The sequence below is a fragment of the Sander lucioperca genome, chromosome 1, assembly GCF_008315115.2.
Source record: "Sander lucioperca isolate FBNREF2018 chromosome 1, SLUC_FBN_1.2, whole genome shotgun sequence".
NCBI classification, from domain to species: Eukaryota; Metazoa; Chordata; class Actinopteri; order Perciformes; family Percidae; genus Sander; species Sander lucioperca.
In genome coordinates this window covers 49636980-49781158 of record NC_050173.1, presented here as the reverse complement: position 1 = coordinate 49781158, position 144179 = coordinate 49636980, and the positions used below count along the sequence as shown (strand labels likewise).

Here is a 144179-nt window from a genome sequence, read left to right as displayed (position 1 = left end):
CTCAGGTTGTCATTAAAAGCAGTAGAGGTAGTGGTGTGTTACATTAGCACCGGAACAGTTGTAGGTCTTGCTCAACAGCCCTTCTCCTCATTAAAAGTTAGTTAATTGTCGGTGAATTGGAGTAATGAGCTCGGATGGAAGGTCAGGTTCAGCAAATGAGCACTGATCTCACTTGTGCTAATTCATATTGAGGAAAACCTGGAAAATTCCAGTCAATTTGTATAAGGAAGCGGAAAAAAAACTGACAATGATAATGTGTCTATCTACGGGGAATACTCTGAAGATGTGATACTGCATCCTGTGAGCACAAAATGTCCCCTTTTTCAGACTGATCTCATGAATGTATGTATGACACACCAATTGGCATGCCATTATTGGCGTGTTATCAAGCCCCATACTCGCTTTTCAGCGTGTTTATCAACGCTTTTTGGCCTCCATTGACTTACATTACCTTGCGATCACATGTGAATTGACGCCGTAGCAAGTAGTATGAAAGGGCGAAAATCCGCGCAGGGAGGTTGGTCAGGGGGGTGGACGGGTCAAACACAGGACTTTCACCCAGGAGAGCGGGGATCATGTCCCACGTGTGACGTTTCCTTTCCATGTTTGTTGTTTTCCATGTTTTCCTGTTTTCCCAACTGTAGCCTCGCAATAACACGTAGCCTCGCGATAACACGCCACGTGGCTTTAGAAAGTGGCGTGTATGTTTACTCTGTGACGTTGCAGACTGCCGTCCGCTGTATACAGTGTTGATATGCACGTGGACAGCTCGAAATGCGTACAGATATCATGCCACTTGGCTTTAGGAAAGTGGCGTGTATGTTTACATGATGTCATGTTGCCTTTTTAGCCTAAAACATGTTGAGTTAAGCGTATCAGTACCAATTTTATCTCCTGCTCCATCCTCTCATCCTCTGTCCATGTGACTGGTCATGTGCATATATGTGACTGCCTGTCCCGCCACCCTGCGGTGAACGCATTAGCCCGTTTACGTAACACTTTATCATCCTCTCCACTGCCAGCACCCGCTCTTCTTCCACCTTCGTTTTCTCCGATTCTCTGCTCCGCCGTTTTCAATCTTTCATCTTCTTTTTTACATGCTGGCCAGTGTCCACGCTTCTGTTCTGCATTCCCCCACTCTCTACTATCGCTGCTTTATCTCCTCCATCTCTCCAGCTGTCCCTGTCGTTCCCCTCTCCCTGCCCTCCCATCTGCTGATCCTGCCCCGATAACTCTGCAGAAGGAGGCTCTTCCCTCCTCACACTGTCCTCTCCTGATGTCCCCCCACTCTGTTCCCTATCTATCAGACTTTCTCCGGACGCCATCGCTCCATCTCGCTATCTCCCACTACCTCCCTTACCCTACTTCCTTTCCTTCAAACTCACTCCATCCTTCTTTCATCCATTCCCTGTTGGTGGAGGGAGGCTCCATCTATTCACAAAACTATCCATTAATTATTCATTCATCCATCCACCCATCCATTCATCCAGCCAACTACTCTTCCCCTGTTCCTCCCAGCCAGTCCAAACCCTACAGCAGTGGGATCAAAATGTGGAGGAGATAGAGCATGAGCCAAGATAAGCTCTCCCCCGCAGGTCACTGTCTATGTACCAGCTGATAGGAATCAATCTGCACCACAGGATACTGCTCCTTTTGTTGTGTTTTTCCTCTCTGTTACATGCCCAGTTGTTTTATTTTCCCTTTTACTTTAATCCTCGCCATTTGTTCTGAAGCATTGCCAAAAATCATTACAGTGCAATACCTTGATCCTTTTTTAACTCCTCAGTGTCATTACAGCATTTACATTTTGATATTCTTTTCTCTTCGGTGAATACCAATAGGTGCTCTGGAAACAGATGCTCACCCTGTGCCCGATCTGTTACTCATATTTCACATATAGTTATATAAATAGATAAAAACAGCTTGAAAACCAGAATAGAGACCTGGTGTCTTGATGCCATCTCCATAGCTGCTGTTTTATTAGCTTCTGTAACTTAATGCAATCTCACATAAAGTATTCCTACGTCTGCCTTTCTGGAGTACATCATGTTCCTGTGGTTTATGATCCATATCCTAAGATAAATGACTATCTATTGTTCTAGATATTAAGTAGAGTAGCTATTGTCATATTTGGAGACTTGCCGTCCACCATTGAATCAATAAAATCAACCCTGAAGTGCCTACGTCAAGAGAAGAGAGGCCACATTAGGTATAAGATGAGAGGTAAAGGGGAAGCCATGTCCTGCACAATTACTTATAGAAAATTAACAAACTCCCATTAGGTTTTACCAGCGTGGCTGCACACACATACTGTAATACATCATTGTAAGTGTTTTTGTCCCTCATGGCATCACACACATTGTCTTAAATTACTATAACATTTAAAAAAAATAATAATTGTGAACTGTACTTGAAAATGCTTGGAAAGGGGTTTCGTGATATACAGAAATATTATTCCAAGTTGGATTAATATTTCATGTCTGATCTGATATAATAATAAAATAAATATTTTTCATTTCCAAAGAACTGCTGGACATCAGATGTCTCCTTTACTCAAAACAAAAGTCCACTCTCAGTGTATGTGCACTGGTGGCAAGGTTCAGCATCACACTTGTGTAAATTGGACCGGGATTGGCTTCGAAACTTGTGATGTCACGTGCTCATACAGTACATACGCATTTTAACCTGAGCATGTAGAGAAACGTTCCCCCTTCGGCAGATGTGAAAGCAGTCTTCTAGTGTCAAACTCTGCACATCTTACATCATTCTGCCCAGTGAAATACAAACAATAAAGTGACAATAGGCAAAACCAATTTTTGAGTGAAGGGGGAATATAAAGTCATGGCAGCCATTAAACCAAAACAGTGAGCTCTTTCACATTACACATGGTCATGTGATTTAATGTTGATATAAAAAAATAATGATAAGTGCAATTTAAATGTGATTTTTCTAACTCTAATCTCTGCATCTGCACCCCTGGCCTCAGTCTGTTAATCTGGTGATGTTTAACTAGCAACAGTATTGGGCCTGTAGGAAATAGTGATCATTAAAAAATACATTAAATAGACTATATTACATTGTTTTATTTTTATCAATGGAGGGAACTTGCAGTACGATGTCACCTGGACTCCTGCATCTTCATCTGCATCAAAGAATGCAATGGAAAGAATAAGTCTTGGGCATTTAGTAGCTGTTTGTGCTTTAATGCCCACATTCTCTAGCCTGACAAGCCAGACCCACATCCAGATGTTGGGTCTGGGAACTCACCATTGACAGGGCTCAATCCGAGGGGCGGGAAAAACGGTTGTCTTTCAAATTCCCTCTGCACGCAATAGGACAGCGCTACAACCAACCAGAACAACGCTAGTTGATAGATTCAACTTTTGCAGTATCCAGTCGGCAAAACTCCGAACACATCTTCCTTTTTTAAGAATGACTTCAGTGTCGTTCTTTGTTCTTTTCTCAAAGAAAAGCTTAACTCCAAGTCTTCCAGAAGACCGCTGTTCCCAGCAGCAGCAGCCATAAGCCCGCTCACCAACTCCATACACGATGTGATTGGTCTGACCAGAGTTTGGTTTTTCCAGCTCGCAAGCCAACGGAGAGTTGCTAGACGACCCTGGCTGCAAATTACATTTGCTGCCGCTAGGGTGCGTCTAGATTTCTAGGCTACACTTTCTCATAAAGTCAACTAAACTAAAACCTTACAACTTACTGGTGACTGACATTAGGTCGTAGGACTTTTTTTTGGGGGGGTATTTTATTTAGACATTTATTTCTGACAGGACAGCTTTAGACATGAAAGGGGAGAGAGAGAGAGAGAGAGAGAGAGAGGGGGGAATGACATGCAGCAAAGGGCCGCAGGTCGGAACCGAACCCACGGCGTCAAGGCCTCTGTATATGGGTGTGCGCTCTACCACGTGAGCTACCCAGGTGCCCAGGACCTATTCTTTAGTGATTTGCAATTGTCAGTGTGATTTTAAATTAGGTTGTCTTACTTCTGTAACAGAATCAGGAAGTTCTGCTGCAGTTGACCAACTGATCTGTTAACACTTAACAATGATTTTGTGCTATGTATATTGATGCTTTTTGAGAGGCCCAGTTAGCAGACGATCCCCTCCACCTGAGAAAGGTCACGGTAGAGGTGGATGGGAGTGGACCACACACGCCTCCTGCCACAGAGAGATTTATCAAGCCAGCTTTGCTCCCCGAAACACATGGTTAATTTAGCAGCCATTACAGGTGACATCTTGATGAATAGAGAGGGCTGTTCACGCATACAGAGGCAATAGGCATAACACACACAAACACACACACACACACGCACACACACACACACACACACACACACACACACACACACACACACACAGGGACATGCTCATAGAAAGAATAATGGTCATTTTACTGCAGTCTGCAGGAGGACAGGAGATAAAAGTTAGTGTTGGGAGAATGATGTGTCAGGATGGTTTCATTAGCTCAGAGATAGAAGACTCCTGTCTGTGCCATCAGCGATCATTCTAGGGGAAAGAAATTATTCTTCACTGCCAGGGAGACGGACATGTGCACTAACATAGTGACAAACTATCATGTTACTTACTGTTAGTCCTCGCCCCAGAGTAATCTTGGCTCTGTAAAAAAAAGGGCTCCTGCTGCAGGATTTTAGACATTTGAATTGCTAAACGTTGAACTGCACCTGTGTGTTCATCCCCAGAGAAAATAGCAAAGCCATAGGGAGACAACAAGCCATTGCTTCTCAATTTATCACCAATTTATCATCATTCTCATCCCTTTGAAACTGATATGTATTGATTCGGTGGAGCTGCCCTTCACTGCTTTGAGTAGGAGGTTCCACACACACCACAAATATTTGATCACTGTCAAACATGTGTTGGCTGGGTCCGTGACAAACATACACTAAGCCGCTCTACAAAGAGCTGTCTATTCAAACCAACAGATGATATAGAGTTGTTCTGCCCACACATGCAGGAAGCAGTGTGCCTACGGTTGAACGGCAGCCCAGAACCAGGACGGATAGAGAATGTCCTTTATGAGGCAGCGAGTCTGCTCATGCTTCTATCTCTGCGGCAGCTTGGCAGGGTGCAGACAGACAATAGAGAAGTCTCTATGGAGATCAGCCTTCACTGCTACACAGCTTCTACTTTTTATTCTCTTTTTCTCCAGTCCCCATGCCTGCAGGGACACTGTAACCCTTTAATATACATTTTGAAAACATGGACAAATTAATTTTGCTGCGTTTTGTTGAATATCAAAGTGCTCTCAAGGACTCGCCACAGATGCAGTGAAAATAATACAGTGTAAATGAAATGAGACTCAAGAATACCAAGCATAACTCCCAATAAAGAAATACCAGAAAGGCAATACTTAGTATGTCTGTATCATCACAGTAACAATCAGATCAGATGCAAACTTTTGCCACTCTGGGTATTTTTCTTATTCGGGCGTCACTGGAGTGGAGCGCTGTCATTTCCTTCGGCACTCATCAAGATGCATTCTGAAGGTCAGGCCTGAAAAATTGGAAAGACAGCTCTGTTATAGAGAGCGGCCATGATACTGAAAGAGATTATTCACTCACCTGAGAAAGATGAGGAGAGGAAGGAGAGGAAACATTGAAAAGGGAGGAAATAAAGTGAGAGTTGTAGTCAAAGATTAAAGGAAGAGAAATAAAAATAGAAAGGGGAGGGGGATGAAATATAAAGCCACATCCAGCGGGCTTAGAGAACACCTCAGTGAAGACTCACTGTGAAATGTTGATAGCTGATCGGTGACAAAACTCCCATACCCACTTAAAGCTGACACCTCGGTGCAACTGTTTCTCTCCACAGCAGGCAGTCAGTTTACCTGAAGCTAGAATACTCCCAGCCCAGTTAGAGCTGACACCAGGAAACAGTCTCCCTCCTCCGCTCCCCTCTGTCTCAGTTCAACATTTATTCTCGACGGAGATGTCCTCTGACAGAATTCTGTGCTGAAACCACTCCACAAGCCTGTTAGCCGCACATATCCCCTCAGGCTGGAATTTAAGGAGAGAAACACCTGCTGGTTTGAGTGAATTAAAATGAAGTTGATCCGTAACCTTATCAGCCAGCAATTTGCCAATAATCTTAAAACATGAGAACATCCTATTCTACCCTGACATCTCGTATGTTATATTTGAAACTGGGGTAAAAAGTGCTGAGGTGAGCCAGCCAGCCTATGGGATATCCCATCTTAATAGGGGTCTTCTTGAACCCTAAGCCCATCTTCAAGTCTGTCTCTGCTTCTCTCTGCAGGCTGTGGTGATGAAGTGTTCTGCGCCTGCAGTAGTCCAGCGGTGTGCCATGCATGATAAAGAGCAAGAGATTGCGGGGGAAGCCAGGGGAAGGCTGTGCAACCCAGCTGCTGGTACAAAGCTGCAGGCCACAAGCCATGCTGTAGGCCGGGGGGGGGGGAATAAATGATTTGAATGGCAGTAAAACTCTGATGCAAATAGGCTTGACGTGCTACATAAACATACATTTGCATGCATGAAATGACACGCATAAACAAAGGTGAGTGTCTGGATTTATCTGCGGATACAAAAGTAATGCTAATGCATGCATGCACACCCAAATACACACACACACACACACAAACACCCATATAACTATGTATACAAACGTATAAATATACATCCAGGCCTATACTCACCCTCATGATCGTGATCATCTACTGTACAAGAGATGAATACTGAAAAACAGCCTGTTTTTCTTCTTCTATGACACATCACGTACATTCACACCTTCACCTCTAATGTACTACATTCATATCCAAGAGCAAGAGCAATTCTGGAAAGGTACAGTGAAGAAGAGGGAGGTTGTAACTCATATGAGTGGAGATGTTCAAATTATTGACTGATTTCGTATTAACTTGGTTTAGTTTTGTTCTGATCTATTTAGAATGTAATTGTGCTAGATACATATACTGGATGGACAGAAGCTTAAGGATGGTACATAAATAAATGATTTAATTAAGGAAATGATGAGATAGTAACTTGATGTAAAGGTATGGACATTTCAAAAAGGGTTGGACCCAAAAAGCATTTTGCTTCCTCCTACTCTCTTTCGGACAAGATTATTTATTTACAAGTATTTATTTGTTCAGCTTATTCTTGCTTTTTCTTTTTTCATAGTGAAACTTTTGTGTCTTGTATTTTATGTTTTTTGTTTATTTTTTTGTATGTTGTTTTAAATAAATTATTCATTCGTTCATTCACATCCAAGGCATGTCGGTGAAAAGATATAGAAAGATGTAGAAAAGATGAGTTTTGAAATTAAAATGTGCACAAACAGAAGAAAATAAAATACATGTATAAGTAGATTATATACTCCACAGGGTTCACTCAATGTGTGTGTGTGTGTGTGTGTGTGTGTGTGTGTGTGTGTGTGTGTGTGTGTGTGTGTGTGTGTGTGTGTGTGTGTGTGTGTGTGTGTGTGTGTGTTAGGGCTGGGATGGTTACCGCATTACCGCAATACCACGGACGCCTACTGCGGGTCTGAGCTCGTCACTGTCATCACCGCAAAAAAACACTGGCCTGCACGTGTGCACGTTATGTCTAACGACATGGATTCATTGATTCTAATGACATGGATTCATTGATTCTAATGACATGGATTCATTGATTCTAATGACATGGATTCATTGTGTCTAATGACATTGATTGTGTCTGATGACATTGTGTGTTACATGGATTCAAGGTTTTCTAAACAAAACTTATCAAAAGATGGAGCAAATCCGACCTTTCGCGAGTTGGGGAGCGCAATGTTCCATGACACATAATAACATTCCATTCGTGTTGACTATTAGGCCTACGTATATGCGAGAGTATAGCCTACCTGTGTAATGTCTTGTATCGGAGAAATGTCTGCCTTTCCTACCGTGTATTACGCTAGGAAAGGCAAAGACATTTCTCCATTCTCAGCTGAGGTAGACACATTAACGTTACAGCTGCAGTGTTTACCATTGCACATTAGCCTAGCAGCTAACGGAGTTAACTTTGGTTTATAGCTTTATCCCGATAAAACAGCACGTTGAATTTCAGTCTGCATGTACGCTTCGTAGCCTAAAACAGAGCGGCTTATATTGGTAGAGAGAGCAACAAGTTAGCGGACTGCCGAGTCGCCCTCTCTGCTCTCTGTCTGCTCAGCTGCTAGACGGGCTGCACTCAGGCTACAACATGTTGCAAGGTTTAAGCCCATGTTTTTCGGGGGTAACAGCATTCACTTTACCGGCAGTATTGACAACAGATAAAGCCACTGTGTCTTGAGAAGCTCTAGCTTGTTGTTTTCTTGTTCACTTTTAACTCACTTTACATCAACTTTGCTATCTCTTTTTCCTCTCTCTTTTCCTCACAGCGGCACTCATACGCTACTCTCCGTTACTCGCTCTAATTTACGCTACTCTCGTAAGGGGGTTGCGGTATACCGCAGGAATTTCTTGCTTTTCAACCACGGTAAGAAAAAATCCATACCATCCCAGCCCAGCCCTAGTGTGTGTGTGTGTGTGTGTGTGTGTGTGTGTGTGTGTGTGTGTGTGTCTGTGTGTTTGTGTGTAATGTGTCTACTTCAGTCTGAAAGCTCAGAGGATTAAATTAGAGGAGGAGAGGGTCCTCTGTTGTGAACAGGGGAAGTGTGGACCTCTCCATGGGTCACACCTCCAGACTCCATAAGCACTCCGGGCCTCATTCGGGGGGGGGGAGATCTCAGGGGTTCGGGTTGGACAGGATGACCTGTGCTTGGCCTGGGAAGGCAAGGCTGAGACGGCCAGACATCACTGTGCAGGTCAACTGCACTTCTCAAGGGTGTAATTAAAAAGTTAGAGGTGTGATTTCTGCTGTGGCTGCAAAACATAGTACAGTATGTTGCCTGAGGTGAAAAGCTTCTCAGTTTCTCTCAGTTGAACATTTGTTTGTTGGCCATTTGAATGATTAAATGAATTAATTATTAAATTCCAAATGGTATCTTCATTTTATTCTTTATCTGAAGTTGAGTTGACTTTGTTTGCCTGCTTAAAAATTCTGATAGATCACACAGACTATATATTTAAATCTTTTCACATGGTTCATCCCCAGGACTATACAATCAGTTTAAGGCAGTGATACACAAACTCTATGGCATGTAAAATGAAGCAGTGTCTTCCTGTGAGCAACCGTCACCATTTGTATATGTCTATGGATTATGACCAGGTTGACCAAAGAATTCTCTTTTATTTTTGAATCATGTTTGAGGCCTGAGGAGGGAGAATTATCCAGTATCTATGAAAAAAAAAAACATTAAAGCACTGTCTGGAAAAAATAAACCACCCCTCAGGTTTATTCTGTGTGAGGTCCCAAATCCCAGGCTCGGAAGCATTGGTTTAATTACACCAGTCTCGCTTTGCCAGACCTTCCTCCACAGCGCTGCGAAGGAGGGTCTGGCGAGTCCACACAGCACTTTGGGCTGGCCCGTGCGTTCTTACCGTATTGTTCCATGCAGGCTATACAGTATAAACATGGACAACCCCATGAAAAATATTACTTCATTAGCAAGGTTGGAATTGAAATTACAATATAGGCTACCAGTCACAAAAGTGAAACAAAATGGTTGTCACACTGAGAATGGTCGCTCACCCTCCTGTCCGCTCTAATTTATCGACATAAATCCCAATCAGTATGATTGTATGCAAATAATTGTTACAAATGTGGTGTGTGGTGTGTCTTTTGCTTGTATTTCAATCCCTGCAAGGTTAGGCCATGGCTCTTCCCACTTCAGTTGCATACTACCTGGGCTGGGCCCCAGGTTATGAAGAAGTAGTTAGGCCATGGCCTTTACTCGGTCAGGATCAGTGTAGCTGGGTCGGTGTTATGTCGTGACAGGGCGTTCATTCACACTGTACCCATAGAGTCTAGTAGAGGGTGGAGCCTGTGTAAGTGAATGATATTGTAACCCCAGTTCTATAAGTACAGCTGGAGCACTCTACCTAAGGGCCCTGTCCCTCCTATGCCGCTCCTTGTAGAAGGTGTAGGACAGCAGACAGCGGTGCACCTATAGAACCTAACACTTGGATCTGCTCTTAAAGTGGACCCTGCTGACTCAGATATGATGATGTTGACAGCGGTGGCAGGATCACCTTGTGGTTTAGGAGCTCCTTCACTACCTTTGGAGCACAAGGTCAATTTAAAGTGTGGCTCTAGTATTTAAATATCCTAAACTACTGCAGAGATTCTGCATTAGCTGGCTGACCCTTTGCCCCAGCCAGAGGGAGGCCTGGCCTTTCCAAACCAAAAAAACGATATTGTTTTTTATTTAAAAGCACTTTAATCCTTTGCTGCATGCCATCCCTCCCTGCAAAACTTCCAATGTGTTGATCATGTTTTTACAGGGAGAATCACAGTAATTGAGAGCAAACAAGATCTCATATAGCATTTATTTTGTTATCATAATATTTAGGCAGATTAAATCCTGAAGAGAACATCTGGTATAGTAGAGAAGAGCCTTCGGCAGCTGTTGATAAACTACGAGCTGCCAGTCATGTATTATATGCTCATTTCCCAAAGGGACAGAGAGAGGGAGAGAGAGGGAGAGAGTTAATCAAAGGAGTAGTCTTGCAATTAAGTGACAGTGAAAGTTACAGGATTGTATCTTAAATCCATTCGGCTTACTTCATGCCTGAGATGAGGGCTCTGAATCGACTCTGGTGATTCTCAGGTCCAATGAATAAGCTGGTCATAGCATATGAGAGTACAATAGAGCAGTGTTTTTACACTGCATTTTCGTGTTCATGTGAGTCTGTACGCCGTCCAGGGGAAAGTGCTGAGCAGTACAGTCACTGTTTTGTTTTGAAAAGGCATAATCTGTCATGGTTATTGAGATTAAATTCAAATGTTTTGTGATTTTCATCAGCTTCCGCTTTGAATAATTCCGAGAAGCTTCTATCCTGCAAAGGCAAAATCCTTCTGATGGGACTGAAGGTTATGGCCTCAGTGTATGATTACATGTTTAGCCCCAATATTGATGTAATCCTCAAACGGTATTACCCTGTGGCAGCCTCCCTGTGGATGTGCAACATGGGGCTTTAAATATTCACCCAATCTCCCAGTATCTTGCCCCTGTTGCTTTCTCCATCAAACGCCGGCGATGCGGCCCACTTCTCCTGATGGGGTGCTCCTCTATTCTCCAGGTGCAGTTGGACAGCTGAGCCTCTAGCCAAGGTGCCTCTTCTTGAGTGTTTTATTCATGGCACAACACAGTAAACTGCTCGACCACAACCAAAAACAAAACGGCTCAGTCACCTCAGGAGAACCACTTTCCCTGTTGAAATAAGACACCTCACATCTGTGTTGTGGTGGTGCTGTGATCCTCATACCATGCAACAACCATGCTGTGACAACTGAATCCATTTCACTGGATGGGCATACATCAAATATTCTATTCAATTTTTTTTTTTTTCTCTCGAATTGACTGAGAATTTTTTTTTTCTTGAATGTTGTCAAGGGTGGATTATTTACATCTTTCCAAAATAACACAGATATGACATTTAAAGATATATGTTTATTCGCTTTTTTGCTCATATCTCTATATGCTCTATATACGTACAGTATATACTGTACGTATATATATATATATATATATATATATAGTATTGTATTGTTCTAACCATAGCACTAAAGAAACACAATTTAATTCCTGTGTATAGTGACTATTGTATATGGAGAGAATGACAATAATGTCACATAAAGTCACATGCACAAACGTAATTAGCGTGTTCAATACATGTTTTGTATATATTTTACTCTGTATAATTGAACAAAGTATTATCTTCGCTTTTGTACGAAGCACATGTGTTACATTAACTTGTATGAAATGTGCTATAGAAATAAAGTTTGATTGATTGATTAATATTGATATCACTCAAACCTGTAAATACAAGGCTTCATCCAGCAGCTGGTTTGTTTAAAGTGCTCATATTATGCTCATTTTCAGGTTCATAATTGTATTTAGAGGTTGTATCAGAATAGGTTTACATGGTTTAATTTTCAAAAAACACAGTATTTTTGTTGTACTGCACATTGCTGCAGCTCCTCTTTTCACCCTGTGTGTTGAGCTCTCTGTTTTAGCTACAGAGTGAGACCTCTCACTGCTGTTCCATCTTTGTTGGGAGTCGCACATGCTCAGTAAGTACAGCTAGCTAGTCAGTTGCAGAGCATGAGGTCGTGCCCAGAGCCATAGAGAGAGAAGAGTTGCGACACTCCTTGATCTCGCTAGCGGGGTGGTCACGTGGTTCATGTAAGACTGTATAGTTCCAAACAGACGCATGTCCATGTTCTTCTATGGGACTGACAGCAGCGATTGCGATATTGAATGGTAAATATAAATGAAAATACATACCCAAGTACTTGTTTGATTGTTATTGCATTATTGCATATTTGTAAATGTAAGTTTTACATTTGGAGTGGTAGGGTCACAACTGAAAGCCAGAGTTTTACAACAACATTCACTATAAAAAAAACTATAAAGGACAATTAAAAATGAGAACCCACTACAGATAATATATTTATATTACAGCTATTTAATTGTCCTTTATTAAATATATGTAGTATAATACTGGTCTGTAATACAAAAAAAAATTTCGGCATAATCTGTCATTAATGTAATCAATAATCACCCAACAGTTTAAAACACAAGAATAAAAACCTTTTACTTCCAGTGATTGTCAGGTCTTTTTATATCCAGATGTACACTAGAACAGATAGCTACAGTCAAACCAGGGCTTTATCTTCACATGTGATCAAATACAAAAACACAAGCTGCTTATTTTCCATCTTAAGTCAAACTATAAATATTATATACAGTTATATTATTATTACACTACAATATTAAAAGTAGCCTAATTATTGTTTATCAATCAAAGTGTCACAGAACATTCATTTGCTACTCTGCTTTCTCAATCGCAAAGTAGCAACAGTCCATTCAGCATTTAGTGTCCAGCCCACTTCTTCTGATGAGGCAGGAGTTGACCACACAACCATGATCATTTTAAGACTAAGCCATACACAAAGTATCAAATATATTAAAGAATAAGAACTCATTACGCTTGGATGAATGAATGAAATAGTATTTTTTTTATTAAACAATGAGTGAGACAACAACAACACGTGTGTGTGTGTGTGTGTGTGTGTGTGTGTGTGTGTGTGTGTGTGTGTGTGTGTGTGTGTGTGTGTGTGTATCTAACTGGAAAAACAAGAGCAAAGTGGAGGACTAGGGATGAATATTGTGTGTGTGTGTATATATATATATATATATATATATATATATATATATCCATATATGCTTATATAAGTGTTAAGAAGAGAGGAATACGGTGGGGAAAGGAGACAAAAAAGAATGAATTTGGCACTAAGAAAGGGGAACAATTTAGTTAACTAGAAGTTCACACAAATGTTTAACACATTAGTGTTTAAATTAAATTGGGGAAGACATTAGTCACACTACTGTTTGTGTAATAAACATTTCAAAGCTCATTTTGGCTTATGATACTTTTTGTGTGGAATAATTTGTATTCATACATGTAATCCAACAGCCCTTTCAAGATCACTTTGAACTAAAAATGACTCCTGTATTGCTCTTCATTTTCCCGGAGGCCTGCAGTACACCGTGGGACCCCGGTCTATCCCACCAGAGCTGTCCCCCATTAGGTGCACAGCAGTCGGATAACGTCTTAGCCTGCTCCGCTCTGTGCAGCCCCGAATCCCCCGATGATTGTGCTGTACACATACAAATAAAGATAAGTATATGCATCATAAAGGGCCTCTGATATAATATAGAGAGTTGACAATTCAAAAGAGGTAGCTATTTAATCAATTTACGCCTGGAGATACCTTCACAGCTGGCGAAGTCGAGCTAACAAACTAGCAGGCAATCTGTCGTCTACCAAGCTAAAAATATATATAATTACGCCGTGCACATACAAATAAAGATCAGTATATGCATCATAAAGGGCCTCTGATAAAATATAGACACTTGACAATTCAAAAGAGGTAGCTATTTAATCAACTTACTTATTCGATGGCCAGCAATGGAAATTAATGGTGTCCAACGCTGTAGAATGGATGTTTGGAACTATGCGAGAGTGCATACCCCGGAAGTAGGCGGCAAAAAGCGTACAATGGAGTCCAATGGGAGTGTCGCCATTCTGTCTTTCTCTATCACTCTGGTCGTGCCATGCTAGCAGCTAAGCGAGCATTATAACAACCAAAGTGATGCACCTTTGTCTCTGAAGTAAAGGCTGGACTACAATAGAGCTGTTTGGAGCAGTTTGTGAAAGAAAAGGGGAAAAGCCAAAAAGCATAATATGAGCACTTTAAGACTGGAAACAGTTTCTGTTCTGGGACTAGAATAGAACATCAAAACCTTCTGTTTTAGTCTTTGGTTTTTAGTATGGACTTCCTGCTGCTGAATATACAATAGCCTTTTATTTCCCCGACATACAGTAGTGCAGCTGTAGTTGTTGTAAAGGAGAGAGCATGTCTCTTTCACTTCCCCAACCCTGATCTTTTAAGGCAATCAGTGGATGTGAGCCAGCAGCCGTTTTTATCACAAAATGTCTTCTCCCTCATGAAAAATGCACAAATATTCCTCATGATCAATAACACCCAAACCACTGTATCCCAGTTGATCAAACAGAGTGCATAATACACTTTGTGTGTGACAGCCGCATATTGTAGAATGATTGAAATTGATAAAATGTCAATGTTCAGTAATCACATAGCTCTCTGTCTCTTCTCCTTGATCATTCAGAGTGAATCAGAGTCAGTCTTTGATCAGTCTCTGGCGCTGTACCCAGGGACCGACAAAAAGACATAGGCAGTACAGAGGAGAGGACGGACAGCCATGTATTTACCCCTGCATTTCAATTTCACTAATGATTATTCTCGTCCAGTCACTGTATAACAGCTTGGAGGAAGCCCAGTGCTGAGCCTTTATTATAGAAGATCTGAGTGAACATTATTGCTTTTGCTGCATGAAACAAACGCTTCAAGCAATTATAATGATGATCACTATCTGCTGAGAGACACGTTCAACGCAAATTGGCTCTGTGTCAGTAATTAAGAGATGCACCCCTTTTTTGGAGGTGATGTGAGTGAAGTTTTCATGGCGCTTTTAAAATAAAAAGCCTGAGTAACGCTGTTCAGAATTTTAATATCCAACCTATGGGGCTTAATTTGACCCCTTTTCTCAAAAGGTGCTACTTTCGATGTTATCAACTTTCATAATGGCTAATTACATGTAAGATAAAGCAATGGGGACATTTTGCAGCCTAGTTTGAATCTCTATATTCTAAAAGGCAGAGCAACACAAGCAATGCACGTCAACGTCAGGTCTGAGTTGTGTAATTGTACTTAATGTTGTTGTTTTTCTAATCTCCTAATTCTTTCACTGGAAATGGCCCAATATTGTGTGTGGCAGTGCGTAACTGTCTAATTTCCTCTCTACGTTGAGCCAAGAGAAAGTAGCTGCATTAACACAATGTATCTAGACCATCTCCATAGCAGCAGCCTTCCAGTTACAGTAGCACCACCAGTCAGCCCAGGTGTGAGTTTATGTATACATTAAATTGCACATTAATTTAGTTTTTTTATCACCTTCCACTGCTCTCACTGGGATGACGCTGTGACAGAATGAGGTTAGACACAGCATGACCAAAAGGCTGGCTACAGTAAAAAGCAATGATAGGAGAGCAAACACCAGATGCTGTCATCGAAGAGTATTATTTGTTTACATCTGACATCCTCTCCTCTCACAAAAACAATCTTTCCCAACTTTCCTTCACTTCACACGTACTTTTGAGAGGATTGTTTCAGAGCATTTTTGAGTGTTGGCAGGAAAATATGTGGACCCACTGCAATTTGATTACCAGGTCAAAACTAGTGTTGAGGATACCTTTCTTTTCATGCTTCAAAAGTGTACGAGTGCTTAGAAAATGCAGATAGCTCTGTCAGGGTGTTTGTTTTGATTTTTCTAGTGCTTTTAACACAATCCAGCACAGACTTCTCTGCTTCAAACTCAAAGACATGCTGTTTCCATCTCCCATAATGAATTAGTTTTATGACTATCTATCAGCTAAACCAATATGGTATATGTGCAATTCCTGTACACATTCTCCCCAAGATGATGTACTCTCCCTGTTTCTATTAACCTTTTGCACTGCTGACTCCCCATGCAACCAACCTGCTTATCACAAAGAATTATCTATCTATCTATCTATCTATCTATCTATCTATCTATCTACCAGAGTCAAAGCTGACGACATTTGTTCTCAAGGGTCATAAAGAATATTTAACACTGGAACTGGAAGACATTTTAAATATCCACAATATGTCTTTGATCTCCTTTAGTATGTCATCTTTCACGCTGTTGTACAGTTGTGGAGTTGCCGTTTGTTTGACACTTATGTTCTCCCAGGTAATTCTTACTGGCCGAGTGTTTGTGTGATAGACTACAGACTCTGTACTACATTTAACAATTATTTATTAAACACTAAATATTAAATTTAAATAATATATAATTCATAAATTATATCTACCTATATCTATGTCGCTATCTGCCACATGGCGAGTAAATGTTTGTACCAAAATAGTTCTGTTTTTCAGTCTTCATTTTGGTGAAGGTACAGCTACTTACTTCTGCTCCTCTGCTGTCTGCAGGTCTGAGCTTCGTGGGGGACGGGCCGACACACACACACACACACACACACACACACACACACACACACACACACACACAGGCGCAACTTTGACACACTTTCTGCACTCCGTGTCAGCGGACAGCTGTAGGCTTGTACCGGTTAATGTTCTGTGCATTGTCGGACACATGCAGTCACTTTCCTGAAACCGCTTGCGAGACTGACAAGTCCCCAGCGGCGTGTATGTCCGAGCCTGTCTCCACCCCTCCACCTGCACGTTGTCAAATGTGTGCTTTGGAATGAAAGGGAGAAAACAAGATGCCGAGTAACACGGTGGATATTTTTTTGACAGCGCCTTAACTGCAAAGTGCTGCGGGAAACCCCGCTCCAACTCTCAACTAGGGTTTTCTCTTCTCTGTCTCTCTCTCTCTCTCCGCCAGGAGTCCCGCCTCCCAACACAAAGACCATGCGACTGACAAGAGGGTTCACTCCTCGTTACGCTAAGGAACTGAGAGTGGTCATCCAGTCTCTTTGGTAGAGAGAGAGAGAGAGAGAGAGAGAGAGAGAGAGAGAGAGACAAGGAAAACAAACAAGCATGCAAATGGAAATTATCACGGTCGGAAAAATTATCAAGCTCATTTTTTTTTATCGTGCGATTAATTGATTTACTGACTATCGCGACAGGCCTAGATAAGCCCCAGTCATGAGCAAACGTGGGTTTCTGCGTCATTGTTATCAACATTCTCTGTTCTGCCTGTCCAGACTAAAACTCAACCCCAGAGTTATTTCCAACTAAAATGGGGTCAGCAGCGTTTTCAAATGTCTCCATTTTAGGAGTTCTAAAATTCTAGAGTAGTGTGGATGCTGGGTGTAAGGTTAGCAAAACAAAAACGTAATACATGTAGTGTGGATGTTGTTGTGATGTATTGCAAGCAGCTCATAACGACCCATGTTTATGTTTGCTATTAAGTGGCGTTTATTGCATACGAGGAAATTAGGTGACATATTCTAAGAGCTCCAAAGAGGAAGGTTGGGGTGGTGGTGTAGTTGGGTCAAACACAGGACCTTCACTCAGGAGACCAGGGTTCGTGTCCTGTGTGAAACCAAAAGTCAACGGTCACTTTTTGAAATCAACCAACTTTTACAGATCTTAGTCCGTGACGCAGTGACATCCGTGGCGCAGTTAGGTCCATTTTAGTAGTTTTACGTGACTTATTTTAGCCAATAACTATAGTATTTGTAATATATATAGTATTTGGTAGTATTTATAATGTTTTTGTTGCCTAAACTTAACCACTTCCATTTTACACTTGCGGTCATGTGTTGCAGTCACATGTTTAAAACCAGTAAATAAAACAGTCATATAGGCCTGTCGTTTAGGGAGTCATTGGCCATCGACTTATTCTGTCGTTAGGTATGAGGATGTTTTGGATGTAGCCTATGTACCTTTCTAACAGTGAAGCTGCGAGGTTCACACCCCCAACACCCGAAACCAGGTCAATAGACCTACCAGTGACTAACATTAGCAAGCCAGCTAAGAAGACACAACATATAAATCTATCTCACCATATCTATCTATGTTTTTTTTTATATCTTACATAATAATCGTTGGAGAATAAAGCTCTTCTAATTATTCAAACTAAGTGGAGGTCACAAGTGGAAGTGGGCGGAAGGGCTCTCATGTGATCCTCCGCCTGCAGGTGAGTATTCTTCACGCGTTTAGAGGGGAAATAGGACAGTGCAAAAGGGCAAGGATAGAATTCTAAAGCAAACATCTCAAAATGGAGAGAGAGAGAGAGAGAGAGAGAGAGAGAGAGAGAGAGAGAGGGTAGAGAAGGTGAAAAGAGAGAAAGAGAAGATCGTAAGATTGATGTGCGGTTGGAGGAGAGGAAAGACAGAGCAGAGGAGTGGGTGGGTTGGTGGGGCTCTTACTTGGTTGCATGTGGCTGGGGAGGGAGAGAAAGTGTGAATCCATGGGATGTTAGATGCTCTGACCTGGCCAGTGGAGGGCGTGAGGATGGATTGGCCTCTACGGACCAACTGAGAAAGCAAGAACAAGAGAGGGGGAGAGATGGGGTGATGAAGGTGTGGAGAAAAAGAAGGGAGTAAAGAGAATATCAATGGGCAGACAGAGACACATATGGATTTCTCTTCCGTCTCTTCAGAGCCTAACTTTACAGCGGTGCAGGAGTGGATCGAATTGGGAGGAAGAGAAAAAGTGCCTGCTGATCCTCCCCAGAGAAATCAACACTTATGCATGAAAAGCATCTTTGACTGTTAACTTTGTTTCCCTGCTCATTGTTCAATAGGATGCACTTGCTTTTCCATGTCCTTCTGTTTACAAGACGGCACAATGAAGGTGACATAAGGTGGCGATGGAAAATAATGAGTACAACGTAAATGATAAAGAGCAAGTGCATGCCTCAGAGTGAACTAATAATAAGAAAGGAAATGTATGAATAAGTGCGGTTGTTACAAAGTGCTGCCTTGTGAATATTTGCATAATTCCAATTATTGCACAATGACACAGTTCCTTCCTGATGTGATTTGTGCTGACTGTTAATACCATCAGCATAAACAAAGGAATCTCACATTGATTCTCAAGCTGATTCTGTCAATGTATGCATCAACATCCACATTATTTAAAAAAGCTAGTGTGTGGAAAGACAGTCGGAGGTTTTGCTTTTCATGAATTATAGAATAGAAAAGAACTCACCTTATTGTTCATGTAGTTGCTGTTATGGATCAAGTCATGATTATGATCATGATGACGACCATGTAATGGTTAAATTGTTTTTTGGCTGCTGTTTCAGTCAGGACTGGACCTAGAACGTTGTATTTTAAGCCAACATGGACTAGAAGTCCTTGAAGTGCTCAGAAAAAAACAGAAAAATATAATAATAACATGTACAATTCCTTTACAAATGGACAAACCCTATTTGTTGATGATGAAGGGTATGTGCGATTGAAAGCTCCAGAATAGCTACTAAATTGACCTTGTATTGTTTGTGAGCTGCTGTTTCTAAGGCCAACAATGAAGCTTGTAACTTAGAATAGTCTAGTTTAATGGCTAAGTTAGTTCAGTTTTTTTATTGATTAAGGGCGAGTTTGCCAAAATCATATATGTTCTCAATTCGCATTTGGATAGTTTTGGTTTTATGTGCCGAGATTTCAAGATATCCACAACTAAATTGCCTGCTGCTGCTCCAGCAGGAGCTCAAAGCATTGAGAAAATTACATTTGAAAAGTTGACCTGCAACATGTCTTTCTGGTTGGATAATGGATGTGAGAAAAATAATTCTCAAGGGGAGATGATCTCAAAACCTCTGAAATAAAATATGTAAATCACTAGGGGAATAGGGCAGAATAGAATAGAGTGATGGCCTTTGATCCCCTACAGGGTGATCGCCTGCAAAGAAGATAATGAGTAAATCAATAAGGCTGGTTGTAAAACTCAAGTTCAGTCATGCCTGCTCAGCTGGGGGTAAGCTGTGTCTTACCGTCAGCCCCTCCAGCGTCAGCTGAAACCTAACTGCAGTGTGTTACATGTGCTTGTGTCAGTGTGAGTTTCTCAGGGTGTGTCACTGAGTGCATCCAAATACGTGTTTATTTCCAGCAGGGGATATGGAAGGCACTGAGATGAGAGGAACGGGTATGTGCGAATGCTTCACCTGCCACATCCCTGCTTAAATCCATGCCATCCTCTGTGACAGGGACAGAGGTAGAGAGGAGGGTTCAAATGCAGCATCAGTGCTGTACTGTGGTAGTCGTGCATGCATAAAGGCAGCTATTCTTTCCACTGTGGATCTGGAGTGTAAAAACAATGTTGAACTGTGATTCCAGCTTTAAAATATATAATTCAACATTTTGGAAAATACACTTTTTCAATACCTCTTTCTTTATATCTTTATGGTAAATATGAAGCCACAGCCACCAGCCCGCTCGCTTAGCTTAGCATAAATACTGGAAAACAGGTAACAGAGTCTGTCTAACCAAATGAGATATATAACTTATTTATATACTTAATTAGAGAGCTTTGAATGTGCGGTTGGGTGTATTTTGTTGTTTTTGGATAGAGCCGGGTTAGCTGTTTCCCCTGTTTCCAGTCTTTATGCTAAGCTAAGCTAGCCAGCTGCTGAATGCAGTTTTATATTTATCAAACAGATATAGTATAAAAGTGGTATCCATCTTCTCGACTCACTTTTAGCAAGAAAGCAAATTAGCACATTTCCCAAAATGTCAAACTGTTTCTTTAAATATATTTTGGAAATGCATGATTTGTTTTGTATTTGATGGTGCTGGAGAAAACTAAAATCATGTTTATTTTGATCAGAACTACTTTCTTAAACCTTTGTTTGTGTGTAATCGATCAGCAGCCTGGGTTACACCACTTGTAAAACCCTGTACAACAATCCAGCAACACATTTTATCTGTGTGCAGTAACATGCGTCATTGAGCTTAAAGCGCACCTAAGCAGCATACCCCGAGCTGCAAATCGAACACAATCATTTGCTCAGACTCTTAACAGCAAGAGGTCAGTGAGGGACCGTGTATAGTGCAAACATGCTGTTCGACTCTTGTTATATCAAGAAACTAATCCATTCATTTTAGCAGTTGGATATTGGACATTTTACCAAAAAAAAGAATCAGGAATTTGACATAATTAGTCATGTTCCCTCCATGTTCCCTCCCTCCACCCGTCCAAAGCAATGATATACTGTGAGCTCTTAATTGCCAGAAAACAAGAACAACAAGCAGATAAAAATGCATGGCACAGAAATAATTCAGGTGTTTAAGCGACTGCATACTGTATGTTGCTACAAAGAGACTGTATAAATTGTTAAAACTAAAGACAAAAGCATAACAATACTGCCTAACCCTTATCAGCTGAGGGAGTAAAGTTGTAGCTATGAATAATTGCTTGTGCATTTATTATTGTTTGCTGTTTGATCATTACGTCTGTTTGATATTTCATTCAAATGAAATGTAGTTTAGTGAAATGCTGTTCGAATTCTCTTTTTTTCACATAAAGAATATTTTGTTTTTGATTCAGGTTATGGGTGCACTATTTTGTACTTTGGTTTACATTTGGAGCGTTTTATGTCTGGTATCAAAATATGTCCTGACATCCACTACTCATTCCCATCCCTGCTCATAACCAACCCATAAAAAATGCATCCCAAATCATGATTTCTACTTTTGACCCATTTCGCATCAGGCTAGAAACGTGCGCGGACTGCACAAGCTACATGGTTGCCATATGTTATTCCTGTTATCTGTTCACATCAAAGCAGTGTCCAGTAAGAATACTTTAAAGATGTTAATATTTCAGTGTCTCATGCTCCTGTAATGGCCATTGTGCTAGAAGAGAGGAGAGGACAAGAAAGGAGAGCAGACCTTAGGTTGGTTATATATTCAGGACAAAGCGTCACTCTAATCCACATACACTCCAGCTCTGTCCCCCATGTGTGCCCTGCCCTTAAGAAGACAAACAATGGATATCCTTCACTCTCCTCCAGATCACCTCTTTCAACACATTATCCTTCATCTATTGGCCATACTCCCTCTCTTTCTTCATCCCTCTTCCATCTCACATACACATTTCTCTGCTCTATATTTTCATGTAGAGCAGAGAGACCCATCGATTGAAAAAAGAAGTTATTTTGCACAGATGCCTATGTGAAAAAGATTTTATGCAACAACAAAAAGAGAGAGAAAACTGGATCACTCTCTGTTTGTGTAAGAGGGATTTTTAGTTAAGCCCAATTTAACAGGCAGTGAGTTTAAGCAAAGGTGCTCCACACTTTCTATTCTGCAGCATAAACACTCAATATATGCTAAGCCTCATTCTCTTGGTGTGCATAATGCTGCCTGGATCTCACCAAGCTCCCGCGGACCCGCACACATGGCCCCATCCTCCTTACTCCTTCTGCCAATACCTGCCAAGAAAAATCAATATGTCAATACCCATCGCAAATGTTGGGTCTTGACTTTGCAAGGTAATGTCTGCTTGTCTCTGCAATTTTGCTCTGTGCGCAAAGAAAAAACAACAACCAAACTGTTCCTTCTCTCTCCCACGGATATTGGCTGATGAAAATCATACACATCACAGGTATTCATTGTTGTTTTTTCTGGCCTCGAACATGACAGGGACATTTTCGAAACTCTCTCTGTTTATCCTTCAAATACTCATCTGCACAAAAGTATTTTCTTTGCTGTTTTTAAAGTCTTACACCCACGGAGCTTGTGATCGGGACTTGAGGAAAGCACAAGTAGTATCTATCCATCTATGCGTTTGCAGATTTCTCACTCTTTCACAGGAAAAAGAGGACTCGAGCGGACTTTAAATGGGAACCACAACCCTGAAACCATTGTGTTGTATCCAGGTTTCATCCCAAGGCCCAACAGTATTTAAGCATGGTGCTGAGAGGAGTGGGAGGGAAACGGCGAGGAGGAGAAGCGGGGCTCAACGCTAAGAGCCCAGAGACCCCTGTCTCTCCGAGAGATCCGTTCTACTCTGAAAACTCTATCTACCCTTAATCCTGTCTCATGGGGGTACACACACCCACACACGCACATACAAATATATAAGCACGCAAACGCACGTTCGGCTGAATTATGCATTCACACACAATGAGTGCATATTGCACATAATCACAGCAGCTGCATAGCTATACTCTGTGGTAGGACTTGCACTGATGACTTTAGAAGACTAGCTAAATGAGAAATAATAATATTTTTTCACACTTTTCTTATTATGCACTAGTTCCAACACCCATATCACAGCTGAGTTGGCTAAGGGGCTGATCGCTTGCCAAAAAGCACATGTTGAAAGGAGTATTTTGCAAAACATGAACCCTCTCCCAGAAGAGTTCTTGCGCTGTACAAAGTGTGTGACAGATGAGTACTGCTGGAACATTCTGAAACATCTTCCCTACCTTTATAACTGAATATGCATGAGATTTCAAATTAGCAAATATTTTTTTATTTTTTGCTTTTCAAAAGCATGCATGCTGCTTCTTCAGTTGTCACATACTGTGCTCGTATCTGACAATAAACAGCTCACAAAAACTTTCAAGATATCATTTTCTATCATCAAGCAGAAGGAGCCATGGCTAGATTGATCTTGTTTTTTTTAGAGAAGTTTCATAAATAAGGGCACAAGGGAGAGACCAAACAACCCTGTCAGACACCAGCAGTGTCTGAAACCCATCAAGGTTGCTTTCTCTCCAGGGATTGTTACTCACAGCCACTTTCACTGTCTTGTTCTGTTTTGATCCAGCCTTAGCCCTCAACAGATTTTTGGATGAGCAGTGATTTTGCTGCAAAAGGTGACTCATGAATAATAATATTTTCAAGTGAGGTAAATTAATTCTTTGGCATCATGTCAATACCTACACTTGAAATAAACACAGCATTGACATGTCTCCAATTTTAGGTGAAATTACCATAAAGGAAACTGCTGTTGCCATAGGCGTAATTTACAGCACTGGCCAGTGCAGACCCCCCCTCAAAAAAAAATAAAAAATAAAAACTATTATAATTTCCTTTACATAGATAAATATATTTGCACCATAAATTGATGCAGAAAAGGCCCAATTTAGTGCAGAAAAATTCACCACAATGCAGAAAATGAAGTGTTTTATATGCTTTAACTGATATGTGCCGGGTCCAGGCTGCACGCCTAGTGGCACTCATGACTCTTTCCAGGACAAGCCCAGGCCCTGTGTGTTAAATTATTCTTCAATTTATGTTGTGATAGGTAATAGAAAAATAATGGTGAATCAGCTAAGTAAGAAGAAGCACTTAACTGCAAACTTAGCAAATTTAGCATCCATTCCTCGCCAGCCACAGCCTGTCCCAAATAATGAGGCAGAAATTATTTTAATACGCTAACACTGGCCTTAGTAAACGTTAGGTCTTTGGCGGGAAAATCATTTTTAATCAATGATTTTATTATTAAGCACAATATCGATTTAATGTTTTTAACTGAAACCTGGTTAGACCATAATAACAGTGCTGCTGTTCTCATCGAGATCATTCCTCCTAACTTCAGTTTTATGAGTGAGAATAGAGCGAATAAGAAAGGAGGTGGAGTCGCCATTTTGTTTAATGACTCATTCCAATGTACGCAAATATCTTACGGAAATTTTGCTTCTTTTGAATATGTGGCTCTTCAGCTAAGGTCCTCCCCTCGAGCTATATTTCGTATTATCTACAGGCCACCTAAATACTGTGCAACCTTCTTCAATGACTTTACTGAACTGCTGTCTATAATCTGTATTAACTTTGACTGTGTAGTTATTGCTGTTGATTTTAACATTCATGTTGACAACCCCCAGGATAGAGGGACCAAAGAACTGTGTTGTATTTTTGAGAACTATGGACTGACTCAGCATGTGACGGAGCCCACACACAACAAGGGGCACACTCTGGACTTGATTATCTCGAAGGGTCTGAACATTTCCAAGGTTGTGGTGACTGATGCTGCTCTCTCTGATCATTCCTGTGTTTTCGGCACTATCTCTGTGCACAAAAGTGTCCAAACAAAGGTAATCAAAAAACGGTATATCACTGACAACACCAGTGAAACATTCATTCAGCTTTTCTCCTCCACACCCACCCTCTCAGGGGTCTCAGTCACTGAGCTTGTAGACAATTTCAATTGTAAAATTACAAATGTTATTGATGCCATAGCTCCCGCTAAGGTCAAAGCTGTCTCTGGTAAGAAAAGATCTCCATGGAGAAATGTTATAGAGGTGAGAACAGAAAAAAGAGAGTGTCGAAAAGCTGAATGCAGGTGGCGAAAAACTAATCTCCAGGCCCATTATAACACCTATAAATAGAGACTTTGCATTTTTAATTTGGAACTAAGGAATGCAAGGCAGTCCTTCTTCTCGGACATTAACGCCAAAAACAAAAATAATTCACGTGCTTTGTTTGCTACTGTCGATAGGTTAACAAACCCTCCAGTACCAGGAGCATCTGAACTTTTATCTACCAAGACCTGCAATGAATTTGCCATCTTCTTCAAAGACAAAGTTCAGAAAATTAGACAAACAGTCAGTGCTTCCATATCAAGTACAGGGTATGTGTTGTCACAGTGTTCACGCAAAACAAATTCCAATATGACACAATTTCATACGATCAACCGTAAAAACCTGGAGAACATTATACAACATCTGAAAACCTCCTTCTGCTGCCTTGATATTATACCAATATTTTTCAAAAATGTTTCAAATTGTTTGGTTTCTGATCTTCTGCAGTCTCTTCTCTCAGGTATCTTCCCACAGGCCCTGAAAACTGCAGTCATCAAGCCACTCTTAAAAAAGAACAATCTAGACACGTCACTAATGAGCAACTATTGGCCGATATCAAACCTTCCATTGTTAAGTAAAATCATTGAAAAAGCAGTTTTTCAACAACTCAACCTTTTCTTGTCACTAAACAACAGTTTTGATGCCTTCCAGTCGTGTTTTCGACCACACCACAGCACTGAGACAGCTCTTGCTAAATTTTTTAACAACATCCACTTAAACACAGATAGTGGCAAAATTTCAGTCTTAGTATTACTTGATCTCAGTGCTGCATTTGATACGGTCGACCATGACATATTACTAGACCGATTGGAAAACTGGGTTGGCATTTCTGGCTCAGTACTAAACTGGTTTGAATCCTACCAGGATTATAGGACTATAGTCCAATACAACAACTGACTAAGTGCATTGAACAAATTAACGACTGGATGTGCCAGAACTTTCTTAAATTAAATGAAGAAAAAACTGAGGTGGTTGTTTTTGGAGCAAAAGAGGAACGATTAAAAGTCAGCACTCAGCTTCAAACGATAATGTTAACAACAGACAAAGCCAGAAATCTTGGTGTAGTCATGGACTCAGACATGAATTTCAACAGCCACATTAAGACAATTACAAAGTCAGCCTATTACCACCTTAAAAATATATCAAGGGTTAAAGGACTTATGTCTCAGCAGGACTTGGAAAAACTTGTCCATGCTTTTATCTTCAGTAGACTAGACTACTGAACGGAGTCTTTACAGGTCTCCCTAAAAAAATCAATCAGACAGCTGCAGCTGATTCAGAACGCTGCTGCTCGAGTCCTCACTAAGACCAAGAAAGTGGATCACATCACTCCAGTACTGAAGTCTCTACACTGGCTTCCTGTGCCTCAAAGAATTGATATCAAAATACTTTTGCTGGTTTATAAATCACTAAACGGGTTAGGGCCGAAATACATTTCTGATCTGCTAGTACAGTATGAACCACTCAGACCTCTCAGGTGGTCTGGGACAGGTCTGCTTGTTGTCCCCAGAGTCAGAACTAAACAGGGGGAAGCAGCATTCCGTTTTTATGCTCTACATATCTGGAACAAACTCCCACAAAACTGCAGGTCTGCCCCAACTCTCACTTCTTTTAAATCAAGGCTGAAGACCTTTCTTTTTGATGTTGCCTTTCTTTAAATAATTGTTCATTTCTTATACTGAAGTTGCATTGTTGAAACTGTGTGACAATCTATATAAGCATATAAAGAGAGTAAGACCGGTGGGACCGGCCCGTTCTGGGAACGGCAAGGATTGCGGGTGGATTACGTGTACAGAGCAATGGCTTATACATTGTCCTATACTAGCAGCCTAAAATCTCGTATTTTATCTGCTTTTACATTTTTTTATTGTTTTAAACTGCTCTTTAATGTTTAATTTCTTATACTGCACTGTAACTTCTATTCTCATATTTGATCTGTTTTTAATTTTTTTATCGTTTTTAACTGCTCTTTATGTAAAGCACTTTGAATTGCCCTGTTGCTGAAATGTGCTATACAAATAAAGCTGCCTTGCCTTGCCTTGCCTTACTCAAAAGTGGAGATCCAAACCCCCCAATGTTGAACCCAAAGTTATGCCCTTGGCTGTTGCTGTTAAAAGTGATTGCTGTAGCTACTCCTACTGACACGGGCACAGAAATATAATTTATATAAAATAAATAAAATGAATCATCCTGTACAGCTGCTGTGTTTTTTTGTTATGTTTTTTGGCATGTTAGCAAGTAACAAGTGCCTACCTACACATTCAGCAGACATTGCAGCCATGTCTCTCACCATGTGACAACTGTAAATCTCACATTCACCCTCTTTTAGCTCTAGATGGTCTCCACCAACTTTTAAGAATACTATCTGGGTCTTTAGCTAACTAGGTGTTTAACGTTTTTGTACCAGCTAGTGGCTAAATGTCTCTGTCTGTGAAGGTAGTGTACAGGAGTTTTATCAGAGCTCGTTTGATGCAAATTGCTGTCTGCTGCTGGAAATGAGGTCTGCAAGCTTTGTATTAGGGATGTTCTGCTTTTTTTCTTAAAAGCTTTAACTGTGATTGTTTCTTAATTAGTCATGAATATTCAATGTTATTGGTAAAAAAAATGTTTTCAGGGGTTTAAATGTATAATATCATCGCCGTCGGGCAGAAACCCTGTATCTCCATATTTTGTTTTTGTGATTTTAATTTATTTTCATAAATCAATGCTATTGGTCACCCTTTAGGTCTGTCTGCGGGTTTTACAAATATCAGTGACGAGGCAGTTTCATGTGACTTTGATCAGGATAATAGCTTAAGCATACTATGTAACTTTTCCCTCTTCGGTCCCCCTATAGGATGTCTCATTGGAACTACAGCTCGCGTGGCTGTAGTTCCAATGAGACAACTTGTAGGGAGACCGAAGAGGGAAAAGTTACATAGTATGCCTTTAATATAATGTTTTCTAATTTGCCTTTTTTCATTCCCCTGAAAGAAACAGTTTTGGACATAGAAGGTTTTCACCCAACATTGACGATATGCAGTAATTTGCTGAAAAACAATATATTGACTAATACAAAAAAAATCTCTCGCAATCATCACCTACGACCCACTAAAAGTCTGTGTGTGTATCTGCAGAGACCCTGCCTTCTGCCTGAATTTTCTCTATTCTTCTTATATTTCTATGTGCGGGACGTTTATTGGCGTCAGCAAAGAGCCCTTGGGCCCCACATGGTGTGTAACCCCCAGCCAATAACAGCATGCAGGTTGTGCAGCCCGTTCTCATTCACAGGTACCCTCACTTTGTCACACCCCTCAGTCTGACCCTGACCTAGACCTGATTTTTGCATACCTTTTTATTTTTTTATTCAGAGCACTATTGTTTACATACATGACATGAGCAATATTTTAGAAATAACACAATATAATATTAACTCATAATCCTATAGATCAGGTTTCCCTAAAAACAAAAAAGATATGCAGCATGTCCAGATATATATCATGTTAACATAAAACTGTATGAACTGGTAAAGGACTGTGAAAACAAAGCGTTTAAATCTCCCCTCGGCTGTAAATGGCCTCAGCTGTTAAAGTCTGTGTTGCTTACAATAAATAGTTTCAGTAGGTTCCATCCTGATAACACATACCCGATGTTCAGGAATGCTCTGTGTGTTCAACATTTATTGACATAACACCCATAATAATGATAATAAGAGGACATATTTCTCTGTTAAGGCATTGATTTGTAAATGTCAAAATGCCTTGCATTCTTGGTAATGCAGCTATAGCCACACAGGTGCTAGGCAACATCCAAAGATGGAAAAGAGATTTATTCTGGTATTGCAGGGTATCTTATACTGTATATAGCCTCATCTCATATCCAGGCATGCCCAAGAAGATATGTTCCTAGGCAGGACTTTTTTTCTTGTAAATTTCAAGTTTATCTAAATCATATTAATAATTCACATTATACAGAAATGCCTTTGCAACTGTAACTTTGTGATACACAGCCCAGTAGACTAGAAGTCCTGCTCCAACTCTATTAGGCTCTCCCAGTGTAAAAATAATATTCTACAACTTCCTCCAGGCTCATATTTCAAAAAAGTAATTTGACACTATTTAATCAGAGATGTGTAAAATTGGTATTTTCACCACTGGATTCACTCATTGCTCTCAGGTTAGGACAAACTAATTAATCTATAATCCGTGACAGGCTGTAATTTATTGAGATGATGTCACACAACTATTCCCTTCCTCTCTGTCAATATCCACCATCCAGAGTAAAGTGTCAACTACAGAAAAGCACGGAAATGGGTACAGAAAGAAGAGACAGAAACAATATACTGTTGGTGTCCTTTGCTTTCTATCCATTTCATTTAGTAAATCCTTGGTAATAGGGATGTAACGGTATGAAAATGTAACCTCACGGTTATAGTGACCAAAATTATCACGGTTTTCGGTATTATCGTGGTATTTTTAAAAGTGTGTTCAATATGTTCAGAAAGCACTGACAGGCCTACACAGGCTGAAATAGTTTCAAAAAGTGTAACTGTGTTTATTATATTACAAAAATATAGGCAATAGGCTTGTAAAAACTATAAAAACTTGAACCAGAGAGATTTATTTACAACTCCAACATGAAGTTAACTATGACATTGTATTTGATGTTACATGTGAAGTTAGATGTGGTTCTGAAATATAAGCAAATAATAATGCACATTAATAAGCATCTGACTTACTATAAACATTCTTTACCAAAACTAAATGTTTTAGCCACCAGCATATAACAAGAAACAATACTAAGAATTACATTTATGTCTCTGTAATAATTATCATAAATGTAACACATTGCTCAGTAACACAAACTGAGAATAAGCCACATCTATTACAGCACACATATCCATAACGGAGCAAACAGTGTAATACACCTTTAATAGCTAAGCATGTGGCTCCACAGGCTAGTCTGTTTACTGGTGATTGCATGTTGCTTGCAAATAGACCTAACACAACCTGAATATCAACACGTGGCTGCACAAGTAATATTAAATAATCTGCACATCTATCAGCTATGCAATAAGAAACACAACAACAGCAATATTATCAAGGCAACAATATCTCTCTCTCACTCCAAATAAATGTCATGTCGTAACACGGGCTAAACTTATCCACATCGTAGCAGAATACTTATTGAAATATGAATAAACGTAGCTTTAGGGCCCTATCTTGCACCCAGCGCAAATTACTTTGTACACCAACGCATGTATCATTCCTATTTTACACCCGACGCACAGCGGACTTTTCCCTCCACAGACTCACGTCGGTAAATTAGGGAATGAATTTGCGCTCCCGGGGGCGGTTCAGTAAAAAGAGGAGGCGTGTTCTGGCGCAAACGTTCCCTAGTACTATTTTGCAGTTTCAGAAAACGATTCCGCCACAGACCAGGAAAAACCTGGTCTAAAGTCAGTGGCGCGTTATTCAGATGCTATTTTAAGGGCGCATGCTTGTGGTTGGGAAAAATACAAGGAAAAATATGACCTTGTTTACACAACATTTCCATGAATCATGGATGTGTTGATGACATAAATGAGGAAATATTAGGACTTAAGGAGATGTGATGTTGAACTGCATGCGCCGATGCCACTTAACCCAAATGCCCCAGCAGCAGCAGCACGGGAGAGGAGAGACAGAAGAGCTGCATCATCTATAGTGAGTTCATCTCGGTCTAATGTTAGACAACATTGCAAAAATATCACAATGCATTCATAACCTCGTGATTCAGTGAGAGTGAGCCCAAAACATCAGAAAGTATGTTTTTGTGACATTTCTTTATTTACATTTTGTCAAAAAGAAAAATCAATAGCAAACTTCGGTCTCCTCGGCTGTGAACCTCTCCTGGCGTGTGCCCATGGATGTATTAAGAGCGTGCGCCTAGCAAATCCACCATTATAATAGCAATCCGCCATGGAACAAGCGCGCCTGATTTTAAAGGGAATGTGAGAGAACGCTCTGATTGGTTTATTGCATGTTACGCCCAAACCACACCTATGAGTAATGTAGCTACTTCAGACCAACCCATTTCAGGGCCCTGACACACCAACCCAATTATCAGCCGTTGGACAGTCTGGCGAGGTCAGTGACTCGAGTCTGTTCGGTGTGTTCCGTGCCGTCGAGCTGTCGGCCTTCATTTTGGCCGACCTGAAATGTTCAGTCGGGGACAGGGCAGTCGGGACTCACCCGGAAATGGCGAGCGGATGAGCCGCTCAAAATCTGACAAAAATCTTTTAAACTGACCTTTGTTGATCTGAAATGAAGACAGATTCAACAACTGCACGGCCTATTTCTCGCTTAAAATGTTTTCAGAAACACGTTCCGGTGAACTATTTTAGTCCAATATGAGATTGTATTCTGAACAAGCCGCCATGACAGTCTGGCTGTGAATTTCCGGAGAAAAAAGAACCACGTGACACGTTCGTCCAATCAGCTGCCGGTTTTCATTTTCTGGGAAACAATACAGAGAAGCGCCGCCTGCTGCTATGGAGTCATATTACGTTTCGCGCACGCGCAGAGCGTACATTCAAGTCGGCGCCGCCTCAGTGTGTTTTGGGGCATTTTTTTGAACCTCGGGGTCCCAACTGATCAGTCCGACTGGCTTTTCTGCCGACGGTCGGCCGTCTGGTTGGTGTGTAAGCAGCTTTAGATTTGCGTCGGGCGCAAGAGTCATTTATCCCGCCGGTATAATAGCAACAGCGCCCGAGATCCGCCCACAAAGCTACTTGTGTTTGGCGTTTGATACTTGCGTTTCAGATCGTTAAAATAGGGCCCTGAATGTTTACACAGATAACGAGGCAGTAAAACTAATGACAGTTTAACAAGCTACAGAATAGTTCTAACTTACGTTCTGGGCTACACACTTCACTTCAACAAGTCTGAAAACGGGAAAGGAATGATAAAGAAAAAAGTCCGTTTAGCTGTTCGGTCCCCTTTTCCTGTCTGAGTGCGAGTGGCAGGAGATCAAAGCGATGACTCTCGTCACTGATTGGTCAATCATCTCAGGAGAGCGAGAGCAAGTGTTACTATGGCCTTTTTTACAAAGCTGATAAATGTCCTGAGCGCTGTCATCTCCTCCTCACGCCATGATTCCAACTTCAAGAAACTCACTGTAGGCTACGCAGTACGCCCGCACGGCAACTTCAGGAGACTCGGATGAAGCTGGGAACACACGGTTTCCACATCGTGGTAATCCACCGTGATAATAATGATATTTTAAATGAAAACGGTAATTATCATCAACATTTTTACCGTGGTTTACCGTTACACCGGTAATCGTTACATCCCTATTTGGTAATTAATCATATTTGGAATTATAACTTACCTGTTCTGATGTTACCCTGCTTTTCATTAGTGGCTTGATGGTTATCAATGTTTCCCTCACAGCCAAACACCCTGGTTATTGTACATCCAACTAAAATGAAAGGTATCTCTGTCTGTACGTATGTCTGTCCTTCGATGTTCTGAGGACCCAAGGAAATACAGTGTCAAGTGCGAGCTCTTAATATCTACGTTGCATATTTATTAGCGTTATGTACACACTGTGAAGTGTATTAAGAGAGGGCCCTTATTAACCTTTACACGCTTTTGTTCCTGGAAATAGCCTGGTCCAAAATAGCTAGCATTGCTAGGTGACGCAACTACATGTTTGTCATGGAAGATTTTTTACCCAAGGAAGCACAGTGTCGAGTGTGAAATATCTCAACAACTATTGGATGGACTTGCATTACATTTTATACAGCTATCCATGGTGCCCAGAGAATTAATTCTACAGATGTTGATGATCCTCTGACTTTTCTCTAGTGCCACCATAAGTTTGGGGTTCAGAATGAAGTATCTCAACAACTTGCTACAGATATTCAAATTAGTGAAGGTTAGCATGCTATCCCGCTGATGGTAGACAGAGATTTGTTGCTTTTATCTGTTTCATATCATGATAAATTAAACAACTTTGGGGTTTAGACTGTTGGTTGGACAAAACAAGGCATTTGAAGATGTCACTGTGGGCTGTGGGATGTCACTGTGGCTCTACGGAAACCTTTAATGAACATTTTTCTCAATTTCGTTATATTTACGGCTAAAGAATTAACCAGTTAATTGAAAAATATTGATTAATTGATAATGGAAATAGTTGTTAGTTGCAGCCCCTGTTTAATATTAAATGAAATACAGACAAGTAAACAAATCAAACAAATGGTACTTTTTAACTGGTAAATGATCTAGATCATGATCAACTATCAAAATAAGAGACTCATTTTCTGTTAATCAATTTATCAACTAATTAATTGACTAACTGTTTCAGCAGTGAACTGAGTTATTGAGCCAATGACACCTAATCACTTACTAATGCATGATTGTTCTGCTAAAGCTAGATACTTGGTTCTTATCCAATTAGTATATTTGAATCCAAACCAGGAAAATGTGGTGATTTATGTGATGTTTGGGGACTCATACAAAAACAATGAACTGAAGACATTACGACAGCAACAATAAACAGTGCAGATGGGAAATACATTAGATTGTGCTCATGTATATCCAATGGAAACATAAAAAAGGAAGAACTGAGTGCCCTTCATAGCAATAGACAGTTAACAATGGCCCTGGGGGAAGATGACACACCAGGGGAGAGAAGACACAAGTGTTTTGATTAGTAATACTAATTATCTTCAGACCGTTAGCAAAGAAGAGAGAGCATTAAGTTAAATGGCCTGATCCAAATTCTCTTTCTTTCAGCAACATAAATAGCTAGACGACGAATCAGATCTTCATCTCTTTCTTATTCTCTCTCTCCCTCTCTTGACTCCTCCCTTATTTCTCTCTCTTTAAGGAGAGCAAAATGAGTCGTTGAGTTGTTCATTACATTGAAATCAGACAACATTAAATTGTGCTCCTATAAAATCTGCCCTTTGTCGGACTAGACATCTTCAATACACAGCAACAATAAGACAACTCAGTTCACAAACCCAGGTCTCTGCAGACCACTGAATGGATTTCAGCTGTCACACTTAGATGATAATTATAGTATATATTGTCACAGTGGATGCATCCTGACAAAACACAAACACGCCATATGCAGATTGGCCGGTTTAACAGGCTGAGAGTAAATCAACATTTAGTGTGCACCGACGCTGGGGAAATATTTATCCTGGAGGAGAGACGATGTGTGTGACAAAGCAGCCATATTGGGAGAAGTAAATAATGCAGATTAACCGTTCTGGTGTTCGGGTGATGTTGTGTTCCCAGATACTGTTCCAGTAGGACAGATGGAGGCAGTGAGACATGCAACCCTCATTGTTATTATCACAGACTGGGCAAAGCCGCATTAGAATTAATCAAATGAAAATAAACTCAGCGTGAGGAACGCTTGATTACTTAAGGACCTAAAATGAGAATTAACAGGGCCTCAGCTTGAGGCTGGACCGTAGTGGGCCATCAGCTCCTTTCAACTTGTGCTCTTTGAAATCACCAGCTAAGAAACGTTTCATCTGGTTGGATTTTTTTCTTTTTTGTCATATCAGTCTACAAATGCCTTCGCCTTCTAGTCTCAGCATTATGACTGTTTTTAAACCCTCTGCTACTGTTCGCTTTAACTCCCCAATCATACTCTGTCAACAAAATGCTGCGCTTCTTTTTTTTCCTGCCAGACAGCCTGATATTGATGTCAATCAGTTGGTAAGGTCCAGCCAGCCGAATGAAAGGTCAAAAAACAGACTCTATATTCCCTTTCTGTAGCAACCAGAGTCACCCACATGTAATACTGTGCGCTGCATTATCAATCCTGATGAAAAGACACGAGGCAATCTTTCATCTAACCTAACTGAGAAATGTCATCTCTTTCACTAAGACCTGGTCTGTGTTCGAATCCGTTTGTGTTTGCCGTCTCTTGGAAATGATGCACTGGTTGTCCCCTTTAAAGCAACATGTTCCTCGAGGTATAAAAATGGAAAGAGTTGACAATAATCCACTGTTATTTACTTTTTAAGCACTCACAGTACGTGACTGATTGGCTCGGATTGATTAGCTTTTTAGGTTGTGAGCAAGCGTGATAAAAACATCACGCTGTTGAGTGAATATCAAATATTTCCCATAAGAAATCATGTGCACGCAATCTTTCAAGCTCTACCAGCATTTAGCTCCTGACAAAGATCAGACTGAGACAGTAAGACACAGATCAGTGGGGGAGACTCTGGGGGAAACTCAGTCTTCAGCTCACTCTCAATAACACTACTAATACATGCATGCTTATAGACTTCAACATGCAGAGAAACAACACCATAGTTTTTCTTTCTTTCTTCCTTCATTTGTGCATATATATACAGTATATATATATATATATTTATTTATTTATGGGCATGGTTTTTGTATAAATTGTTGATACGTGTTTCTTTGCTTATTTACACTGCATAATCAATGTGAAAAGCACACTGCAATTACAACCATTATTTCCATAAAAACAATCTTTGTGTACATAGACACACCAGAAGGACGAATCTAATTGAATCTATTTCCTTTGCCGATGATGGACTCACCTTCTGTCATGGTGGATGTTGTCTGATTTCCATGCTCTGGAAATAATTTTAGTTTTTATGGCTTATCTCCACTGCCTCTACCTCATCTGCTCATGGTTCCCTCAGCATTACTCTCTCTGTCTCTCTCTGTGTGTGTGTCTCTCTCTCTCTCTCTCTCTCTCTCTCTCTCTCTCTCTCTCTCTCTTTCCGACTATCTCACTAACATTACCACCATCAGCAGAGAAATGATGGTAATTGGCCATTTGGGGCTTGGACAGCTGCTAACATGAAAGCAAAAGTGGCTTCAGCTTGGAGTGCTGGGCTCTAACCTCTTCAACAGTTTCCCCACTAATAACCAGAATACCTCTTTTCCCTCACATACTCTGTACTCTCAGTAAGCATGCATGAATAAATGAATGTGCACCCAGGTAAATTGGATAAACACGTGTGGGACACACAAATACACATTGATTCCCCCTCGTCTTGACTGAATGGGAGTGAGAGCTGAGACAGACGTATGTCTCCCATACACAGATTAAAAAAGCTTCTTATCTTGCCTCTAATGCCTTTAAGCAAGGGTGATGTGCTTCACTGAGCAATAAATGAGAAAGTTCCACTTGACTTGTAGCTTTTAATTTAAACCAAGCCATTACCTAACTTGTATCAATTAAGCACAGTCAGATTATATGGAATTGGCCAGCAAAAAAAAAAAGCATGCACTTTTCTTTTTCTTTTTTTCCTTTTTTTTTGACTGAGCCTCTTTGCAAATGTGTAAAGCAAATGAAATCATCTCGCAGTGTTACAGTGGAAAATCATGAAATTGAATAGAGTGATTCCCCTATTCTGCAGAACATCCCGAGGCTTGGTACCTTGTAACAGAGATCCAATCGATGCCTGTAGCTTTAATCACATCTAACTTTAATGCTAGCCACATCTCTGAGGTCTAATTCTTTACTTTCACACACCAAATTACTTTTTAGCTCGAGGCACATTTTCTCAAAAAGTGTATCTGCGGTCACAGCTTCAGCACTATGACCATGACCCATTGATTGACACACGGCTAAAGGCTGAATTCCAATGGAGAGAACTCCTGGAAACACATAATGGCTGTCTGTTACTAAGGAGCTACTGTACATGTAACTACACCTTCATTACAGAGAGAAGAGCCTACATCCTTAGGGTACCGCTGTCATTAATTCCCCCTAAATTCAGGTGCAGACCAGTGCAGAGCCCAATCTCGGCTCTTTATCAGGTTTGGTAGCAGTTTCTTATTGAACCTATCTAACAGCAACCAATAATTCAATGAGAGAGTGAACTACACCCCGGAACTCTGGTACTTAATTAAAATCCTCATAGCAAAATTTGGTCAATTTCATTTCATCATTTTAGATCAACTCCTCTGGTTTCACTCTATCAGTTAGATTCCCCTGAAACCTGGATTTGCCTGTGTGGTATTACTCCTGAAATAGACAATATTCTCAAATGAACGCTATATCTGATTTTTAATAATAAAGGATTGTCTTGTAATCCACAATTTTACTGGAAAGATGTATGTCATATCCTCTGAAAGAGCCAGAGTGCCATCGTGTGGCAGGAGACCTTAACTGCAGATAGGTGCAGAGGAAGTTTCATACCCAACTTTTAAGTATTAACATGTGGAGTGACAGCATGTTTCTGCGAGTGTCAGTTCTTCTCTGCAGAAATGTATGTATTTTGTATTACAAGACATCAAATTTGACATGTGGAAAGAATTACCATTCATACCCTATTGGTAAATAAATTTAGAGAACAGTTTCGGTTGGTTCCTCTAGATGTCTCTCTTCACTCGGGTGTATCTCTGCTTTTGGATATTTAGCAAGTCTAACAACCTCTGCATGCAGTTACATCACACTAACAGAGAGGATCTTAGTGTGGACATGTGGCGGACGGTTGTTAGGATGGCGGGGAGGGGTGCACATTTAGAAGAGCATAAGTAACAGGCATACTCCAACACATACAACAACAGTTTGTTTTTATTCTGTCATAAAACAACCCATACATATAACACACTTGTCCAGATATTTATGTAAGAAAGAAAGAAAGAAAGAAAGACAAACTAAAACAAAAGGCACCATTTTAATCAAAAATGGGAATGCAGAAACATGAAATACAAAAGTATGCAATACAAAACTAACTATAAATAGCATATAACTAACTAGATGTTGCATAAAACTGAAGTATGGCGCAGGATAAAAACACCAAAAGGTAAAATAACTTATTTAGTGGTCCATGATAACAACCAAGACTGCTATGCCTCTGCTACATTACAGATCTGACACATTAAACATGCAGATTAGATTTAAGTAGATATTACTTATTATACAAATAGAATTTCAAAAAAAAGTCTTTAAACACATGACCTGCTGCAAAATGCTCTACCTTGTTAGCAATGTTTGACCATTGAGAGAAAGATTCAAATAAAAATACCATGGTAATAGAAATTACATGCTTAGTCAATTCTTGATTGTATCATAGTCATAAATCACATTTTCTTTCAACTAACATTAAAAAAAGAATGTTCATATTGCATCATTTTAGACATGCATTAGACTGTTTCAACCAGAGTGTATTTTAACCATGGGTTACAAGATAAATAACTACAGAGGATGTTTTCAAGAAAGGCTATTTCTAATCTTGGGATTATGAGTGAAGGAATAATTTGATAATGCTACTAGCACAATGTAAACTTACAAAATGTCAGGTTCACTCCCTCTTTTGCTCCCTCTCTCGGTGATAAGACAGGATGTGCAGGAAAGGAATGGGAAGTTCTCTCCGCCTCTAACTAGGACACGGTAAAGGAGCTGCAGCGAGCACAGAGAGATAGAGAGGGATGGAGGGGAGGGATTTTATCCGGTTATAATTGATAGGCCTAATAATGTGCCTATTGCCCCATCACCATTAAAAACTGCGCTGCCCAAACCACTTTTTTCACAACCTAACCAGCGCAAAGGACACTGACCAGAGACAAGGATGTGGTCAGAAGTCAACATTCTTCAAGGAGATTAAAAAAGGACAACTCTAAAAGAACTTTCTTACTGACAAATCAGTGAGAGGAATGCCAGTTTACTATCAGTCAACCTACTAATTGTGTAGTCTTAGATCTCACACACGCATTGTGTTGAGAAGACACAATGTTTCATCTCCTTTTGTTCTTCTCAGTTAAATATCCCTCCTCTGCTCACTGCGATCCCTTCCTTTATCACCACCATCCCCTGGGCTTTTCCCAATCAGAAAACTTTGCTCTCCGAAGAAGTGGCAGGCCCCAGATGAGCGGAAATGGTGTTTCGTATGCCGGGCTGCTTTTCTCTCACTGCCGCTGACCCAAAAACACAGCCAAGTCCAGCTCAGCCCAAAGCCTGTGGGCATCTGCAAGATACAGAGCCAGATCAACAATCACCCAGATACAGAACTGGGATAAACCTCTGCCTGATCACACTGTTGACTTTTGACAGCAGCATTTTCACAAAGGAAAGCTAAAAAAACTGCTTTACTAAAATTCCACATAACAATAGGTTTGACCAAAAGAAAATAGTAGGCCTGTTACAAAAATGGACCGATAAACGCTCAGAGTTTCGGCAAAACAAGAGCATTTATTTGTTATAAAGATGTTCCTTCCAGAGTGTTGATTCTTATTTGAATTCCTAAAAAATCTGCGGTTTCCTCCCTTGCTCTAAAACAGGAAGTAGAACTGTGGTTGTCTTCCGCTCGTCTTGTTTAATGGATCCCGCCTTCCTGTTTTCAGATTCATCCTGATAATGGCTGAAAGTCCCCAGCTGAACGCTCCACACACACACACACACACACACAACACAAACTCTGTCCTGTCCCTCTCATTCTTTCTCTCTTTCTATGTCCCTCTCAGATGGCTGCTAGATAAGTCGTATAGTGAGACTGAGTGAGACCTTCCCATCAAAAACAACAGTCAGACCTTTACACATGTTAACATTCCAGCGGCCCATGTGTGTGCCATGTGAGCTAGTACGTATGTGTGTGCGAGTCCAAAGTGATTGATTATCCCAAACTGATTGCAGTAAAGATCAAAGTATCTGTGCAGGTCACAGATACTTTGATCTTCTAGGATGGACTCAGATGTGTGTGTTTGTGTGTGTGTGTGTGTGTATGTGTGTGTGTGTGTGTGTGTGTGTGTGTGTGTGTGTGTGTGTGTGTGTGTGTGTGTGTGTGTGTGTGAGTGAGTGAGTGAGTGTGTGTGGTGGTGCCATGTGCAGCCAGGCCAGAGAAGTATGCAGGTCAGAGCAGAGGGAATGTCAGGAATGTCAGTGTAATTCAAACTCTCTTCTACCACTGGAGGCAACTATACCTGGGCCCATTTTTATACCAAAAGTGGGCCAAAATGTTAATGTGTGTGTGTGTGTGTGTGTGTGTGTGTGTGTGTGTGTGTGTGCGTGCGTGCGTGCGTGCGTGCGTGTGTGAACATACCAAAGACTAAAGAGCCACAGTAGGGCTGCAACTAACGATTATTTTCTTTGTCGATTAATCTGTTGAGTATTTTCTTGATTAAGTCGATTAATCATTTAGTTCTATAAAATGTCAGAAAATTGTGAAAAATGTTGATCCGTGTTTTCCAACACGTGTTCTCAAATGTCTTGTTTTGTCCACAACTTAAAGATATTCAGTTTACTGGCATAGAGGAGAGAAGAAATTAGAAAACATTCACAATTACGAAGCTTGAATCAGAGAATTGTTACTTTTTTTCATAAAAAAATGACTCAAACCGATTAATAGATTATCATAATAGTTGCCAATTAATTTAATAGTTAGATAACTAATCCATTAATCGATTTGCAGCTCTAAGCCATAGTATATACATGCTCACAGCATCATCAGCATCTCCCCTAAATTTAGCAATCTCCCCATCTAAGGACGTTCAATAACATTACACAAATACGCAGTGTTTGAGCTTCAATGTCCCCAAACACCTGCACTGTCTGACCTTCCAGCTGTTCTCACACGAGTTACACCTCCCGAATCCAGTTCCCAGGCTTTAGTAAGCCTTTCATTTGATATCACAACATATCTGCCCCCCCTCCTCCCTGTCTGGCCGGCTTTTTCACGGCAGCCTGTTTTCACTCAGCTGCTTTGACAAAGACTGGCGAAATAATTACAGCTGGGCCTAACTCAGCAAGTGTTTGTCTCCAGTAATCTCCACCAAACCCAGCAGTGGGGACCATGTCATAGGAAGAGGAGGAAGAGGTCGATTGTTCTGAAAATGAGAAGCCAATGACATCATTTCAAAGAGTGTTAAACACTCACGGTAAATAGGCGACAAAGTAAACTCGCTGTAATGTACGCAGCTCGCCAAACGTCAACAAAATATATCATTTCAGACAAGGGCCCAGCTGGTAGTGAGACTACGAATCTCTAATCTGTCTCCCTCCATTCATCACTCTCTTTTTCTCTTTTTCTCTCATGCTTTCTGTCATTCATACAAAATGCTGTTTGGATAAATTTATTTTCTAAAGATAAGAGTTAGTTTCATGTCTGTATAAGCCAGATCTGAGCTGAAACATTCGGCCTGTTTGAGCCAGGATGTCTTTTGTGACAGGAGGGGACAACAGGAAGACGGCTTGGGGTTGTGAGGAAGTGAGTGAGTAAGGGGAGGGAGGGAAGACGTGAGGGAATGGAAGTAAAGGAGAGTAACAAACAATAAGTCAACGCAAAACTATGAGGAAATATGGCAGTACAGAGGAGAAACGGCAAAACACAAAACTCAGAAATAGACAAATATAGGTTACTGTATTTATAGAAATAAAAAAAGAGCCTATTAAGTGTATGAATCCATGTGCTAAAGATGCTACATCAGAGGAGAGGTCATTTGAAGATGAGGTTGCTGTAATTCACTGTGACAGTTGCAGATGAGTTATAGGGGAAGTGTAGCATGTAAATCACTATGTTGCTTCTGCTACTACGACTACTACTACACCCTCAAGTGCTCAAACCGCTCCACGGAGAGGAGAGCGGCTCCTCGGGCAAGCAAGGGAAGCATAGAGATATTTACATACAGTCAGACAGACTTCCTGGCATTGTCAGCCTGAGAGCGTTGATGTCAGGTCCACTCCTTCCTGTGCAGAAGGGAGAACGCCATGCGATGACAATGGGCCCAAAACAGGACAAAGAGGAAATGTTTAAATTTAGGCCCCTTCTTCCACCATCTCCTCTTTCATGACTATGGAGCTCTGGAGCTGTTTAGTTTTTGTGAATTCCTTCAGTCTCCCCCCCTGAGCTCCCTCTCCCCATTGTGCCATTTCAATAGAAGGATTTTCACATTCAACGCAAATCCCAAAGGAGGATCAGCTAGTAAGACCAGAGTTCAATCAATTATTTGTTTTCACTGATGTTCCTTTAAAAATATATAAGTGCTCCCTTATTAATCCAGCAAACAGACAGAAAAAAAATGTATAGGCTATACATTATAGCATTTTTTTCATAATGGCTATGGAAAAAAGTTTAGAATTTGAATGACTTAAGGGATAACAATAAAATTATTAAAAGCACGGTAAACATCCCAATAAAATAGCCTATAGGCTATACATTATAGATTTTTTTCATAATGGCTATGGAAAATAGTTTAGGATTTGAATGACTTAAGGGATAACAATACAATTATTAAAAGCACGGTAAACATCCCAATAAAATAGCCTATAATGTATTATAGTTAATATATAATCACATTTATCTCTAAATGTGCTATATATTACAACAGACACACTTAAATTAACATAATTACAATGTGTTTCTGACTGAGTGTGTAGATGTGTGTGTGTGTGTGTGTGTGTGTGTGTGTGAGTGTGAAAAGGGTGTGTTGGTGTATGTGTTGCTCTGTCTGCGTGAGAGCTTTATCACAAATCAGAGTGTCGGCGTCTGCAGGAGCTTACAGGGCAAGAGTTCACCGGTCTGTCGCTAACTCGGGGAGTTTCTCTCAGTTTGGTGATAGCTGACGAAGTTTAGAAGCAAAAAAACAAACACATGCGAGATCTACGAAGGAGTCGCTGTCCGCAAAATAACTTCATGGATATAAGTTTAGCCCGTGAAATAGCCTACACCGGATACATTCAGCCCGGGGTGAAAGACGGTGGTTTTATTGGCTTTACGGACAGCAACGACGATGCCCATTTAAAACGGGGGAAGTTTTCTGGGGGTAAGTTAACAGCTCTAATGGCTAAATGGAAGTGGTGAGAGGGGATACGTTTTATTTTTCGCGGGTTTAACTTAATAAGAAAGTTTCAGAAGGTAATGATAACTGTATTGCACGGAGAATCCAACATCACTGTAACGTACTAAATTACAAAACACCTTCACAAATACCGTTAATGAAACAGAATTCGGCAACCTGCTGCAACGTTACTGTAAATTTATTCGTCAATTTTTATTGTCGCCATATTTAAAAAAAACAAAAAAAAAAACGACGCCCAACCCAAACTTAACCTGTCACTGGTTAACGTATCAAGTCAACTGTCAGTTTTAGATGGAAACCGAGATGCTAGTTCCGGTTTTGTGGCAGTCTAGTAATGAATTATGGAAACTAAACAACAAAAAATGTTTTTTTATCTGTAAATTTTAGTTGCTTATGACATTATACCCATGGAGGAAGTCAATATTAATAGTCAAGCAACGTTAAAGAGACGTTATTTAAATGCTAAAAAAGCCTAAGTTTTGTTAATGTGTTTACTTGTAAACTGACTTTTTTTCTTTTTTTACATTTTTGGAATGATTGAGCACCTACTTTCTATTATCTACTTTCCAGTATTGTTAAAAAGCGTATCAGTAAAATACGTATTAATTCAATTGTGGCATTCTTCGAAAAGGCCATCTTAAATTAAACACATTGGTGATGATCTCATGTAACAACAAAGAAACATGCTGGAGGCCCCAATTATACAAGATGCTTCCATACATTAAAGGGATTATGAAATGTGGGTAATTAACATGTAGGCCTAGCAGTGTAGCACTCGCTGAGCATCTTCCTCCTCAGAAGGAGCTTATCTGAGCTATGATGATGTCACACAGCCGGAGCAGGCCTGAAATAACCAGACATCTCCGTAGTGAGTGTTTCCATGACAACACAGCCTCCTGGTTTAAATGGTGGATGGGGGACCATGTCTCAAATAATTACTTTGGATAATATGGACCAAATATGGGGTGAGGACGATGGGTTTTTGTGACTGTTGACTCATGGTACAAAAGCCTGTGTCAGAGAATCATAAAATGAGACTTCCAAGAGTTTTCCTGCGTTTTAGTGTTTAAGTAGCAGTCTATTATTGAACATTTGACCTCCTGTGAAGATAAAATGCAGCTTAACCTCCACTGAGAAAATTTCACATGTTTTGCATTTATGGCCTACATCTACAGACAGACAGAATGAGACAGAATAAGCATGATATGAAAAGAAAAGGCAGTCATTTTAATGTCAAACCCCTGAATAAATGAATGTGGTTTTGTTCCTCCAGGTGTTTGAGAGCGAGAGAGACAGAGAGAGAGAGAGAGAGAGAGAGAGGACAGAGACATGATGTCCATTGGAGCTGATAGCTGACACTGTAGAATGAGAGAGGATGGAACAGACTGACAACCCTGCCCTTGTGAGCAACAACCCTAATGGGTTTGTCAACCGAGTGTTTAATGTTTCTCTGGATGTGGAGAATGAGACCAGCAGTGTTTATATTCAGGAGGCTGGACCAGGGCCTGCAGAGGGGGAAGGAGAGACCCAGGCTGCCTCTTCTCAGACCCCTGTCAAAGACAGACAAGAGGTCATCCGGAGGCCCCGTGCCACAGGGGGTATCTGGAAGATCTTGAACCGAAAGAGAGCTGTCTCAGAGCTGGAGCGCAGACCCCACTCCATGATCCTGCCCGGGGAGGCTTCCATCCCTAAACTCTCGTTTGCTGACAAAGTTCGCTCCTTCAAGAAGCTTAAGCCCCCCTCTGTGTTTAGAGGTAAGACAGGTAAATTGTCTACTGCCAAGTTTAGCAGCTCCTTGGTGGATGAGGAATCCTTCTGCCGGGACATTGGCACTCCTCAGCAGTCCAGCAGAAGCACACTCAGACAACGTGGCAAGAGGCATTCCTATGCTGGCTACACAGTAGACTTTGACTGCTCATTCGAAGACATTGACCTCACAGCTCCTATAGACGGCCAACCGCCCACTGTAACGGGAGAGCCTGTGGCTCAGAATGGTTGTAAACCATCAGAAAGAGTTTGCTATACTAAAAGAAGCCACAACAACTCAACCAACTGTAACAAAACAGCTGCAGGCTGTGAAGAGCCTAGCATTAAAGGTAGCCCGAGCACCCACCAGGCTAGGGGAAGGAGGCACAAAGATGTGTGGAGTTACCTGAGGAGGATTTCCCTTATGGGGAAGGCCAACCCTGTCTACTCAGAAAGGAGCTTTGACTCAGAGCTTCCCTCTTGGGACAAGACCATGGACTCAGACTATGGTTCTGTAGACTTTGAGAGTGTCAGAGACTTTCAACCACCGCCCCCGAAACACTCTGACCCAAAGGGGCACTTTGGTGGTCTGTTCAAGTTTTTCAACAGTGTAGCAGAGACAGCCAGGAAATGGCGGACAACATCGCACTCCTTCTCTCCTCCGGAGGGAGAGAGGACACCGATGAGCTCCCCACGGGTGCCCAAGCCCACAGTGGACAACATTCACAGTGTGTCTCTGACACTTCACAGTGAAGAACACCAACAATCCCAGCCTATTCCATCATCACCAGTAACCGCTAAATCCTCACACTCCAGTAGCTTTGACAGCGAGGCTCCAGCACCTATGACAGGTGGACGATCCCCTCAGGTGGTCCTGAAAGCCTTTAGGGCATGCCCAGGATCTCAAGCTGTCAATGGCCTTCAGAGTTATGAGGGCACAGACAAACATGTAGACAGAGAGACAAACCACAGGTCCACAGCCATAGTGGAGAATCACATCTCCCAGTCAGGGCCAACCACGGGGACTAAAAAAGAAGCAGAGTTTGAAAGGGATCCATTAAACTGTCTCAGTCAAGAGGAAAAGGTAGAGGGACAGACAGGAAATGAGCAGGATTCCAGGGATGCTCCACCTGATTCCCACCACATACAGGAAGTGAATGTCCAATCACAACAAGGTGATAAAGAGAGCACAACCAATAGGGTACCAGCATCAGATTCCACAGAGGAAATATTTAAGGTATGTGACTTTAAATACAAAATGAGCTATGCTAACTACCAGCCACTGAATTTTAATAAATGCATTTGTTAAAGAAATCAGTCATTTGTGTTGCGGAACTACTATTGTGTGTTTTTTTTTTTTTTTATATATATATATATATATTTTCATGTATAATGTGTCTCACATTAATTCCATTGCAGGCTTTTTCCACATCATTAACATTGCCAAAAGCATGCAACATGTAATTACAGCATAGATGCTCGAAATACCATTCATGTAACTATTTTAACCATGGTCATTCTTTTGCTTCTTAAAATCACCAACAACAAACTAGAATAATACCAGAGCTGTTACTCATTTAATCATTATACAAGTCCTAGGTGTGGTTCATTAACTGTCAGGGAGAAACAAAACAGTCCAGACACCAGCCTGTGAGGACATGAATTGGGCACCTACTCTACAGTTGTCCTTTTGCCCCATCTGTTGGAGAGAGGAAGAAACAGTCAGTGATTACAATGGTGGGCAACATCATATTAGAGGAGTTTGTCCCTTCCTGCTTAGCCAGCCTTTTGTAGCATGCAAGGAAACCCTATTTCCCATCAAGCTGGCCGTGTGTGTGTTTGCAGTAGCCATAGAGCTCTGTGACGTCTGCACTTCATGACGGCACCCTTCCCTTCTCACTTCATTGGAGGCATTAGTCATCCCCTTCTAGTCACACCAACGAGTCAGGACATGTTAGCTCTAACTGCTGATGACAAAATGAGATGTGACATCTCCATACTCAGCACACTTTCATAGGGGTTTATTATGCAAGGCCTATGTGAATCTGTGTTTTGGGAAGGGTGTTAATGTGCAGTCCTACAATAATTTAGGAGAAATTATGGCACCAGAAAAATCCTCCCTAAACAGCAACTGTTTACATGTTAAATCCACCTGTCTATTGTGTTTCTTTTTATTCTCTAAGCTTTAACTGCCATTCAGGGGCTTCTTTGGCACTTGTGGCTAGCTACTGATGCCTAGCAATTAGGAGCATGAGCTCGTGGTTAGTGGAATCGTTTTTTAAATGAAATGAGTTATATTTTGTTGAATCCTTAGAGACATTCCTCCCAATTCCCAACACAAGAAATGCATTGTTGCACCTTTATCTGGGCCAAATTGCTGAGTATCTGTGCCAATCACAGCTGTGTGAGCAGATTGCCAGCCAGACAGGCTGCGGTGTAAGACAGCTGTGCCCAGCCATGCCCCACTCAAGCACAGAGAAGACCTCTGTACCTCACAAGCCCCTGCGCCGCCCTCGTCCTCGCCCGGCCTCAGCTGTATTGGACCTGCGGAGGCCCAACCTAGACCGAGATCTCTACGACCACTATAGTGAGGTTGGCTCACTATGCCGGCGGAGACGCAGGCCTGCGCCCACCATGCAACACTCTCCAGGGCAAAGACGGATGGCTGCTCGCTCCAGGCCTTGCTCTGTTATAGAGACCAGTGTTACTAGGGAGATGCAGTCCACGGAGCTGCACCACAGAGTAAGATGTCAAATTAATATACAAACATTGATATACGAATGAGAAATAAGCAGTCCCATAAATACCAATTACACATTTATACTGAGTAAATGTATTTATATACAGTAGGCATAAATTTATCAAATCCTAATGTTGAAAAACTGAAAGTTGGTGGGCAGAGTCTCACTAGTAGGCTCCACCAACTCACTGATAAATATAGCTCAAGCCCATAATGAATCAAACACACACTACAGACTTTGAAGGGCAGCCCAGTACTAACCCAGTATTTATACACCACTCACTGTTTGTTGCAACAATGCACACATGCTCTGGCCCATTTACAGAGGCCTGTATTTCCGGATGCTGCTTCTCTTTTCTTTTTTAGCTCACCTCCCTCTCTTTTTCTCTCCCTCACCCTTTATTTTTCTCTTTCTTTCTTTGTGTTTTTCCCTCTCCCTCACTCTTAGTCTTTCTCTGTCGCCAATTTTCTGCCTCATCGCTCCCATAAGCTCTACTTCTCATTGCCCTAACTCAGAGTCAGTTCATTTTAACCTGAGAGACTGCCCAGTTGGCATGATGTATAGTCTCTCATGGTTTGCTGTAGGGCATGCACACCGACCGATGCACCAGAATAGACTTGCTGGATATGAAATACTTTAATTCACTGCAAAAAGGGAACAAGGCAGTAAGGTAGAATTTTGTTAACGTGAAGGGCAGGAGAATGTGTGCATTCAACCTTGTATGTGTGCATCAAAGTAACTCTGTATGGAATATAGGAGATGTCCTAACTACTCAGTACCCTCTAGGCCTTGTCTCGCCCCCCGGGTGTGTCACCGTTAGAGCCCCCGCTAAGGGCATCTCTCCAGCGATGTCGCTCCCTGCCGCTCCCCCCCAGCACTCTCACTGCCTTGGCGCTGCTCCTGCCTCAGTCAGGTACTCTTGCGCATTTAAATTTTTTATGAATATGCAGACTGTTGATTGATGTGTGTTTGTTAAATTGATCGTCTGTTTGCCTGTCTGTCTGCACGTGTCTGTCCCCCAGTCATGGGTCAGTCGTCATCGTCGGTGCGTCTGCGGTCTGGAGGCGCCGGTAGCTGCAGGAGGAGGAGACTGTTAAGACCTGGTTCAGAACCGCTGCAGGTCAACATTGTGAGTCGAACACACATCCTCATAAACACACCCATGAATACAGATTCATCTGGTCACACTGCTTTTACTCTTGTTTCTGTCAGGCTTTCGAGGCCTTTAGAGTCATTTATAAAAATCACAGTATGTACAGACTTATACAAAATATTGTGACCACTATGTATTTGATATTGAATGCCTGTATACACACACACATGTCACACGGAGGTTGTTCACCTGTCGCATATATGAGCAGATGTATATGAGATAATAGGACGTATAATAGAGTAGGAGTATGACTGATAAATAACCTCTCACTGATAACTGGTAATATGGAGATGACGGTGCACTGTCAATGTTTCATCAGATAATAAAGGAACTGATAAGTGAACATGGTGGCCATATGTATTAATGCCATCCAGTACTCTAACAGCCAAAACACACCGGGCGCATAAGCATCGCGTATAGCAGGGTAGCGCAGCTATTTTTATTTCGACGCCCATGTTATCAAATATGTCCGTTCACATCAGACGCGTCAGCCCGCGCGCTGCAGCGATAGTTTCGTGTCTCCTCTATGTCTTGCACGAGACGTGAGCGTATGTGTCAAGTAAGGCAGGTAATCACATACAGGAAGACCACAGTGCAGCCGAATACTTTACAAAAATAAAACACCTAGGTTCATGGTGATTTGGGCTGTCTTGACTTCTCACAGCGAGATCAGGCACACGGAGAGAGAGACCGACGGACAAACAGAGAGAGTGACACACACACACACACACACACACACACACACACACACACACACAGCCACATATAGGCTACAATTACCACAGTTTTCCCCACTCATCCTGTCTCTTTCTATCAGAGAGAGAGAGGGAGAGAGAGCTGAGAGCAGAAGGATCGCTTTGTGACCAGCGCATAGAAATACGCGCCCGATATGAATGGCCAGGTGCACGATCAGGCACGTATTTACGCTGCGCGACACCTACGTGGCCGGTGTGTTCCAGCTGTTAGGTCATTACTCATCCTGAATTGGACTCCCAACATTTCAGATGTTTTTTTAATCTGACGAGTGTGCATGCAGACAAACGCAGGAAGAGGAATGACATTAAATGGTTTTCATGTACCTAGTGTGCTGGAATCTACGAGAAATGTAACGCATCTCTGTCAGTTGTGTAAAATTAGCTTCAGAGTACGTCTGAGTTATACTACTCAGGAAATGAAACCATGCATTTCAGAATCGGTGCTTTGATGTGCAAGTGGCCTCAGGGGGATTCTACTGGAAGGAGATGCAGAGTTTCTCTGAAACATCCTGACGGGGTAGTGAACATTTCTGGGCTGTATCCAACATCTATACCTACAGACAAGAACTGCAATGCATAGGGGTGAACACTATTTACATTATTGTTTGATAATACCAAATGTAATCTCTACTGAGTCCCACAAGCAAGGTTTCACTGACTCTCATTTTCTTTTCTTTCATTGAGGAAAGAACATCATGCATAATGTTTCAAAGCATGTTTCATTCAAAATCACAAATTCATATTCATTAGCGTTTCATGTTTTCCCACTAAAATAGAATAGAAATAGGGCTGTCAAACGATTAAATCTTCTTAATCGCGATTAATCGTTGAATTTCTATAGTTAATCGCATGTTTTATCACATGATTAAAATTCTATTATTTTGCATTTCAGAACTGTTTTTAAGTACATATTAACAATGGAAAGCAATTCTTACCAGTGGATCTTGATTGGGAATCAAATGAAGGCAAAGAAAGTTAATTTATGAACTTCATTTTAAGATTTGTATTTGTTTATTACATATTTAATCTAGTCACACATTTGAATCTAGAGTCAATATTAGGGTTGGGTATTGTTTGGTTTGGATACCGGTGCTAAAGCGGTACTTTTAAAACGGTACCGGTGCCTTAACGGTGCCTGAACCGATACTTTTTAAGAAAGTTAAAAAAGAAGGGTACCTAACAGTTGGCGACATTAAAGAATGGCTTGTTTATTGCTAAGGCCATATCGTCAAAATTAAATGATTTAATAATGTAATCACTATAACAATAACTTATTTCACTAGTAAATAGCTGTTGAATGACAAAAACAACCACCAGATGGGAAAAGGGCATTTAACAACAACTTTGAATGCACCACGAGGTAAATTACCAGTTTCATTGAACGCACCGTCTGTGTTTTTCCAACAACAGCAGCTGCAGAATACAGACAAACTTTACTTTGTTAGTATTGTAACCGTGTTTAATCCAGCTACTAGCTAGCAGTAGGCTAACGTTAGCTGCTGTTGAGTATAGTGTTAACTAGCGTCACGTGCAGCGATGTTTCTGTTGTCTGTAACGTCTGTTTCAGAGCATCAGAGAGAAGAGCAGACATATCAGTGGCACCAGAATGAGGCACTGAAATCCGCGTTGCTATTCCTGCAATAATAAATAATAAATAGTCGCCTGTTAGACATGACGCAAAGCGTTAATGCTGACAGCCCTAATAAGAAATATAAAGTCAATGTAATTTAACAATGAGTATTCACAGTGTTGTAAATCTATGTGGGTGGAGCTCATATTTTCTACAGTAGACTGAAAATCAAACTATTTACAAGGAGTCAGTGAGGATTAACCACAACATCTGTAGTACAATAAGCAGTCCATTTTCATGAGAGATGCTGTCTACTTAGCCGCTGAATAGTAAGCCCCAGGCATTCGATCCTGGCACGTCATTGCATTGAAATTTAGTAAACTGTGTTTTTTATGAGGTGAGACTACTCCATTTAGGCTTTGATTAGAACTTTTTCTTTCTGGTCTAAATAGTGTTTGTGAGCCACTGCACGTTGTTGCCATGACACTTGCTGTCTCCTGTTCATCTTCTTGCATCTATCTTTAGGCAGCCTTTTTAAGTGTGAGCTAAATAGAGAAAGTGTGTGGGTGAGAGAGAGAAAAAGGGGTGGGAGAGAAACAGAGGGGAGTAGAGAGATGCTCCCTTTGTATGTGCACTTTTGTGTTGTGTGGCCCTCCCCTGGGGTTAGGGACCTTGGACTCCTAGCACTGGGAATGTCTTGTGTGTGTTTGTATGGCGAGGGGAGTTCATTTGTAGCGGGCTCAAATGCTGGGATTTATGACTGCATCTTGAGCATGGAGGTAGCATACATAGATATACTGTATATGTACAATATGACATAAAATGGTAACACAGCTGTAATGCAGTCGAACGGATAAATGGTGCTTCAACCTTAAATCTTTGTTTTGCTGTCTTACTTCTGGTAAGTCACGCATTGTTTATATGGAATGGATCTCATGTCAGGAGGATCAGATCTGTTGTTTGTGTTTGTGATACAGTGCAGTGTATGTTACAGTCGTCCTGTTAGGATGACTACTGGAGCCTCGAGGCCGCAGGCAGAGAGAAAGCATTCTCACTGCAGTGGATTAACTGCTAATGCTGACGCCTCTCTTCTCCCTTTCATTTAAATGAATTTCTCCCCCAGTCATTGTCCTGTTTCTCCTCTCCTCTCCTTCTCCTCTCCTCTCCTCTCCTCTCCTCTCCTCTCCTCTCCTCTCCTCTCCTCTCCTCTCCTCTCCTCTATAACAAACACTTTGCTTTGTTAATTCCTATGCCAATGAGAGGACAGTTCCCTGTGTGTTACTAATGCTGTGCCCGAAGCTCTGCTGTCAACTTGTCAGAGAGGGGGACTGTCTTATTAAGGGCTTCACGCAGATTAAGAGTTTCATGAGAAATCTTATATGATTAAGTTTGGGCTAACCTAGGTCTGTCTGGTTATAATCATATTATGCAATTCTATCGATTTATTATGAACGCATGAGTCAGCAGACAGTGGCTAGTTGGGCAAATAGTAGGACAGTGTTGAAAAAGGACAACTACTTATGCACATGCTTTTTATACACATGTAAGGGAGCACCTGTGCTCATATGCTACAATTTGACCACAAGCACATATATTCTGTTTGTATCTGCCTTTGAGGCCTCAGCCCCTGTGATACACCGTTCTTACTCTGATACACACTTCAAATGCTCTTCCTATCTATTCAGAATTCATCTGTCAGGGTATGTGAGTCATTGCATTTGACGACTTCATTATTTGGTGAGGATTGAATAGCGGCGGCCAGTGATATCTCTGTCAAACACACTGTGAATGTGTAGCATTTGTTTCTCCCAGGGCTTTATCTTAGAGCCAGAGACAAACCATGGGAATAGGTCTGCCTCAAAATAACTGCATGTATGTTAAATCCGCCACGGGCGACTTGGAATCATTCATCAGTGTTCATTCAACATCGTTCCCCTGCCAAGGTACAAGCAGGTATCTGCTGTGACTTACTGCAGCCACCAGCTAATGCTATTTTTCTAGGATGCAGTGGGCTTTAATAAATAGTAGTGCCTCTGACTGAATCTGAGCAGGTGGTTGTGTCAGAGCCTCCCTAGGCTGTTTCTTCCAAAGAATGTGTTTCTGCCTGTCAGGTGTGTGTGGTGTTGTTGTTGTATGCGTAGGCGTGCGAGTCCATGCTTAGGTGGTGTGTTTTTGTGTGTGTTAGAGAGACAGACAGCTCAGGGCCTTTTCTCTTATGTAACTGTTGAGAGGGTTTCCTTTGCTCCCTACAAGGGCCATTTCCACTTTTATTTCAGATGGCTGCATGTTCCCGGGGACTGGAGGAACAGTGCTGTGCGTTAATTCTCTTAGTCACTGGTGTATCCTGTTTTACAGTATGTCAATCGTATTTTGTCGAATCATGCATGCCTGTGCATGTACAGATTTGTGTTTGTGCTTTCTTGGAGCACATTCTGTTTTAGACCTCATCAGGGCCAGTATTCTTATCCTTCCATCATCACTCCTAACTATGTAAAGCCACTGCCAAAGCAGTAGTAGTGGGTTTATATTGGTGGATGGTTTCAGCAATGTCACAACATGCAGTGATTTTTGTTATGAGGCTATTTAAGGCCTTAGGCACTCCGGTGCTTGTTATCCATTAGTTGTATCATTTGTGATAGTTTTCCCAGGCTGCTTAGGTGATTTTACCCACAGTCATCAGCCTTTGCTGTTTGTGTATGTACTTGTTTTCATGGCTATTTGACAGGTTTATACTGGGGATAAAGACATTTGTTCTGGTATTAAGTTAACACAGAAGAATGTCACCTTGTGTTAGGTAATATGATGATCCCTTATTATCAGACAGCACCATCTTAGAGCAGACACCCCACAGGCTAAAATGTCTTTCACAGAGAGATTGTGGAATTTTTATTTATGTATTAATTCCACTGATAACGTTCACTGTAGCCATTCTCTTTACCCAACTATAACAATAGCCTAGAATTTAATATTTCCATGTCTTATTACAATCTCATTGCTCCTTACCTTTCTATGATACATTGCTTAGTAGAGAGGGGGTTGTGTGATCCATTTCCTGCCAGTGTTTAGTTGCGCCTGGAAGTTGCTCAACGTCTTCCCAAATCCATGTTCTTCATAAATGTTTGCAATCTGTTGTCGCAAATTTGTGATTTTGGGCTATATAAATAAAACTGGCTTGACTTGATGTAAAAAACAAAGAAACATAATGATTCTGTCTTCATCTGAGAAAGTTGGAATTTTACAGAGCACAAAATACTTCACATTTTGGATATTGCATCAGCTCTCTCTTGCGCCAACCTTAAGCCAAATCCTTCCACACATGAAAGCCAATATTATTGGCAGATACATTTTAAGTAGGTTAATTTAATAACCTAAGTAGCAGTTCATAAAATACAAAGATGATTAATGATACATAAATAATTAATATATTTGTTTAATCCTACACACATTTAAAATGAATAATCTATCAAGCATAATTTGGCCATTGCTAGCTATATATATATATATATATATATATTTTTTTTTTTTGTTTTTGTTTTTGTTTTTCATGGTCAGCTCTCATACTAGCTTGAATATATATGTAACCAACGGTGACATTGGAGGCAAAAAACAGAGGCTAGTCAAGTATTTATACTCACCCCTGGTGCCAATACATTATTCAGACTTGATAGGGGGTTTTCATCTTGCTGGCTGTTGTCTTGGGGATCATGTGTGCTTTGTATAAATTACTAAAAAACGTTGTCTTTAAAATGACGCCAACTCAATCTGCCCTACTTGGAAATTTCCCACAAATAATGTATACAGTCATCATTTTCAAGTGACCTGTTGCTTCTACAGTGACAAAAACAACCATTTTTGCAATATCCAGCAATATTGCCAGCCAACACAATATTGACTTCAGTTTTAGAAGCAGGTAACGGCTAGCTGGCTCCGCCCTCCTACGTACTTTTTTACTACTACGTAGGTTTTCTCCAGCCAAATATTTGGCGGTCCAATCAGTGAACAGAGGGAGTGGCTGACAACGATGACGTTGAGGTCGTGTGCTAGATGCTAGTGAAGCCATTCGGTCCGTTGTGGCAACGCTGCCGAATATCCAGAAGTTAAAGCCCGAGCAAGAACAATCTTTGCTGAGTTGTGTTGGTGGCCATGATGTTATGGCCCTCCTCCCCACAGTGTTCGGGAAAAGTTTGATTTTCCAGCTCGCTCCATTAGCGTTGGTTATGGCAGATCCAGAGTGGTTCTGGGCAGATCCAATAGTTTTAAACTTCAACAGAGTACCCGCCTTCAAGGAAGTTAACACTTGTCAATGGAGAGTGGCCAGACTCTCTGGACCAATGAAATGGACCAGAGTCTGGTAGGACCAGGCTAGGTAACGGCAGCATCCTGATGAAATAGGCTTAATAAGCATCCCACTAATATGTAACATTTACTGTAATTCAGTCCTTCTGGACTTTTTATAAGAAGAATAAACAAAACAAAGAAATCTTCTGACAATGATCCCTCAAGTGGGTAATAATTCATTTTAAGATAGACACGGTTTAATACATTTCATTTTTGTAAATTTAAAAGTAGACAACTGCTGTGATTTAAATATACCTTAATTGAGTATTTGTCCCCTGAATAGAATATGTAGCTCCGGCCCTGGTCACTTTGTCCCTGTCTTAAAATAATGAGACAGAAGCTAACTGCCTGTACAGTGTTTTGCTAGTTAGAATGTATCCTGCAGGCCTCTGTGAAAGACGGGCTGGATTTTTCTGGCAGCTGCCACTTCTTGTGTACATTATTTAGCTTAACTTTCTGCCTCTGACCTCTCTGGCTCCCTGCTACACCACATGCGGCGTCAGAGAAAACCCTTCATCACATACACGTATTATGCAACCCCTTCGCTCCTTCTACTTCTTCCCCGTTCCCTCTTTCCATCCGCCTCCCTTTCTTTCTGACCTTAGAGCTCATCATCCCTCCCTTCACCTCTTCCATCTCTCTTTTCCCCTCTCTCCAGATCAAGATTTCTCTTCCCCACTGTCGTTTCTTCGCTGCCTCACCTCATCTCCCCTCCAGGCATGTGAAAACACCTGCTTCTTGCGGCCTTCTGGTGTGTGTGTGTGTGTGTGTGTGTGTGTGTGTGTGTGTGTGTGTGTGTGTGTGTGTGAGTGAGAACATGCAACTTTCTATCTGCATCCATGCCTGTGTGCAGTCATAGATGCTTGTTAGTGGATGTTTTTATAGGACAGCACTATCTCAGGTGGAGTCTGACTATGAAGTCTATGAAGTCTTTGATGGCAGGAATTGACCTATCAACAAGAAATAAGGTGCTGAGAAACACAGAATGCCAAACAACCCTGCACCCAAATAACATTTCACTGCAGAGTTTTGCATTTCAATCCAATGTTCTGCTTTTGAACTCTCGTGGCGTGGAGGCAGTGAGAATGTAAAGTCATTTTAGCTCAGAGGACAGGTGGAGCTGTAGATTTTCTTATCCAACCCCCCCTTTACTGTATTGTGAGTTACAGTAAGCATGATGGTTGATTAGAGTAGGTGGGTAGGCTGTTCATTGCCAACCACAGGGTTCCACTGTCTCTCAGATGATGTGACTAGCCTCACCAACATTGTTGCAATAGAGATCTAAATATACTCTGCTACCAAAGAGACACAGTACTAATATCCAACAAACACTGCATGCAAATGTAGCAGCTAGAAAACTCTGGAAGGATGGGAAGACACTACTGCTCTTACCTCTCAGTGTTTTGGGCCGCAGGTGGCTGACAGTGCTCTGATGAATGATGACACCAGCGAGTACGCTCAGTACACTCACAACCAGCACAGTGAAGCAGTGCTGGCTGAGGCAACCAACTAAATCCTAGCATAGGTCATTCAATTGTATCCCTCACCCCACAGCTGAGCTCTCAAATGACCAATCGTCAGGCTTTCATTAAGTACACACTGGCACTGATGCTGAACAGAAAGATAAATAAATAACAGTCTGTATTTTCAACAGTGTTCCTTAATGCTTTCTTTTTGTTGCAGTTTGTGAAAAGCTACAATGCTGTCTTTGGGGAGCTTGTTATAGTTTCTTTTAACAGAGGCACTGTTTCCTCTATGGGAAATTTTAGGGAAATCAGACTTACTAAAGTCAGACTTACTACACCTACACTGAAGAGTGGGAAGCTTTAGAGATTTCAGTTTGTCAGTGTTAATGGATATATTTAAGGAGTTAACATGTGTGCAAAAGAGTTGAGCCTTCTGATCAAAGAAGAAAAGGGCCAAATAAATAGAAAACATTTCTAGATGAAATTCATTGCCATAAAAGTATAAATATATCATAAAACAACATAATTAGATCATATAATTAGATCTTTTTTTTTTTTTTATTATATAAATATACACTGTTCTTTTCTTTTTAAATTGCTTAACATATGGGAAAAATACTTATTTCATATCAGTAGAATATATATGAAGCTACAGCTAGTGTTTAGCTTAGCATAAACACTGGAAACGGGGACACAGCTAGCCTGGCTCTGTTCAAAAGACAAAATCCTGCACATATAAAGCTCATTAATTAACATGTTACAGCTCCTATTTCTTGGCCAGTCGCAGTAACTTTACCTTGATTCTTAGCTTCACTGTGTGTTTGCAAGGCAATCAGCGTAGACTCCAAAAAGTTACAGCATCAGTCAGGTTAAGAAATAGTCCTGCACATAACCCCTTGTAAAACAATGTGTTTATTTTGTTTTTTTTGTACAGATTAAACAAACAAGATATAACCGCAATAAAGCAAATATGTGTACTTCCCAAAATGTTGCACTATTCCTTTAACTTTTGCCATAACACTTCGTAGGAATTGTTAAGTCAGCAAACACTGACAGTTCCCCCTAGTGGTTCCAATATAATTTAGATATTGAATAGAGGTACAGAGGCAGTGTGTTGAGTTACAGTTCTCTGTCATATGCTTTCAGCCATTAATGCCACAGTTAATCTACTTTCCCTTAGTAAATCAATGCAATTATCAAAGTAGCATTGTAATGACCAAGTTTCTGTCACAGAAGTGTGGAAACAGGTGGGACGTATATTCAATTCATATTTAATGTTTCTGCTCTGCAAGCTTGTCTTCAAAAGCCAGTTTTTTATTCCACAAGAGACTTTATACACCTAAATTCTGGCAGTGTTTATACAAAGACTTTGCATCTTCTCCCTGCTAGAACTTCACAATCTTATGCAGACTCACTTGGGGCTGAGATAAAGAACACAGTCGCAGGGCAGATTCATCCTGTTCGACAGTCTCCAGAACACATAGATATTGCACTTGTTTATCATTAAATAATAATTCATTTTTACTGGTCCCTTGGCTATGTCATGAATGAGTCAGAATATTTCTCCTGAAGCTGTTAGGTCTAGGAATGTTGTGATGTGATGTCTTTAACTCTAATTTCTCCACCCCACCTAGCATGACCTACCCGTCTATCTCATCTATCTCGCACTATTTTTTAAAATCCTCGATGCTCTGACCCACTGACTCGCCTTTACACTAATAGCCAAATTGAGCTGAACGATTAAACAGCTGATGTCTGAACAATAGTGACAAAACTGCGTTCAGGAAAAGTCCAGCGATTTATTTTTAGGGCGCTTTGTGGCTGGAAGGCCTGGGAGGAAGCAGGAAGTCAGTGCGGTTGTCGTGGGGACGGGAGGGGAACAAAGGAGTTGGAGCAGACTGCAGAGGAAATGGGTGTGGTGGGCTTTGCCTCCCATTAGCCAAATGCCTACTGACCACAAACAGATATATTTGCAAGCACGTCTTTAGACTTTCTAAAGACGTAGCTCGTTGGCTAAAGGCCAGTAGAGTTAGGACTGACCTCAGAGTAGATCCACACTTAGAACTTAAGAGCTGATCTCAGACCAGTAAATGAACATGAATGAGAATATAGCCAATTCATTATATTTCTTCTGGTTGCATAATGAATGGATGTCCAGCAGTATTCATTGCATAAGCATGATTTCAAAGAAAATCTGCAGAAAGAGATGAGATGAATGTCATGAAGAGTTTGACTCCTGTACTTCTTACTAGTGCAGGACTTAATGTAATGCTTAAAAAATAGGGAGGGTCTGGAATATCTCATCGAAAGGTGAGAGGTGCAAACATTGTTCCTCATTTGGTTGTCAGTGTGGCAATGATGGATGATGCCAATATTGTAGCAAATGGCCACTGCCTAAAGTAGCATAGCTTCCTGCCTATATCCTACCAGGATACTAATAACTATTATGAGTAGATATTGCCCTGAGGCATACATTTGGAAGTAGTGCTCTGCGGCAATAGTATAATCACACCATGCTTTTTTTGTGCAGCATTACATCAACGTTGTTCAAGGAAGTCAAGGATGTGAACTATAATCACATCTGTTTGCAATATTCATTGACAGGATATTGAGGCACACTCGAGGTCTGGAGAGAGTCCAGTTTGATGACATTAGATCAGCCTCTGTTATTTGCAGATGATCTTCTCCCTTTGTCTTAATTGGACCGTGGTGTCCAACATGCAGTTCTCTCATGGGGAAAAGATGTCCCAATCGAGAGGGTAGCATGCAGCTGCTTCTGTGGAAGATTTCCAGGGTCATGTTCTCAAGAGAGAGTGAAGGGTGAGATCATGGGAGTGACTGTCAGTTTGGTGCAATGACTGCAGTAATGGACATTATATCAGACCATGGTGATAAAGATTGTTGTTCCCATCAGTCACTTAGACACAAAAACATAGGAAAATAGGGTCCAGGTTGAAAAAAACGGTAGTTACCCTTTAAGTTTCTCTGAAAAATTATTAAAATTACTTTTTTCACATTTTCTTCTCTCTCTTAATACAATGCTCAAATGTCCATATGTACTGTAATTGTTACTGTAATTGTTCTTCCTGTCCATACTTGTCTGGCTCAACGGATGTACATTGCTGAGATAAAGCCTGACATCATATGTCAGATGTCCCTCCCCACTCACTATCTCCACTTTCATTGTTTAGCGCCGCCCAGGATGGATGTGATTGGCTTAAAGAAATTGAAATAAGCCAGAGCTTTTTTCCCCTATCCCAGAATAGATAGGCAGTGCAGCCAGACCATACTCCATCGCTGACACAGCGCTGTGGAGATAGGTCTGGCAATGTGAGACTATACTGGCTGCAAAGTAATTTCAAAGTAAGAGATCCAGGACAAAGATGAATTGTAAAGTGCAGCTGAGGTTAATATGGGACTTCAGCAGTCTGAGTTTTACAAATCAAGCGGATATGTTCATAATCTTTTTTGTACCAAATTCCTGCATTTTATTAATGTCTCTCTGCCACAGCTCAGCAAGGAAACACTGAAAACACAAAGAGGGAATTTCACACTTAAAAGAATAACTGGAAGATACAGATTTTGCTAATTCAGACAGCTAAAGCTTTAGCTGAACTTGTGGGCATGTCAATTTTTTTTAAGATAGACCTATTTTTATGCTTCCGCGCCAGCAATAGCTGTGGCCAGAGGCTTTATTATTTTCGGGTCCCTTTTGTCTTTCAGGAACACCTTGAGGGAGTTTCTTTTATTTTGGCACAAACGTCCAACATGACCATATTTCACATTTGGTCAGATACTGAATTGGTGACACTAATCTTGGGTACCCGCCTTGAAACTGTGGTGATTGTATAGACAATTTCTGCTGTCTGAAGATCTGTGAAACATCCATTTTTTAGAATGTATAGCTTCTTTGCAGCAACATCCATATTTGAAGCATTGTCTACTGTCATGGCTACAACTTTGTGTTCTATCCGATTCAGCTTTACTGGCCAAGCATGTGAACACGTACAAGGAATTTGACTGTTTTTTTGTTATGCAACTTGCACACTAATAGACATACAGCAGAACAAAAACAACAAAGATTAACGTCAAGTCAAATTCATTTTATTTATCAAAAAATTGCCTCAAGGGGCTTCACAATCTGTACAGCAAACAACATCCTCTATCCTTAGACCCTCGACTCGGATGAGGAACAACTCCCAGGCTTTGATCTTGTCCTTCATTCTTCTCTCTGCAACAAACTGTCAATCTGCCACAGCTCTTTGTAGAAAGGGTGAGAAGGGTTATCTAACATGGCTTTGATTTTGTCCCTCGTCCTCCTCTCTGCTACTTTCCTTGCACGGCAGCTGGAATCTCGTGATATCACGAGATCACGCAAGAATCGCTGGATCACATATCACAGGAAAATCCATCTGGTCAGGCTCCAAGTAATGCATTTGTGTATGAACTACCAGCTTTATTAATAAGCGTCCGGTGAGGAGCTACTGGCAAGTTTAGGTATGTGTGCCGGTTGCGACTGTTCATTCAAAACAACAATGACAGATGTGATAGAAGGATGGTTCATCCAATCACCTGCCAGGTGCCTGCCCTTTTCCAAACGGTTTCCTATGACGGCTTTTCAGATGGTTCTGTGCTAACAAACCATCTGGTGCGTCAGGTTACTCTGCAACTGCCTCCACACTGTCCAGTTCAAACCTGATCACCCTAGCTAGCATTCCTTGGCTTGTTGAGACTACTGACCTCAATGCCTTGATGCCACCACCCCAGCACACCACCGCGAAGAACAGAGCACTTGCTACTACTACAGACTGTCCACTTCCTCTACCTGGATAACTACCAGAACAGGAGGCCTCCTGTTCCTCTGGTAGTCCACAGACTGAATGGTTTTGCTAATATTGAGCTTGATTGTTGTTGCACCTTGTGCCGAAGCTCTCTATCAGTCCTGTGTACTCCTCTGTAAAAATTGTCTGGAGTCATACATTTCGATTGTGATTGTTTTAAAGAAAATTTTTCTCCCATCCCAGAATGTATGTGTGGAGTAGCCAGACCTTACTACACAGCGCTGCTGAGATAGGTCTGGCAATGCAAGACAAAAGCATAATTCATGCTTCTGCATTAAATCTACGCCATGGCTACGTATGTAGGTGGTACTTGGAGACACGGACCCTACGCCGGACCCTACGCCTTAGCCTGACGTGTACCTTTCGAAAAATTGAAATATACGTCGCGGCGACGCAAGTCGCTCGGCCGTGGATTGGTAGCGTTACATTTCCGCCGACTTATTTCCTGGTTCTCCTTCTCACAATATGACACCTAGGAATTTTCTGACCGTGGTCAGAAAGAACAGGGGAGACTTTGTTTCTCTCCCTATGCCTTTAGAGTCACTACTCGCTCCGAAGCTAATTACCGTCACTCTCTCACTCGCTCTACCACACACTCCCCACACACACACACACACACACACACACACACACACACACACACACACACACACATACCTGCCCTGCTATTCTCTTAAAGAGATCGACGCACACACCAGGCCACTTACGTAGGCTACGGAGAAAGCTCTGTGTGGAGCCTCCGCAGAACCATAAATCATGCTTAAGTCTGGACAGACGTTGACGTGAACTGCAACTTGACTAGTTGACAGAGCCATACAACTGCTGGGCTGTAATTGTAGTTTGCTATTACTATTAGCCTATGGTTTTTACATGCTAAGTTATGGAAGGCCAGTGAGAATTGAACTCACAGGCATTAAGAGAACCTAGTTGAGATGGGTCAGGTATTTGCAGAGGCGCCTCCCCTAGACCAGTGATTCCCAACCTTTTTTCCTTGGCGCCCCCCCTACTTATGTCTAAGAAAAGCTGAGCCCCCCCTCCGAAACCGAAGTTGAGGTAACTTTCCCTTACTTTCTTTTTTGATACAGAGGAGTTATCAGCACTTTTACGTTTCTCCGCCATGTTTCGTTCATAAAATAGTGATGCCGTGGCGGCAGGAAAAATGAATATGATAGCAGCTAGCAGCTGACCTGATGACAGCAGGGTCCCAGGTTAAGAGGTCCCGGAGGTTTGGCAAGAACAAAAATATATAGTTTTTATACAGACTTTTGTATACATTATATATTCTAGTGTATTATTATAATTTGTTTAACATGTGCAAATATTTTTTTTTTTTATCTCAACCTCAAACCAGATAAAGACTTGCGCCCCCCCTGATATTTGCTGAAATGATTTCAAACATTACTGTACAGTGAGGGGACCCAGTAATACAATATGCAATGCAATACACAGTAATAAAGGATCTTGCTATAAGTACTACCCATTTAACGCTTAAAGTGTTGACTCAACTCTATATATGATGAAAAGGTGATGAAGGTACAAATGGATTGTACAAATCCCTCACACTGACAGTCCTGAAAACGATGCAGGTCAATTTATTAACTGCATCTGTGCTTATTGTGCATGTAACGTACAATATGTTTAAGTTCTGTCTGATTTAACATGTGATTCTCTGCTGGTGGGAGATATACCGTTTTTTTACAAACTCCCCCTCTCTTTTGTACATGTATGAGTATATTAGCATTGGTGTCTGTGCAGATTTAGACTTTCAGATGTGACCTTTGTTGTCTAAATGTCAGGGAGATTGGAGAGAGAGCCCACAGAGGTAGGGCAGGCTTATATAATCTGCTCACTCTGCGTTTCACACACACATGCATACACACAAGCACAGAGCAAGAAAAAAAAAAGCTTGTTTGAGGATGGTTGTCATATCTCAACTGTGATGCCTCGTACAACAATTCACTGAAAGCCTGGCTTTTAAAGGAGCCATTGCTTTTATCAGCATGTATGTGCAGAAAGTGCCATGGAAATTATTTATGGCTTTAAAAATACAGATATAGTGCACTTGTTGGGTGTTATTCTTTTAAACGTATTCTCAGGTCTTTTGATCCATCCCGAAGCTCTCAGCTGAAGAGTTTGGAGAGGGTTTTTGTGTCTGTGTGTGTGTTGGATGGTTGGCTGGGTAGTGGTTGGGACTGAACTGAACTGATTTTCCTGTATGAATTAATTCATGATCATGTTGTGCTGTCTTTATAATCTGCCAACAATAAGAGGCACAGGCACAAGGACAAGTGCTGCAGGCCGGGATACGCTTGTGTATAATACAATGTTCACCTTAAGTATCATTGTGAACATGGAGGCCAAAATAATGATGTGTTTGCCAATGGCAAACACGTGCATCAGATGGGATATGGAGCCATTTTGTCATGTCACTCACAACACTGAGCCTTAAAGGAATACTGCACAGAAAAAGTGTGTTTTGAATACCAAACACTCACCTCCTGTAGGTTTGAAAGGTGGCCCATAAGTGTTTGTAGCTTGCTCCTTTGTGGAAAATGACAGCTGTAGTCTGCCCAGATTTACAGCTGTTACAGTGGATTCCAATGGATTCCACAGAAACTTCTCAAAACAGTCCTGAAGCACAGCCCATTTCTCTGGTATCCATCAATATGCTCATTGTGTCATATTTTTGCCAACTGCAATGTGTTCATTTAGCCGTATTTCAGTGCAAATGCGACAACATATTGAGCATATGGAATGGCCCCAGGAATGGTTTGAGCAGTTTCTCTGACATTTTGATACCTTTTTCCTGCCATTTAGCTGGGTTGCCATTAAAATCTATTGTAAAAGGCATAATTTCAAGCTGACTACAGCCTCTGTCCTCTCCTCTCTATCTTCAGCTCCTACTGCTACAAGAACATATCCCTGTTTCTTTTGCACAAATGATGGATTCAAGGGAATAATCAGTGGTGGAAGAAGTATTTAGATCTTTTACTTAAGTAAAAGTACTAATACCACACTGTAAAAATACTCTGTTACAAGTAAAAGTCCTGCAGTGAAAATGTTACTTAAGTTAAAGTATGTACTGTGTATCATCAGGAAAATGTAGTTAAAGTATTAAAAGTAAAAGTACTCGATGCAGAAAAATACTCACATTTTAGAAACTGGAAACGATCTGTTAAGCGTTTAATGGTCTAATCATTTCAGCTGGACTTGTAGGCCTGTATATTGTTGGGCAGATTATAATAAAACATTGCATTTTATAAACTACATGTGTTTTGTGTGCAGAAATCTTAATGTGTAAAGTAACTAGTAACTAAAGCTGTCAGATGAATGTAGTGGAGTAAAAAGCACAATATTTCTCTCTGAAATGTAGCGGAGTAGAAGTAGAGAGTGGCATTAAAGGAAAAGACTCAAGTAAAGTACATGTACTTCAAATTTGTACTTAAGTACAGTACTCTAACTACTAATTCAATTTATTTAGAGTATCAAATCATAACAAGAGTTATCTCAGGACACTTTACAGATAGAGTAGGTCTAGATCACACTCTATAATTTAGAGCCAAAGACCCAACAATTCTAGTAATTCCCCCGAGAGCAAGCATTTAGTGTAACAGTGGTGAGGAAAAACTCCCTTTAGGAAGAAACCTCTGTGATGAGTAAAACTTCTTTTAGGGAGAAACCTGGGACAGACCCAGGCTCTTGGTAGGTGGTGTCTGACGGTGCCGGTTGGGGGGGTGATGAACAGTGGCAATAATAGTCACAATAAAGATAATGGAACTATGACCAGAAATAGTAGTTGTACTATTGTACTGGGAATAATATCTTCATAGAGCTCATTTGTGACCTTGACAATTATATTGGGCCAACATTATATATTTGTTTTGGGTTTTGTTCAGGAAATTGTTACTATTTTACAGTTGTTTCTTTTGTAAACTATGTGTCATAATGTCTTTTTGGGCCCAAGGCCTCATGTGATTACTGCACAACACTTTACCTGGGGGCTTGGAAATGAGATTCACCTTAAATATTGGGCAAACCTCTGTGCTTCTGAATATCTTTTCCTGTTCCACAAATTAGGGTTTCTTTAGTTTAGAGGACGGCAGAAAAGCACCCCCTCTTGTTGAGCAATGGAGCTTTGCAAGCTTTGCAGCTTTCAACCATGTTTCTAGTACCTTTATTTGTTTAGAGTAGGTTTTCTAAGCCCAATGCTTTATTTCAGATGATGTTCTGCTCAGCATTTACACACCTTCACATCTGGAGGTTGCCTATGTTCTAAGTGTATAAATCCAGGGTTGTGTGAGTGTGTCCTTGCATTAGCATACACAATTACAATTATTATTAAAATGTATCCAAAGAACGCTGAGAATGCACTTGATCCTAGTCTCATTAAAATATAGTGTCTAGTTATTAAACTAAATGGGAGCTTCACTGATTTTACACAAAATCAAGATCAGTTTACGAGTCACAGGAAGTACCACTCGGTCTGTAAAAACAAATGCAAGTCTTCTGTGGGTCCGGAGGAGGTTTTGTCAAGCCATGAGAACACACCCGCAATGATGTCATTTGGGCTATGGACTACAAATTTTTAACAGAAAGCCTGCTGGGCATTTGAAGTATTTACCAGTACATATGGTCTAATGGAAATACGCTGTCAAATTACTATGGGTTAATAAAACACAGTTCTACCATATCTGCAATAATGATGTCATTTCCACCTTCTCCTTACTTCTAGAGCTACATCAGCATTAGTCTATATCCTCAATGGTCCACTTCCGGGATTGCTCTGGTGCTGCAGGAAATACCGCCGGATGCATGTATTTTCGCCGATGTCCGTTACCTTCCTCTTTCTTTGTGTTGGCGTTCTAAACTCTGGTGGATTTGTGAGGACTATGGTTAACTGCTCCTCAGATCTCTGCAGGGTAAATCCAGACAGCTAGCTAGACTATCTGTCCAATCTAAGTTTTCTCTCGCACGACTAAATTAACCTTTGAACGTACACATGTTCCACCAGAACAAGTTCCTTTCCGAGGCTATTTTGCAGAGGCTCCGTGCGAAACTTAGCGCCGCCCATGATGATTGTGATTGGTTTAAAGAAATGCCAATAAACCAGAGCACATTTTTCTCACATCCCGGAATGTGTGTGTGTATATGTCAATTTACAATGTACTTTTGAGACACACAAGGATGTACACATTTTCTAAAAAACGCCCCATTCACTTAGATGATGTGTAGTACGATAATCCTTCTGTCCAAAGAAAGTGGACAGAAGGATTGTCTCAAGGTTGGTTCACACAGACAAATCTTCAAGTAAGAAAACTGTGTTGCATTTACAACAGATGAGAGAGGCTTTCTTCAGAGTTCTCACAGAATGGAATGGAACATATTCACAACAATATAACTTAATTTGATCTAGAACTAGGGCTGCACAGTATGTGGAAAATGTATGTGATAACGTTGAATATCGTGATAACGATATTACTTGCAACAAATCAGATATTAAAGTGTACTCTGCACTGTTCTGCATTTCTGCTGCTTTCAGTATTCTGCTAAGATACAACAAATTGCTAGTTGACTTTAAAACAAATGAAGGAAATCATTGTCAACATTCTTTTATTGAACAAATTGAACATTGAATGGAATACGTATATAAAAGGCACCACTAAAAAAGAATGACAGGTACATTTTTAAGTGCAGATTTCTGCTGTTTTCTTTCAACTAACACAATAAATCTTTCGTAAGTGTCTTTCTTTCGCAATGTGTCGCAGCCTTTCGCGATGTGTTTATTGCGCCAGTTGATATCGTGATAACGATTAAAAAAACCTGATATATTGTGCAGCCCTATCTAGAACTGCCTATTTTAAAGTGCATTTTTGATCATGTAGAGATACTTTTAAATGCCCAATGGATGGCGCCTTTAAATGACTACTGCTGCTGCTGCTGCTTGCACCAGTGACATTTGCTTGGTGCACCAGTGGTAACACAAGGTGTAAATGTGGTTGATTATCAAATCAACTGGGCATACTGTATCTGACTGATGCGTGGCCGCAGACAAATTGGCAGAAAAGGCTGACATCACGCCAATAAAATTATAAGATGGTGATCACTTTGAGGAACGTGCATCCATTATTCTGACATTTATTCTCCTTCATCACGGCTGTTAATGATAAATGATAAATCACCACCGCCACTGCACGGGGATATTTTTAGATGGGGTGGCAGATGAATGAGGTTATGATTTTGGCCTCTGTGGTCGATGTAGTGAGCGTGGGGGGGGGCTGGCTGTGCCCCTCCCCCGACTGTAGGTGATGGCTGAAGCCGGCAGCCTAGTATCAGTATTAATACTGGACCGCCTCTCAGCCTCACAGCCGCTCTGCTCGCTCTGGTCCCCACTCACCGGAAGGCAGCTCGGCAGCTGCGAACAGCCTGCGCACAGCCTCTCTCTTGTTTGCTCTAAGAATCTATTGGCCCGAGAGTCGCTCGGTTTAGGAGGAAGAGGCGAAACACCGGCAGGTGTTGACTAGCGGGGAGAAATCGCGGTGCAGACTGATGACGATGATGATGGTGAGGAATGATGCATCTCTTCCCGTGCCTTTATGAATTACATCGCGTATTGTGAAGAGGCGTATAGGGGCATCTTTTTCTTCTTCATTTCTTGCCTAAGTGTAATGGTGGATTTCTCGGTGGCTTTGAGGCTACGCGTCTAGACGGGAGAGCTGTATTCCGCCCGTCACTGAGAGCGCACATATCTCATCATCGGCCCGCAGCGCTGCGCCATGGCCTTGGATGTCCAGACTTGCGCGGTGTTTACGGTGATCGCGGTTCTGGTGCTTGTGAACGTGCTGTTGATGTTCATCCTCGGTACTCGTTAATGGATCTGCGCTTGGGGCCCGGTTCGCAGCGCAGCACACTTTCACACAGGACAGGAGAGAAAGGCAGTGCGCGTTGGTCGAGAGCGGGGACACCCGGCGCTCCATCACGGCTACGCGTTGAAATGAATGACGTTGGTACAACATAATGTATTTCTGTTACCCCCCCCACCCCCCCCCAATCCTTCGTTATGTCTTGTGTCCTCTCACCGTTTGTGATAGCTAGTGTGGTCTGGTGGTGGTCGTAGTTGTGCGGATACAGATCTGTGATGCTCGTACGTTTTCTGTGGTGCCTGGAAATTCATATCCCCCGCATATAAACATGTCCCCCCCCCCCTTTACGTCGATCTCCCTCTCTCCTCCATGTTGTATTTTGTGGATTATGCGCATGGATTAATTTGATTCTATTATAATTCGCTTTTTAGATGAAAAATGAATCTGATGGCCTTTTTTTTTAACAACAGCCTACTGCTGCGTCAGGACTTGTTTTCCTATTGTGATCCACTGTAGCCACATCCACAATATGGCAGCTGAGCAGTGCTCTCTCCACTGAAGCAAATGTGATATTTGTAGCAAATACATAGCGGTGCAAGTGAGAGGTTTGTGCTGCTGGTCTTAGACTCTAGAGGATCATTGTAATCTCAGCTGAACAGTAACCAATAGCAGGCAGGGCTAGGCCTACTAAAGGAGGGCCTCCGTCACTCCAGGTTTCCCCCATTTTAGATGCAGCTAAACTCAGCTCCCATTTCCTAGTCCACAATATTCACATTTCTCGAGTTTGCAACATTTCAATGTGGCACCTGTTTCTGGATCCTGCACAGTATTGTTACTCCTGGTCACTAAATAGTGACTAATAAAAAATGTATCAATATATGTGCATATTTCTTGATGAAATGTCCTCCAAAGTAAAAAGGCATGTCAGAAAGAGATTTAAAAAAAAAAAAAAAAAGGCCATTTCCTTTCTTTCCCACATGCAGTGGCACAATCTAATAAAGGATTGGAGGCAGGTGTGATGAATGTTGAATGAATGTCAGAAATAGATATGCTAAAAGCCTATCCCAGAGCCGTCCATGACAGTCCTATAAATAGGGAAGCTAGCCTGCTTGGTTTTTGAAGATACTGTATGTGCTCTCTCACACTCAAGGCTAAGTGCTGTGTGTTTTTTGTGTGTGTCTAGTTAAGTGATAAATGTTGTATTGTAGATGTAAAAAGAAGTGATTGGCGGCCATGTATTATGAACACAGGCGCCTCCATCACATGCCGTGGCATGTGGCCTGGTCTTTTCATAACTGTGATACAAAGGTACAATATCCTTGCTAGCCCAGACCTCCACAGGACTGTAAACATAACATCCTAATATTGTATACTGCAGTGGTTAAGGCTCAGGTGGCTAACAGTGATAACACAGTGCTACTTACAAATGTGAGTTTAGCATGTTGTATGTGAGCATGTTAAGTGTGTGTGCGTGTGCGTGTGTGCGTGAGATAGTCTGGGTGGGTGTTATCTGTAGTTCCTCTCTAAATTTGAGTCGTGCACACGTCCCGAGTGTTCACACATTTATAATCCCCTCCTGGGCAGGTGCCTTCTAATAGAATACTGTTAAATGCTGTGCAGTCAGAAGTGTCAATGTGCGGATGGTGTGTGCGAGCGAGACAACTGTGTGTGTGTGTGTGTGTGTGTGTGTGTGTGTGTGTGTGCGTGCGTGTGCGTGTGCGTGAGGATGTGAGTGTATTTCTCACCGGTTTAAAGCAGAGCATCTTTGATTGGCTCCCAGACTCAGGGTATAAGTGTATTACATAACAGGGTTGACAGACACAGGGAGGACAGACCGCGAGACTCACTCAGTGCGTCGGAAAGAGAAGCCTCTTTCTGGAATACAGCACGTTGTTACTCGACATCGCAGGCTGAGCGCTTGCGGAGGACCATCACCTCGACCGCTTCCAAAAGAGATTTAATTATCATGAATGTATGAACCGGACTTCTCCATGCATACACTCTCTGAACAGTTTCATGTCACAAACATGGTAAGGCTGGCTAAAGGCATGTGCGTATGTGCGTGTGTGTGTGTGTGTGTGTGTGTGTGTGTGTGTTTGCTCAGGGATACTGTAGGTGCTTTGGTGCAGATGTGCTATGGCTAGAGATAGAGGAGGATGTTGGAATGCAGTGGAGCTGCCAGTGCAGTGAATGCTGATGTGTTGTGCTGCAAAGATGATATAAGCGAGTGAATCGGCTTTCTCTTCTCACACATTACCTTGTCAGTGTCCATGTCTGTGCTTGAACATGAAACAGAAAGCAGTGTCATGATATGTGTCCATGTATAGGGATAGATTCATCTGCATTCATTTGCATTGACCCAAATACAGGTTCTGCGGTTTAAAGGCGGCCGTTTCGCCCTTTGATCCTTGATATTGTAATAATGATGACATAGGTCATTACAGCTGGAAGACACACAGGTAATGATGGGTATTATGGCAAGATTTCTCAGTGTGTCTATGTGTTTACTATATGTCATTTGATCAAGCTAGGTATGAGGTTGCACTAAGACAGGAATTGGGAAGATTGATTATGTAATGTTTTTTAATTTATTCAGACATGTAGAGGGGAGAAAAAAGAATGCAATGTATTGGAGAGGGCAGTGCTGATCTCATTAGGGAGATGGAGGGACCTGAGCAGGGAGGAACACTGGCTGTGAATGGATCTCTATCTCTCTCCCTCACTCTTTCCGTCTGTTGGCTATATTACAGCAGATTGATGGGGACCGGAGAGATTGTGCTTGGAGTGAATGGGGCGGGGTGTTGTATGTGGGTCGGAATTGGATTAGTGAAAAGCAGACATCACAGTAAGGGAGCAAGAAGTAAGACTGACCTCAAGGCTCATCTGTTCTATGGGTGCTGTTTCAGGCAGAGGTCCTGATGTTGTCAGATAGTGGCGGTCAAGTAGAGCTGATTTGGCTTTCATAATCAACTATTCAACTGTTCCCGTGTGTTTAAAAGTAAAAGTATCCTGGTGGGTAATAAATGATTTGAATCAAATTCATTTTCCTGAATCAACAACGATTTTTAGAATCTTTTTGAGGAACTATTCATTGGCCCTGTTTCCATGGCAGCGTGACACATGTCTTTGCGGTAATCCTCCTCTCTTCCTGTAGTGGAGTGCTTTGAGATATAGGCCAGATCTATTGTTACCCCAGCTCCCAGCCCGATGTGATACCTGATTGAATCAACCTTCTCAATGACATCTTTGATCTAAAACCTGCGCGCAGAGGCCTACACTCTGTACCTTTGCATTCTACATTGACATGGAAATTATAATATTACTGGATTCTCTAATGTGATTGGTTTGTCTTTTAAATATATGAAGCCAGAGTGATAGTGCAGTTATTCAATGGTCACTCTTTGTGTGTCACACACACACACACACACACACAAACACATACATTTGGAAATATTAGGATGCATCGTGACGTGTCCTTGCCTCATCCCATCATCTTGTCAATACCAGTGAAGCATCCTCATCTGTCACCATGACGACGGCTGTTCTTTCCCTTCCAGGCATGGACATCTCTCTCTGTGTTCACTGCTCTGCCCTGATTGGCTTATATCCCCTGTAGCTGCCTCAGTACGCCGTCCGGGAAGTAGACTTGTCTACAGGTTGAAGGTGCAACGTAGCTGCTGAGTCTGAGATCTCAGATCCCCACAGGGGGTTCGGTTGAATACAAACAAACACACATACACACACAATCTGCAGTTTCTCATGGACCTTCTTACTGCATCAGCAAATAGGTTGGAATCGCATATTTGTGCTGGAGTGATGAGGTGCATTTTAAAAAGGTTTTCCTATCCAGGGATTTCATTTAATAAGAGTCAAAGCAATCTTAAAGGATGGAAGGGGGAAAAAACATTAACAAGCTCCATTTAGAAAGTAACAGAAGCTCAATATTAATATACATAAGCCGTAATACAAGTAAAGATTCTAATTGAATGTCCGTCCATGTGACATCCCTGTCTCCAGGCCTTTGATAACTCCTTACCTAGAGCCTAAACAGCTCCTGTCAGGCTTGGTTAGCGCTGGCTGCTCTGCCCACAGCCCCAGGGCCTGGATGCATGGTTAGCTCTGGACTGGAGAAGACTGATGAACGCTACTTTGGAGAGAACAATTGGAACAAACAGTTGGAGCTTTGCCACAGATGCATACAGGGGTTTAATGTATGTGAAGTTAAAAGTGTGACTGCACGTGTGCGTGTAATAGGATGTGTGTTTGTGCACATCTTAGGGCAACACAGCTAAGTCCTCAGTGTGATGGATGGGGAGGCTGTTTGGTAGATGGATGATGTCAGTCTCAGGTCCTTCTCAGGAACAATGTCGGCTGTCTCTTAATGAGAACAACCTTTAGCCTCTCCAAATCCCCTAAAGAATACTGATCACCGAACAGGCTTTTTCATGCCCTTACACGTTACGCCCAATGCATGCTCACAAAATAATGCTCCACTCATGTACATGCGCACAGTTGTATACAATTTAAACATTTATTTTTTAGCATCACATTATGTCCACATTATATATTCATGATGCCAAAATCAATAGAAAAGATTTGATGAATCATCCTTCCACGTTTTGTCAAAGACTGGGCTGCTGATAAAATAACAAGCCCTGGTGACAGCATGAAGGAAGGGAGATTATCCCTTCACATTTGTTTGCTCCTCGGCATTAATATTACATTAACACATGTAATTATTCTAATGTCATAATAGGCCAATTACCATCCCTGTGTGGAGACTGGTGCTGTGCTTCTGAACGCTGTTGTTTCTCCACTAATGGCTCTCCCTTTTTTGTGTTGTCGTATTTTGTTGTGTTGTACTGTGGTCTGTGTCGGCTATTGTGTTGTTCTATTTGCAATCCCTAAGCTGCCAGTGGGCCATGGCTTTGAGGGTGTGTATTTGCATCCATTAGTAATCTGAGTGGGCTTAACAACAAGGATTCAAACAAATCGAGGCCAAAATGAGGCTGGGTACTGAATTATAATCACTTTCAAATTTGATTTCTATGCTGTTTTAGGTCACGTGGATCTATATTTTTTGGTCGGTGTCTGCAGCACTTTTTCATGCTGTTTCAGTAGTATTTTCACAGCAGTGGCTTCATGTACTGAGAATAAAGCATTGTCTTGTCTTTCCCTCCGATTTCTCCAGTTGATAAGTGGAGGTTCAATCGTCAACGCTGAGGCGGTATGGGACCATGTGACCATGGCGGACCGGGAGTTGGCGTTTAAGGCCGGTGACGTCATCAAGGTGCTGGACGCCTCCAACAAGGACTGGTGGTGGGGCCAGATTGATGAGGAGGAAGGATGGTTTCCTGCCAGCTTTGTACGGGTGAGTTAGCTGCAGCCATGGCTGGCCAGCGACCATAGACACAACACACCCACACACATACAGAAATGGAGGCACATGAACATATGCACAAAAGCTGATAAATACACAGAGAAAGGTGCATAAGTATTCTGTCATATACACAAAAACACATGCACGAAAAACACACATTGATATGCTTGCTCCACACACAGATATGCACTGTTGAATCATGCTTTTTTTTAACAGATGACACTCAAGAGAGCAGAGAATAGCTAGTTAAATGCCTTTATCCTTTTATCGAGTTTTCAGGGACTTGTTTGGCATCAACTTCAACTCCTATCCTTGAAATCCATATGAATTTAGAACGTCCTCACATCACATCGTGATTATAAAATCTCACCTATATCTGAGCTCAACTAAACCCAACACAAAGGTCTGATGTTATTCCATACTTCTTTTACTTAACTTATTGAAGGAAGAATTAGCATACTTGTTGTAGGTGGAGGCTTCCACAGAAATGCACCCCCCCCCCCACCACCACCCAGACACTCCTCATGGCCATTCCAATTCCAACTTGTCCACCCTTCCATCTTCACTCCTGAGAGGGCAGGGCAGACAGGCTGACTGACTGTCAACCAAAAAGTATCTTTCTGTTCTGTCATTCTCTCTCTCCAAGGTGGAACCCCACCCTCCTCAACCCCAAACAAAACAGGTTTTCTATATCAACCCCATAGCAACTCCACGGTTCCAAAACACCACGTCAAAGGTGCGTTTTTCCCAGCTTCATCTACCCATCCAGCCTGCCCGCCCACCCGCCCGCTCCAGTCTGTCAACCGCAACATACCCTCGACATTACCAAACATTAACGTTCCCATGACGTTTTAACATCATTCTCTACGGGGTCGATAGAGAGGCAGAACTGATGAGTCAAAAGTAATGATCCAAGTCTTCGTCTTTAAACGGCCTGACCTCAAATTCTCCAAATGTATTCATATAGAATAAGAATAATTTTTGAATCATTGTTCCTGTTAACGTTCATGGATCTATTTTAAATATTAATTCTTTTTTTAGTACTCTCTACTATTTACTATTGACTCTGACTATTCCTTAGTCTTAATGCTGCGCTGCTGGTTCTCGTCTACAGTCAGTGCTCTACCACCCGTCACTCTGCTTGTCTGTGGCGCTGCATAACTCATCTTGTGTTTGGCATCCTACCTGTCGGTTCTTTGATGTTCTCTTGGCAAACTATGTGTCATCAGGTGTTGGCTGCTCGACATCTAAAAACTATGCAAACTTGGCCCTTTCTATGAGCGATAGTGAAATACACTCTTGTCTGTGGTTCTGTGTGCGTGTGTTGGTGAGTGCATGCATGTGTGAGGAAGTTGTGAGGTTGAGTGTGAGTGTATGTGCATGCGTATGTGCGGGGGGATTTTTTGGAGTCACACACAGGGCCGAAGTTGGGCATTGAATAGCCTCTGGGCACCAGTCTCAGAAAGGGGCTTATTTTAAACTCTGCAGTTTTTTTGGCAGTTTGTCCCTCACCTGTCTGTTATGCTGGACCAACAGTCCCATTCACTTTCCAAACTACCACAGACCCTTTAAATAAAGCTCTGTGTGTGAGATGTGCGTTTATGTATGTGGTGGTGTGTGCTGTGTGCATTCATGCTCATGAGGAGTGGGGTTGAACGATTAATCGTTTTCAAATCAAAATCGCGATTTGATAGAATGCGATTAGCTAATCTTGAAGGCCGCGATTTAGTGTTAAAGATAAATGCTGGAATAATGTTACATATCACAGATTGTTTACAGAAACATCCTATTATCAGTGGATTGTTCATATATTTTGTATAACTTTATTTACCGTGATGGTAGAAGGTGCAATATGTATATGCTGCTATTGAACTGAGTCATATCACACATTTCAGTTTACAGGAATGTACTGATATTTTTTATTCACATTTTTTTTAGATTATTATTATAACTTTAGCTTTTGTGATAAATGTTCTGTTTGACTGTTCAATGTTCCATGCTTATTAAAAGTAAAACACTTATTGCTGGCAATTCATATCCATGTTCTCATACTTCCATAAGAATAGAGAGCAGTTTTGATGGTGTCTCATGTTATAATGCTCCATGACATATTTATCTGTTACACAGTGAATATTGAACTTTAAAAAACAAAAACAACAACTGCAAATCGAATCGTAATCGCAGTTCGATTTTTTTCTCCAAATCGTTCAGCCCTAATGAGGAGTGAGAAGTAGCGATTATATGGCAAAGATTTTGTGATATGAATACCTAAATGTATCTGTTTACTTATCCTTTTTTTCGACTGATTTATAAGCTTAACTTAGCAGATTTCTTATTCAACTGCATGTCTGTGTGTGACTGTGAATGTGTTTGCACTCAGCTGTGGGTGAACCAGGAGGATGGGGGAGCGGAGCCAGCCGAGGGGACCAGCGAGGTGCAGAACGGGCACCTGGACCCGACCAATGACTGCCTGTGTCTGGGCTCGCCCCTCCAAAACCGAGACCAGATGAGAGCCAACGTCATCAATGAGATCATGAGCACAGAGAGACACTACATCAAACACCTCAAGGACATCTGTGAGGTACTTAACACGTGCACAGTACACATCCACCAACACACACACATACACTGTTCCAGGGCATGCTTTAATGCCACAAAGCCAATAGGAAAGGTAAATGGATGTATCAGAGAAGAAGCAGCCCATTGGATGCTACATTGCTACTATATGAGCTTTGCAAAATTTATGCTGAATTATCTATTTTACAAATATTAGTTGTGCTTTATGCTGTTGACGTTGGACGGTTATGGCATGTGGCTATGAGTCCCTCATCAGGAGCGTGGAAAATAACTTGCCAGTCCAGACTCTGCTGATTTCCTTCCGACTCTGCTAGCCTGGGCTAGCTTGCCAGCTGGCTTACGTTTTCAAATGTAAACATCAGAGAAAACACAGAGGAAAAGGTGGAGAAGATGAGCTATGACAACGAGTCGCTCACCAGCATCGTGAAATCCCAAACCAGTCTCCTGCTGGCTCTGCCAGCCTGGCGGATCAAGGTTTTCAAACGTGAACATCAGAGTAAACACAGAGGAAAAGGTGAAGATGGCTATCAGCTACGACCTATGGCTACGATCCCGACTAGGTGGACAAGCAAGACCATCTTTACTTCCATCTCCATGTCTACATCAGAGGGGCTACTGTGCCAAGCGTGGAGGGATTGAACAGCGACTGTGACTTCTCTGCTGGGCATCCTGCTAGCCAGTGTGCAGTCGTCAGACGGTGAGCTGGGTGGCCTCCGCCGGTTTCCAGCGTGATGTCGGGAGCTGTGGTGTCCTTTCGCTGAGACTTGGCTGGATCCTGATGTCCTGGTGCCATTCAACCGGGTGACTCTTTGTCTGTGTGCTGATCTGACGGCCACATTCTGCTTTATGATGAATCATGCACAAGTTGAAGGAGCTGATGGGATAACATTTCACTGGAATTTTGAAACTTTGAAAGACTCACATGACACGTCCAAATTTAAATCTGAATCTAAATTCTGGAGGTATTGTTTAAAATCGAACATTAACAATTGTGAATGTCTTTAGCCTAGTATATATATGGACCATATGGGCTATATCGTACATAATAGTCCATTGCCACCAGTTCTTCCTGCTTATACTGTAAGAAATATAGAGACAAAGTTAGTTAAAGTAAGATTGCATAGTTCTGTTTTTCATGTTTCGAGCAGTTGTTTCTACAATGGTGTCACCAGCATGGCCACTGCATCTGTGCGAGTTACATAGAGGTCATATGGGAATACAGAACAAAACATCTGCATCATGACTTTAGGTGGGCAAGATTTTGTAGTGCAAATTTCTGCTTATCTAATCATCTTTCCTTAATCCTTTGTATGCCCTTTGTCTGTATTCGGGTTAAGGTGTAATGTTTAAAAAAATAGTTGCAATAAAGCGTAAATTTCACCTTCACACTTCTTGCCTGTGGTAATACTACAGCATTTCACAACTTTACCTGTAAACAAGCTTGTTCTTAAACTTTGTGTTACACGTTAGTAAAAGTAAAGGGTTTAAGGATTTAGGAAAGCTAATTAGAGTTGAAGTAAAACTAAAAACTGATATTTTCCTGGTTCTTGATGGAACACTCCATGACTGTAATGGCTGTGCTAATCTCTCAGGGGGCTTTTACAGATGAAGCTACCTATCATAATCATAATAATTTATTATAGTCATGCGCTATCGATTCTTCTGGAAAACACTTTTGTCAAATCAATCCATTTTAAAACAGAGCTTTAATTGTGATCATTTGCATTAAGCTTGACTTTAAGAAACAAAACAAAAGGCTTAGCAGGTGTATTTCATAAAAAGAGAGAATTCTGGGTGGGTAGGTGGGGAGTGTGAAATAGCAAAAAATCCTTTACCTCTTACAGCAAATCTTCTCTGAAAATGCTTAAGCTTCAGGGCATTTAACTAACTACAATAATTGGACTGACAAATTGAGGCCACAGTTCAGTTACACAAAATCATATATGACTCTACAGAAGCTTCAGAGTCATAGTTCATTTTGATCCAAATGAGTTATACTTAAGGAATGACTTCACATGTTTATTGCAAAAAAAATGACAAAACTAGTGATGTAACACTCTATGGCCTATATTATGCTTTTCTGTAGCAGTTGTCTGACTGAGCCTTGCAGCCATGTCACAATTCCGGACCTGGCACTTAAACTGTGTCGTCTTTGAAAGCCTCATAGAAGATGTAACCCATTTTGTTGCAGGGCTACCTGCGCCAGTGCAGGAAGCGTGTGGACATGTTCAACGATGACCAACTGAAAGTCATCTTTGGGAACATCGAGGACATCTACCGCTTCCAAATGGGCTTTGTTAGAGACTTGGAGAAACAGTACAACACAGAGGACCCCCATCTCTCTGAAATCGGACCATGCTTTCTAGAACATGTGAGTTCAAATCATGTTTTCTTAGTTTGAAAAAAACTCACACACGCTGTCCAGCTGAGATTAGCCATATTTGATTATAATTTTGTTAGGCCTGTTATCTCAAGATCACAACCTAATTATCTTGTTATCATGAGATAACAGTTAAGTTGTGGAGATAATTAAGTCACCAGCAAACAATTTATCTCAAGATAACATCATAATTAAGTCATGATCTTGAGAAAACAGCTCTAATAAAAATTTGAGCAACCGGAGCTGCTCTTCTGTACATGTTGGTACTCTTCTCCCCAGCATGTTTTATTTAAAAGAGGATTCATTACGTATTTCCCCCTCTCATAATGTATCTTTCTGCTCCTTTATTCTACAGCAAGATGGTTTTTGGATCTATTCAGAATACTGTAACAACCACTTGGATGCCTGTATGGAGCTGAGCAAACTGATGAGGGATGGCAGGTACCAGCACTTCTTTGAGGCCTGTCGCCTCCTCCAGCAAATGATTGACATTGCCATAGACGGCTTCCTGCTCACCCCTGTCCAGAAAATCTGCAAATATCCACTCCAGTTGGCTGAGCTTCTCAAATACACTGCACAGGAGCACAGGTACTGTCCACATTTAATCTGCTGAATGTGTGGCTTTTTCATGGTTGTTCATTTGTTCATTACTGATGCATCATTGCGTTTCAGATGCATTATGTTGCTATGCAGCTCTTGCAGGTGTTGTTGGGTTTATTCTCCTGAAGTGGTGATTATCCATGCATGAACTGCAACAAATGTTATAGAGAGGCGAAGTCCCTCTCCTTCCTGTGGACCACCATGGGATTTTATTTTAGGAAAAAAAACATACGGTAGTGAATGGCGAGAGACAAATAATGATTTGATCCCGTCTGAATTGAGCCATGAATTACACATATGATGTTTTGAAAAGATAATTTTGCAAGTCAAGAAAGTCTCAGTTTGTCGTAAAACTGTTGAAGTATAAAACTGTAAAAATACTTAATTAGAAAGATTACTCACCCTCAAGTCACATAGGTGACGTCTCGCTGAAGCTTCGATGTCTGTTGTTTGTGTTTTGTACCGAGATGTAACTTTACTACCACGAGCAGTGGGTCTTTCTTGTTCTTTTGCTTCCCGGCTGATAAAAAGACGCTGGATAAAACACATAAGGTAAGATAAGGTTACATGTGTTGTATAACATAGCTAGCGAGCAAGCCAGGCAGAATTTTGGCTCACTTGCTGGTGCTATGAGAAATTTAGGCTTTCCTATTAATGTGCTGGTTGTGTGCTCCACGACAGTTACAATGTCATCAAAAAGAGCTCAAGAGATACAGATGTAAGGGTTCAATAGCCTGCCTACGTAAACACACCTCTGAATTTAACATTATTGGTATCCTAGTGGTAGCTTCAGCACCCTTAAGCACCTCCCTGGTGGGGGGATGAAGCCGAGCAGCAAGCAACGTGACGTATACTGAGACGAGATGTAGTTCACTGAGCAGTTTCATACAAAACTAAATGGTACTACGACAAACTGTGACTTCACTTTTTAAATTTTAATTTATAATTTTTAATTGAGAAACATCATATGTGTATTTCATGGCTCAATTCAAATTCACATCAAAACATTACTTATCTTTATCTATTATTAGCCTCTCTATTTTGCACAGTTTTACCATCTTTGAACGTTGGAGAGAACATGTCATCAAGGAATGTCAGTTGTATCAAAAAAGTATACTGAAATTCATAATCTAATCAAATCATTTTCATTTCAATACATGGTAGGGCTGGGACGATTCGTCGACGTAGTCGACGTCATCGATTACGTAAATGCGTCGACACAAATAATTTGCGTCGATGCGTCGCGTTTCTTTAACTGTCTATGAGCGTCACTCACGTGTAAATCTAAAAATAGCACGGTTTCCCGCAGCACTTTGCAGTTTAGGCGGCCGCCAGCCTGCTGCCTGAACTACGTCGGGTCAAAAAAAAAAAAAAAAAAAAGCATCTGAGCGCGTAAGCGCAAGCTTATCTGTCCTGTCTGCATACTGACAGACAGCGGAGCTTCGACACAGACACACAGACACGTGTGCGCGCAGAGGTGCGGGAGAACTACGTGGGCTCTGCAGTTCTGTTGAAGTCCCAGAGAGTCACTGGAATGCTGATAAAGTGGTTTCAAGTGTGGTTACAGTTTTCAAAACTTAACGCAGACAGCGTTTGCTGCGATATGATATTAATGGCGAGGCGAAAGCGTTCACGGTGACACTTCCTCCTGAGACATGCAGGCACAACAGTGGTTTCTGTGCCCTGGTGACTGACTGACAGGCTGAGGTTGTAAGGCAAGGCAACTTTATTTCTACAGCACCTTTCAGCAACAAGGCAACTCAATTCCATTCCTTTGCACTTAAGTTAGTTCTCCATTAGTTCAATGTTGACAACATTTTGCATTTTAGTTAGTTCAATTATTACAGTTTGGATTGATACCAATCCTGAGTTTCAGACTGGCGCACCCCTATCCAAAAGCACAACCAGTTTTATTAATGTTACTCTGAGTGAGCAGTGTTACCAGAATTTTTTAATTTTGATAACTGTTTTGATTCACAACTAAGGTGGAAAATAAAAGTTTTGTGTTTAATGTATTTTTGTTGATGTTGAAATGGATTTTAAGACTGCAAAGCAAATACAGGCTACTCGTTTTGCACTTGCACTAGTTTTTATTTTTGTATTCCTCCTGAAAGTGACTTTATTTTGGCTTCGGGTTGCACTACAAATTAATTTTACTTGAACAGTGCAGTGTTAAACAATTTTAATAAATAGAGATTTGAACCTTATTGGAATTTGTTTTGTGTAAATTGTTAATAATTGAGCAATGGGAAAATAATCGCTAAATGAAAAATTAATTGTTAGATTAATCGAAAAATTAATCTATAGATTAGTCGACTAATGGAAAACATAATCACTAGATTAATCGTTTAAAAAATAATCGTTTGGGACAGCCCTAATACATGGCCATGGGATCATTGCATAGACCTTTGGATATGAATAGATTACAGATTAAATATGAATTTGGGCTTTTGCTGGCACATATACAAGCATCAACATCCCCCACCCACACACTGCATGCACAGCACAGAAGCACACTACACAATGTAAACATTTGCAGATACGCGGGTATCCAGATGTGCAAACTCATGTGTGCAAACCCACAGAAACATGGCGTAAGTGATTCAGCGTGTCTCAGCCAGCTCCAGGTCATTCACAAAGCACTCGTTCTCAGCCAGAGAGGGACAGGTGCCAGCTCTGCCAGTTCTGCCTGCCAGATCACAGTGTTTGACTGTTAGAGCTGTAGAGAATCTGCCAGATATAGGCTTGCTCTCTGTCACACACACACACACACACACACACACACACACACACACGCATTATCTTCCAAAGTGAGGATTGGATCCATTGCACATCTAACCCAGAGGGATAAATCCAGCTCAGTAAGCATAGATACAGTCAGAGTTAACTGTGGATAGAGAAAGTCGCTGATTAGAATTAAACAGCAGTGTGTTATTTTGACTGTGTTCCAGCAGACTTACTGCTGCTACTTGAGTTTATTACCCTGGCCCTTTAATAGGCTGGACTGTATCATTCACTACAGCAACATTACATGTCTTTTTTAAAAGATGGCTGATCTCCAAGAGCTATAACGTTTCCCCTTAACACCCCAGGAGTAGTTATGTGTACTCTGTGTCCGTAGTGATTATCGATACGTGGCAGCAGCACTGGCAGTAATGAGGAACGTCACTCAGCAGATCAACGAGAGGAAGAGGAGACTGGAGAACATCGACAAGATCGCCCAATGGCAAGCTTCTGTTCTGGACTGGGAGGTATGTGTATGTATTGACTGTGGAGTCATTTCAAAACATCTGATGTCTGTTTAGTCACAGACATTGTCCTGGGACGGGAGAAATTTGACTCCATATATCTCTCACTAAATGTAGACACAACCTCAAGTTTACTTAGGGAAAACTTTAGTGGTTGTAATGCTTTTAAAATTCCCAAATTGTAGTTTTAAGCCTAAGCTGAGATACACCTGATGACATAACTATGACATCATCAAGGTTTATATCTCAGACTTGAAAAAGCTCCTTCAGCGCCACAGAAGACACTATACAGCTGTTTGCACAGGCTGAGAACCACCAACCATTTAGATCAGTAAACTGATCTTTACTGTATATGTGATTGGTGGAGTTGCATTGCTGTACATAGTTTTATCTGTGAGTATCTTCATCTATAAAGTGTGTGTGTGTGTGTGTGTGTGTGTGTGTGTGTGTGTGTGTGTGTGTCGATGTCTGTGTCTAGGGGGACGATATCTTGGACAGGAGCTCGGAGCTCATCTACACTGGGGAGTTGTCATGGATCTATCAGCCGTATGGACGTAGCCAGCAGCGGGTCTTCTTCCTCTTTGATCACCAGCTGGTCCTCTGTAAGAAGGTAGGCTCTCTCTCACTTTCTCTTTGTTCACTTTCTTCCTTTTTTGAAGCCCTTGTTGGCTGAAAACAATCTGATCAGCTAAAAAAGCCTGTGTTCGTAATAGTTGTGTATCACGTGGCTGGTCACAGACAGACGCTTGAAGACAATGCGACTTCTTCAATCTTTTCTCGAGAGCTGCAAAATAGATTACAAAATACCTTAAGAGACGCACCAGCCCTCGTTGAGATGCGCTCCAATCCTCAGCACCTTTCACAAAATGGAGCTGTGCTAGTTTGGGCTCTAACCGAGGCTGTGTTCTCCTGTCAGACGTATGTTCACGCTCGGCTAGACTCGACAGTACATGCACACGGAGACACAGACACAAATGCAGACGGACACACAGAGGCGTGCAAGGTGCATCATCACAAGCACACGCATGTGTACACACAGAGGAGCAATCATTTCACCATTACACAGAACAACACACACAGAAAAAAGTAACAAAGACACTACAGATAAAGTGTCTTTCTGTTTTTCTATCCTCCCGTCTGTCCTCGCCCCCCCCCCCCCACCCCCACCCCCCGTCTATCATTGTTAAACATCTCTCACACTAGAAATGAACTCCAGTATTTCTGCTGATCACCACATGTGTTAGCTGTTCTGGTCCATTAAATAAAGTATGCTCCGAGACACATTCACAGATAAGTTCTAGTGTTTGTTCCACACATCCTTCGCCAGCATCCTCAGTACAACATGTGGAATGGCAGCCCTCAGGGTGTGTTTGTAGCTCATCTCGTCCTTATCAGCACACGGATGCAGATTTTTCTCTGCATGCTTATTAAAAGATGCCTGTTCTTGTTTTCTTTTTTACATTTTACCTTCCTTGCCCTTATAGTGTGATGTTATTTTTTTTATATTATTTTTTGGGGCTTTTTCCCTTTATTCGATAGTGGATAGACAGGAAAGGGGGCGAGAAAGAGAGGGGATGACACGCAGCAAAGGGACACAGGTCGGATTCGAACCCGGGCCGCTGCAAAGGACTCAGCCAACATGCCTACATGGGGCGCACATTCTTACTGGGTGAGCTAGAGGCCACCCCACGATGAAGATTTTTTTTATGTGGATGTGCTTTCTTATTCCTGCTTAGTTACATATAATAAGGTTACTTGTGGTTGATGAGCTGGAACAATTATATAATAAATGAATAAATAAATAATCGTAGGGTGACATCCCTACAGTCCAATACAGCAAACCAACTCTTGAAAATTGAGTAGAATAAACATAAACTTTCATCTAAAACTTAAAATGTATCAGGTTGACAAAGATTGGATTTATCGCACTGTGGTTGTGCATTAGACTGCACTGCTGGACCTAATGAACTAGTAAGTGTACTCGCCATTGTTGAAATAGTATTTTCTACCTTTTGTGATACCACCACCACCATTTTGGGCAGAAGGTGGAAAGAGTTGCATAAGGCAGACGCACAGAATACCAAGGGAAGGATGCTTCTTGACACCTCTAAGGTTCAGCACACGCACACATGCACACATTAACAGACGTCCTCTTCCCCAGGATCTGATACGCCGGGACATTTTGTACTATAAGGGCCGCATCGACATGGATCGCTACGACGTGCGGGACGCCATAGACGGCCGTGACGACGACTTCAACGTCAGCGTGAAGAACGCCTTCAAATTGTGCAACAAAGACAGCGAGGAGCTCCACATCTTTCTGGCCAAGAAGCCAGAGGAGAAGATCCGCTGGCTCAGGGCCTTCCACGAGGAGAGGAAGATGGTGCAGGAGGATGAGAAAATCGGTTAGTCACGCACCTTTCTGCACCTCCCAGTTTGGAAAGCATTGGTTTCATTCACAATGAGCAGTGAAACAAAGTTTCAATTACATGTTGTACTTGCTGCAGCACACTACAGGGGGACCTTTTTTAGCACATCATAGGACACATCATAATATTTTTAGGATTAAAGTAGGTTTTGTACTTTATTGTGAAGAGCTAATTAATGCTTCATAGCTCGTCGCTGTAAAAGGCAGCTTTTGTGTCTTATAACATCCTTGTTTTTTCACATGCATTAAAGCCCTTGTGTGGAACATTTGTGAAACATACAATCTGGTTTCTTGTTTAGGTTTTGAGATCTCTGAGTACCAGAAGCGACAGGCAGCCATGACAGTGAGAAAGGTGACCAAACAGAAAGGTGAGGCAACAAGAAGATATCAGGTGATTTCCCTTTTCTTTTCCTCGCTGGTGTGCTCTGTCTTCTCATCGCTGTTTACTCTTTACTCCTTAACCTGTTCTCTCTTTTTTATTTTTATTTTACTTTCTACACCTTTTCTAAACACGCCTACTTTGTTTATGAATGGACCTAGACTATCTGTGTACTAAGTAAGCTAGACAATTCACGTGGATTCATGTCTTCTCGCTATATTACTTTGAATAGAGTTAAATGTCTGTCGGCCTGTACACGAGGATGAATTGATATGAGTTGTAAAGCAGCTGTTAAGCATCAATGAAAAGACAGAGGGCTGTTTGCATGAAGTATTTAGTTTAAAGGGCGTTACCGGTGTTCATGACATGTGGGTCCTGTGTCATGCTTGTCTCGTACAAATTCCACACCTCAGACAACTGTTTGCATTTTTTCTTTTACTGAGTTAGGGTGGTTGTTGGTGCTTATCTCTTCCATTTACATCCAGCTTGAAGAATAGCAGAAACAAAAATCTGTTTGTTGTGTTATATAGCTGATTTCTTTAGTTTTATCACAGCACATCTAAATTGTAGATGCCTTCACCTCAAAACCTTAAACTAGTGATTCCCAACCAGGGGTACTTCTACCCCAGGGGGTAGGGCTGGGTACTGAATTTAATACTTTTTAGATACGGACCGAATTGCCTCTAAAGTATCGAGTATCGAAAAATGCCTCATCATTCAATACCCAATTTCAATACCTAAGGAGTAAATCTCATCAGCGTCAGTGAGCCAATAAGAATGCAGCATGCTTCTAGTCATAGTTCCATTATCTTTATTGTGACTATTATTGCCACTGTTCATCACACCCCCAACCGGCACCTTCAGACACCGCCTACCAAGAGCCTGGGTCTGTCCCAGGTTTCTTCCTCGCCACTGTCACACTAAATGCTTGCTCTTGGGGGAATTACTAGAATTGTTGGGTCTTTGTAAATTAAAGAGTGTGGTCTAGACCTACTCTATCTGTAAAGTGTCTTGAGATAACTCTTATGATTTGATACTATAAATAAAATTCTACCAAGATCTAATAATGTTTGTGATTGGCTGTCTAATGTTATATGTTGCAGAGGCAGGCAGGAAAAACTCTGTTACACAGAGACCAGGCTTACGCAGCAGGAGCTGAAAAATAAAAAAAAAAGATTTATAAAATTGGTTTTGAAAAAAAAAGTATCGTTTAATAAAACATAAAAATATTTATTAAAAATAAATATTATGATTTGATTAATAGAATATATCAGCTGTAACACCTGAACACTACATGTTGCAGTTATGTAAGAGTGCTTGGAAACTAGTTAGCAAGCGAGCACAGAAGTTTAAACAGATATTTAGTTAAACGTAATGGCTAAACAGTTGAATTAGTTAGCTAAGTGTTGCACAAGCAGCTGAAAGGGTTGAGCTAAAAGTGGGCCTACTGACTAAACAGTTCAAATAATTAGCTAAAAGTAATGGATACATAGTTGAATCATTCATGGATCTAAATATCAACAGTTCAACAATGTATGAAAACAATGAACAATATCCACTTCATATAATGAATAGTGTTATACCTTTGGAATTGATGAAGGGGTACGTGAGTTCATGGGACAGGGCTGTGGGGGTACATCAAACCAACAAACATGACACCCTGAAGTCAGGTGAAATATTCACGGTAATCATGTTATTTTGACTTATTTTGGGATTTAACAGGTTCGGTTTTAAAGCCAGATATGTAAAAATACTGTAAACTCCAACAACTAGCGACTATCTTGGTAACAGAAAAACATGTCAAGCACGTTATTCAAGATGCTAGTTCCTCACAAAGCATCAGACAGAGGACCCACATGTCCAAAACTGCTGGTATCATCCTTTAAGATTTAACCATTTTAGTGCTAGGCTAGATGTTTGTACATTTACCATTACTGATGTTCTTGCTATTGCCAGTTTCACAATAAGCATGACCATCCATTATGGTATTAATTAACCAATGACCACTGCTGGAATGTTCTCTCTGACGTTAGGATCCCTGTAGATGTCTGTCAGAAGTAAATGTTGTGTGTTTCTAAGTGCTGAATGTGTACATGGCTGGCACAAGGTGAAGTACTCTCTTGAATTTCAGATTCATTTATAGATTTCATCTTGAGAAAGAGGGCCATGTTGTATGGACATGGTTTGAGAATGATAAAGGTATATGCATTAGAGTTCTCCTTAGAGCTAGCACAATAAGATGCCATGGCAACTGCTGAGCAGCATTGGGAGGTGTTGTAATTAACACTGGCATTGGAGCATGCGGTCCCAGACCAATCTGTTTACAAGCATTATCTTGACCATCCAAGATAAACTGGCTCCTCTAACACACATAGATCAAACCCTTCTAACTGCTAAAACAGTGTTTGGCAAAATACCCCCAACAAAAGACACTGTTCCTCATCTTTTCATTTTAGTTCTAAGATGCCATGGCAGCTTTTGAATATTTCATCTCCAAATATTGACTGTAATTTTTAATTGCACTAGCATAGTTGTGATGCTTGTAGACTGTAGCTAAGTGACATTGTAGGCTGTAGTTAAACGCATATTAACAGCTTTCTGTTGGCTCTATTTTTGCCACTCTTGTGTTCTCAAGTGTCCAGGGTGCTATTCAAACAAATGTGCTGTCAACAAACATGGAAGAACACTGTCTCTTGCCTGGTTTTTTTCCATCATTGTATCAGATGTCAATCTGTTGGTTCTCTTGTTTGCCTGCTACAGAGTTTGATTGAATAGCATCTTCAGTCTCCCTTGTGTCATTGCTAGAGCTGAATTCCACTTTTCTTCTAATTCAGCTGTCATCATATGATCATACTGTATCATATCTCAGGTTTAATATGCAGGAATGTTAACGCTGAAGGCTCATTTTGTCCGTCTACGTGCCTGCTTTCTTTGGAAGCATGACTTGATGTTGTGTTGTTGTGTCTGTTTCAGATACATTACTGATAATGTTTCCTGTTTGCTATCCACCTCCCTTCTTTTTCTCTCGCTTTGTGCCTTGCACTGCCTCCTTGTCCCTCTCCCCTTACACCCCTCCCCCCCTTCTTGCTCTTTTTGCACCTGCCTTCTTAGGTGTAAACAGGTGCACGCCCCCCTCATACCCGCCCCCCCAGGACCCCCTCAGTGCGGGGCAGTATGAGGTAACGGAGGACATGGCACAAGGAGAGGTTTTTGAATTCAGTCAATCCAAAAGAGGCCAGGCTCCTTTCTGGCAAAATTTTAGTAGATTAGCTCCATTTAAGAAATAGAGATACACAGACTCTTCTGAAGGACCAGCTATTTTTCTTAGAAGCACTAAACACTGGATGATCATGTCCCATGATGAAGAAAAATACGAAAAACAAACGCAAACACACACACACACACACACACACACAAGAGACTTTTGAAAATTAAGGACCATTGTTAATATAGAGGTTGATTGGAAGCAGCAAGAGGACTGAAGACTTGGATTTAAAACATTGAGGACAAATTACAACTTTACAATTCATATATGTCAGTAACGTTCTTAGTTATCATGCTTCTCCAGCCGAGTCAACGGTCATGAACTCTTTCCCTCGGATTCTGCATCTTCACGCCACCTGAATGTTCTGCAGTTCTTTAGATTGTTATATTAATTCATTTTGAATCCATCATCTGGAGAGAAACACATGGCTAAACCAGAGCATTCCTAGTCGTATGATTGTGCCCAACAAAGCTGAGATCTTGCTGTGCTGCTATGTGAGATTGCTTGTTGCATTCTTCTGAATGTGAGATTGAATAATTACAGACCTCAGCTACTGGCTGTGGCGTCTGAAGGGCCTGTGAAGCTCAAGTGTCGGCATGGTCTCCGAGTTCGATCCATTTCTGACCCAGCCGGGCCATCTCTAGCGCTACTGATGTCTGCGTCTGGATCTCCTCCTCACTCTCAACGCTCCGTGTTGCTCTTGCTAGCTGTTCGCATTACAGTAGCCCTCTCTTCTTCACTGAGTCTGACGCTCACAGGGTTTCCCTCACTCGCTGCATCCCTCTCGTGTCCTCTCTATCTCTCTACCCACCTGCTCAGCCTCGGTGAGTCAGTGGCTCTCAGAGGAAGAGCTTCATTCTTTTGGAAAGCTGCCATTGGCCATGATATGACGGGTCAGGGAACAAATCAATAGTCGGAACATCAATAGAATATTTACATCCTTTCACCAACCACTTTTGACAGGGTATTCATAACCGATCACACCGAGGGGCTGTGGGGTTTACGTTTGGCGAGAGAGAGCTTGCCGCTCAGATGAAACAGCTGGGAGCAGGAGATAGGTAGGCTACGGTCCACCTGCCTTGTGTCAGAGCCCCTCCCCCACTCTCCCCAGAGACCACCCCTGTAGCACTGTGCTGGCAGCTCACTGGGCGTTTGGAAAGAGAACAGCCTACCTCCAAGGAAATCCACTGAGAGTTAAAAGTGGAGTTGAAGCGGTCTAAAATAAGATCTTTTTTTCACGTCAGCTGTCAGAAGAAAGACTCCTTCAGTTGGCTTAAGTATTTTGTATTGCTCACATTGTGTAAAAAAAAAAAAAAAAAAAAGAAAGAAAAAAAGCACAGCACATATTCAGTCTAAGGAGTACTTTCATTTAGGTAGGAGTGACGCAAACGTTGCCACAGTGTGAGAAATTAGAACGAACCCTTAACCAGCAGAAGAAGAAATGGTCGCAAAAAAATGGCAGAAATTCTAAACGGACAGGACAACCATAGCAGTCAGTTGTGAGTCTGAAAGAACGTACACTGCAGAAGTGTGAGCCGACACCACAGAGAGGCAGAGAGGTGAATTGAATCTGTAGCGTGCAGGTGTCCTCTAATGCGTCTCTAAAGACTGCAGCTTCAAATCACTGCGCTCCTCTCCGTTGTTTTTCCAGATCTGATCCGTGTTCTGGCAGTTAGCTCGGCACTGTTAAGTGATTTACAGAGAGCCGGTGCCTGATCAGATTGATTTGTTTAATCAACAATGTCCCCGAAGCTGCTGTGGGCGATCCTGCCACATGATACTACAACAGAGGTGTTAGGAAAGATAAGATCCACCGAGGAAAAAACTACAGATTTACACACATTATGAAGGTATATTCTTTTCTACAGTTGGAATGTAAGTGACACATGAGTCCTACATGGTCCTTTTCTGTATGCTTTGTGACCTCAGATACAAAGTACATTTTGTGTTGAATTATATCACCTGATGGACAGTACATATACAGTATGACAACTTGTGCAATGTGATAAATCATTATATATCTTCACTATTCACTACGACGTGATATGAAAGATTTATATATCGTTCTATGTCATTTGTTTGCCTTCTTATAGGCCTTATAACCTGTTGGGGAGAGAAAAAAAGACCTTAGAATTGCTTTGTATGTTGTGTAATTTATGTTTTGTTTCAGTAAAGAAAGTTGAGAAATGGGTGAGTTGGCTGCTGGTGTCTGTAGAGATGGCTCCCAGTGAGATTGTTTTGGAAGATAATTCCCTGGTCTGGCACTGCAAAAAGATATGGTTCCCAGGCCATGATAACCTCAGGTCCCGTGCTACGCCCCCCCACCCCTCGCCCCATTCCTCTACTCTACGCCACCACCAACATACAGACATAAGCATGCAGGCAAACACCCCACACCACACACACACACACACACACACACACACACACGCATAATCACGCGCACTTGCTGGCCCGTTCTGCTGCGGAGAAGAGAGATGCTATCTAACAGTGCCTTCCAGCATTCCACTAGTGATTATCTATTCAGTTTCACAGGCAGATTTGAATTAGTCATGTATTTTCCCTTCAGTGTGGGACTTGCATCTCTCTCTCTTTCTTTCTCTCTCTCTCGTTCTCTCAAACACACTGGGAATTCCTCGTTCCCCAGTGTATGAGATCCACTTGGACACAAACTTAGAGGCCAGGCCTTTTCCATTTGAGTAGATACTGTGCTGTCTGACTGAAACACACCTTATTATATTATATCACACGTACATAGTCGTAATTTTATTGCACAAAAGGAAGTTAATTTTAATTTCAGACATTTAGAAACTGCATATAATTCCTTTATTATCTATTTAACATGCTGAAAGGTGGTTTCATTTGAATTTATAGTAGGAAACAGATTTTCATTAGTCAAGTTATAGGTTTCACTTTTCAAAGTATATTATTAACAGTGAGTTATGAATCAAAAGAAGAATCATCTATTTTATCTTTATCAGCTACACTGTAAATAATGTAAAAAGAACAGATCATATATTTGGATATTGGTATTTTGCGTTGGAGACGAATGTTGTTCCAGTTCTAGCGTGCGGTAGACCTCAGTACCAGGTAAATGCATGCTCGTGACATCCAATATTTTGCATGAGACTTTAGACAACTCTTAACAGATTGTTTAGTTTCATTTTAATTCCAATGGGATTTTTTTCACACCGCGGAACCATTCATTTGTGAACCCATGCCATCTCACTACCGGGAGGTCTTTTCTCTGTCCACCTGTCTCCTGCTCACGACATATTACAGCTTGTAGCTTCTGTTTTTATTTATTAAGTAGAGGGGAACATCTTTCATCTTGCTGAATCAAAGACTGAACTGTTGATAGGTGAAATAAAAGGCACTAATGCTCTCTTCGCCCAGATATATTGGGTACTATAAACTATAAACTGACTCTAAATCTTTATTACTTTTTTTCTTTTCTTTTGACTCCAACCTGCACTGTCACGATCCAAACTGCTGGGTTTTTTTTTGGAATGCCATCAACCGCTGAGGCAAAACGGGTATCATTTTCTATGACAACAGTGAACCAAATAGGAGTTAGCACTGATCATGGGTGTTTGTGTATACATTTGTAGTCAAGCAGAAGAGCTGAATAAATGCGAAACCTCTCGGGATGAGCTAAAAATAAACAATCCTGAAGATGCACACACACACACACACACACACACACACACACACACACACACACACACACACACACACACACACACATACACACACACACACACAGTACTTCATTGCTATTCATTTAGTGCTCTTGTTTCTGATTAAGACATGATTCTTTGAAGTACAATGACAGTACAAATTAATTCCTCACTTGTATTTATTGAATGCAGTATTAAATAGTACCATTTTGGCCACATTGTTAAAAAGGATGTATATATTGGTTTTATTTTTCTGATATAATTATAATTCTGCCCTTGTACTGAGAGCTGAGAGGACAGCCTTCTGTGTGGAAGATTTTGTTTCTTCCATTTCCGGTCATAAAACCAAGACAGCCAATTTAGCAGACTGTCAGTTGGATGCATCAGAATCATGTAATTCCTTTTAGTCCAGGGCGTACGTGAGTCGCTAACCGCGTTCACTCAGATTTAGCATAGCGACATCTTCAGTAGGAACTCCTTGCAGTTGGTTATGCAGTCCTGTGTTGTTTCAAAGTAGTCCGGGTACAACCGAGTCTTCAATGAGCCATATATTGATGTGGTGTCCTATGACAACAAGGGTGACAGAAGACTGACATCCCACTTTTGGAATCCATTCAAATATCCATTGTATTATACCATCTAGTTTGAGGTCTGGATTTTTGCCTATCACAGAAAATTTAACTCACAGTATCCATATCCTTTGTCACCATATGCAAACATTTGTCATTTTCTTTCTTGCTGGCCTTTGAGTTTGATTATTTGTTGTAGAAATGAAAAACCTGAAAAATAATGCCTATTCAATCCAGAAACTGTGAATGGGAGAGTGGAGATGTCAACTGTATGTACATTATATGTTTTGATGTAATCAGAAGCACTGGGAATATGTTGTACTTCGCTGTAAAAATAAATCCATATCTGATATAGCTGTACTTTTGTTGAAAATAAAACCTCTACAGAACTACTCTTCCAGGCGTCAATGTGTGAGAGAGAGCATTGTGCTGAGCTTCCTGTTGTATGACATCATTTCCTGTTTGTATAGGTCCCCATTCCCAAAAGCTGACACATTAACTCCTGGATGTACGTATTACAGAAGAAAGATTTAAAGGCAGTAGATCATAACATAATCAGGAAGGTGTTACGTCACAAAAGAACATTTTTAACTTCCAACCACAAATTTGGCCTGCAAATAACTGCTGTAATTAATAAGTAATGAGACTTATGCAAATATGTCTCCCGGTTTGCCGTGCTGAAGTGTAGGCTGATCACTCCGCTTCCTATCATGTTTTGAAGTTCACAGATGTTTTTCAGGCAAGATCTAAGACATCCTGGTGCGATGCAGACACTGTCGCTGTGTGTGTGTGTGTGTGTGTGTGTGTGTGTGTGTGTGTGTGTGTGTGTGTGTGTGTGTGCGTGTGTGTGTGCGTCTCCACTTGTCTCTGGATGTCTCAAGAATAATAGAAGTGAGACTATATCTGATTGTGTAATGCTACCTGTGAAGAGGGCAGAGTCAAAAGTGATGCAAAAAGGCATTAACAGATGTTCAAAATTACAAATAGAGAAGCATCACATTTCGTCAAGAGCAATAAGCAGTATTACTGTGGTCTCTAGTGGTCAACTGTGGTCTTACACTTCCCAAAAACATGGCAGATTTTCCAACATGGAGCCCTTTAGGATGATCATATTTCTGTTTGACAAAGACACTCCAATGAGCTTTGTAGAGCTAAAATATCTATTTAAACTAAAACTATTTATCTATTAGGAGTCACACATTTCAATCTTATATAAATAATAAAAAAACAAGACTTTACAGCACTGGGACTGTACATTGACCTCTATGTGAGTGTCTGTTATTGTAGGAAAAGCTAAAATCAAATCTCCAGTCATAAGTGTACAGCAATGAGGTAAAACAAATGTCACTGGCTATTTATTCTGATGCTAAGGTTAGCATCCGATGAGTTCACAGGTGTCGTGCTTCAGGTAGTTCCTCAGGATCAGAGGAACATCCAAACTGTCAACAGCAGGCTCCTTATTGGCACAGGGGAGGCATCTTCGAATTGCTAGCCGAGTCTGCGACATCAGTGTTTTTGGACAAACTGGAGCAGAAAAAGACAAATACAGGTGGATCAACGTTTTGACACTTTGAAAACTTCAATGCTTCCAGAACCAGACTACAATGCGTGTCTCACCTCTCTCTTTGAGCAGCAGAATCAGAGCCTCATTCTGCTTTGTAGTCTTGTCAATGATCAGCGTGGGCAGATACACGTCTGCCCCAAAGTCTACGAGAAGCTGGATGTACTCCACCCCGCAGCCATAACGCAGACACACCTCCAGGACTGTCTTTGGCTGCTTTATCCTGGCCAGCATCTTCTCATCTGTGCAGTTAAAGTCGGGGTTGGCCCCGTGGAGAAGGAGCAGTTTGAAGCAGTCCAGGTGTCCATAAACAGCGGAGATATAAAGGGGCCCTCTGCAGGCCGTGGCATTGGCAGCCCACTCAGGGACTTTGGGCCTGACGTCCACCTCGGCTCCCAAGCGCAGCAGCTCTCGGAGCACGTCTACGTCGCCCTCCCGGGCTGCAATCAGCACCGGGGAGCAGTTGTTGTACTGGCTGCCATTAGGATCGGCTCCGGCGTTCAGCAGGGCAACCACGCAGTCCAGATGTTTCCCACTGACAGCTGTGAACAAAGGCGTCTGGGCCTTCACATCCAGGCTGTCAACCTGGATTCAAACACAGCAATACACCAACATGTTGTAACAGTGTGAAACATTCCTGACAAATTATGATTTGGTGTTTCAAGCACATGCACTATGTATCATTAAAGCTGCATTGATTGATTTATTTGGCTGTAACCACAACATTGACATATTTTCACCTCAGAGGAATTCCCTATTTATACATAGAGAAGACACTGAGCAAAATTACCATTTATTTATTCACCATAATGACTCTAGTCCAATATTCACTCTCCTTTTAGCTTTGTTCCAGCTCCATCAACTCCTGAGGGAAATATATTTTAGCATATAAATGATCAACTATTTCCCTAGCTAATCGCTAAAATTGTCCATCTGATATTTGGTACTGGTCCGGTAGCATATAGTCTGTTTATTGAAGCTTTTTTGTTGTTGCTGAAAACAGCTGCCTGCTGAAAATCAACTCTTTGCTCTGGAAAAGATGTGAGGTCTCCACTTCCAAAACCAATAGAAACCAAAACAAAGAGCTAAAATACGCTAAAAAAGGTTCCGTAGAACTGAACTGCAGAGTTGGGTAGTAATGTTGTGTAGGTTTGTCACTACCAGTGACCCCTTTCATGTTACACTTACTCATTTGATCCATTGTTCAATTTAAAATATTGATTAGTGCAGCTTTAATGCCCTAAATTTAAACCGTCTAATTTCTTACTCTTCATTTAAATAGGTGAAAAATACCTGCTGGAAGAATCTATGAATCATTTTTGGGCTTTTAAATTAAATGTGTGATAGCTGAGTGGAGTGTTTATAATTTGGGTTATTAAATAGGATACTTATGTTCATTACACCCACCAGCAGGCACAGCTGTAGTGTCCCACCCGCCCCCTCCACACCTACTCTCAAAGATCCATCTCACCATCCTCATCTGAAAGCTAAACAACATGATGCTCTATCTCACCTCTGCACCGTGCTCCAACAACACCTCCAAGCACCTCAGGTGTCCCAGAGCAGCGGCAGTGCGCAGGGGGGTAACCGGGACCCCCCACCCGCTTCGGGCATTGATAGACCTCCTGTAACTCTCCTGAGACAGAAGCTCGGAGAGCAGAGTCACGTCGTCGCTGCTCACGGCATTGTTCAAGGCCTGACAATGCTCGCTGTCCTCATCATCCTCCTTCGGCTGCAGCAGGGAGAAGATCTTCGAAATGTCCATCAAACTATTGTTGACAGCTTGGCCCAGAACCATAATGTAACCCCCGAGGCTGGTGCATGTCAAAGCCCATCCATCTGCAATGGCAAACATGTCAGAGAAAGATGGTAATACACCTATTTCTGTTAGGCACGATTTTTTATTTTAACATAACAAATGTCTACATGAAAGTAAAAGAATGACGTTTCTTACCATGGCCTTATACACGACTACCAGAAGACAATGCAATTTGTTACCTTATATAACACACATAGGGGCAATACGACCTAAATCAAAGCCATAGATGACTGCATTTTGTACTCATGCTCAGTAGAAACAACGTTACGTGGTTTGTGTCAACAGCAGCAAACTGAAATGTATTGCATCAAGACACTTACCTCAACTAGTTGCTTGTGACATCAGAGGAGAAGAGAAGTTAAACACTTTCAAACGCCCTAATAAGTCACGTGGAAGAAAGAACGAAAGAAAGGTCCTCCAAGGAGTGTGTGATGCTTCCACAGGAGCTGTGAGTTGTGAAAAGTGCAGTATGGCTTGTGTGTGTGTGTGTGTGTGTGTGTGTGTGTGTGTGTGTGTGTGTGTGGTGTGTTAAGTGGCAGAGGGGGCCAAAGCTCCTTTCTTGGGGGGGTGGGGGGCTAATTTTAGGCCACAGATGGGCCTGGCTAAACTTCCATTCTTGGAGAGTGAAGGCTCCGGTTTATAATTAGAAAGGTGATACAAGTGTGACACTCAGTTGGTGATTGGCGAGTGTGTCCTGAATAAAAACAAAAATGAAATAGGAGATGTCTGTGTCTCTGTGCATGGAGAAGCATACATCTCCATGTTTTGTTTTAACTTGTTGAACAGGTAATAACGACACGACAGCCCACAGCTGCCCTGTTGGGTGTGATGATGAAGCCAAATAATCAATGAGCCAAGGCCGTTAGTGTGCCTGTATGTGCCCCGCTATCACACCAGGGCAGCCATTTCAGTGTCAGCTGTGTGACTGTCAGAGCTTTAGGGGAGCAGCCAGTCAGCTGTTCCTTTTCCAAACCCAGCCATGTCTTCAGACTGTCCCATGTTTAGAAGGGAGGCTGTGACACACCACATTCTTTCAGCAGATGGCACGAGAGTCCAGATTCCTGGCATTGTACAAATACATGAGGAAACACAGACATGGAACTATTAAATTTAGATAACTAAGACTCGCTTTGAATGCAAACTTCCTGAATCCTCACCCAAGAACAGTGGCAAAATAATCATTAGCCATTGCAATACAATCAATTATGTTGTAAATGGCAAGAATGTAATATCTATTTCTGGATACATTATCATACAAAACCGCACTGAAAGTGAAACATGTCACCTGGAGCCAATGCAACAATGTTGTTTTATCTAACATATGTTATATTCTGTCAAAAAAGGGGACTACATAAATGAAAAAAAGTACAAACTCTGTTACCATGCCGACAGCTTTTACCTCCCTCTTAGTGATAATTATGGAAAATGTGATGACCATACCGTTTCTCTAAATATTGCATGTTATATTTGGTATTTCACATAGTTTTGCACTTGTAATTGTGATTCTTGTCACTTTATACTTCACTGCACACCCTCTGGTTTACATGTGAGGAATTAAAAAGAATTGAATCTTTAAATAAATGCATGAATAAATAAATATCTCTAGGAGCTTCCCCTCCCGTGCGCCTGGTGGCCACCAGGTGGCGCTACTGGCTCACTGATGGCAGGAAGTGAACAAGACGTGAGTATCTGTGTAAAAGAGCAAGAAGTTGCTGTTGGCACCATAGACTGTATATCATGGATGTATTAGTATATAAGAAGGTTGGCACACAGTAGCTACGTTTGGTCAAAGCTAAAGCTGTGTTCTCGACAACGACCTTCGTTTCAAGTTGGTTTAAAGTCGGTTCATATTTCACTTCCGTGTGGCTAGACTGTTGATTTCGACACCGGGACACTACTTCAATTACCGGTGACGTTGCTAAACAACAAACGTTAACTTTTTAGTTCCGTTAGATAAAACAGCTAAAACTGTGATTCCGCGTGCTGTGTTCCGTACAAAATGGAGGAGGAGGAGGAGGAGGAGGAAGAAGCCCTTAAAAACCACTGCAGAAGAATGGTTTCTCGTGTCCGAAACAAACAGCACCCCCAGTCCCCCCCCCACGCAGCACCGAGGAGCCAATGGGCGGGAGAGGAGGACCGAGTTCAGAGCTCTCCGGGAATGTAACGCTAACCTCCCCCTCCCCCGCCCATACTCCACGTCCTCCCCCGGTCTCATATGTCAAGGTCCTGAAGTCCAGAGCGCCCCCCCCCCCAACTCATCTTAATGCTGAAGCTCAAAACTTTCAACGAGGAGATGAAACGGGTCAGTTGACGCTCTTATGTTATTTTTGGTATACGTGCAGTTTGGTGTCCCAAATGATTTTACAAAAACTGAGTGTCCCAAATGATGAGGGTCTTATTTGAGACAGGTTAGGGTAGCACAGGTGGTTCAGCAGGTTCATAATTAATTATGGACATTGTATGGGGAATTTAGGACACTAAACAGTTTATTTTGTACCCGATCATTCTCCTCTTGGTGTGTGTTGTTGTGTGGCAGGCTGCAGAGCTGGAGCTCCATGATCCCGCAGTCTGCCGTGTGTGTGAGCGGCAACAGGCTGCTCTGGCCTTGAACAGTTTTATCAGGAGGAAGAAGACACAACTGCAGTTCCAAACACTGAAGGGCAGACTAAACACACACTGGAGCTATGGAGTACGTGTAATAATGGTGTCAATTTGACGGATCCGAGTAAATATTCACAGGATTTAAACAATTATGTTTCTGTTACAGGAGTGTGCACGTTGGGGGAGTTTGGGCAAAATCTCCCAAAGCCTTTCGATGCCCACCACTGGATTTGGGAGGAACAACTTGGTGGATGTGTGCGGGTCACAGCAACCTGGTGTTGCCTTAGCAACAGCTAAGGAACGTGGAGTTACCCTAGCAACAGATGAAATGAGGGGTTACCCTGACAAAAACGCTACAGGAACTCATTTATCAAGATCTCACTGTCCTTTTTCAGACAGATAGCTGCAGACATGATGGGCACAGTATTAATACAACGAAAGAATACTATTGTGTTGCTGTCAAACATATTCCTATCTCTATATTTTGACACACAGGGTAAACCCACCCATTTGCCCAATACATATTTATCCATATGCTGATGGTGGCGTCCTTGGTTACCCATCAGCACAGCTCCAGCTGTATGTAGTGGTGTGATCATAAACACAGCTGTGTTTATGTTTACACCACTTACTGTGCAAAAAAAACAAATGTCTAGCCTTTGTTTTTGAGTGTAAAAAGGGACATGCTAATAACAAGGTTAGTACAAAACATCTATTTATTTTCTTATCACTGTATTAAAGTTAAACACACAACACTATTCAGAGCAGATGAGTCTGGCCTCTTTGCTTCCTGTTTGTGGTCACTTGAACAATGTAAACATTAAAAGATTGTGTTTTATTTAACTTCAATTAAACCTATTTGTTTTTTCATTGGCACAAAAAATACACAACAGACAGCCATGGAAGCACACATGCATTGCAAAAAATTAGAAAGTACAGTACAATATCTAAGGCAAAAAAACATGGGCAAAATGATGTGGACAGTTTATCAAGTTCCTTTCTGCGTTATTGCAGTTACATGGTTACGGCCTAGTAAACCTAATATACAAGTCATACAATTACATATAAACACATCCAAAGCACTGATGAAACAAACAACAGAATGACGTTACCAGATCATCCATCAATTTCAGTTGACAGTTCATGAAAAAAAGTACTAAGACAATTTGTTAAAGTGGAAATTGTCCTGAAGCACAGATCTGTTATTTCAGTCATAAAAGGCTGATCTTAGATCAGTGTATTGGACCAGGTCCCTTTAAACCCACAGAAGCTGAAGGTAGAGTGGGATCTACTCATCCGGCTTCCTCTTGGGCTTCTTTGGGTTGCGGGAGCGGCTCTTGGCCTTGCACAATGGGCAGATGGGAGCATTACGATGAATCTGCTGGTGGCAGGACAGGCACGCCTGGGGGGGGGGGAGAGAAATATTAAGTCTAGGGCTGGGTACTGAACTTCATGCACGCACCTCCATAAAATTTAACTTTGCGTCGAGGCGACGCAGACCGCAAGGACTGTGATTGGTCAACTGGTCCTGTGTGTTGATAGAGGGTGATTCCAGCAGCTTATTGTGGGGAGTAGCAACATGCTAGTTCACTGACATCAGCTTTGCAAATAAACTCAGACATATTTTGGTTACAATGACGGGGCTATCTGTTTGTAAAGGGTCTATACGTTAGTAACGTTTTGAAAATCTGCACTTCGCCAGCAAGCTGTACTTTGTGGGCAGTTGTGCTAAAGTTTGCTTGCTAACATAACATAAACTGGCTGGCAGACACCTCGCAAATAACCTTAGACTTATCTCCCCCTAGCGTTGTGGCAGTGAAACGCACCGCGATGCAAAGCAACCCCAACGCAGAACTCAGACAGGGTCACGACGCCGTAGGAGCGACAGCGTAGCTACAGCGTGGAGTTGACACAGAAGCATAAACCTGCCTTTAGGAGTAAATTCCATCAGTGTCAGTGAGCCAATAAGCATTCAGCATGCTTATACCAAGATCTAAAAATGATTTTGATTGGCTGTCTAACGTTATGTCGTAAAAGCATGCTGGAAAACCACTGTTGTGCACATATTGAGACGGGGGCTCGTGTGTGTTGTTGGTTTTTGAGAAGCTTCACTACAACGTGCATCACAAAAAAAAAGGATTGATTTGTACTGTAATGTGTAATGCTATTTCTTTTTGTTAAAATGGATTAAAAAAAAAAAAAAAAGTGGTATCAGAAAAAAAGTATATTTCAGGAAGCGAATCTAAGATTTAGGAAGGATACCCAGCCCTACTCATGTCCTCCTCGCTGTGTTGTACAGATAAGTCACTTTTTCAGAAGGTGTCTGGGTGTGTATGACTAAGCGCATTATTTTCTTTATCAAACTTTAGGGTGGTGTCTGAGTTTGTTCATTTTCTCCATATATGGCACAACTAGGAGCCGATTACATCTTGGAAATTCACAGTGCTTTTGTAATTATTAAAAAAGAAAATACAAAGTGCAAAATGGCTGGTGTGTTATTAGGTCAGACCATCTACAGACTATTCAAACTTGAAAGAAATGTATTTTCTACCAAGATTGCAGCTATTTTATATTTATTTTAAATAAATACATGTTGATTGATTGATTTCAGGTCAGTAGGAGCAATACCTTCATAGGTGGGGGTTGCTGTCTGAAGGTGGCCGTCTGGCGTGCATCTTGCTTCCTGGAAACCTGAAGCTGCTGTGCTGCTGCTGCAGCGGCAGCAAGGGATTCTGGGATGGCAGGCTCATGTGGCTCCTTCTGCCACTCTGCTTTCTGCTTCTCAAAGTAACTGTTCAAAAGCAAAGAGAGCAAAGCCTAGCTAGCTGTGATTCTCATTTAAAGCTTATGAATCATATCACAGTTGAGATTTTCCCATCTACGCTCTGTATCAAGAGATGTGTAAACCAAATACAAAAGGAGACTACAATAAGAGAACATTATGGTCATCTCACACATCCTCTTTGTATGTACAACTCTGAGCAAAAGTCCAGTCATTGTGAGAACGTTTGTCTGCACGTATGTGAGTGTGTCTGTGAATGCAGAGGGCTGGGAACGAAATTTGGCCTTGGATTTTATAGCCTGCTTGGCCCATTTTCAAAAATAATAAAAAAGTGATATCCCATTTCTTTACGCTCTCTGGTTTCTCTCAAAATAGATTTTTGATAGAGCATCCACAGAACCAATGCATTGGGCTGTAGTTCCTGTAATCATGATCCACCAAAGCTCCATTTAAGGATTACTGCAAGCATTACATTAAAGGTATAGTAAGTGATGTTAATCCAATACACTTTATCAAATTCAATTCGAATATATCCTCACAGTTACCTAGCTCTCTATTTTCTGTGTGCGCTCAAAAAAAAAAATCTGGTGTTAATACACAGCCCTGGCTGTGGAAGTAGTAAAAACAGAAAGGAGTGCACGAGCCACAAAACCCTTTTCCAGCCAAATGGAAATTAGTTTGGCAGTTTGGCAGTTTGGCAGTTTGGCACCATCGCTTACTGCACCTTTAACACACACACACACATTTCAATATTTCACAGTTAATATGATGATAATGTTTGTTTTCAAGTTAATATAATACTATAACAGTTGGTGTGTTTTGGTTTGTTATTATGAGGTGTATGCATCCGGCTGAATTTCCTGCAGCACCAGAGCAATCCCGGAAGTGGAACGCGACTAGTCTTTTTGCTGACATGTCATTCTTAAAATGTACCCAACAGCCCACAGGTGGAATGACTCTATCACACCTTAAACAGTTCCAGTAGGCACTATTACCATTAATTACCTTTCTGGCACCAAGATGCACAAGTGATCATTTTAACATCTCCCTGGATGTCATCATAAATCTCTCTCTGTAATGAGTTCTGTCTTCTAAGTAAAAACACTGAAGGACAACAGTGATAAGCCAGAACATTTTAAGTATCTCGCAAACTCTGAGAAAATCAAGGAGCACACCACCAAGATGGAAAAGAGAGACGACTACCACCTGGCCAAATCGTTTAACTCGTCATCTGAGCTTCCACACAGAGCACAGACAAACGATGCTGTCAGCGTGCAGAGCAGCAGTGGTCCAGCACACTTCCTAACAACTTAAACTTCCCATTTGTGAAGAAATTTTCAATTGTCAGTTCACACAATATCCAACCAAAGATAAATTACAATACATTTTTTAATTCCCTATGTACCGACACCCGTACCTGAGTAAGGGACCAACTCAACAACTGGCAGAATCATTGCAGGCAAACTGGGACTATATTTTGTTAAAGGCCTTTTTCACACTACTGAACCAGTCAATAAAATACCTCACTGCTATAATCTGGTTTATCCATCACCACCAAAAAGAACTGTCAGTAAACTCTAAATGTGGCTATGTATAATCCTGTTGATTACTAATGTACTATTGTACAATGTTGCATTACTGTGGTCAAACTGCATTTTAACCTTAAATCTGTGGAATTCTCTGCTATTTAAATAAATCAGCCTTGAACAACTTTGCTCATGCACTCAACTACAAATGATGGTCATCAGTTTTCTTGTTGAGTGCTGTTGCAGTCTGATGCTGCATATTATATAGTAGACCAAAGCATCCTTAATAATATACAGAGGCAATAGGTCAGTGTTTAAAGGGCTGCGATGGAGTAGTTATCTTTGAATGGGCGGAAACGTTAATATTCTGTAAATAAGTTTATTTTCTCAAAGTCACTGACGTGGTGTACTACAAGGCTCCATTCTTGGACCTCTTGTCTTTGTATTTGTTACATTTATATGTACTTGTGGCCTATAAATAAACAACATTAACGAATATACTCCCCAGTGTTGGGACTAACTCACAATAACTCTGTTACTACAGTAAGTAGTACTCTTACACATTATTTTTTTTTAAATTGAGTAACTAAATTATTGATATTGAAAGGTTTGTTACTTCATTATTATCTCCGTCAGGCGTAACCCCTGGATTCCACCAGTCACAGCTGCACCGTGTTCCGACTGTGACAGTCCACTTGTTCTGTCCTCCGCACGGCTTGAATACCACACCAGGAACATTTCAGAAGCGGAGTGTTTTGCCTGCCCAAATTTTGTTGACTTGCAAATTTGTTTTTTTGTTATAAATATTTGTGCTTTTACCATAAGTAAACAAGTGTTGTGGCTTTAGCTTTTAAGCCTGGAAGGGAACATGCATTCAGTCGTGTGTTTGTGTGTCCGTGTATGTATCTGTATGTCCGCAGCTAGTCTCACATACTACTGGACCTTCCAGCATTATCTTTTTTGTGAGTTGCACATTTGTTTTTTGTGTGAATGTGCAAATGTGCTCAAGGACCTCTAGTGGTTGCTGGGATTCCGATAAAAAAAAAAATGCAGTGTACATTCATTCCTTTTGGCAAGCAAATTGCCATGTCATGTTGACCAAAATGCTGCCCAGTGTATCGCCACCATAAGTAATGACTTAACCGACAAAGCAGCTGGCTGATATTATTGAATGACCACCGCAACCAAGACAGGTTCTTGAGCATAAAGTCATAATTTTGCTCAAAAAGTATTTGGCTAATTGGTCCAGTATTATGCAAGATCAGCATCGGACAATTACACACACATGCACAAAAAAAAACATGATCCCGGCGGAGATAATATAACAGTACTGAGATGAAAGCTATGGGCACATTAAAAATGGCAGCATTTAAAGAAGTAACTAAAAATCTACGTATCACAGTAGAGTATTATTTTTTGGTGAAAGTAATCAGTAAAGTAATTGAGTTAGTTTTTTAATAGAGGTAAGTAGTTACTGTGTCTAATCACTATTTTTTAGTACTGAGCACAACACCGATACTCACAATGTCCCTGTAGGCCTGATTATCTTTGGACTTTACACAGTACACAATATCAACTTGGTTTTAATGCTTGTACATAGCATCACATTCTGTTCTGTAACACTATGTTGCAGCACACTGAAATGTCACTGTTACTGCAATCACTCTGTGACACATGCTACCTAAATGTATTTATGTTCAATGTATATGCATATGTGTGTGCAAAAATGCCATAAAGACAGTATTTTACTGTAGCACTTTGTGTTTGTGAATTATATGAATTTGACTGTTTATATGTGGAAAAAGTACAATGACAATAAAGTTAAAATAAAAACTGTTCATTGTGTGTTGTGTATGTTGAAAAGACATGTAGACAAGAATATTTTCAGATGTATGTATGCGTGTGTGTGTGTGTGTGTGTGTGTGTGTGTGTGTGTGTGTGTGTGTGTGTGTGTGTACTGACTCCAGGGAGAGCTTCTCCTCTTCTTCGTTCAGGTTAGGGAGTCTGTGTAGACCTAAAGTCATCCTGAGGGCATCAACATGCTCCTTCAGAGGTTTGTACTCATCATGTAGGCGGCGTGTTGTTTCTAGCAGCTTATTCAGGTCATTCTCCGACTGCTTGATGGTGCTCTCCATCTGAGAGGACAGAATTGGGAATTTCAGAAATACACATGTAATATGCTTAGTATAAGCTATTAATGGTTGTACCTAGTCATTACATATTTTATACTGAAAATAACACAGGCACTTGAAATGCCATCAATATATGTTTCTTTTGTGTTGTTGGTCTAACATTGCTATTCCCAATGCTGTTAATAAATTCTACTCATCTGAAAGCTGAACTGAGATTTCAGCTGCACGTCCTCTCTGAATGTAGGACTCACTCACCACATTGATATCTGCATGGATGAGTCGCAGCTCCTCCACATGGGCCATTTTCTCTTGTAGAAGCAGATCCATCTCTTGTTTGTACTCTTTCAGGTGCTTCTCCTCAGACTCCAGAGCCTCAAACTCAACCTTAAGACGAGACTTGATCTTCTGCATCTGGACAGTCTTGTTCCTGCACGGACAAAAGACACCAGCTGTCAGGTTATTTCGCTCACAGATGCAAAAAATAGAAAGAAAGAACGATTTGCCCTTACAAAAACAGCCACATCTAAAACACCACACTTTTTTTTCATCTGTCATGCAGTGCTTTGCATTTGTGTAAAATTATGAATAACTTCACACACGTTCTGCATTGATCTTAAGCAGAATTATTAATTACCACACACGTTAATGAATGTGTTAAGTGAATGAATTAATGTAACGTTAACGTATTTCGCACATCTGTTCTGCAGTTATTAAACGTGGCTGCAAAGAAGACATCAGGGCAAACAAACACCATTCCGCCACCGGTGTTTAGTTTGAGAATGACAGACCGATGCACTTGCTAGCTAAGTAGCTAGCTTCCCCACAGAAATAATAGGCATCGCACATCTGGCATTTTGTTAATACACATCTGGAATGTTGATACATGTAGCTATGATCAGAACATGCACCTCAACTACAGCTTCTCTATATCTACCTATGTCTTATTTAGCCTGTAGTGATTGATTCCCAACACTGGCGGAAACCTGCTAAAACCAGAATAGCAAAAACCTATTAAAGACAGCAGCAGACCGGCTAATTGTAGCTAGCTCAGTAACAAAAGCGAAGCCAAGGGGCTTATTCGTGGCCGGCTAACGTTAGCTAATAAAACGTTTCTTAATACGTGTCAAACATCTGACAACAATACATTTTAGCCAAGTCTTACCGTATTTCCAAGATATTTTCTAATTTGCACATTATTTCTTGTTCGTCCGCCATGGTTTCGCAGTCCTTGTGGTTCAGTTTGCCAGCTCAGTTCCCCGTAAAGAAGGCCACGGTGGTCTCCTCTCCTTGTTGATAAAAAACACAATAGCCGGTGTGAGCGCGCACACGAGCACGCGCCCGCAATGTGAAACCGTGGCTACGGTAGCACCACGAGCTCTGCCACACGCAGACTGTGATTAACCTAAACACTGTTTGTTGCTATCCCCCCTTAATTTACTGTTTTAACTGCTCTGATTTTAACATAAATGCCAATAAAAATGACAAAAAGTATTTTTAATAGAATATTTATTGTAAAAGAACCTTAGAACATTTACATCTACAACGTGTGTGTGTGTGTGTGTGTGTGTGTGTGTGTGTGTGTGTGTGTGTGTGTGTGTGTGTGTGTGTGTGTGTGTGTGTGTGCGTGCATTTGTGTGCGAACATTGGTGGTTCACATGCACAAGTGGCTCCATAGTCATGGGGCAGTGTCCCTTGCAAATGGAAGCTTTGCACCTGAGAACGGGTACACAAGCACAGGAAAGTTGTAGGAGTGTGTGTATGGAGATGTCCTTTATCTCCTGGATGAAAATTATACTCTTTCCCATTCATTTCCTATGACGGTCATTTTTGACCGTAAACAAAAGAAGTGTGAAGTTGAATAAATCACTCAAAATTCAAAGAAAATAGTCACAATGAATGTTACGTGTTCAAATGCCTTTTGTGAAGGATATCATAAGGTCTTGAGGCAATGTGATGAAAAATGCCATATTTATGGTACAGGGAATGTGTAAATCGGTCATTTTTGACCGGAACAGTAAAATTTGAACATTCACTATTTGGCTGGTGGACGATAAAGTTAATTTTGAACCCTAAGTGTTAGAAGGTTAAACATTAAACCTGAAATAACCTACGACAAGTATCCACTTCCCCTTAAACCATGTGTTACACCGCGATGGAAACAATTTCACTTCATTTAAACATTACATGTAACATTAAATAAATGAATGGCACTTACAGCAAACTTCTTCTGAGTGAAAAGTGGAAGGAACAGAAAAAAAAATCAACTCAAGGGACAATATGGAGTACGTTTACTTATTACTTTATCAGGGTTGTAGCTAGTGAACAACCAGGGGAAAAAACATAAAAATATTAACAAATGTTACATAACAAAACACATTGTCACAACAATAAAACAAAAGTATAGCCTACATTAAACATATTATATTCATTAAATAGTATGAATATTGTTGAGTTTAAAAAAGTTAAAACAAGAAAGCGCAACATTATCGCAAAATGATTCAAACGTACGGCCCTGTTAGCCAACACAAACTCTCTTGTTGCACATTTAGCAACAGGCCTACAAACCAGACGTACACTAGGCCTACTAACCCTAAAATCACTGTATGCCATAACAACTAAACAAGAAGGATTAGACTAGCAGAGTGTAGTCACTGCCACTGGAACACCAGGTGCTGCTGAGTTAGGCCTACTCCTGTTGTGTGTCCCTCTACAGGTTTGGGAGACAAAAAGATCATGTCTTGGTCCTAGATGAGTGTCACACAGTCACAGTCACACTCACACGTAATCAATTTAAGAAGAAAAGTCTTCACAGATGAAGGCTGCCTCTTCATAACACGTGGGCCCCTGGCCTCCATTGGATTAACTAAGAGAGAAGTACTAAGAGCAATACAATGGTCCATTCTCATTCAGTATAATCCTTGTAGGTATTGCAAGCAGTTTCATATGACTCCACGGAGGAAAGGCTACAGGCACCTCTCTGAAGAAGTGTTTCAACTACGGATTAAAAAAACACAAATGTCAACTGTAAGTAGCTACCTTTTTTTGTTTATATGTCATTGAATTGCAAATTAAGTAGATTGACTGAAATTTGTGGACCTGCTCTGTATTTGAAAGGCTACAGGAAGGCATTAGTCGGTAGTTGTTAATCTTTAGAATAATTTTTAGAGCAAAACAAAACGTATGATGATATCATGCCCAGCTCCCAGATGTTTCTAATTTGTTGCATTTGTGTTCCTGGATTTATTGTGAGTTGTCACATTATCTGGATAAACATGGTGTAACAAACAGTGGCAACGTTAAGCTTTCTCCTCCTGTTTTCATAAATATCCATTGAAGCAGTCAGTCCCCAAAGGACATGCAGCAAGGCTAACAACTGTAGTACATTATTATTATTATTATTATTATTATTATTATTATTATTATTATTATTATTATTATTATTATTATTATTATTATTATTATCAGTATTATTATAGACACTCATGAAAGCCTGCCTTGCTTTCTTAATCTCAGCAAAGTTTATAAGGAATAGAGCCATCCATTTCTTCTCTATATTTATTTTGTTCTATTGTGCAAGTCTGTCCATCCCAACAACTGCAATTATGTGTATATGCATATGGTTACTAATATTCAAGATTATTGCTAAATGGGTGTAATTGTTTAGACCCAGTCGGTAATACTTATTTATCATAGCATGAACCCCATGTTCTCAGTTAAGTCTAAAATCTACTGTGGGCTTCATTTTTTGATTGTAGTCCGCACCAACCTCTTGCGATTGGATGATCCTGGTTGAACAGAAAAATGTAAGGAACACTCTTTTTGGTCATTTTGCTGTCAAAGAACCAAGAAATGTAGCATTATTTCAAAGAACAGACAAAATTATAAAAAATTGGTAGTGCTTTTTTTTTACCCAGATGCTGTTGCTCTGCATGCTCCTTGATGCTTCTCCAGTGATATAGATGAATGAGCAGCAGGAATTTATTTGTTCCTCCTGTGGCTCAGTGTGAATGTTTTCTCTGGCAGATAAATGTCCGAGTTACAACCATGGATGCTGAGCTGGAGTTTGCCATCCTGCCCAGCACTACTGGCAAACAGCTTTTTGACCAGGTACACTGTGCAGTACAATTACATAACAGGTGCTTTGACGGACAAGTGTGTGATTGTGTTAATTATTGGTATGTTTAGATAGTGAAGACGATCGGCCTGAGGGAAACCTGGTTCTTTGGGCTCCAGTATCAGGACAGCAAAGGCTTCTCTACCTGGCTCAAGCTGAACAAGAGGGTGAGGAGAATGTTTGTGTGTCAACTTTACATCCCTTGATGGCATAACCTAACAGCTGGCAGCTGGATATAAATGAACACGTAATCATGCTTGTGGTTTTGTCAACCCACTGACGCTAATTAGTACGTATATCTTCATTCCGGTATCCCTCTGCTGTGGGTTGCCGGTCCCAGGTGACAGCTCAAGATGTGAAGAGGGACAACCCTTTGTTGATTAAGTTCAGGGCCAAGTTTTACCCTGAGGATGTCGCAGATGAACTGATCCAGGAGGCAACACAGCGCCTCTTCTTCCTACAGGTTGGAGATGAGTACATGCACAAGAATATTGTTTTTAAAGGGAATACTGCTGTAAATTTGACTTAATCCCTCTTATTGATTTTATGATGAGATGGCACCATTTTTTATTTGTATGCAATAAGAAGGATCCAAATCTATAAATTTACTATTGATATAAACAGAGAGTAAAATTCTTATTGAATAGGAATCAGTAAAATGCGCTTTAAGAATCTGAAAAAAGTGGATATCACAATGTTAATAATGCTGTTGTATACAAGCGTGGTACCCTGCAGATGCAATGATGAATAAGGAAATCAAAACAAAACGCTGAACCTTCCTTAACGACCAGTGGGGGTTCCATAATGTCTAATGCTGATCCCGTTAAATCTCGTGGGTCTTCCGTAAGGGAATACATGCACACATAAATGGATCCAGGTGCACTAGACAAACCCCAGAACACATAGACACATCAACACTAACACTGTTGTTTATGAAACCTTTACACGGACAGCATCATAAAACATTGGGGATCATTAATGTCTTAAAGCAGAGCGTTTTTGTTTCCTTTCTGTGTTTTAGGTAAAAGAAGGCATCCTAAATGATGACATATACTGTCCACCTGAGACTGCGGTGCTCTTGGCATCGTATGCCATTCAGGTCAAACTAGGAGACTACAGGAAAGACTATCACGTACCAGGATACCTCGCAAGAGAGAAGCTGCTGCCACAGAGGTACTGAGTCCTATGGTAATGAGTGTTAACCAAAGTTCAACTGAATTCCAGTTTCTGAATTTTAACTGGTGTGTCCTCTTTACTGATAACACCAGGGTTTTGGAGCAGCACAAGCTGAATAAGAATCAGTGGGAGAATAGAATCCAGGTGTGGCATCAAGAGCACAAGGGATTGCTGAGGTACTGCAGTCTTAATTCAAAAAGTCATAACTGCATTGTAAACAGGTTCTCTGTAGCTCATATAATTACTCCACACATCAGGGAAGACGCCATGGTGGAGTACCTCAAGATAGCCCAGGATCTGGAGATGTACGGAGTCAACTACTTTAACATCAAGAACAAGAAAGGATCAGAGCTGTGGTTGGGAGTGGACGCGCTGGGGCTGAACATCTACGACAAGAAGGACAAGTAGGTCGCAGTTTATAAATGTAAATGTTTTTTGACAAACTTGTTTGAATCCATGTAGGCTTACTGTTGTATGCTAATCTTGTATGACATTCATGGTCCCCAGTGGATGAATACTACTGACGTTGGTGATCCCCTAGTCTCGCTTTGCCAGAACTTCCTCCACCGCGGTGCTGCAGAGGAGGGTCTGGCGACAGCATTCTGGGATGGGAGAAAAACTTGCTCTGGTTTATTGGCATTTCTACGGCGCCTCTGCAAAATAGCCTTGGGAAGGAATTTGTTTTGGTGGAACGTGTATGTTCAAAAGTTGTTTTAGTTGTGCAACAGAAAACTCAGATTGGACAGACCTAATGACTTTGGCGACCCCCTGGCTTTTCCTCTAGAGCTACCATCAGATTGGCTCTTTTGATTCAGAGTGAGATGTGTTGACAACTATTGAATTTGGTACAGACATTCATTTGGTACAGACATATTCATCCCATAGCATGAATTGTAATGACTTTGGTGAACCCTTAAAGGTCCCATATTGTAAAAGGTAAGATTTCCATATATTTTTTTAATTATAAAGCAGGTTGAGGTGCTATATAAATACTGTAAAAGAATCAAACATTCAATCCACAGAGAAATGCACATAGCCCGTATTCATAAACTATGGTTTTAAATGACCTGTCAGGACTTCTGTACAGTTGTGATGTCACAACTATGCTACATATAGGTAGAAAGTACCGCTACAGTGCTGTTACAGTCATTCTCAGGCTGCAATGATAGTGCAGAGACTCAGAGAGTGCTGATGTAGAAGACCCGGAAACGCTGGCCAATCATAGCAGACTGGACTTTTTCGGGAGGGGTCTTAAAGAGACAATGCGCTAAGACAGTATGAGAAAAATAACGTTGTTTTTTTGAAAGTTTAAAGCATGTAAACATGTTCTAGTAGAAACCCCAAATATATGTATGAAGCTAAAAATGAACATAATATGGGACCTAAATATAACCCCTCCAGACTGAAAAGCACATCTACATGTTGCATGCTAACATACTAAACCAAGATGGTGAACATGGTAAACCTGCGTAGAATCAGCATATGCATTGTCACTGTTAATATGTTAGCAGACTAATGTTAGCATTTAGCTCAAAGCAGTGCTGTGCCTAAGTACAGCCTCACAGAGCTGCTAGCTTGGATGCAAACTTTTATTTTCATAACTATGTTTTAACTGTGTGTAAAGAACATGATAACCCCCGTTAACTATAACGTAGTGGTAAAACAACATGCCAATATTTTACAGGATGACCCCAAAGATTGGCTTCCCCTGGAGTGAGATCAGAAATATTTCCTTCAATGACAAGAAGTTTGTCATCAAACCAATCGACAAGAAAGCTCCGGTATGCAAAACACATTATTATTAGTGAGTTATCTGTAGCAGCAACAAATTCTATGAAGCATGTCAGGAGATGAAAAACGGCACAGACCACATTCAAAGGTCAAAGGTTTATGGGAAAGTTGCCATTTTTCTTGCAAGACACTGGATGTATTTTTGTGCAGGTATGTTAAGGTTAGTTTAGCCTAATTCCATTTATGGATGTTTGTGGATGGGATTAAATAGCTGCTCCTTCTCCAGTGCTCAGGGTCATTACCTTATGAAAACATGTTAACAAGTACAAGTACACTCCAAGGACCTCAGGGTGCTAACCTCAGGCCTGGGTGGAGGACTTGCTGTAGTTTTCAGGAACTGTTTTCCGAGTCCAACAGTGAGCATCAGGGCTTTCCCCTCGTTAGAACTATAGATGACCCAAGTTAGTCGTTCAAAGTTTTATTACAATTCATCAACCCCCCTGGTTCTAAAAGTTCTTTTATGTCTGAATTGAGTGACTTGTATCCTCTATAGTGGTGGAAGAAGTATTCAGATCCTTATACCCTAATATAAGGGTATTATAATAATAATAATAATATCCTAATACCACACTGTAAAAATACGTTACAAGTAAAAGTCCTGCATGGATAATGTTACGTAAGTAAAATTATGTAAGTATGATCAGGAAAATGTACTTACAGTTTAAAAATGGAGAATAATCCTCACATTTTTGAAACTGTTGTGTGTTTAATGGTCTAATCAGTTCAGCTGGACTTGTAGGCCGTTATATTTTTGGGTAGTTTCATTTCAAATAAAGTACACTAAAGTACAATAAGCTACATGTGTTTTGTGTGCAAAAATCTTAATTTGTAAAGTAACTAAAGCTGTCAGATTAATGAAGTGGAATAAAAAGTACAATATTTTCCTGAAATGTAGCAGAGTAGAGGTAGAAAGTGGCATGAAAAGAAAAGTACAAGTACCTTAAATGTGTACTTACGTACAGTACTTGAGTAAATGTACTAAGTTACATTCCACAACTGATCCTCTATCATTAGATTGGACAGAGTTGTTATGATTGGTGATTTTTTGGTCGATGACGTTTCTTACTGTTTTGCTGCCGATTTTCTTAAGGTCAGTGAGTCTTTTCATTTTATTCAACTGGTGCCACAAACATTAGGAGTCATACCTTATGGACCTTATTTTTACGCTTGATTTACATTTTGAATTTATCTGCTCTTAGGAGCTGCATGTTACTGACCGTGTATGCGTTTGGTTCAACCTGTCTTTTGATTTAGATTGACTGCACACTAAATGTGTAAGTCGCTCTCACATTTTAAATAGCTTCTCAGCTGAGAATGTTTCTGCAGCATTTGACTCAAGTGCAGTGTTGTCTTCTCACGCTGACATTAAATGTCTGGTCCACTTCTTTAACATACCTTGCTCTTCCGTTTTGGATAAAGTGGCTCCAAGTAAAATGAGAGTTGTTCCCTCCGTCCATATTCACTGCCTCTGTCACAAAGACCTCTTAAATTGAGTTTAAAAATATGGTTAAGGAGGTTAGGGCATCTTACTTTGCTAACCTCATTTCGTCCAGTAAACACACCCTGATAATCCTGTTTGACACCCTCAACAACACCGTCACTCCTGCACCTCCTGATGTGTCTTTTCAAATAGGGATTGCAGTGACTTTCTCTCTTTCTTTGTGAATAAGATTAGGGCATCATCCCCTCTGCTACTCCCTTTTCTGTTTATCCAACTTGGCCATCAATTTTGAACTGCTATTTCCTAGCAAGACCTTACTAATCTTGTATGAAACCTTCCTCAAGCCCTGTAGATATTTTACAAACTTTGTTGCTTAAAAATGTACTAAGCGAGTACGTTTAAACTGCATTTTGGTCCTATTTATTTTTTATTTTTTTGCTCTTGTGAAGCACTTTGTGACTTAGTTCTGTAAAAGGTGCTACATTAAAAAAATGTATTAGTATTACTTTTACTTTGAGATATGCCTATTCATATGTATTCACTGTGGCTAAAATCAGGAGAGTCTTATATCCTTGTTACTGATGAAATGACCAATTTTGCAATTGCATAAATTACAGCAAGTAGTGTAATGAGAGCAGTTGCTACTTGATCTCACTCACAAACAGGAATTTAGCCTCACACTTCAATTTGCCTGTATGCACAGATTTAAAGAAAGCATCCAAGAGTTTAGAAACATGTACTACATTATCCTAAACAAAACTATCCCTTTAGGATACAAACCCATGCAAACAGTAAAACAGATCTGAGATGCTTCTGATGTGTCATAAATCCCTGATTGACCATTTTTGTATTAAAGGACTTTGTTTTCTACGTCCCTCGTCTTCGCATCAACAAACGTATCCTGGCATTGTGTATGGGGAATCATGACCTGTACATGCGTAGACGTAAACCTGACACCATTGAGGTGCAGCAGATGAAGGCCCAGGCCAGGGAGGAGAAGAACAAGAGGCAGATGGAGAGGTAAGAAGGAGGTCATAATGAAGGCTTTTATAACAGTTTACAGTGTGTTCTCTCTGCTTTAAGAAAGAACTGTCAGGAGATCCAGTTTTCTTTCAGATGTGTATATATGAACAATTCTCCTGTCAGGGCTCTGCTCGAGAGTGAGAAAAAAAAGCGAGAAAATGCTGAGAAGGAAACAGAGAAGATTGCTCGTGAGACCATGGAGCTGATGGAGAGATTGAGACAGATTGAAGAGCAGACAAAGAGAGCTCAAGATGGTCTGAAAACTTTCTGAATACAAATGTTTCTCAACTGGAGATGTATTTTTTGTGTTTAAAAACATCAAAAGAATTGTGCAGTATAATGAAATATTTGTAATTTTAGGATTTCTACAAAGCTTATACTATGAGCCTGTCTGGGTATGTGTATATAATGATTTTTGCGCACATGTGCATGGGTGTTTCAGAGCTGGAGGAGCAGACACAAAGGGCTCTTGAGTTAGAAAAGGAGAGGACAATTGCTCGGGAGGAGGCTGAGCGCCTGGACAAGGACCGTAGAGCTGCATTGGAAGCTAAAGAAGCTCTGCTGTACCAGTCTGAAACCCAGACCAAGAGCCAAGAAAGCCTGGTATTCAAAAACACCAAACACACCTTCATGGGTTAAATTCAAACTCCAACTGAATCAATTAAATTAGAAGGTGGTTGCTGTAGTCGTCATTCAGCCAGGAGACCAATTTCCTTTATTCCCATGATCAAGGACTCATTATGGTATATTTACATATATTGATCAAGGCACCTCTCAGCTAGAAAAAAGGCTGGTAAAGTATTGATGTTGTCAAGTGATTCACAAATTCAGCTTGAAAGTATATTTCAAATTATACACATTTTAGCTGATTGAATAGAAAGACAATTAACCTGAGCCGTGATACTGCATATAACATATGTGCACGCACAGACACACACACACACACACACACACACACACACACACACACACACACACACATATTCTCTCTAACACACAAATGTGCAACCGACTGCACAACTTCAGATCATGAGCACTCTTAACTCTCTTCCCATTTGTGTGCGTGTGTGTATAGGCCACTGAGCTGGCAGAGCTTACCTCTAAGATCTCCCAGCTGGAAGACGCCAAGAAGAAAAAGGACGAGGAGGCGAATAGATGGCAGAAAAGGGTGAGAATTAATGACAGAACCATGAGAGAGATAAAGGATGAATCAAACATGAGCAAAGAGGGATGTCTGACACCTCAAAGTGTTAGGCCCAGGCAAAGTACATGCAATGCGTCAACCACAGACAAGTAAATCAGTAGACTTTCAAATTGTGATTGTATGAGTTTCATACGTGTCACTGCATTGTCACAGGTAACAAACCTCAGCCCTGTAAAGCCATAATTGGCTAAAACAAACCATTGAATGTATGTGCAAATTTTACCCAAGGTTTAACTTAATTGTATGCAAATATTTGTATACACATAAGATGTGCTTTACTGAACTTGCAACCACATTGTTTTGTAATACTGCAGTGTTACCCTTATTTCTGTTTTTTAATGACCATGGGAGACTGTTGCACGCAATGCTGAGGAATCACTTTAGTCAGAAGACAACCTATTTGTGAAATGTTGCCCTCATTAGTGAGCGGTGATAGTCTGACAAGCCAGACCCACATCAAGATGTTGGGTCTGGAAACACACCATTGGCAGGGCTCAATCCGAGGGGCGGGATAAAGGGTTGTCTTTCAAATTCCCTCTGCACGCAATAGGATAGCTCTACAACCAACCAGAGAAACGCTAGTTGATAGATTCAACTGTTGCCGTATCCGGTCAGCAAAATTCCGAACACATCTTCCTCTTTTAAGAATGACTTCAGAGCCGTTCTTTGTTCTTTTCTCAAAGAAAAGCTTAACTCCAAGTCTTCCAGAGTCGTGGCCAAAGCCGATTCCAAAGACCGCTGTTCGCCAGCAGCAGCAGCCATCTTCTTTGTTTTCAAGTAGCAGGGAATTCACACCGAACCGTCGCAACTCTGCCGTCATTATGTTAAGCCCGCCCACCGACTCTATAAACGATGTGATTGGTCTGACTAGAGTTTGGTTTTTCCAGCTCGCAAGCCAACCGAGAGTTGCTAGACGACCCTGGCTGCAAATTACATTTGCTGCCGCTAGGATGGTCTAGATTTCTAGGCTAGAGCGGTGAACTAAAACAACTTAACCTGGGATTCAACAGGAGATGAGCAGGTTATCCAAAATAACATTTGTCATTGTAGTTTTGGTGTTTAATTAATCTCATTTATATATCTGTTTATGTTTAGGGAGAAAGAAAAATACAATTTCAGTGAATTTGGGGTCAAATGCCCCTTTAACTAATACTTAAAAGTAGAGGTGAAAGTGCCACGTCACCAAAGACATTCCAGTTTTCTTTTATTCCCGAAAAGCACCTTCATTTATTTCAGTGTCATAGTAGCCTACAGATAAAATTTCCTATGTGAATATCACATTTTTTAACCAATCGAGAATACAGCTACATGCACTTTAATATCCAACCACACTGCTTTACTGCAAGTCGTGTGTGTTGACAGGCGATGGTGGTAGAAGCTGATTTGGAGCAAACCAAAGAGGAGCTGAAGACTAAACTCATGGGTGTCCACATCCAGGATTCTGTCCATCCTCCTATGCCTGAGCATGATGAGACGGATGAGAGCAGTGATCAGGCGAGCGCTGAGCTGACTTCTCCAGGCATGGTCAGAGATCGCAGTGAGGAAGAAAGAGTAACAGAGGCCCATAAGAACAAGAGGCTGCAGAAAAACCTCAAGGTAAGGTTGAGTGAATATAATCAAATTTCCTATTTCGCCGAGTTGCTGTTTTCTTTCTCACCGTCAGGTCAGAGGTCATGTGAAGCTAGAGATTAGCAGTCCCTGGGCTGTCCTGGAGCTTTAAAGAGTGCGTGGTTCTATGGCAATGTCGGTCTGTCGGTTGGACTAGAATATCTCAACGACTATTGGATGCATTTTTTTGAAATTTTGTGCAGGCCTTCATGGTCCCAATAGAATGCATCCCACTGACTTTGGTGACCCCCTGACTTTTTCTTTAGTGCCCCTATTACCTTGAAATGTATTACATATAGCCCCTAAAGCATAATTCTTAAGGACTTTTGCGATCCCCTGACTTTTCATCTAGCACCACCAAAAGGTCAAAGTTTACACTTTTTCAGTTGTAAAGGCACCAAATTTCATACAGACAGTTCATGGTTCCCGAGCTATATAGCATACTAACTTTGCTGATACCCTGGCTTTTCCTCTAGTTCCACCATGAGGTTTGACATTTGAGTAAAATATCTTGACAAATACTGAATAGATGGCTTTAATCCTCTGACTTTTTTATCTCGCCTCATAACATCAAAATTCTAATTCTTTGATTTATGAGTAAATACCGGAAGAATTATGAAATTCCTATCATCCTTACTCATACTTTGTCTTTAGTCCTAATTAGCATATTAAATATAAAATATTAGCATGCTAAGTGGCTAAATTAACATAGAACTCTGGTAAATAATTACCGCCCGTGAGCATGTCAGTATGCTGACATTAGCATTAAGCTACAAGCACCACTTTGCCAAATTAGCCTACAGCCTCAAAGAGCTGCTATTTGTTTCCAGAGAATCTCTGGCTCTCAATCAACACATTTAAAGTATCTGTTTCATTTATTAATAGGCTTTATTAGAGGTATGGACCGACGTGTGTCTTAGCTTATTACACTCAGCCATGGTGGCTGCATCTTCCCAGTTGTGTCTTTCTTTGTAGTTTGTGATTTGAAAATCACATTTTGTTGCTGTTATGAGATTATATAAAGTGTTTGTTTCTGCTTTGCCTGTTGTCACAGTCAGAGAGAGGTTTTGACTATGCGGTAAATATTAGTGGCAAGGCCAGATGTTGTAAACATTTGGGGCTCAGGGAGCTTTTACTCCTATTTACGGCAGCAATATGAACTATTTTTCAAGCCCTAAAATGAGAGAATACATAATTTTAGAAAAACATGTTAATTGTTAATGGAAAAATCCCCCTAGAGCCTACATCCTGTTTTGCATCCAACTGTTTTCCAACTCTCTTCATCATTCTGAAACCAGAACACAACAAATATTTGTGTCACTCCTGCTGCCCAAAAAGAGGCAAAAATGAATGTTGCTTTTTTCAAATTGCACAACATAGGTAGTTAACAATTTGGTGTGAACAGCATTACTAATCTTGAAACTTATTTTGTTATACGCTGGAGTAGAGTTTACACAAAGAATGTTTAGCTGACAAATCTACATTTCAATCCATCACATAATAATCTGGGCTGTAACTGCAAAACAACGTATACTTAGTAGCCTAAGATTGCATTCATCCACACTACTACATTTTCACACAGTTTGAAACAAAAACGATCTCGTCCACACAAGGCTCTGTATCAGAAATGATCTCCGTCCATGTTAACACATCTGACAACGTATATCACATGACCAGGTTACTCTGCAGTTGAAATAATTTAAGTTAACAACAATGGCGAAAAAAGTAAGACCAGGGTGTTATTTGCTGGGACCGACAACAAGGGGGAACTTTTGCTGAAGGTATGTAAGCCTACCTGACCCATACGTCTGACTGTTTTGTTTTGTTTGTTGCCAAAAGTCTCAGTTTCTGCCCATCCACACTATAACACATCCCGGGAGTTTTTAAACTCAAACGGTGTCAGCAGTTTTTCTATAATAAGGTACTCGGAATCAGAGTAGTGTGGACATGATGCTTAAATGTAGAAAAAGATATACGTTTTTAAACAAGAACGCATTAGTGTGGATGTAGCCTTAGGAAAGCCATACATCCTCTTAATGCCCTAGGTGTCTAGTTTGTGGTTGAAAAGTTTCATGAGGCCCAGAGAGGTCACAATAGGTCATTTCATACAGTGAGCTCAAGTTTTTAAAAAACTGTCTCACTACAGTGAAAAGGGCTACTATAGGGATTAACACATCATCACACATGAATGCAAGTGGGGCATTGAATCCACCAACAGAATCTCAGCTTTCCAGCAATACCCAATTACTCCCCGGCGCTGGCCATATCCTCCCCCTACAGCTGCAGCCTCCCCCGACTTCTCTCTGGCTGAATACAGCTGAATATCCGAGTCAGCATTAAAGGTACACTGTGTAGTGTTTTAAGTATTGTATTAGCTAAAATCAATGTCATTCATAAATATGTCCTCATTGGTGTAAAATGACCTCTGCCAATGATCTGACTTATCCTTGTAAGCGAAGAATTTCTTATCTGTATTTACATTGGACGGGCGAGTCCAAGGAGGCTTCCATGTCGTTCCTCCATTTTGAAAAACTATAATCGCTGAGAGGGACATAGAGCAGTAGCAACGCGTTTTCGTTGAGAGCCAGCATCACGTGACTGAAACCAGCTGAACCGGAGAAGGAGATCAGTGAGAGACGCCTGTCACTGCACTTTAGTTCATAATGGAGGATCATACTTATGCCGAGACACAGGAGAAGGAATCCTCGTCGCCAAAAAAGCGAAAATTGGAAGACATGTTGTCATAGCTTCTTGGTACATAACAGCTACCGTAGATGCAACACGCATTTGAAAAAGCGAGGCACTAGAGAGCACTATTCGTTTGAATGCAAAATACAATTTCACTGCTAGATGAGAGAAATTCCTACACAGTGTACCTTTAACACTGTAAAATGTACACTGTAAAATTCCTTATCCATAACATCCTCTCACTGATGGAAACTGAAACTGAAACAGCTAGTTTGCAATACAAGAGAAGACAGCAGGGAGGTTTTTTTGAACAGCATTGCACCCCCAGCTACCAAAGCTGAAGTAACACTAGTTCTCCTGTGCCCCAGTGACATAACTGTGGTATGGAAGTAGAGCAGACTTTTCAGCTGCAGTTGGCTAAGCCCCAGAGAACATTAAATAGAACTACTTTTTTCACACCATATACCAAACCCAGGTAGATATAAGGTTGAAAATCGCCTCCCTTTAATTGCCACCAAAAGTTGTGTTTGACCTAGAACTGAGTGAATTCTTAGAGCGCCATGGTAGCTCACCTGGTTGAGCATGCGCCCCATATACTAAGGCTCAGTCCTTACTGCAGTGGGCTGGGTTTGAGTCCAACCTGCGGCCATTTGCTGCACTTCATTCCGCCTTTGGATGTCCTGTCAAATAAAAATAATCTAAAAATAAGAACTAAATACTACTTTATCATTCTATTGGTTTCATTAAAGTTACAATTTTTATCCAGGCCGAGGCCTATACAAATGAAATAAAACCTCACAGCCAAAACAAGATAAGGTGTTGAATACTCAACACAAAACTGGACTTAATAACTTTGGACAATAGAGTGTTTTCAGATGGGGATTGAGTAAGTACTGGGGCCAGGTAAAAAGAGGGGTAAGGCTTCTGAATAGTCTCCTAAAGAGGCTCAGGAAAGAGGATCTTATTCACTGTGTTTTTGTGTTCTCTTTCAGTTCCTGAGCACTGAGCTAGCTGGAGCTGTAGACGAGAGCAAAAAGACCCCCAATGACCTGATCCACGCTGAGAATGTGAAGGCGGGCCGGGACAAATACAAGACCCTACGCCAGATTCGTCAGGGTAACACCAAACAACGCATTGATGAATTTGAGGCCATGTGAGAGGGGCTGCTGTATTAGGCCCAAGATAAGGAGAGATGATGAAATTGGACACATTGAGAGATTTTAGAAGTGTAGGTGCAGATCATTAGAAAATGAACCTGACATAACAGGTTGAATATGACAGAAAATTATATTGTTACCACCTTTAATGTCCTTGATTATAATGCCATTTCATCTGGAAATGAGTAAGAAGTGACAACTGTTCGGTGTTGCAAACATCATCTGTGCTGTCATTTATGAAAAGTGTTGCTGTTGTTTGCAATGGTATTTAATGCATTTGCAATTTCAATGAAAACTTTATTATTATTGATTAATGAAAGCAATGACATTTAAGACACTTGCATCTAAATGTTCCAAATAAAATACACATAAAAACACCATGAGTGCATTGTTTGTGCATCCATATGAATGAGGAAAGATCACCTTCACTATGCCTGGAGAAAACTATCAAAAATAATTATCACCAACTGATGTTTCTCTATCCAGTATAAATAAACAGAAAATAAAGCAATTACATTGCCGCTGACACACTGTATAAAATCCTTCATGTCCCATAACTGCACATCTGCAAAAAGCAGTGTTGTTACTATAAAACAGAAGGAAATATGCCCAAATAAATTTAAATTGAATCTATTTTTCCTAAGAAGTTTCTCTAGCTGCCTGCTGTAGTCTGTATGCTTCTCTTCACCCATCTCTTGTTGCTGACGTCCTCATCCAGCATCAGGCTGTCTATAGACCCTCCACTGACTATCCCTATAAAAGATGTATTTTCCACTCTCGTGTTGTCTTTCAAAAATCAGTAATTGTGATGGACGAGCTGTATAATAAGGTACACAAACTGTGAGTAGATACCAGGGAACAAATGAGGAACAAATGAGAAACTAACAAACCAAGGCAAATTCCTTGCAGGTGAAAACAAGTATGTGAATGTGCCTGCAACCAGTAATTATCTGTCAGATAGATTCACAGACAGAGGAGCAGAGCTTCTGAAGGAGGGGTTGTATTTGTTTGGCAGTTAAACTCAAATAACAATCTTACTGCACCTTTAATGAGTACATCCCAATCACATTTTAAACACATTTTAAGGTTCAGAGTTATCATTCCTTTAGGTGATTCTCCTTCTTCCATGTACATTGACAGCACTGTATTAATCCTAATTGAACCTATGAAGTAGCTTATGTTTTTTTCCCCTATTAGAGTTTTGTATGTTTTCTTGTCAATAAAAAAAAAAATCCTTATTTGTTCCCTGGCTAATTTTGTGTACCTTATTGTAAATGTACAATATTGCCACATGGGTCAGGGTGCTAAAGTATAATCCGTTTTTCGTTTTAAACCAAAAATGAAAAAACGAAAAAACGGGTCGATGTTTCAAACAAAACTATGAGTTCCGTTTTCTCGTTTTTCCAATGTCCATACAAATTAAAAATTAACTGGAAAACTGCTCGTTTTTCAACTGTTGTTTTTTTGTTATTCATGTTTCCGTTTTAACCCAAGAGCGAGAATACAGGCTCATTTTTATAATGTGCATAATCATTGAAAATCTGATGTTATTTTGGTCTTACGTGTTAAGTCAAAAGTTGACTAAAACCAATGCGCTCTGGACAGGAAGTAACATTAACATGTCAAAATAAAAGTATGAGAGCTGTAATAACTGCCAGAAGAACGAGGCACTTAATGAAAACATTGTTTGCCTGTAGCTTGTCAGATTAGGCTAAAGTTAGCTATTTAGGGTTATATAAAGTATTTAATTATTTAATAATAATTTTAAAATCACATGAAATCTACATTCATCTATTATTAGCCTATGTGTAATGGCAGTTATTGACTAGTTACTCTAATCTTACACCAGCCAGTAAAAAGGCATCTAACACTCTTTCAACCAAATTAACCAAAAGTAACATGCATTGTTCCCTTCCATGCTCTTCACAAGTAAATTAATATTCACAACTTTCATAAAATTTTGGGTGTTTTATTCAATTTTATAGCAGTTATGGTCTTCCCGGGCAAATTTTTACCTGGTAGTGCAATAGGGCACTATTGAGCTTTACAGAAGATAAACACACAGGACACACGTGCATATTTACACGTATGTGCATGCACACAGACACAGACACACACACACACACACACACACACACACACACACACACACACACACACACACACACACACACACACACACACACATACACACACACACACACACACACACACACATAAACAAACACACACACACACACACACACGCGCCTGGGTCTGTCTGAGGTTTCTTCCTAAAAGAAACTAAATGAAAAGGCTTCTTTTTATTGCAACTCTGCAGAATATTCATGTGACATGGTTGACCAACTTAACTGCCATTCATTTTGAGTGTGATGAAGAACTCTTGCAGATACAACTGGGCCACATTGCAAACCTCTCATCATATTAGTGAGGAAGCTGCCATGTTGCTTCTCTCATCCTGGGTTAACCCTAACCCATCCTGGTCTCCTCAGGCTCTGCAGACTGGACCACACTTGTGGTTTACTGCTAGAATATTACAGTAGGCCACTTTGCTGATTTAGATTTGCCACTTGAGTGGCCAGCCTTTGTGAAAGTGTATGTTCTGAGAGAGAGAGAGAGAGAGAGAGAGAGAGAGAGAGAGAGAGAGAGAGAGAGAGAGAGATATCTTGGTTGTAACATTAAATGTTTGCATGATTCTGTGCCATCTGCTGCTGCTCCAACAATACAATGGCAGTAAATATTTATATTACTTACCAAGGTTCCAACCCAGTAGCTTCTTGCTGTGAAGCCACAGTGCTTACCATTGACCATTCTTTATTGTAATTCAACCACACAATACCTATCATGTATTATATTTTATTATCCAATATTGGCCAACTACTGTTTCAAGGCCTTAGTATGAGCAGTGAACATCTAATGAGCTGGGTGATCCAGGCACAGGCCCAGCAGTGAGGAGGTCTACCATGCTCACCATGAACTCTGGTCCAGTCTGCAGGGGCTGAGGAGACCAGACCAGAATGAGAGAGTCTCCAGTACACTTTAACTTGTTAATTTATGTTCTTCATCACATTGACATGTTCATTGGCAGCTAATGTGGTCAACCATGTCACATACAATATTCTGCAGAGCAATTTAAAAAAAGCCCTTATATTTTTTGCCTGTTTTTACTGGCTGGAGTAGATTAGAGTAAAAGTAGTCAATAACGCCACACATAATGCTAGGGGAATACAGATTTTATTTAAAATGTGATTTAAAACGTATTATAATCCTATTTCCATTTTAAAACAATATCCATTCTTACTCCCTTTGTGGCTATTAATGAATGTTGCTTAATGAAATACTTTATATAACCCTAAATAATTAACTGTAGCTTAATCTGACAAGCTACAGGCAAAAGCTAAAGTACATTGTTCTTCTGGCAGTTATTACAGCTCTCATACTTTTATTTTGACATGTTAATGTTACTTCCTGTCCAGAGCGCATTGGTTTTAGTCAACTTTTGACTTAACACGTAAAACCAAAATAACATCAGATTTCCAATGATTATGCACATTATAAAAATGAGCCTGTATTCTCGCTCTTGGGTTAAAACGGAAACATGAATAACAAAAAAACAACAGTTGAAAAACGGATTATACTTTATACCCTGACCCGTTTTCCAGTTAATTTTTAATTTGTATGGACATTGGAAAAACGAGAAAACGGAGCTCATAGTTTTGTTTTTTCGTTTTTGGTTTGAAACCAAAAACGAAACATCGACCCGTTTTTTCGTTTTTTTCATTTGTGGTTTAAAACGAAAAACGGATTATACTCAGCACCCTGACCACCCATATGGTATATTTACCATATGTTGTGAATTAGGTATTGAGTAATTTATTGTTCAAATCCAAATAAATGTACTATTTAATCCAGGCCAATCTCGCGAGACCTACAACATGCCAACAAGTGTACAAACAGGCAATGTCAAAGTCCAAATGTTTTCGCTGGCGCTCTAGGCAATGAACCCGGTTACTTTGTGGAAAAGTTAGACAGAGACAGCAGTTCATTCTCAGAACAGGCCGACGGGACGTCCCTCTCTGTAACTAACAACCTACGTCGACTTGATATCCGCTGTGACATATGACCGGAGTCTCGGGGTAGTAGGCGTTTTCTCGCCTGGAGAGAGTTGTTTGACTCGTTCAGTGTGCAACCAGCGCACATCTTCCCCTGTCACATCGCGAGCTGAAGATGGCCTTCTGCTCGTGCTTGTCTGCTTTAGAAGACACGTCAAACTCTTTAATGATGAATGAGCGCGATACCGCGGGTACCTGTGCGTGCCCGACTACTGCTGAGCTCAGTAAGGCATTGTCAGTGTCCCTGGGTTTGGACCCGGAGTCTAATTCTCCGTCCAACAACATGAACCAGCGCACCAGAAGCGAGTTTGCAGACTTCGACCCCACTGTGGAGAATATTTTCCGAGGAGGGCACAAGTTAGGAGCGGATCGAAATGTGAACTCAGAAGGCAGTCGGCTTCTACTGGATGACACTAACATAACAGAAGACCACTTTGTAGAAGTGTGCCATGGCATTCAGCAGGTCAGCTGCATGGATCTGCTCAGATCGGGCGAAATGGACAGTGCGCAAACCGCGACCCGCAGCCCGCTGATATCCAGGTATATCTCCAAGGAATCAAACTTGTTTACAAGCCAAATGGAGGAGCCGTCCGCGCCCAATGAGGTGAACGAGTTCTTACCTTTGCAATCCTACTCTGCGTACTCTGCCAATCCAAACTTATACAGAGATATGCCGGGTGTGTGGTGCGCATACAGCAGTCGATCCGAACCAGAAAGAAGCAGATCCGGCGAACATAATTTGGTGTGCAAATATTGTAATTGTGGACAAGCTTCTCTTGGATCCAGCCAGGAATGCCGCTGTGTCTGGTACAGCAAGGGCGAGCAGTGTGGTAAAGGTGGCATGCGACCAACGATGGCACAGGGGTATGGTCAGGTGGAAAGTTACCAAAGTGCAAATCCTCACGGACAGGCCACTTTGTCCACTATCAAGACCGAACCTTCAGTTTGGATGGATTGCTCGGATCGCAGTTTCAGGTAAATACAATATTTGTAATGGTTTCCTTTGACTTGGGTTTTGTGGCATGAAGTCAGGAGTGCAATTCTGTTAACAGCTAGGCTACATTCTTTCCACTCATTTAGTCTCATCTTTAATCAAAAATAAAAGGACAAATGCAGCGTGAACATCGTGTCTAAAGACCATGATTTAATCTGCCATTATATTACTTTAAAGCTGCACTGTCCTCCTTATACTTATTTCTTGGTATTTTTGTCTAGGGCCGCAAATGATTAGTGTACTTGCTAAAGGCAGCACAAATAAATCAAATGCAGTCAAAGTGATTATTGGATTGTTATTCTATTATTATTTGCGATGACTTATGTTGACATACTATAGAACCAGTAATACCCAGTCCAGCTGCAGAGGCAGCTGAATATCAGTATTAAATGATCTGTGCTCCAACAGCCCCATGTGCTTTCTCGGCCTTGGCCAAAATTGTTTAAGCACGCCGACTGAATCAAAGTTCATCCTATCCCCAACTTCCCAGTACTCTGATCTGTGCTGTGACTAACTACTATATCAGTATCACTATAAACAAGAGATACAGCACCTGTTGCTTATTCTGTTCTGGAATGGAAGACAATGTCCTGTTTCCACTTCTTTAAAGGCTCACTGCCTCTTTAATCATTTGTGCTTTTCGTTTAGAATAGATGATTGCACTTGTTGTTTTAGTCAATCATGGAATAAGGAAATATCATATTATAATTGGATTGGATTAGATTTAGGGTATTATCACCCCAAATGTCATAACCGTCAGCCTAACACTCTGAGAGTGTAGTGTAGTAAACTAAAGCTGATTTTAAAAAGCCTGCTATAGGTATAATTTAGCAGATATGTGTAGTATCTGTGTATCACTTTTGCATCCTTTGAATGTGTGTGTGTGTGTGTGTGTGTGTGTGTGTGTGTGTGTGTAGACATGAGGATTTGTTTCCAGGTGTGTACCTATCAGACAGGAGAGTGTGTCAGGTGTGCGGTGATGATGCCTCAGGTTGTCACTATGGTGCCGTCACCTGTGGCAGCTGCAAAGTATTCTTTAAGAGGGCCGCTGCAGGTGGGTGTGACACAAAAAAATGCGAGTGCACACATACAAACAATACAAGTCTGTTGAAATAGTATAATTTATTACACCCACTCATTCGTTCATGCAGTCAGGGCACAGTGACCTGACACTATGAGAGCGGGTTACATGTTATTAGTAAACACCCACATATCTTTGCTATGAGTGGACGCTTAGTTATTGAACTCAACCCCCAGGACTTGTCTGTACCACCAGGTAAGCAGAACCACCTGTGTGCCAGCCGGAATGACTGCACCATCGATAAGCTGAGGAGGAAAAACTGTGCCTCGTGCCGCTTAAAGAGATGCTTCATGTCAGGAATGAGCCTTAAAGGTGAGGGACTAAAGAACAGAATAAGGGACGAAGAAAGGAAAGTATGTGTGGTGTGTATTTGCAGAATGAGGTCAGGGTGGTTAGATACTTTACATGCATTTAATCAGAACTTACTAATCACATGTTCCAGCTTAAATACTATGTAACAAATGCATTTCAGCAAAGGCCAAAGGAGCATTTTCTTGGACAGTAGCCATTAATGGAGAACCCTTGCCACATGATGATAAGGAACAGCTCCATTGGCTAATAGTCATTCAAGTATTAGCACGATTGATAGTATTCTATGCTAGTTTTTTTTTCTTGATTTTCCCAGCTATTTATTGTGTAATAAATCAGACAAAACAACTTGAAATGGAAGCTTCTTATCTTCTTTACACCCTCTTGTCTTCTACGTGTATGTATTGTCTGTGGTGGGTTCTAGGTCGCAGACTGAAGGGAGCTGGACCGACAAGGAACGGAGAGGAGGAGCAACCTCTGGCTCCCAGGGGGGTGGGAGAAATAGGGGAAAGGGCCGGGAAGACAGACGTAATCACAGAGTCCGCAAGTGCTGTCGCGGCTCAAAGTGAGGATTAGTGTCACGTAAACACAAGTATCATGCTAACTCAACACTAAACACACTTTTTTCATAAAAATGTAATATTATTTTCTTCTTAAACTATTCTAATGGTCTGTTTGTATATCTTTAGCAGCATCCCTGGCTCTAGGCATCCCCCCGACCGTGCGCTCTTGCATCTCCCTGCTCAGCGTCTTGCAGGCCATTGAGCCGGCTTTGGTTAATGCTGGACATGACCATGGGCTGCCAGACAGCCCTGCGTCCTTGCTCACGAGCCTCAATGAGCTTGGGGAAAGACAGCTGGTAACCGTGGTGCATTGGGCCAAGGCAATACCAGGTAAACGAATCTGGGCCAAGGTAACACATTGTAAACTAGTCCATGCTACATTTACAGTCGGTGTTTCTGCCAAGGCTGCGTGTACTAAATTCAAGTCACAGTTGTTTCAGGTTCAGTGTAACGCTAGACAAACCATTGGTATTGTGTTATGCCAAGCAAAACACTGCAAGGTCAGACTTAGATAGAATGGATAACACAGAGGCGAATCAGTCACTTATGTAACCCCAAGTTCACCGTTATATAGACAAGCTCTAGAGCCATCAGGAAAAGCGTAACGTCTGATTTAATATCTGATATCATTGGGCAAGGCCTCAACGTTTTGCTCACCAGATAAACAGAATTCTATGCCAGTTAAACTTCCAGCCAATCCCATGTCATTCAGATCAGACGATTCGTATATGAACCACTAGAGGGCGACATGTGCATATTCAAGCCAAGAATTAGCTGGCTGAAAAAGGCCAGCAATGTACCCACACTGTGATATCCCTGTTGTTAATAGTCTGAAGCCTTAATCTTTATGAAATTGACCTGTGAAGAGTTATTTTATCATGTGCAGATGTTTGATTAATAAAATGTTTTTAACAGGTTTCCGTGACCTGCACGTGGATGATCAGATGTCAGTGATTCAGTTATCATGGATGGGGGTGATGGTGTTCGCTTTGGGCTGGAGGTCCTACACACTCACTAACAGCTCCTTGCTCTTCTTTGCTCCAGACCTGGTCTTCAACGAGTAAGTCACCAAAATATACTCACTTTACACGCCGTGCTGGAGTTGCGTTTGAAATAAACAAAGTTAGAAGAAGTTTGTCATACCCGGCGCAGTCTCTTTATCAAACAAAGAAAGTTAGTTTGGGCATCAACAGCTGTAATTTTTTTTTTTTTTGGGTTTGTTGAAATATCATGAGAATTCACCTGTCACCGTGATTGGAAAGAACTTCAGAGGAAGATTTAAAAATCACACATTAAACACCGACTTTTTTAGGCAAGACAGTAAATAAGTCTGCTCTGTTCTTACCATATCCTTTGCGTCTGATATACGTGGCCGCAGAGGGATCACCTCAGATGATTTATTCCGTTTCATCTTTACGAAACCATCGTCAGTCCCCAAGAACGGTGACAGTGTTGAGTTGTTTCTTTTTTCAATTTTTCATTCGCACCGCATGCAACCTCCTCCAGCCTCTATCAGAAAGTGTTTGTGACACCTTTTCTTTTTCTTTTGTACTTTTCATAACTCAACACAGAGTTTGTGAAGCGAATCACCGTGTTTCCATATACATAAATAACAATTCAACCACCTCTTATCAGTAAATTGTTTTTGGTGTTGAAGGACGGTGTTGCTCTGAATGCTAAGGGCAGCCACAGGCCCCCAGAGCAGCTTTCATTCGGCCGGTGTTTCCCGGCGACATTAGCAAAACACTCATTTCGTCTGCATTAGACCTCTGTCACTCTATTGGGCTGCTTTTGACCTGCATGGTAATGGATATGCTTGCCCTTGTTGCTGACCCTCATTTTTCTCTGCCTCTCTGTCGTTCTCTTTTTCCATTTTCCACCTCACTCATTTCTTCTCACCTCTGCTGCTTTTTTTTTTTTTTTACCCTTTTTCACTTCTGCCTCCATTAATTGTCTTCGTCCTTTCTATATTTTTCTCTGCCTCACACTCTCTTGCCTTCTCACTTCTACTTATGTCACACCCGGTGCTTTTTCTTTTTCTTCTCCTCTGACACTGTGTGTCCCCCCCCCCCTTACAGCCAACGGATGCAAGTGTCCAGTATGTATGATCACTGTGTGAGGATGAAGCTGCTCTCCCAAAGGTTCTGCATGCTGAAGGTAACTCAGGAGGAGTTCCTCTGCATGAAGGCCCTGGTCCTCTTCAGCATCAGTGAGTCTGCCGGGAACAATGAAATAAAATAAATAAGTTTCTCAGCATGTGAAATACGACTATAATAGAGTTCAGCCATACTTCAGAGACTTGATGGGGTGGATAAAGTCTGTGAGAGTTATTGTTGTGTTCTGGCTTTGTGGTCACAGTGCCAGTGGAGGGCCTGAAGAACCAGCGGTGTTTTGATGAACTGCGGACCTCCTACATCAAGGAGCTGGACCGCTTGGCCAGCCAATGCGGAGAGACCACCCGTACACAGAGACTGTTTGAGCTCACGCAGCTGCTGGACTACCTCCAATCGGTAATAGACACAATTTTACTTCATATATGAAAACGCACCATGCTGTGAATTTGTGAACTATCATAGAAATGCCATTTCAGTCAGCATCACTGAACTACTTAAGCAGGAAATAGTGTAGATCAAAGTACGCAATTCTGCATTTGGCTTACAGTAATGCTGTGTTAACTTCTCAACTAACTAGGCCACATCAAGATTCACAAATTGTAAAATCATCCTGGCAAAAGGAATTCCTTCTCATTTTTATTCTCAAGTGACAACCTGGAGTTTCATGTCCAGTTTATGCACAAATCCCCAGCCATCCACTAAGGTTAAACTCATACCAAAGGGTCATATGACTCTGGTTTTAGCTTTTCTACACTGGGTGCATATCAGGAGGGAAAATGATGAGTCACCCTCTGGTGGAAGCATTGACAAGTCAAGTCAAGTAGAGCTTTATTTGTCCCCAGGAAATTGGTTGTGTAAAAAACATAACGTACAAGACAGTAGTTACCAAGCATGGTTGAAAAACAAGTTTAAAAAAAGATACAAAAATGAACAAACACAAATTTAAACTGAACAAAAAGAAGCCAGCGCTGCAGGGTCCTGCGTGCGCATGCAGCCATTCATCCCCAGTCATGCCACATTAGCAATAACTGTGATGCCCCATAATGACACACATTGTCTATGATGGAAATCCCCCAATCTATTCCCAGCCAATATCATCCAGTAGCTGCAGTCTGTACTTTCAGTCTAACCTACATACTGAATCTGCAGCAGATCAGTTCTGCAGATGCAACATGAACAGACAAGGAAAATAATAGCTGTTTTAATATTTATCTGCAGGCAATGACTGTTATGTTTCACACCTAAAAAATGTAAGAGTTGTATAAACTTGTATACACACTGCTGCTCAGAGATCCAACATGTTGTCTCTGACCTCATTACGTTGAAGAGGGAAGCAGGAGATTTTGCTGGTCCAAATAAAATCCAGAGGAAATTAAAGCAGTAAAAGAAAACTTAAAGAGTGACCAAGTTTTGTCTGCACATTGTTTTTACTGGCACACCAGTTTGCACTGGATAGTTGCCTATCACTAGAGACAATACCACTTACCAGACTCACCTGTCTGATGGTAAAGGGCCTTAAAAAGCTTAGCCTGAGTCATAAAGAATTAAATGCTAAATTGTATTTTTGATGTTATATCCAGTAGAGGATAGTGTGGCTCAATGGCGTTCCATTTTTCCATTGTATGTGTTACCAGATTAAATGGACACAATTAATTGTTTGTGTGCTGTATTTTTTAACATTATTTTGCACATCCGCTTGCACAGATGTATCCAAGATGAATAAAGTCAGTAAAACCATAAACAGAAATATACTTTGAGACATATTTGTTATTTCCAAAGCTATGCTTACAGAGATTTGTTAATGCAGATTCTTGGTAGAAATGCAACCACTAGAGGGTGTAGATCGACTGCTTTCTGCCTCAGTACTATAAGAACTCTTAATAGTCATTGGTGAGAACAATCAACAAACTGCTGACATCAGTGGTTGAGGCATGACCAGAAGAGCTGGAAACTTTCCTCCCAAAGAGAGAAGAGCTGCAGCACTTTCAGCCTCATGTCTTTCACTGTGGATTTACTCTTAAAGGCTCAGATTTGTCAGTGGCCCACTCACACCTCAGATCTTCTAATGCCTTATGAGCTGGAGGGCAGCCTGGGATTGGGCCCTTTAGGCTGAAAAACAGAGTTGATCAAGACTTTTTAGACGAAAAGGGTTCAGCCTGCCTGTTGGGCTTAGAGTGGCACAATGAGTGTCATCTTTTTAAAATCACCTCTTAAAGCTCATGTCAAACGACAGGCTTTAGTGCCATTCGCTATTTCCTCTTTTATCTGCAGCTGCGGCTTTGTTCTTTTTCAATGCTTCACACATACGTTGTAACATATTTGTCACAAATAACCCATCTCTCGTCTTTCTATAATTCTCAGGTTGTGAGGAAGTTACACCAGTTCACCTATGATCTGTTTATCCAAGCTCAGTCCCTCAACACGCGTGTCAACTTCCCAGAGATGATCTCGGAGATTGTAAGCGTCCATGTGCCCAAGATCCTCTCGGGCATGGTCAAGCCCATCCTTTTCCACAATACAGGCTAGAGGGCTGTCTCGGTGATCGTCCTATATGTTACTTGAGCTCCGGCGCCCAGTCCTTCGACCATTTCTGGGAAAGCTGAAACGGCTAGGGAGGGTTTATGATTTCATGAAGTGGAATTAATATAAGCTGTTTTTACCTACAGGGTGACAGTGGAGCACAGTGAAGCTATGAAGGGTGTACAGCACATTCTTCCAATCTAATTGCATCTTTCTCTGTTTTTCTTACTGCCTTTTATCTGTTTCACACACAAATGTTTCTAGAGCTGATTATAGCACTTTTTAGCATGCGTTTCTACACACAGGCTCATTAAAAGGCCAACCACCTGGCTAGTAGACTTCTTCATATTTCTAACTGACAACAGGCAATATTTAATTTCGGGAGGTAAGACAGTAGTGAGAAAAAACATGATTGCAGAGTTCACGTTATCACAGCTTGTCTGTGTGCAGTGGTGTGACATTTGGACTAGCTTTTTTAACAATGGATGTTATTGTGTGCACATGAGATGAACAAAGTTGATTGACAGTTAATAAACGGTTGTGGCATGCATGCTGAGAAGCAAAGCCGTCTGGCCTGAATAATAACATTTAATTTCTTCTCATCCATAGAAATAATAGTTGACTAATAGTTTTAGTTATCGACAAAACAAATACACTTTGAAACTGCAAGTGACTGTGTTAATATTGTGAATATTGTGATTATTTATGAATTTTGTGATATCAAAACGTCACACTGAAAAAAATATTTGGAAAAAAATACTCTAATGACTCATTAGTCTACCAACTATGGTTGACTTTTTTTTTTTTATTTTCTTGTTTTTGAATGCCAAATATTATTCTAGTACAGTTTTTCCAGAGTGGACATTTCATACTGTTGTTACTTTTCTACAGTTTCTTAAAAAGTGTTCTTTGCAAGTGCTTTGCTGTGTCTCATTAAATATTCATTGTGACTTGCCAAAAGTTAAAGGTCCAGCCAAGAATTGGCTCATTTGTTGCAAATCTTAAAGCTAAACATGTAATAAAAACTGAAGCATGAGTGTGTATCTGTTTGTTAATAATGATATCAGGGTTAAAGAAAGCATGTGGTCGCATTGCAGCACAAAACTCTTTAAGTTTGGTCTCTTTTGAGTGCAATAGTAATGGTTCTACAGTAATCTCCCTGTTTTTCTCTGTCTGATAGATTCACTTTACTCTGCTATGCAGTCAAGTGGACAGACAGGCTGTGGTGGAAAGTAATTAAGTGTGTTTACTCAATTCAATTTAATACTACTCTATTAATCCACGAGGGCAATTTGATTTGGGGTATGAGTAAAAAAAACAGACAAAAAACAGACATATGCACAGACCATTACAAAACAGCTGTTTGGTACTATGTAGAGCTGACAGTGCAGTTGCATTTAAAAAGTAATGAAGGTCATAATAACCAATATTAAGATATAAATGAATAAGGAAATAGTTCACATGGCAGATAGGCATTTCATAATAGCATTTACCAAGCTCCAGATAGAGTTACCAAACATAACATGATACAAGTAGCCAAACCCCTTTTACTTTTCGTACTTTAAGTACATTTTGATGCTAATATTTTTCCTCACCTATGCAGACAGGCTTTTAGAAAACATCTGACAGACAAGTCTTTTCTCCCTCAGGATTATCTCCGTCTCCACGCAGCCAGGTAGTAAAACACAGCAGGTTATTAGAACATATCAGTCAAAGGAGAAAGCCTTGCTGATTTATTTCATCTATTTAGCCTGTCAGCAATGTCTGCTGACATCCTGTGTTTTTATACCATCTAGTGGCTGCTGTTGAATCTACACCATTAAACCAAAACGCAGGAAAAGTAGAGTAGGACATCTGTTGGATCAATTGACATTTGCTTCGTAACGTAATTGGACACGGATTCACTCAATGTTTGAACAGGGTTACCATTAAATGGTCAGAGTCACGAGAGGGGAGGTCATAGCAATAAAGAGGACAAGTAAATAAAGAATTCATTTCAACCACAGGCATAATTAAGGGTTAAATAGTGAAACCCTAATGTTGAAGTAAAAGCTTAATCTTATTAGAATATAATGTCAATATTTTGTTTTTAATTATTCATAGAAAATTGTAAATTTGAGCAAAAAGTTGTATTTATTTTTTTAAATATTCAATTCTGTAGGGCTAAAGGGAAAATGGCATATATTTGAGAGCTGGTTTATTTTTACACAGTGCTTTTAAAAGCCCTAACTGTAAAAAGCAGTCTGCCTGGGAAACCTCTACTACCACTATTTTAACTCCCATTTCCTGAACAACCTCTTTCAACAAGTATTTGTCCCTCTCATAAATGAATTGGAGCTGAACGAAGTTGGGATTGAAAGACATGCTGAAATATCACTTATTGCTAAATATATTCCCTGCTACCCATGCCCCTGTGGCTTCCCTTAAAAGGAATGGCGTCTTGTAGGTTTGCAATGATCAAAAATGTATGTGTTGATGTCGACATTTGAACTTAGTTTGGATTCCATTTGATTTCTGTATTTTCCACGAATCTGCTCTGCATCAATATTACATGCCTACTCTAGCAGAAGAGGGATTTTTCCTGTTGGGTAACGACAACCGCAGAAAGCACAAACACTCTGGCCACAAACAACAAAAGTTGAAACTATTTCCTCATGTGGAGAAGATTAACAGGAGCAAAGAGTTTCAACGTGACCCTGAATGTGAGAGGATGACAATAGAAAACAACTAAGTTGACGCTTAAAGGAGCAGTGTGTAGGACTTTGTGGCATCTGAATACCTCTCCGCAGTCTGCTCACACCTCCCTTTCCAAGCGTGTATAGGTGAGGGTGGCCTTCAGGTAACGTTTGGATTCTTAGTTACGAAACGATACAATAAAATACGATACGATACAATACAATGCAATACAACTTTATTGTCAGTTTACACTGAAATTCATTTTGCGTACCCGAGCAGCTCTGCTTAAAAAAAGAAAAACACACAGAGACAACAATTACACATACAGTACATAGATGAAAACACATCAACAGCCATGACAAAGAAACATGTTTCATGATGTCCTCGGATCCAGATCTTAATTAGCAACACACACGGGTGATTATACTCTAAAAACATAGCTATGAATGTTAAATTCCATTTCTGCCAATAGATCCCCTAAATCCTACACACTGCTCCTTTAAGTAACCAAACACCAACAATGCCAAGCTAACATGGATATGTGGTTGGCACAGGATGGGTGCAATACTTCTTGCAGGACCTTACATAAAACCCCAGCAATAATGTCTTTAACACCAGGTTACCGCAACTCATGGCTACAGTGACCGGAAAACAATTAGATTGTGGAGCTGGTAAGATGACACCCCTGAATGGGTTGTTTCTGTGGCCTATCTAATGGAGGGCGATTCCTACCCAAGCACCAGTCCATTAACAACCAATTAACTTCCTATTAATATTTTACCAGACAGGGCCTCTCTTCCTGACGTGTTTTAAGGAGCTTTTCCCAGGAGTGTTTGAACATGAGCAGCTTTTAGCGCAGCATAAAGAGGCCTGTGTAATGGGCTGGAGGAGGAGGAGAGGCAACCCGATAGCACTGAGAGCAGAGGAAGGGAGAGAGGAGAGGAGACAGACTTCTGCAGCTGGCCTGCCTCGCGCCAAGCCAAGACTGAGCAGGGACCAAACACACACACACACACACACACACACACACACACAGGGTTAGGAAATCCATGATTTTATGGCCACCACACAAGATCAGACATGAGTAACTACCTAGTGTCATGTGTCAAGTGTTTGGATAGTCAAAGATGTGCCTGATGAGTTGTCTCTTGTTTGCTCAACATTTGTAGCTGAGCAGCAGTTTTGCCCTCAGGTTCACCATGATATTAGTCTTAAACAGGAATATCCACCTTGTTCCTGATCTGCACAGATCCAGCTTTGTGCTGCGTAAGGCTGGTTTGGTTGGACATTAAAACTAGTTCAGGGAAACTCCCTGCTTTGAGACAAAAAAGGAGAGAGAGAGAGAGAGAGAGAGAGAGAGAGAGAGAGAGAGAGAGAGAGAGAGAGAGAGAGAGTTGGGGGGAGGCAGAAAGAAAAAGAGAGATAGAGGCCATTATGACTATAGCCTGAGGCTACTCCCAATGGATAAGGCATTTGTCTTCACTTGAAAGTATGATTTATTTTTCCACCAGTCAGAAGGGTTATGTTTGTCACCGCACACTGAAACGACTTTTGGAAATAGCAGCAGAAGCAGAAATGGAAAAAAAGAAAGAAAAGAATGTCCACTGCTTTTTCTAATGCACTCTTCATGGTTTCAAAGACTTCCCTTCTATGGTTACCTTGTTTGAGATCACTTTCAGTCTTCATTAACTTTAGTTAATCATACTGATCTTACGTCAAATTTATCAGCAGGAACATGTGTGTGTGTGTGTGTGTGTGTGTGTGTGTGTGTGTGTGTTTGTGTGTTGATGATTAAGAGAAAAATGGGAATGTGGGAAGGGGGAGAACGATGTGGTTGTATCAGGTTCCCTCCACTGGGTGTAGATGTGGTCTTAGATTTCTCTCTGGGCTGCTGATTAACCGTGTGTGTGTGTGTGTGTGTGTGTGTGTGTGTGTGTGTGTGTGTGTGTGTGTGTGTGTGTGTGTGTGTGTGTGTGTGTGTGCTGGGAGTGCACTGAGGAGGAGAGGAACTTCAGCTTTAATTTCCCCGAGCTCCAGATATTACACCCCCGCGCTCTCTGTTTTTATTGGAACAGAGACCAAAAAACACCAAGTGTTTATGATGCATTAAAACACGGTGGGGAACTTGAGTGTGGAATTGTAAATCTATACATTTGGCTCTGTCTCTGCAAAGCAGAATTCATTCTTTTATAGAGGATTTTGTGTGTTTTACGAAGACTGATGATTGTAACGTGCCATGAAATCATGTTTATCATCTTGATGTGGAGGAGAATACTCCCCTGTCAAGGGAGAAAGAGAGGGAAATGGAGGCAGGACTTTAGCAAAAAAAGGGGCACATGGGAGGTGGGAGGAGTCATTTTGGGTTGAAGCAGCACAGAAGGAAGAAATTATTCTGCATTACCCTAATGACCATTTGAACAAACGGATGGGTGAGGAGACCACATTACATTCTATTAACTCCGCTTTTGTTGTCAGTGAACTGTTAATGATGTACAAAGGGAGCTGTGCGCCGCTCTCCTGGACAATACATGCTCTGTGCTTCTAATTATTCTCAGGAAAGTGCCGACAGCCTTTATACCTGGAGACACATTAGCTAGCTCTAATTAGAGTAAATATTCTTCTGGTATAACACTGTTATTGCCTCACCAATCCAACAGCAATTAGCGCCATGTTTTTCTTGCGGGGCAGCTGCATTCCTGGCCCTTCTCTGCTTCTCATTCTCCTTCTGTTTTTCTGTCTTGATCATTGCCTTTGCCTCTTCCTCACTCTTCTCCTCTCTGCACTCAATTTACTTCCTTCCTCCCTTTTTCTTTTTGCAGCAGTAGAGCACCACTAGATGTGACGGAATCACAGTCTGCCCATGCACCAGCCATCTCCCAAGTTCATTATATCTGTACACAGTTTCCATGCCCTCCGCCCCTCGTCGCCCCTCATCGCTCCTGCGTCCCAGCCAAACGCAATGTGACAGCGCCGCCACAGCCCTCATTTACAGCCATCACAGGACAGATTTCCCCTTCCAATGCTCCCGTCTGCAGCCTGATAGATGGCACCCGTTGCTTTTTCCTGCGCATGCATGTGAGCACGTTGTTATTTTGTGTGTACATGCATTCCCGTCCCTCCATTCATCTAAGTCTGCATGTGTGTGTGTGTGTGTGTGTGTGTGTGTGTGTGTGTGTGTCTTTGTGTTGGAGCAGGACACAGTTGGAACAGCAACATTTACTCTGTCAGAAGAGATCCTTTAAACAATGTATTACAATATTACTGACTTTGTTTCCACTCTCCCGCATACTGTTTTTTTAATATATATATATATATCTAATGCACTCTGCATATTTTTCAGATTTTCTGCTTGTACTTCTAGAGTGCTGCTCAGTTTTAAATGCTTAGTTTGTGTAAGGCCATGCTTATTGGAGCACCCTTGGTGCAGGCACATCTTCAGTTCAGGAACTGAACTCAAATGCTGCAGTACACACACTTTCTGATATCTTCTCTCTCCTCTAAATATTATACTTGTAGTCGTAGCCTCAGGCATCGGTTTTGTGTCATACTGGGAAGGTCAAAACAGACACACACACACACACACACACACACACACACACACACATTCATAGATTCAAAATATCTCTATCAGCCCTCAGAGGATGAGATTGTTTTACGGGAAATCATGTCACGGGTCAAATGATTGAATTATTAATGGAAGTGTGTTGCAATAACAATCAGCCCTTGTCTATTGTGATTCCAACGTGATATTCACAGGCGCTTCTCTTCCTAACTTGATACTACCATGTTACAATCCAAATCCAATAATGCAGACTCTGCAAAAGAATGCCTCCCCCCTTCTATTGTTCCATCAGTCGAAGAGCGTATTTAGTCCTTCACAGTGGAGAGTATTACCGAGTCTGTAGAACCATATCGACTGCTGTGCCACATTTCCAAGGACATGGCAATACATTTTCATCCAAACATAAATCATCATAAAGTAATTCACAATCATAAGACTCTTTCACAACACACTGGTCTATGAAAAGTGTGTTTTTGTGCATATATGTGTGTCCACCACAGTATGTGTGTGTAATCAACTCTAATCTTTGTTCCTCTTTACAGCGCCAAATATGGATTTAGTTTCTAAGCGTAACTGGAAATCACCACGCAAATCTAAAGCGCATTCATGATTCACGTTATGGAAATGAAAGCAGACTATTCTCACATTTGCATATGTAAAGAATCCCACTCAGAGAGGTATAAGTATTTTAACCTTATTTAACACACAAGAGATTCAATTGAAAGCAATACGTTGCTTTATGATGTTTTGAGAGGAGTTCGCCACAACCAGAGGCAGTTCTCCTTCATTCCCTCGGGCCATGTTTCTCACAGAGCCAGTGTGGAAATGCGTGTTATTGTTATAAAAAAAAATGATGATGGATTCTTGAGCTAACAATTTCGCGGTCTGTTTTGAGAATGACCCGTAGAGCAACACAGGGGGAAAGACACGTAAGGTCACCCCTTTAGCATTTATTATCAGCCGGTGCCAGAAAACACAACTCTTTTAGACATCCTAAACATAGCACGCTGGACACATGGGCTGACAACTTCACTTAGGAGTAGGAAATCAAACAGGCTTGTTAATGCAGCTGCTGAAAAACAGTCCCATTAGGAGCAGTCACTCCTCTTCTTTGTTTTTCTATCATTTGTACTTGCCTTTTCATCGGCCCTCCCTGTTGGCCACGGGTGGGAAATATATAGAGAAATGAAAAAGAAATGAAACATGTTCCCTTAAACATTTAATGAAGACATCTCTCTTCCACTTATAGCTCAGAATGGATATCATGGAGAATAAAACAAGAAAAGTTCTAATAGATCTTTCTGGTTTCGTATTCCTGAATGAAGGCGCTGCCTTGTCTGGCTCCATCAAGTTTGTTTGCGTCATTATCCATTCTCATTACAGCTTAACAGAAGTCTCCCATCTGGAGATGCAAAGTCCCTCTTAACAGTCCACTCTGCCCCTCCTCTCCTCCCATTTCAAACCGCCCGTTATCCGAGGCCTAAATGAGCTTGAAGACAAAAAGCACAGTGTAGTATCTTTTTTTCTTCTTTCTAATTTGCTTTTACCCTCATTATGTTCCCCACTTTATGGGGAATAGAAAACAAAAGACGACATATGTAATTACTGCATGACTAAAGCATAAACATGCCTTATAGGATGAGGCTACGCTCTTGGCGGCATGGCTAATTGTAACTTTCCTCTTCTCCTTCAATGCCTGAGTTATACGATAGCTCACATTCAGACACGTGAACATGCATATGTGCTTACATGCAAGCACACACCCACACAGATGCACCCATGCTGTGTGTGCAGCCAGTTCAGTTTCACTTTCTGTCTCTCAAACCAGGATTTTTCTCAATGCTGTTTATGGTCTTTATTGCTTTATAGAGTGTAGATACATGGATTGATATTGCTGCTATTCTCTCAAGCACATGACTGTCATATAGTTATATTCTCTGTACTTTGTTCAGGTAAAAAAAGACACTAAAGCAAATCTTTTTTTTAATACACAAGCAGCACTTGAGATTGCAGCAGGCAGTGTGTTAACACTACTGTATTGAACTTGCCAGCTAAAGCCTTAAAGCCTCCTCCGACAGTTAAAACCACAACACTACAACCATGAATGGCATCTCGGCCTTGGTCTACACACACATCATTCCACACATTACTCCCCTTAGCTCTCCTTTTGATGTGTCAGAGAGGGAACTAGCCACTGTTCCACTGTTTTTTATTGCTTGCACAGCAATGTGTGAGTATATATATATTGGGTGTGTGTGCGAGCGAGAGAGAGAGTGTTTGCTCTTCAAAGGCAGCAAAGGGGGTGCGCTACTTAAGGCCTATTAAACCTGGAGCTCTGTTCATTGTGGCCGGGAGAGAGAGCGCTGTGTGCTGAGGCAGACAAAACGGCGAAGGCATACCTTTGAACTGGAATCATGTGGGACCTCACATTTTCACAAGTGCTGCAGAACTGAAAACAATGTTTTGGCGAATCCCCTGATATGTGTGTTTTTTCCGCTAAGGGCCAGCTAACAGAGAATCTGTGAGGGCTTTGCCCTGATGGTGTGATATTACAAGCCCACAGTACATAATCCAACATACTGTGAGTTATTAAAATATGACCATAGCAGGTCCCATGGGCTATATAACTCACACATACACTGTCTCTCTCTCTCTCTCTTTCTCTCTCTCTCTCGCACACACTCTGGTAAACATTCCTGTGGCACACACTTATGCACACTGTCCATCTCTCTCTCTCTCTCTCTCTCTCTCTCTCTCTCTCTCTCTCTCTCTCTCTCTCTCTCTGCCCCTCAAATGCAGACGCCCAGATATAAACGCATTTTTATTTAAAGCTGCACACAAGCTTGTATCCCGCAGTAAAAGACTTAAACTTCACCCACAAATCAACACTTAAATGGAGTTTCAAACCTTCATTACACACCTCACATTGCAGTCGGTTCCACTGCAAGGTGAAGGAAAGCATGTCTCGGCAAAAAGACTACCAGTGTGTATGTTACTCTATATCACCGAGGTACAGCAGATATAAGCACAGCAGACTTTCTTTCAGGAAGGAGGAAGGAAGCGACTAAACCTGATCAATGCCAAAGACTGCAGTTTGTGTACAGGGAATCTGAAAACAGAGAGGAATTATCACAACCTGCAGGGTGGTTTGTGCCAAGCAAAGTATGCCTGGGTTGATTTTCAAAAGCCGTTCCAAATAAAAAGAAGCAAGTCCTGTGGTAATGATAGATATGCTAGTATTGGATACATTTATAGAGTGGGAGTGGAACACTATTGTTAGATCATAATTCAAACAACCTGCTTTTTTCAACTATGGTAGATGAGACTCCCAGGAGGATACTGCTATAGTCATCTGCATTATGTGTGTGTTTGCATGCATGCAATCCCTTCCCACACACACACACACACACACACACACACACACACACACGCGCGCGCGTTCTGTAGATTCACACAGTCTCACACAATTTTGGTGTTTGTGCAGTCCCCAGGGCGCAGAGCAGGACAGGAGATTTATGTTCTCTGTCGTCCAGACACGGTTCTCCCGGCTAGCTCCCCGCTCATTAGGGCTCCTATGGTCATACGTGTTACTCTAACAAGCTGTACGGAGCCCCCCTCTAAAGCCTGATGGATTCGAGGGATGGAGTGAGTTCCCCCCCCCACTGCAAGAACCCAGAGGAGACGTCACAATGCATGAAGCATCGCAGAAACAACTTATCTCCAACGAGGCAGGAAGAGGACTATGAAGTTGTTCAGCCATCTATCATGGTTAGCTGCATTTATTAGGCCTTGGTTTAATGATCCTCTCACGCTGACATGAAGATGAACTGCAATTGAAATGTTGTTTTGTGTGGTTTGTGCCATGTTTGTGTAGAAAACTGATGCAGGAAGCGCTGTTATCAGCGCTGCGATGGCAACCGAAGCGAGCGGGTATGTTTGCTAATCTCTACAGTTACCTCATATGAAATGAGTGTCATTCACATTCTCTGTTGTTTACAGCGACTGGAGCAAATAAGAAGGCCAAATGAACAAACAGATGAGTTGTTTGTGAGCTGCTCTGCTTACAGGGTTTATCGGTTATGCTCCTAATCCGCCTGATAATGCATCCAGAGTCTATTTTGCAACTCGTGTCTGAGTGTCTTATGTGTGTTGTTTACAGCAGATCTACTGACTATGAGCGTGCTTGTCCCAGCAAATTGACAGCGATGGGAAAAGGAGCTTTGCTTTGTTAGACTACCATTTCTTGTGAAATCTCAGGCAATAGATGGTAATATCACTGCCAATGAAGCACATTTCATCTAAGTGTGCACCTTGGGATTTAATCAAAAAATCCTGTAGCTGTTCACTTGCAACTGGTGCGATCGGGCTCCCTA

At 41.2% G+C, this 144179-nt stretch overlaps 5 protein-coding genes across 21 annotated transcripts; 3 read left to right on the top strand and 2 right to left on the bottom strand.

Moving 5' to 3' along the window:
* The first annotated feature begins 42938 nt into the window (after positions 1-42938).
* On the top strand, positions 42939-93641 carry LOC116036592 (rho guanine nucleotide exchange factor 9). Of its 14 annotated transcripts, XM_036005236.1 has the most exons (16): positions 42940-43240; positions 44550-46259; positions 47423-47764; positions 48550-48676; positions 48786-48892; positions 73938-74117; positions 74773-74862; positions 76507-76707; positions 78895-79074; positions 79439-79671; positions 82805-82934; positions 83410-83541; positions 85093-85336; positions 85659-85727; positions 87870-87937; positions 88850-93641. In XM_036005236.1, exons 2-16 carry the CDS (start codon positions 44652-44654, stop codon positions 88853-88855), a joined length of 3717 nt encoding a protein of 1238 aa, XP_035861129.1. In that variant the 5' UTR covers positions 42940-43240; positions 44550-44651; the 3' UTR covers positions 88856-93641. The 14 variants fall into 14 exon arrangements, with proteins under 14 accessions (XP_035861127.1, XP_035861129.1, XP_031136028.1 ...); XM_036005234.1 differs by lacking the exon at positions 88850-93641 and having other exon boundaries at positions 42939-43240; positions 87870-88832; XM_031280168.2 differs by lacking the exon at positions 87870-87937.
* On the bottom strand, positions 93021-97118 carry LOC116036594 (ankyrin repeat and SOCS box protein 12). The gene is made up of 4 exons (XM_031280181.2): positions 96953-97118; positions 96327-96652; positions 94870-95398; positions 93021-94776 (listed from the first exon to the last, which is right to left on the bottom strand). Exons 2-4 carry the CDS (start codon positions 96609-96611, stop codon positions 94625-94627), a joined length of 966 nt encoding a protein of 321 aa, XP_031136041.1. The 5' UTR covers positions 96612-96652; positions 96953-97118; the 3' UTR covers positions 93021-94624.
* A 2813-nt stretch (positions 97119-99931) lies between these two features.
* Positions 99932-107075, bottom strand: zc4h2 (zinc finger, C4H2 domain containing). Its single transcript, XM_031280182.2, has 5 exons — positions 106836-107075; positions 105929-106100; positions 105504-105676; positions 101862-102024; positions 99932-100635 (listed from the first exon to the last, which is right to left on the bottom strand). The coding sequence occupies exons 1-5, from the start codon at positions 106886-106888 to the stop codon at positions 100522-100524; spliced, it is 675 nt and encodes a 224-aa protein (XP_031136042.1). The 5' UTR covers positions 106889-107075; the 3' UTR covers positions 99932-100521.
* Positions 107076-108421: 1346 nt separating this feature from the next.
* On the top strand, positions 108422-122382 carry LOC116036593 (moesin-like). Of its 3 annotated transcripts, none has more exons than XM_031280180.2 (15): positions 108422-108697; positions 109429-109476; positions 109697-109780; positions 109859-109954; positions 110128-110250; positions 110809-110960; positions 111056-111139; positions 111221-111367; positions 112648-112744; positions 115052-115215; positions 115342-115472; positions 115661-115821; positions 116294-116386; positions 117860-118018; positions 121711-122382. In XM_031280180.2, the coding sequence occupies exons 1-15, from the start codon at positions 108422-108424 to the stop codon at positions 121873-121875; spliced, it is 1980 nt and encodes a 659-aa protein (XP_031136040.1). In that variant the 3' UTR covers positions 121876-122382. The 3 variants fall into 3 exon arrangements, with proteins under 3 accessions (XP_031136040.1, XP_031136039.2, XP_031136038.2); XM_031280178.2 differs by having other exon boundaries at positions 108510-108697; positions 117785-118018; XM_031280179.2 differs by lacking the exon at positions 109429-109476 and having other exon boundaries at positions 108445-108697; positions 117785-118018.
* Positions 122383-126102: 3720 nt separating this feature from the next.
* LOC116036548 (progesterone receptor-like) lies at positions 126103-134604 on the top strand. Of its 2 annotated transcripts, none has more exons than XM_031280095.2 (9): positions 126103-126962; positions 127899-128035; positions 128258-128374; positions 128796-128936; positions 129061-129264; positions 129850-129994; positions 131013-131143; positions 131293-131444; positions 133410-134604. In XM_031280095.2, the coding sequence occupies exons 1-9, from the start codon at positions 126103-126105 to the stop codon at positions 133572-133574; spliced, it is 2052 nt and encodes a 683-aa protein (XP_031135955.1). In that variant the 3' UTR covers positions 133575-134604. The 2 variants fall into 2 exon arrangements, with proteins under 2 accessions (XP_031135955.1, XP_031135956.1); XM_031280096.1 differs by having other exon boundaries at positions 129064-129264; positions 133410-133574.
* Positions 134605-144179: the final 9575 nt, after the last annotated feature.

Coding starts and splice junctions, on each gene's coding strand:
- zc4h2 (XM_031280182.2), bottom strand. CDS start 106,888: ATGGCGGACGAACAAGAAATAATGTGCAAATTAGAAAATATCTTGGAA. Junction 105,677..105,928: donor TCCATGCAGATATCAATGTG/GTGAGTGAGTCC, acceptor CTGTCCTCTCAG/ATGGAGAGCACCATCAAGCA. Junction 102,025..105,503: donor GAGGAGAAGCTCTCCCTGGA/GTCAGTACACAC, acceptor GCTTTTGAACAG/TTACTTTGAGAAGCAGAAAG.
- LOC116036593 (XM_031280180.2), top strand. CDS start 108,422: ATGAGTGTCACACAGTCACAGTCACACTCACACGTAATCAATTTAAGA. Junction 111,140..111,220: donor GAGCACAAGGGATTGCTGAG/GTACTGCAGTCT, acceptor TCCACACATCAG/GGAAGACGCCATGGTGGAGT. Junction 115,216..115,341: donor AACAAGAGGCAGATGGAGAG/GTAAGAAGGAGG, acceptor TTCTCCTGTCAG/GGCTCTGCTCGAGAGTGAGA.
- LOC116036592 (XM_031280168.2), top strand. CDS start 44,652: ATGGAACAGACTGACAACCCTGCCCTTGTGAGCAACAACCCTAATGGG. Junction 76,708..78,894: donor ACCTCAAGGACATCTGTGAG/GTACTTAACACG, acceptor ATTTTGTTGCAG/GGCTACCTGCGCCAGTGCAG. Junction 85,337..85,658: donor GCAGGAGGATGAGAAAATCG/GTTAGTCACGCA, acceptor TTTCTTGTTTAG/GTTTTGAGATCTCTGAGTAC.
- LOC116036548 (XM_031280095.2), top strand. CDS start 126,103: ATGGCCTTCTGCTCGTGCTTGTCTGCTTTAGAAGACACGTCAAACTCT. Junction 129,995..131,012: donor CCAGACCTGGTCTTCAACGA/GTAAGTCACCAA, acceptor CCCCCCTTACAG/CCAACGGATGCAAGTGTCCA. Junction 131,144..131,292: donor CCTGGTCCTCTTCAGCATCA/GTGAGTCTGCCG, acceptor TTGTGGTCACAG/TGCCAGTGGAGGGCCTGAAG.
- LOC116036594 (XM_031280181.2), bottom strand. CDS start 96,611: ATGGTTCTGGGCCAAGCTGTCAACAATAGTTTGATGGACATTTCGAAG. Junction 95,399..96,326: donor TGTTGGAGCACGGTGCAGAG/GTGAGATAGAGC, acceptor GTTTGAATCCAG/GTTGACAGCCTGGATGTGAA. Junction 94,777..94,869: donor TCTGCTGCTCAAAGAGAGAG/GTGAGACACGCA, acceptor TTTCTGCTCCAG/TTTGTCCAAAAACACTGATG.